Source organism: Pan troglodytes, chromosome 19 (genome assembly GCF_028858775.2).
Source record: "Pan troglodytes isolate AG18354 chromosome 19, NHGRI_mPanTro3-v2.0_pri, whole genome shotgun sequence".
NCBI lineage: Eukaryota > Metazoa > Chordata > Mammalia > Primates > Hominidae > Pan > Pan troglodytes.
The window spans coordinates 84524307-84668485 of record NC_072417.2 but is presented as its reverse complement, the minus strand read 5'-3'; the positions used below and the strand labels follow the sequence as shown (position 1 = coordinate 84668485).

At 37.4% G+C, this 144179-nt stretch overlaps 1 protein-coding gene across 1 annotated transcript; it reads right to left on the bottom strand.

The window, feature by feature from the left end:
- Positions 1–86803: 86803 nt before the first annotated feature.
- LOC468314 (myosin light polypeptide 6-like) lies at positions 86804–87311 on the bottom strand. Its single transcript, XM_009433163.5, has one exon. The coding sequence runs from the start codon at positions 87275–87277 to the stop codon at positions 86819–86821; it is 459 nt and encodes a 152-aa protein (XP_009431438.1). The 5' UTR covers positions 87278–87311; the 3' UTR covers positions 86804–86818.
- Positions 87312–144179: the final 56868 nt, after the last annotated feature.

Here is a 144179-nt window from a genome sequence, read left to right as displayed (position 1 = left end):
ACATGGATACCTATGTAATAAACCTGCACGTTGTGCACATGTACCCTATAACTTTAATAATAATAAAAAGAAAAGAAATTGAAAGATTGGAAATAAAAAGGAACTACATCAATGAAAATGTCTTATAAACAGTGAAGTTTCTGGAACTTCCAGTATAAAGTTTATAAGGCTTTTACTACATCTATATTTTCTCAACTTCATTTAAAATTTATTTTTCAGTTTTTACTGTGTGTTTAATGCTGGAGTAAGAGCCACAAAAACAGTGTTAAAAAATGATACAGGAGATAGTCCCTGTGTCTGAAAAAGATACCACTTTCCCTTTCTGTCTTCTGCTGCCTGCTCCAATGTGATGAGCCTGCCAGGACAGTTCCTTTTCCTAGGGTAAAGGGGTATCCTGTCCTTCTCCAGTTTCATCCCCTGCAAATCAGGGGATGGGGTATAAATCAGGTCAGCCCTGCTACCCTAATCTCTTCCTTGCCAGAGAATCCTGAATGAATCAAGTTCTTTTATCTCATTTGGCCTAATAATCAATGCAGGTATTTTCTATGGTAGATAAACTCAAAGAGGAGTGTTAGATTTGTCCAAATTTGTCATATATTATGCATGACACAGGAAGGCCTCTTGGGCAAATATTCAAAGTGACATTTAGGAACTGAAGTATAACTTGGGAGAGGCAGGTCTAAGGAAAGAACTGTGGTCATCCTCGACCTGTGTGCTGCAGAAACTAATATTATGATTGTAGCTGCCATTTTAGGCACAAATTCTGGAATTAGAGGATTTGATCTGTGCTACAAAAATTAACTGAATACCATGTGGGATACAGACCACTTGTGCTTGGTATTTTATTTTTTGAATTTTTGTCCTGCCGTTGATTGGGAGCAAAAAATCAGGTGTTCCTAGTCACGTTCCTTTGTATCTTTTTTTTAACTTAATCTCAAATCGAGGACAATATTGTTGATCAAATAACCGCTGGCTTCGTTGGCTTATCTCTAGATTCCTGAAGTCACCACTCCACACCCACACTTTCATCATCCTCTAAATATCTTTTGGTCTCCAGATCTCTCTGCATTGTTGATTATGACTGCCTTGGTCCTGGCCATGGGTTTCCAGGAGATACCTCATAAGGGTGGTGGAAGGACAGGGACTGAGAGGCCCTTATTATTGAAGCTGTGTCATCACCTTGAAGTGCAGAAACATCTCAGTGTAATTATTATTAAAGGGGGATTTTAAAAACCACAGCACTGTCTCCAGGAAATCAGGTTTCCTTGGAGATTTTGGAAGGAATAAAATCAGTTAAAAAATAGATTTGGGGTCGGGTGCAGTAGCTGATACCTGTAATTCCAAAACTTTGAGATATAAAGGTAGCAGAATTGCTTGAGATCAGGAGTTTGAGAGCAGCCTGGTCAACATAGAGAGACCCCCATCTTCCAATTTATTTTTAAAATTAACCAGGTGTGGTGGTGCACACTTGTAGTCCCATATACTCAGGAGGCTGAGGCAGGAGGATCACTCGAGCACAGGAGGTCAAGGCTGCAGTGAGCTGTGATTGCACCACTGCACTCCAGCATGGGCAACAGAGCGAGACTCTATCTCAAAAAAAAATGATTATTAATGTCTACAGCTTTTAATTATGAATGTTTGTGCTATAACCTCCCTCACATCCAAAACCTTCACAATAATCTATTTACCCCCAAAATGTCATGATTTGGGAGGAAGAAGAAAACAATCGATTTCCATGTCTGGAGCAGGAGAAAGAAAATACCCACAAGAGGTGAGACACAAGCAAAATGAACTGTGAGGAGAAAATTCAGCAAGACAAATAATTTGCAGCGAGACATGACCATGAGAACATGAGACTCTCTGGTATTTTGCAAAAATCTTGGGGGAAAGCTAGGCATGTCTCACAGGATGTGGAATAAGGGCTCAAGGCAATTTTCCTTAAATCTCAGAGGATTGGGTGACCTTAGGTGACTGCATTACAACTTTAGTTTGCTTGATGCAGAATGCCTGATGCTTATTGAGTTTTCTTTCTTTTTAGTAAGCTTCCTGCTGACCCATTGTGGTCAATACAATTCTGAGACCATCTTGGAACATTACTTCCTGGTGTGAATGTCAGAGGAGGCTCTGGAAGGGGCTGCTGATTCTAGACTGAGGGTTTTCCTTGAGGAATCCTGGTTGCATTAGAAGGACCCAGTGGAGGGTAGATAAATGCACTCTAGAATCTAGTCACCTGTTGGCAGACTCCAAATAAAGTGAACAAGGAGACCTCAGAATAACTAAGTTTATGGCAGTTGGCTGGAATGGTATTTAAAAAAATAAATATTGCTTTCTGCCCTGGAATGTGCATTTCCTGTGTGCTAGGTCATGACACTAAAGAAATTCTATTTATTTATGAGACGGAGTCCTGCTCTGTCACCCAGGCTGGAGTGCAGTGGCGCCATCTCGACTCACTGCAAGCTCTGTCTCCCGGGTTCACACCATTCTCCTGCCTCAGCCTCCCGAGTAGCTGGGACGACAGGCACCCGCCACCACACCCGGCTAATTTTTGTATGTTTAGTGGAGACGGGGTTTCACCGTGTTAGCCAGGATGGTCTCAATCTCCAAGAAATTCTTTTATGTAAAACATTCCTATGCTGAGATCTCAGTGGTAGATGAAAGGGATGTGTGTTTGCAGAGGGTAATATCTGCTATTATTTTATAGGATCTAATGATGCCAGGTAGGTAAGTCCCGCAGGAAATGTGATTGACATACCTCAGGGGACTTCTATGAGATCGATTAAACATGTTCGATTTTATTGAGGAGGTTATAAAACCTTTAGACATTCATTTCAGTCGGTTCATTTCGCCTGGCAATTAAAAGTTCCTCAAGAGTAAAAGGAGGTGAAACAAACTTTGGCTTAGGCCAAGAAGTCCTTCTTTGGAAATTTATACTTATCTGTGTCTGTTCCTTTTTCTTAACAGTATAGATTAGCATGAGTCTTATCTCTATGGCAGTGCTGGGATATGCTGTTTTGTATTAATAAAATTAAGTTATATTAAAAAGAATAAAGTTCCTGAATATTGAGTGAGCCAAGTGCGTGTTGACGTACCTTTAAAATGTGGCTCAGGGTAGGGCCAGGAAGATTTTAAAATTTAGAAGTAGTAGCTATTCAGAAGGTTGTTCTAGAACCACTGCCGGTAAAAACTCAAAGTGAAAGGTCTGATATATCACACATTGAACTTGAAAAACTATGTTTGGGGTAAAAAGGCAATCATTTCTTCATCTCACTTTCTCTCTCAAAAATATGCGTGTGCGCACACACACACACACACACACACGAACATACCACACGAGAACTCCCATGTTTTAGTGGCAAGAATAGTGATTGACTGTTTTGAGCAAGCAGGGTTAGTGCAGGCAGAAACGTCTACTTCTTCATCTTCTCCTTTTTAAACACTGATGAAAAAAATAAATGGTGAATTCATGCCTGAGCTATATTGCTGCTTTCCTCCCTCTTAAAGACAGCATAATGCATTTGGGCAGGTATAGTTCCAGGCATTAAATGATGCAGGAAAGGCAAGAGAGCCTGAGAGTTGAATTTACAAGGTATCATGTTGAAGCTAATACCTAGTGATAGAACCCAAAGAATTGCTCACTACTGGGGTGAAATATGACATAGTGGGAGATAGGAATAGCAGGAGTATCAGGTCCACTGAGCCAGGTCCCTCTGATAGTTACCCTCCATGGGGACTTCTCAAACAACTGTCACATTGATTGTCCTATCAGACACTAAGGGATGAAAGCAACATTAGTAATAAATACCATAACCTGATGACCTATTATGTGTCAGCCTCGTGCTGAGTACTTTAAAAGTTTGTGTAACTGAATTCTTACCACCCTGTGGAACAGGAATTATTATTCCTGTTGGTCATAGCTAGACTGATCCTAAGCCAGATGACATTACTTTTTCCTTTCTACTTGGTGTTATGGAAAGAAAACTGATTTAGAATAAGGAAGACTCATCATCTTTTACCAGCTCTGGGAGGTAGGAGAAGCACCCATACTTAATAAATTAGTGGAAGGACAACCTTGCTTGAATGTGAATGGAATTTGACTATGCCCCATGAACATGAAGGTGGCTATTCTAAAGAACAAACTTTAATCGGTGTGTTTTACATGGTAGATGCAAGGGACATAGCAGGCACTCTCTGCTCCCCTTTGTCTTCTTTCTAGAGTCAGACTCCTGTTTTCTCAGCTAAGTGTTAGCTGGAGTGGGGGAATGCATGAGACTGGAAGGAGTCTGGGATTTTCACTGGAAGAGATTGAAATTTGAGACTTGCTCTATTTACTTACTATAAAGATTTCTGCCAATTGTTTCAACTAACACAAACTCATAGGTAAATTGGGGTATTTAATTCAGACTAGAGATAACGTATATATACACAGTGCATGTTATATAGTAACACTGTACCCATGGAAGTTCTTTTTAGTTTTATTTTGTTCAAATACTTAAGTTCTCCAAAGGACTGTCCATGATGGTAGAATTATAATACATTTGCATAAACCATTTACTATGGATTGAGAGTCTGTACGTTTATCCATGAGCTTCTCAACTCTACCTATATTTATTCTTCAGCCACTATCTTCACCTGGGGTAATCAGTTCCTTATCTTTTTACTTAATCTGTTAGGTGTGTTTCCTATGGCCTCTCCAAAACTAGATTACCACTGCTAGAATTTCAGTCTGGTCTGTGTTTGAGCTAGTCTTATTTTTGTAATTCTATTCTTTCAACTTTCATCTTTCCTGATGGCTAACATTTATTCTGTCCTCAGGAATCCCGGCCTTTTCCTCTTCTACCAGTAGGTTTTTCTGTGTGAAACAAGGACAAGATGAGGTTTGCTCATTAACATCCATACTAACTTATGCTTCTCTGGTCTTTGTCACTTGACGTTTGTTTACCAGGTCCTTTAAAACTGTCTTGTTACTGTTTCACTCAGCTGAAAATTTAGATGGACCTGGGTGATCAAACAGCTTTCCAGATTACCAGTCAAACACATCAGTTTTATTGGAAATGGCCTTTGAATTTTCAGTTATGATCTAGGTTTTTGGAATCTTTTCAGTTGTGCCCATATAAAAATGGAGTACTAGTACACAAACTTTTATGAGACATAATGTGAAAATGGGCATTGAGTGCTTGATGTCAGCTCAGCATATTGCAACACCTCCCTCTATCTGTCATTGTCAAATGTTGATCTGTTTCACATGGTAAGTGCACGTACTTTAAAATGTTAACTCTTAAATGGAAATAAATGGAAAGTGCATAATGCTCTTACATATGTTAATAGGATTTTTATTCTGATTAGAAAACTAATGTATATACATGATAAGCAGTTTAAAGTAAAGCATATTAAAATAGTTATGTCAATCATAACCCACTTCTTGGGTATTATACTATCCATTATTCCATACTTTTCTCTGTGCATTGAAATATTTTTAAAGGAGGGTCTTAAACACACATTTAAAAATCTATTTTTATCAGCCTTTTGAGGTATAATGTATATACAATAAACCCACCAATTTTTAAATGTATAATTTATAGAGTTACTAAATGCACATTTTTATAACCACCACCATAATCATGATATTGAACATTTTCATCACCCCAAATTATTTCTTATATCAATTTGCAATAAATTCCCTCCCACATCCCTGAACCTTGGCAACCACTGATCTTTATTTTTTTTTTAATTTTCATTCATTCTGGATTGCATATTACTGGTGTATAGTAATGTGTATATTAAAGAATTTTTTTGTGGATTTATCGGACTTTGTGTAGATTTTTGTCATCTACAAATAGACATAATCTTACTTTTTTTCCCCCAATTGAGATGCTTTTGTTTCTTTTTCTTGCCTAATAGCTCTGACTAGAACTTCTAATACACCATGGAATAGTGGTGCTGAAAGCAGGCATTCTTGCCTTGTTTCCGATTCTTAGAAGGACATCTTTCAGTCTTCACTATTGAGTATGATATTACTTGTGGAATTTTTATGAAGTTCATCATATTGAGGAAGATCTCTTCTAATCCTAGTTTTCTGAGTGTTTTTGTCATGAAATAGTGTTGGATTCTGTCAAATGCTTTTCTGCATCAATTGTGGTGAACATGTTTGTTTTATCTGTTCTATTAATACCATAGTATTTACATATTGTTAATTTTACATCATAGTAATTTAAGCTATAGGATATCAAAAGTAAACATCACTCAAAGACTTTACCCCCTCTTCTGGTGAAGAGGTTAGCGTGTTTTTGGTTGTCTACTGGACAGTTATATCATATTAGGCAGAATAATGATGTTATTGTCTTAATTAGAGATTAAGTGTGGTTTAGGGAGATCTATGTGCAGGGGATGCCAAATTGACAAAGGATAGAGTTATTAATTATTAACCTTATGTGTCAAATTGAGTGGGTCAAGAGATGCCCAGATATTTGGTTAAACATTATTTCTGAGTGTGTTTGGGAGGACATTTATGGATGTCCTCATTACCTAATGTCCTACCACAGGCCCTACCTCCTGATACTACCATGTTGGTGATTAGGTTTTAACATATAAATTTGGAGGGAGCATAAACTTTGAGACCATAGTACATACCGTAAACTTGGAATAATTATTTGTTTACTTAGGTCTTCTTCAGTTTCTCTAATCAATTACATTTTGTTAGGTATATACCCTAAGTATTTTAATATTTTTGCTATTAGCATAGTTGTTAATTTTTTTCACCTTTATTATTAAACATTATATTCACTGTCTTTTTTTTTTTTTAACTTTCAGTATTTTAAAGATGTCTCTCCATTGTCCTCTGGCATACATAGTTTCTGACCAAGAAACCTATGGCAATTCTTACTTTTGTTCCCTTCATGTTGTGCGTTTTGACCATAGATTCCTTTAAGAGTCTTCTCTTCATCACTGGTGTTGAGCAATTTGATTATGAAGTAGCATTGCATGATCGTACAGGTTCACTGAGTTTTTAGATTTGAATGTTTATAATTTTTATCAAATTTAGAGAATTACTGACCATTATTCTTTCAACTATTTTTTTTTCTCTCTCTCCCTTCAATTCCCTTCCTACTCTTCTGGGATTCCATTGATGGTTATGAGACTACTTCTGTCTTTTTCCTGTCTGATATTGGATTGTTTTTGTTGCTATGGTTTCTAGTTCCCTTTTTTAACCTTCGGTGTTTAATATGCTATTAATACCACCCTATGTATTTTAGAGATAGACTTAACTATTTTAAAAACAGTTTTAGGCCGGGCATAGTGGCTCACCCTGTAATCCCAGCACTTTGGAAGGCTGAGGTGGGCGGATCACCTGAGGTCAGGAGTTTGAGACCAGCCTGGTGAACATGGTAAAACCGCATCTCTACTAAAAATACAAAAACTAGCCAGGTGTGGTGGCGCATGCCTGTAGTCCCAGCTACTGGGGAGGCTGAGGTGGGAGAATCTCTTGAACCCAGGAGGCAGAGGTTGCAGTGAGCCGAGATGGTGCCATTGCACTCTAGCCTCTCCAAAAAGCGTGAAACTCTGTCTCAAAAACAAACAAGAAACAACAACAACAACAAAAAACAAAAAAGTTTTAGATATACAGAAAATTTGTGGAGATAATATACAGAGCTCTCATATACCACAAATCTAGTTTTTCTTATTATAAACATCCATCTTATGTTCATAGGGTACATCTGCTAGAATTAATAACCAATGTTGATATATTATTATTAACCAATGTCCATACTTTATTCAGATTTTCTGTTTTTACGTAATGTCCTTTTTCTGTTCTAGGATGCCATCGAAGATATTACATTACATTTAGTTGTTATATATTTACAGGCTCCTCTTGGCTATCAGAGATTGTCAGACTTTGCTTGTTTTTGAGTACCGGGATGGTTTTGAAGAGTACTGGTCACGTATTTTGTAGAATTCCCCTTATGAGAATTTGTCAACTCTTGTTCTCATCATTTACATTAAGGTTTATGGGTTTTGGGGAAAAATCCCTCAGAGACAAAGTGTCATTTTTATCATATCATATCAAGAGTACATACTATCAATATAATTTATTGTTGTTGATGTTGACTTTGACCATCCTACTAGGGTGTAGCATTTGATAGGTTACTCCAATATAAAATTATTCCTTTTTCCCTTTTCCATACTGTATTCTTTAGAATAATGTCACTATGTGCAGCCCACATTTAAGCAGTGAGGAGTTATTTTCCCTCCTTGTGGTGGACTATCTACCTAAATTATTTGAAATTTTTGTTTTTGGGAGATCTGCCTATTTTCCCCACTCCATATATTTATTTATTTAATAATTTATTTATATCAGTATGGACCCATGGATATTCATTTTATTTTTTGTGCTATAATCAATACTATTTATTTTACTACTCACATTAATTCAGGTTTGGCCACTGAGAACTCTTTGAGTTGGTTCTTGTGCCCCTTTGACATACCCCGATCAATTTCTTTTTTTCCTTTGTACTTCCTTACTTTCTGCCATAAAGAAATATTCCAAGATCATCTTGTATATTTTCTACCTCAGTCATAGAACCAGCCATTTCTCCAAGGAGCTCTAGTTTCTTTTATTGAAGAATGATATTAGAAACAAGATATGGGGCCTAGGTATGCGTTTTCATCCAAAGTATTTTTAATTTCGATTTTTTTTTTTAATTCTCTAGGAGTTCCCTTTGGGTCCTTTTTATATTTCACATGTTTTCCCTCATAATGATATGTTTCCTTTACGTTCTTGAATGTACAGATCATCTTTTGTTTTGTTTCGTTTTGTTTTGGAGACAGAGTCTCACTCTGTCGCTCAGGCTGGAGGGCAGTGGCGCCATCTCGGCTCACTGCAAGCTCCGCCTGCTGGGTTCATCCCATTCTCCTGCCTCAGCCTCCCAAGTAGCTGGGACTACAGGCGCCCGCCACTACGCCCAGCTAGTTTTTTATGTGTTTTTAGTAGAGACAGGGTTTCACCGTGTTAGCCAGGATGGTCTCGATCTCTTAACCTGGTGATCCGCCGGGCTCGGCTTCCCAAAGTGCTGGGATTACAGGCGTGAGCCACCGTGCCTGGCCCAGATCATCTTTATAATAGCTGTTTTATTCCCTGAATCTCTCTACTCTGGCTTATGGGAACATGTACTGTTCTCTGCTATGTGTGGACTCTGGGAATGGTTCTGCCTACTCTATTCCAATATCTCTTGTCTATGGCATTTGTCATTTTCTCTCACATATGCACAGATTCATAATTAGCAAACTCTTGAGGGGACCCCTCTGTACCAGTGCGTTCTCTCTCTCTCTCTCTTTCTCTTTCTCTCTTTCTCTCCTTCCAGCTCCCTCATTTCTTCCTTGACCACCTTGACTTGTATTCTCTGTTCTCTTCACTCAGTGAGACTATTGGCTCTCTATAGGTTCCCTCTCTCTGCAGTGCAGTCTGGAAACTACCTTCAAGCAGTAAGCTGGGACCATTTCAGGGCTCACTGTGCTTTTTCCTGATCTCAAGGATTGTGATGCTGTGAGGCCAGTTGTTCAGTGTCTGAAACGCTTGTCTCACATGTTTTGTCTGATATTATTGTTGCTTATTATGAGAGGGTAAATCCAGTCCTTGTTATTCCAAACTCACTGGAAGAAATAGTCTAATAAACTATTTTAAATGTAAATACAAATTATGAGCATTTTCCATGTTATTAAATATTTTCGTGAAATATGATTTTAATTACTGTATATATTTCCATCATACACCTGGTTCAACTATTTCCTCATTTGGTCTTAGCCTCTGAACTTTAGTTATGGTGTTTTTCATAAGCAAAAATTCATATGTATATAAATATAGCAACCTTTACTTAATGGTTTCAGATTTTGCATTTATTATTGTAATGGCAAGAAAAATATTTGCTTGCTCCTTTTATTCTGGTTATTTTGTGAGTGTACTTTCTACATTAAACTCATGAACCTATCTGGAATTTATTTTCATATTTGATATGAGGAACTGGTCTATATATTTTTTAAGTAATAAAAATGAGAATATGAAAAGAAACATTGAAACAATAAAAATCACATTAAAACCCCATATTCTTTTTCCTCCCCTTCTGGAACTCCAGTAACATTCATTTAGACCATTTTGCTTTGTATCCCACATGTCTTCTATGCTCCTCAATATCTTTTTTCTTGTAATTTTATTTTTCTCTCTGCACTTTGATCTGGGAATTTTTGCTGATCTACTTTTTATTTTACTAATCTTCACTTCTGCTGTATTGCATCAGCTCTTGAACCCATCTGTTGAATTGTATATTTTTATTGCTTTTTTCTTGCTACAATTCAAGGAAAGCTTGGTTCATTTTTCTTATATTTCGGCTCTCCAGTTAGATGCTTCATCTTACTATCTAGTCTCTTGAACATACTAATCATAGTTATTATAGAGCAGGAATCTGACGATTCAAAAACCTGGATTACCAAAATGCTTATTTAGTCTTTTTTTTCCTCTTTTTTCTTATGGTCATTTGGTCACATTTCCTGGCATTTCTGATAATTTTGGGTTAAATGCTGGACATTTTACATTAAAAAGCATAGAGGCTCTAGATTAATTCCAACAAAGTGGATGTGATTTTCTAGTGGTGAGAAAATAGATCTAGGAAGATAGCCTTGATCCAGTTAGGCATTGAGGCTTCGTTTCATGTTTTATGAAGACTCTTTCCCTGTTGCCCTCACTTGTGCGGCATAGTCTTGCAACGTTTCCAACTGAACACATGACATTTCCAGGATCCATCCTCCACTGGCCACTTGTGAGGCTCTTTATCCTGATTTCCAAAGTCCTATATCCTCTGCCTCTGCCTATGCCCTGACCATATCTACCATTCTCCCTCTCTGCTCTTTTTGCTATGATCTCACCATCCTTTTGTTGCTGCTGCTGTTGCGTGGACACACAGGCTTATTTTTATCTTAGGTTTATTGTAAAAGCTCTCTGTTCTATCCAGCATGGTCTTCCTCATAGCATGACTGTTCCCCATGTGTTCAGATCTCACCAATGCCACATCTGCAGAGCACCCTTACCCCTCAGTGTTATCTATCTCATCAACCTAACTTTCTTCATACAATTTTTAAATCACATGATTTTTCTTTCTCTTTGTTATTTTTATAGTTTTCTGTATGTTTCCTGAAGTAGAATGTAAACTATGAAAACTGGGACCTTGTCTGTTTTGTTTGCCGCTTTGGTCCCTGCATTTAGAACTTCCCTGTCCAATACCATTGCTAGTAGCCACAGCTGGCTATTGAGCATTTGAAACATAAATAGTCAAAATTAACACGTAAGTGTAAAATACACATCTGATTTTGGCAACTTAATTTGAATAAAAGTAATGTAAACTACCATATTAATAACTTGTATATTGTATTGAAATTATAATATTTTTGTTTGAATAAAATATATTAAAATTAACTTCACCTTTTTAAAACCATTTTTAATGAGGCTAATGCAATTAAAAATACATGTGTAGCTCACATTTGTGATCTGCATTTGTTTCTGTTCGATAACATTGATCTGTGATAATTACCAGCCAAGGAAAAGTCACCAGTTTTATTTAGCCTTTTTTTCTATTTAAGAAAAGAAAAATGCAATCTGTTAAAAAATATAACATTTTTCTCCTAGTCCAAATTTCTGCACTCTTATAAAACAAATGATGACTATTAAGGGTATAGGTTTGTTTTTGCTGCTTTAAGTGGTGCTAGACTTCAATGTTTTTGTTAGAGGTTTTGATTTTTTTTCTTTAACTGTTTAGCTTTTCTGCATTTTTCGTGTTTGAGGGTATTGACTATCAACTCTTGCTTTTTGCAATGCAAGCTTTTTATGAAATTAGCCCTTTCCTAATTATTACCACTAACCTTCCATGTGTTATATAACTTTAAAACAAAGGTGTTTGGATGTGCACCTCAAGAACAACTTGGTACTGTGTAGACATGGGATTCTACAAAGAGTAAAGTATTCGAAGCATCACGACATTTATTTTGGTTAGCTAGAGGTTGTTTCATCCTTTATTTTGTTGAAACCTTTGGCCTTTGTTTTCTAGACAATATACTAGTAGGCTAAGAACCCCAAAATAAGGGGAGAGGTATAACTCTTATGTAAGAAGGAATGTAATGATTAATTTATTCTTCATGAGTCCATTTCCTTCAAGATATGAACCTGTTTTTGAATTTTGTTTAGTTGAAAACTTCTCAATTGGGATTTGAGAAACTATGTGGAATTACTGATTATCCCAAGCAATTTTCTGTTCTGGAAACATGATTCATTGTGCAGACATTTACAGAAACAGTTATACTTGCAAATATCCACATGCATTGACAGATATATACATGAAAATTAAGGTATGTTTTTAGAAGGCAACTTAAACACCTAACAGTTTAGGGAAAGGCAGTGGAACATATGAGCTGTGATTTTATTTTTCTTAAGATTTTTCAGGAAATGGAAAATAATGGCAAATCACACCCATCAAGTTCCAGTAACTCAAAACGTTTATTCTCAGTCTACAAGGGACTAAAACAAGACCTTTTTTTCTTGGAATGACATTTAGCTGCTCTGGTCTTGTAAGAACAACTAAGCTTTTCCTTCTTATTTTCTCTCTAATGAGAAAGTGGTACCTGGTTTTTAGACTAATTTGGTTTTGAATAGCTGCTTGGTCATATGCTGTGTGGCAGTAATATGACTTTTTCTACCTGGGGAAAGGATGAAGTTGGAAATACTCTTAGTCACAAATTATAAAATTCATTTGCTGGTTCATAGATAATTATCGCAATGTCTGCTAAACATTTAAAAGCTATAAATATTTCCCAAACTATTTATGAGGACTTTATGCAAGCAAAAATGGGGCTTGATGATTGGGTAAGAAAATATTTTCCCACTATTTAAAAATTCTAGTTTGTCCCACAAAGTGAAATGTCGAACATTGTAAAAACAATATCTATTTAACAACACTGTACAATTTTAATCTTTAAAAAGAGGCTCAGATTTTGATTAAGGCAAGGGTTGGGTGAGTTCTGATTTGAATTGGGAAAATACAACCCAATTAGAAAAAGTCTCAAAGGAAGGTGTGAAATAATTGGAAGTTTGAAATAACAAATCAAGTCCAGGAGGCTGTGCAAAGAGTTAGTCTTTAGCAAGACCACAAATTATCAGGGTATCAAAATATCAGTTCAGGGCGCTAAAACTGTTTAAGATGAAATAACTTGAAGGCAAAGCCTTCAAGAGCAGGGGGAAAAAGTCTGTAACTTGAAAACGAATTGCTTTCAATTCATGGTTTAGAAGGCTGGCTGACCACATTTACCAGCCAAAAGCTCCACTTTTCTAACAAGAAACAAAACTCTCTCTTTTTGAGATTACTTCTATAAGCTATATAGATTAAATATGGCCATGCTTTGCTACTTTTAAGTTAAACATATAGATTTGGTGTTTCTGAGCAAAGACATAGGATCTTAGGACTAGTCTTCTTAGTCTCAAAGTTCTGGGTCATTCTTTTTACAACTTATTCCCCAAATACCTCTCTTTTCAGAATTTACAGAGGTAATCGAAGAAACTGTTACGTTGTTGTTTTGAATATATCATGAATGATTACTGTCATTTTTTACTGTCTAATGCCTTGCCATAACTATAAAGGACCTTCTTCAAATCTATCTGTTTAAAAATCAGTTAAGTCCTTGTTTTTAGATTATCTTCCATAAGAGTTCTGAAGGATTGGCACAGAGAGAAAACTCTTCAGAAAGGCTTTCTTCTTAATCCCTGAGCGTGTTCTGTCTGGAGGGAATGTGTGTAGCTGCAGATCACAGAATACCCTACCAACAGTGGCTTTGTTCTCACATCACTAGAAAGTGGGGTTGATCCAGTGGCTCCATAAAAAGCACTAAACACCCACACTCCTTTCCTTTTTCTGCCCCACCATACTAAAACATCCTTCATTTTGCCTCTTGGTCATAACATGGCTTCTGAAGATACAGACAAAGGGAAAGAGGGCAAGTTAATCAGCCCCACTTACTAGTTCATGAACTTTACCAATGAGTTCCCCTTATGTCTCTCTTTTTTTTTTTTTGAGATAGAGTCTTGCTCTTTCACTCAGGCTGGAGTGCAGCGGCTCAATCTCGGCTCACTGTAACCTCCACCTGCTGGGTTCAAGTGATTCTCCTGCCTCAGTCTCCCAATAGCTGGGATGACAGGTGCATGTCACCACACCTGGCTAATTTTTGTATTTTTCGAGGTTTCACCATGTTGGCCAGGCTGGTCTCAAACTCCTGACTTCAGGTGATTCACCCTCCCTGGCCTCCCACAGTGCTGAGATTAAAGGTGTGAGCCACCAAGCTCCGCCCCCATTGTGTTTCTTTGAGAACACTGGACCACATGGCCACCTAGCTGCGAAGGAGTTGGTTAATTAGGAACAAGACTGAAGAGCCACCTTAGGGCAAAATGCCTACCTTTGCACACTTGCCATCCAGACTAAAATCAGGCTATGCTAGCAAGGGAGAAAGGAACAATGAACACTTGGAGGATACTCCCAACTATATTGTAAAAGTTGTCTGTCAAACATAATGGTAAAATGATGTATTGATTAAGTCTTAAAGATTTCAAATTGATAAAAAAATTTAAAGTAGGATTTATAACTCTCAGGTCTTCTATTGCCTAGAATCCCTTTAATATTTAGACATTTGGGTATATATAGGATGGCCTTTTGCATAATCCCCTAAAGTCTTCTTAAAGAGAAATACATTGAGAAAGAACCTGTCAAATAATCCTATCCCTTATAATCCCCGCCTGCTTCAAGCTAACCCTCTTGATGTTTCCATGCTTAGAAATAGTAATCAAGAAAGCAACAATGTTTCCCACACCCCTAAATCATTGAAAACCCAATAGGACTATGCCTGGGCACATAAGGTATTATAGAACTAGCCTTTCACAAATGTTATCAGGAAAAGTGATCCCAGAATTGTGGAAGACCCTTCCGTTTTTATAACCTCTGTGCTTTTCTCACATTTTTATGAAGAGTTTTTCTCTTTGTTCTATTTTTTATTGCACATTTACTAATAAGTCTCTAAGTTCCCAAGCGATGAAATAACAGATTTGTAACTAACTAAAAAAATGTGTTCTATCACATCCCACCAGAAAGCTCAGTATCATTCTTTCTGGTTAGCAGGCCGTAGTGGACAGATAAGCCAGAGAACATTAGAAAAATATGGCCATAACCTACTATATACTTTTCCAAGTCTACACTAGACCATGTGACATAAAGATAAATATTGCAACATCATGGAAAAAGTGCATGGATAGATTCAAGTATAAGGTAAGATGATTGCATTGTAGAGAAAGTCATTCTTTTGGGTTAGTTTGGTCAACAAATGTTTTTACAGAGGATGACAAACGTGAACTGCTTTTGAAAGATTATTAAATGTGTTAGGTGAATGAAAAAGTTAAGGAGGAAATTTGCAGGTGTAAAGAAGTGAGACTATAAAGATGTGACATTCCATGGTAAAAGTTGGGAATTGAAAGTATTCTGCAATAGCCGAAACTCAGGGCACATGGTAAAGAGTTATTTAAGTTAGATTATTATATGATTTGGCTGTTTCCCCATCCAAATCTCATCTTGAATTGTAGCTCTCATAATTCCCACGTGTCATGGGAGGGACCTAGTGGGAGGCAATTGAATCATGGGGGTGGGTTTTTCCCATGCTATTCTCTTGTTAGTGAATAAGTCTCGTGAGATCTGATGGTTTTATAAAGGACAGTTCCCCTGCACACACTCTCTTGCCTGCCCCCATGTAAGATGTGCCTTTGCTCCTCCTTTGTGTTCTTCCATGATTGTGAGGCATCCCTAGCCATGTGCAACTGTGAGTCCATTAAACCTCTTTTTCTTTATAAATTACCCAGTCTCCCGTATTTCTTCATAGCAGTATGAAAATGGACTAATACATATGAACATGTGTATGTGGAATTATAATAGAATAAAGAGAGACCATGAAGAACATTAGTCATCATATCAATGCAGTTTGACAATATCCTGTAGATATTAAAGGAGCCACCAAAGGGTTTTCTCTAGAGCCTTAATATAATAATATTCTGGTGAAATAAGAACAGTGTGAAGACCAAGGCATAGAACCACAAGCTCCACATATTTCAATCATCTAAGAATGAGATGATTAGTCTCTGGGTTAGGGAAGTAACCTGGTAATGGGGAAGAACAAAGTGGCATAAGATAAAAATGGAAGTTAAAATCAAGAGTTTTGAGGCAGATGGAGTATGACATTTGGAGGGATTAATTCTCTTTTCTGGTTTCCATTCCTACAACCTTCTGATAGTTTGTTGTCAGAACAATCATCTTGTTTCCACACCCTTTTTTGGATGAAGCTCACACTTTTTGGAATGTCCTTATGTTATTATCTTGACATGTTAAAATGCCAAATGGATTTCAAAGGCTTGTCCAATGACATTGCTTCTATGACATTTACCTGAAACTTTTGGAATTGCTCTCTCCCTTCGACATACTAGAGATATTCCTTGTATTTTTTTTTTTTTTTTTGAGATGGTGTCTTGCTTTGTCACCAGGCTGGAGTGCAGTGGCACCATCTTGGCTCACTGCAACCTCTGCCTCTCGGGTTCAAGCGATTCTGCTGCCTCAGTCTCCCAAGTAGCTGGGACTACAGGTGCGTGCCACCACGCCCAGCTAAATTTTTTATTTTTAGTAGAGATACGGGGTTTTACCATGTTAGCCAGGATGGTCTTGATCTCTTGACCTTGTGATCTCCTGCCTTGGCCTCCCAAAGTGCTGGGATTACAGGCATGAGCCACCACACCTGGCCTATTCCTTGTATCTTTATGGTAACGTTTATCACAATCTATTTTGTTTTACGGGTGTTTCCTGCCCCTGCAAAGAATATGTTCTGCTACTGTCTATTCTGGCTAAACTATGCCAGAAAGCTAGGATGAAATGAGACCTTACCTTTATTTGAGTCTTTCACATCCTTGAGTAGAATAAATTGTCACAGAAAATACTCAGGGATTTTATTAATTGAATGAATGCCCTCATGATAGAATTTACCAACTAGAAAGTTGTAATCAAACAATATAAAATGTCTGGTTAAAGATAGAAACATAACTTGCTATATAAAGTAAGATGCACATACTACAACTGTTTATTAGCTTTAATTATAGAGACTTCAATAGTCACATTAAAAATAACTGTAATGAAAAGAAAGAATAACTTCCTCAAAAAATTTATTTTTATTTATTTTACTATTTTACCTGTTTTCTAACATTTGAGATCCCAAAATAAGTACAAGGAAGCAGAGGAAAGAGAAGCTACTTGGCCTATGCTCAAATGTCAAGTTGTCTCAAATGCAAATGAGCATGAACAGAGCCCCTCCTGGCCCCATGGGAAGGGGGTGGCAGCCTTTGCACCTCCTACACCATCACGCAACCCAGTATGTACCCCCAGACCCAAAGCATAACAGAAATGGTGCCAGCCTTAATAGAAATTGTACTGTGAGTCAGTCAGTATGAAAAAGAAAATAGAATTTTCTTTACGGGTTGCACTCTGGACCCTGAAGCGCTTTGTATAATGAAAAGAAAACTGAAAAACAAGCAAAAAACCCCAGAAAACTGAAAAAACAATAGCAAAAGATTACTTAATAAATGGTATTGGGAATAAATACTGGGTAGCTTCCAGGGTGAAAACTGGATCACACCAGGCCTCTTAGCCAAAAAGACACCCAAAAATCAAAATTTGAATGTAAATAGATATGTATCAGCATAGAAAATAAAACATGGAATCATTTTATATCAATTATTTTTGAGTGGGAAGTCTTTCCTAATATATAAATTTCATAAAATTTAAAATATAAAAAGGTCAACAATTTGATTACATAAAAATTATAAAAACTTCTTATAAAAATACCATAAATAAAGTCCAATGTCAAGTCGAAAATTGGGAAAATATGTTTGTAAAGCATGTCAGAGACAAAGGCTTAATTTCTGTAATACATTCATACTTCCTGTGAATATATAAAATCTATAAGAAATGTGAAATCAGTAAGAAAATATATTCGCATTTTCTTTTATGTGCATTATCTTTTAATATCCTTTGCCCATTTTCCTGGGCTATTTTTCTAATTATTTATTGTACACCTATGTCTGATATGAGGTTTGGTACATCACTTACAATAGCAAAGTATTGAAAATAATTAAAATATCTATAAATGGGACTGGCTAAATAAATTATGACACATTCATATAGTAAAATAAGTAAAATAAGACTGTAAGAAAATAATTGGGCAAACTAATTTTTATTGATGTCCATGATATATTGTTAAGTGAAAAAAAGTTGCAGAAATGTGTGTATGTTTGTGTGTGTGTGTTTATAGTATGTGCTACATTTGTGTAGAAAAATATCTAGTCACATTTGCATCCAAATGCTTATCTCTGAAAAAGCACAGAGTAAAATGGTAACGACTGTTGCTATTGGGCAAAGAAACTGTTGCCACAGGGACTTTTCAGGAAGAAGAGAATTGGGTGAGACCACCCATAATCAAACACCTTAGCAATTTTGCAACTATACATATGAATATGCACCTTAAGTGAAATAGACTAGACCATCAATAACTTTCTATCCATTTAGGTCAGATTTTACCAACAAAGTTTGTCGAAAAGTTACAACATATCCTATTATTTCAGGAATAAAATTTGATTTTGGAATGAAATTGGATTTTTAGAATATATAAGAGAATCTAGAGTGAACTAGAAAGCTGTAATAATTTGGTTTTAATTGAATAGCAAAATATTAAACATATCCAGTAGTCAGAATATGGTTGAATAAGTCAAGGATGAATTCCAGAGAAAGTGATGATTGAGGCCATTTTGACTCTAAATAATATGCTGCTTATTACAGTAGCTACATGTTGTCCACTAAAATGAATGATAACATAGCTTGGTGATGAAAAAAAGCAATATGAAAGCAAAAAGATTGTCCCAGTGGCTTGTTAGAAAAGGTGGCTTATCCAATAATAAACCCAACCAAGGGATAATTTCAAAAGTTTAATTAGATTTATTTTTTATTACTCTGAATAGAGATTTTTTTCAAAGTCATACGGTTTATCAAGGCCTGATTCTTGGAACCAGTGAAAGAACACAATTGAAGAGGAAGAAATGAGAGAAAGGAACCAATTCTTTCATTTCACAAATATATATTGAGTGTTTATTCTTTCCAGCCACTGATCTGTGTTCCAGGATTAAAAACACACAGAGACCTTGCCTTCATAAAGCTCACAAAAATAACGAATACAGAAGGTAATTTCAGGTACTCTAAGTGCTGTAGTAAAACAGTGCAGCAAGGTAATTGGGAATGATGGTGGGAATGGTGGCTACCTCGACAGGATGATTAAAGGCTCTCTGAGAAAGTAGCACTGGAGCCCAGGCTTGATGTATTGAGAGAACCAGTTATGTGAAGATCTAGGAAGAATGTTCCAGGCGGAATGCACAGTAAGTTCAAAAGATCTGACGCGAAGAATGGCCATAATCAAAAAATCAAAAAAAATAATAGATGTTGGTGAGGATGTGGTAAACAGGGAACACTTCTACACTGCTGGTGAGAATGTAAACTAGTACAGCCAGTATGGAACACAGTGTGGAGATTCCTTAAAGAACCAGAAGTAGAACTACCATTTGATCCAGTAATCCCACTACTAGGTATCTACCCAGAGGAAAAGAAGTAATTATAGGAAAAAGATACTTGCACACGCATGTTTATAGCAGCATAATTCACAATTGCAAAAGTATAGAAGCAGCCCAAATGCCCATCAATCAATAAGCAGATACAGAAATTGTGTTCTCTTCAATTGTATCCTGCCTTACTCTGCAGCAGGCATGACTGTCTTCTGGTTCCTCGAACTTACTAGTGTGTTTATTCTGGCATCAGATCTTTTTTTTTTTTTCCCGTAGGTCTCCAATTGCATCCAGGTTGCTACGAATGTCATTTCATGCCTTTTTATGGCTGAACAGTATTCCATGGTGTGTATATATATATATATATATATATATATATATATATATATATAATATATCATATTATATTTTATATAATATGATATATTATACAATTGCAGTATATAATATATATTATATATCATATATCATATATCTATTATATATAATATAAATATATTAAATATGTATTATATAGTTTAATATATAATTTATTTATATATTAAAAACATATTTTATTATGTATGTAAAATATATTTAAAATTATATATAAAATATATTTAAAATTATATGTATAATATATATAAATATATATAATATAATTATATAAATATATTAAACATATTTTATATAGCATAAGTTATATATTCTATAGTATATTATATATATATATATTATATATACCATGGAATACTATTCAGCCATAAAAAGGCATGAAATGATATTCATAGCAACCTGGGTGGAATTGGAGACCAGTATTCTAAGTGAAGTAACTCAGGAATGAAAAACCAAACATCGTATGTTCTCACTCATAAGTGGGAGCTAAGCTATGAGGATTCAAAGGCATAAAAATAATACAATGGACTTTGGGGACACCGGGGAAAGGGTGGGAAGAAAGTGAGGGATAAAAGACTACAAATTGGGTACAATGTGTACTGTTCGGGTGATGGGTTCACCAAAATCTCACAAATCACCACGAAAGAATGTGCTCGTGTGACCAAACACCACCTGTTCCTCAAAAACCTATGGAAATTAAAGAAAAGATCTGATGCAAGAATAAACCACTGGTAAGTTCGAGGAACCGGAAGACAGCCATGCCTGCTTCAGAGTCAGGCAGGATAGAATTGAAGAGAAATGAGGTTGATCATATATGGCCTTTGAGGTCAGGGGAGGGAATTTGGATTTTGTTTTAAATAGTATGGAAGCTTTTGAAGGGTCTTGAACAAGGGAGTGACTTGATCTGGTTCTTGTTCTTAAAATATAATTTTGGCTCTTTGTAGGAAAAGAATTGTAGGTAAGAGTGAAGGCAAAATATAAGTTGGAGCCTTGTGGTAACACAAGTAAGGAAATCTTGAGAATTCTAGTGCTGGGTGTGATTAGCTGAGTTGGGCTATATTTTGAAGTTTGGAAAATATGTTTCATTAATGGACTTGATATGAGATAAGAAATAAGAGAGGAATCAAGGGTAATATGCAGACTTGTTACTTGACTAAATTGAGTGGACCGTGATCTGCACTACTAATAGGAATGACTGGGAAAAGGGCAGATGCAGAGGGGAAAAAAGCATAAGTTTTGGTCAGGTTAAAGTAGGAAGCTTCCTGGATGCCTCTCACACATTCACGTATTGGTGTTAATTGTACAGAGGGCAGACAACTCAGACCTGGGAATGCTAATACAGAAGTCATAAGCATACATAGGGAATTTAAGCCACAGGATTGTATAAAATCACCTAGTGAGGAAATACATAGAGAAAATAACTGTGGACAAAATTTATGTTGAGAAAGAGGAGGGAAGTAAAGAAGAACATTGATGAAATAGAAAATCAGGTGTCATAGAAGTCAAAGGAAAGACCACTCAACTGTACCAAACCTGTCAGAAGTTGAGTAAAATGAGACAGAAAGTTGGCCACTAGATTTGGCAACACAAGTCTTATTCTTGACCCCAGTAAGAGCTATTTTAGTAGAGTAATATTGATAATAGTTAATCGCAGTTGATTGAGGAAAGTGAAAAAGGTGATGAGGAAGAGACAACACAAATATACAACAAGTTAATGAGTTTACCTCTGAAAGGGAGCAGAGAAATAGGGCAGAGGCTTGAGAAAAGACACCTAATATTATGACATCCTAAGTCCACTGTGAAAATGTCTTGCAAGTTATAGAATAATCAGAAAATTATATATTTTTAATATGACTTCTTATAGGATGTCTCTGTAGGTGTGTGTTCATTCATGAATATGGATACTTCAGTTCATATATCGTAGGAAGAATAAGAAAGTGCATTTGAAATTCACTCTGATGGGATGACTTTGAGGGGATGTGGCCTGAAGTTCCTATGCCCTTTGAGACTGCTGCTCTAGGTTTGGGATGTCTAGCCCGTCTACATGCCCCATCTGTTTTCTGGGACTTAGAAAACCAATGGTGAACATAGCTGTTCCTTTGTATATTTTGACTTCTTTCCTGACCCCAATTATTTCTTTTCTTTTTGAGACAGAGTCTTGCTCTGTCACCCCGGCTGGAGTGCAGTGGCATGATCTCGGCTCACTGCAACCTCCCGTCTCCTGGGATCAAGTGATTCTCGTGCCTCAGCCTCCTGAAGAGCTGGAATTACAGGCGTGCAGTCACCATGCCTGGCTAATTTTTGCATTTTTAGTAGAGACAGGGTTTCACCATGTTGGCCAGGCTGGTCTCGAACTCCTGGCCTCATGTGATCCACCTGCCTCAGCCTCCCAAAGTGCTGGGATTACAGGCATGAGCCACCACTTTCACCTTCCTGACCCCAATTATAAAACAAGAGTTATTTTTGATTTTTGTTCCAGTTAAAATAGCTCAGTCTTGGGTAAAAATAATTTGGGTGAAGTGGTGGGAATGCACCCTGGGAGAAAACCAACCCAAGTGCATAGAAGGTGAAACTTTTGAATGGTGGTCATAAAGACACACAGCAGAGTTTAGAAAAAAGATTTTTCACAGGAATGCTCAGACCCTATGAATAGGTATGAGAAGTTCAAAAGCAGGGATGTAGATGAAGAACTCTACAAAATGTGTGACTTCTTGGTTACATTTTCCTTATAATATATTTATAAAATAGCAGGGGAAAATTGGCACTAAGTTGTAATTTCTATTTATTGCAACCATTTATTAAAGTTGATCATGTCTCATGTGATTTGTGTCACTGCAGCAGTAGGATAGGGAAGAAGGCTCTGGGGCAGTGAACAGGGTCATAGTCTTCTCTTGCTTCCTCTTCCACTAATGCTCAGATCAAGTGAGAATAGTCAACGGAAAGGCCAGTGGTGAGGAATAAATTTGTTAGTGTGGGGAAGAAAAGTGTGAAAAGGAACATGCTTTGTTGAGGAGCACATACTATGAGAATGACAGAAGACTACTTCTGAGATGAGCTATCCCTTTTTCCCCAAATAGAATAAAGAGAAAGTGGCAATTTCCAAGTGAAATGAAAACTGACATTGAGATTAATTATCAAGACCTCTTATCAGATCAGTGATTAGCATGAGTTAATCAGCAGCAAGGCCTGATGACCTTTGTTCTCTTTGGGGGCATGTTGACTTAGATTTGGGTTCTGGCTCATCAAACATTTACCGTTTACCAGAACAATGGCCATATATGTTCAAAGTTCATAGTGTTGCCTGCGCTCGAATTGAACATGCAAGTAGATGAGCTTTATCCTACTTCCCATTCACAATTGCCAGGGTTTACTTCTAAAGATCTTCCACTTCAGGAAGGGCAGCAGAAAACGTACACTGGGTTCTTCACAGGCAACACTGGAGCACAGATTGCACTGTCTTCCTTTTCTTGGTTAAACAAGACCTCTGTTGACACTTGAATTAAGCATGATTTTCTCCAGTTGAAAATGTGAGAATCAGACCATTTAGCAGTAGACTGGTGCTGTATTTGCCTAGTACCCTGTGACGTGTTCACTATGAAAGGCCAGCACACAGCACCTGAAATTCATAAGAACTCCAGAAGCGAGCTTGGTTGGACTTCTCATTTGTGGGATTGTCTGACCACTAAATGATTGATGAGAGGCCTTAGTGGATGAGAGTATTGATTCACTGAAATACACAAAATGCACATTTCCTTTTTTTCCAATATAAAATACCAATATACGGTCAGTGTATTTAAGAGGCTGGTAATATGAGTCTTTGTTAGTGTTTCTCTGTGTTTTATTTCCCTTTGCTTTCCTGAAACAACTAACTCTAATGAAACCTGACATCTTAGTGCTACAATATGTTGACCCTCCTTCTTATTGTGCATTGAAAATGTGTTAAATCATCTGTCTTAAAGTGTTTAGGTTGTCTTAGGTTTCTCAAAGGTGACCATGGCCCCAAGATTATTTGTTTTCTTATTGAAACATAGAGCAACCAGATATGAATGAAGGTGAGCACAATTGGACTCGATACCCAATAGCCAATTTTTGTAGTAGACATTGTGATGCATGTCCCAGATCTTGTCTTCACAACATTCAGAACTAATTTGTTTCCCAGCTGGAGTTGACTGCTGATGGATCATGATTGAATTCCCTCTGAGGATTGCTCTCTGAAGAAGATAACTGCCTTGCCCAAGGTCATACCCCAAGGGGAGCCCGCATCCAAGAAAACATCAATAGGGAAGAATAAAGACCTGGCCATCTTGGCAGAGCTGGGGACAATTCTGAAGGGCCTTCCTGTCCCACAGCTCTCTTTGAGATCAGCTGATGCCTTTGTTGTAATGCTTTCTGTTCAGCATTTTCTTCTGTTCCTGCTCCTCTCATTCCTTCAAAGATATCCCAGGAGCTCTCCAATAAACTTAGTGCATGCACATCTCCACCTTGGAGTCTGGTTCCTGAACAACAGAAGCCAAGTCAATGTTAAAATAGTTAGAAGATGATCAAGCTGTTTCTGAAGCCATCTGTCAGAAGTATGGAATATAATTCTAAATGAGAAGGACAACTTTAACAGACCATGGTACAAGTTTCTCCAGCCTCCTATTGTAACGACAGCTAGATGGACAACTTTCTATAAACATCTCTTAAAGACCATGAAAGTTGGAAAGAAGGTGAGAGGAACTAAGATGCTATCAGGATTTCATGAACTTGCTCAGATCCAAGTTCTATCATTTGGCACCAACATTTGCTTTTGATAGTTGATTGCAGCAGGATGATGACCCAGGGCAATGTTTCTCAAACAAGGGACACTTGCTAAAAATTCGGAATCCCAGACCCTCCTTAGGGGTCAGAATCTGTAGGGCAGGGTCTGGTGATCTGTATTTAGCAGTCATTCCAGGAGGTTCTTATAAATAGGGAAGACTGGGCAAATTAAACTATCACAAAAAGTCTATCTAATGCAGCTATTGAGAGAAACTATTTTTATAGAAATGAAAACAACAACAAAATCTCTGCATAGAGCCATCTTTTGTTATGAGCTGCCTTAGTCACAGTCTCGGAGGCCCAAACAACTACTTCTCCCATATTGGTTACCAAGAAAACCACACTAATGAAAACAGTCAACAAATTAGACGTGCAGTCTTTCAAAGCACCATTTGTTCATGATGGAAATTAAAGCACCCTGGTGATAGAGCAATAGAATCCCTTTGGATTCTGGAAAGGCAGATTACTTTGTGCCTTCCCTTTGTGTCCAGGATTTGGGATAGATAATGATAAAGTAACTCGAGGCTTGGAATCTGAAGATAGGCATGGCAAGGTCATCTTCTCAGTGTTTCCTGAGGATCCTGTATTTCTTCCAGATGACCGGTGTTCTTTCTTACTTTGTTCCCTGTATTACAAAAGGCATAGTCAAATACTGGTTAATGTACTACACACATAGCCACATGCTAAGCTAATTCACCGCTACAGAACATTATGGTATTTTTATTTGCAACCTATCAGGATAAATTATTTGGATGTTATTTCAATAGTGTTAGGTCAGAAATATCTTTTCTCCTATTCCTTTAAACTATAACAATTTTTTAAATATAACAAGTTGCTTTTCGTTAAAAGCATGAAAATAGTCATTCATGTAATTCCTGTTGGGTTTGCTAGGAAGTTAGCAATTTTAGACTCAAAAATTAGATTTAGCTACTCCATGTTTCATGAGAATATTGGGACTATCAGCATTTCACCACTCTTAAATAGTGATAACCAAGAAGTCGGCAGAAAATAAGCTTTATTACATCTGTGGTAATGAGGCTTGCTGTTCAGAGTCTCTAATAATTCCTTTGGGTATCCCAAGGAGTCAGAGCCAACGAAGGCAAAAGTATGTCTTTTTGACAGTCTAACGACTTTACAGATATTGATTTCCTATCCTTTTGACACTCGTATGGGGTTGATGTTTCCTTCATAAATGTACTTGGTTTCCCTCAGGGTCATTCAGTGGGTTTCTCTGACAAATTTACAGTTCTGGATAGATTTGTGATCACATGATAAAGTCTTTGACAAGTTTCTTTCCTCCCCTCACCCATGACTTGAAACCATTCTTCACTAATTAAAAAGTTTCAGTCCGCTTACAAAGGCTTTATGACCAATTAAGGAAATCTCTACTGAAAAACAATTCAGAAGGTATGCTACTTAGTTTGCACAGGAAAAACGTACACCGCTCACGTTGTTGCTCAGAACTTCAGATATATATAATGGACAGTTTCACTAAGTATTTGAATATTTGGGCCACTTCAAATAAACGTGTTTTTCCCCTTTGTAAGAGGATGTCTTTATCTTTTATTTTATTACATTATTTATTTATTTTGTAGAGAAAGGTTCTCACCCTGTCGCCCAGGCTAGAGAGGAGTGGCACCATCATAGCTCACTGCAGCCTCAACCCCAGGGGCTCAAGCGATCCTCTCACCTCAGCCTCCTAAGTAACTGGAACTACAGACATGTGCCCACCACACCTGGTTAATTTTTAAATGTTTTGTAGAGATAGGATCTTAGTGTTTTGCCCAGGTTGGTCTCAGACTCCTGGGCTCAAGCTATTCTCTCATCTTGGCCTCTCAAAGTATTGGGATAACAGGCAAGAGCCACCCCGACTGGTTTGTTTTTATACCTGGGTAAAAATACTTGTTTCACTATAGACTACAGCAACACACAGACATACCTAAATACAGACATACATAAAACCAATGCACATATATCAGCATGAACAATCAGATGGCTGAATCAAATTTTGCAGTGTATTTCAACCAATACTTACTATCAGCAGATCTTTGGCAGTGGAAAAGAGGGAGACATCATGTGACATGATGGCTTCAACATTTCATAACTTCTACTTGAGAAACCAATACTTAGTATTTTAGTTTTAGGGATTCTAACATGGCATCACAATAACTGGTTGAAATGCAACTTTTATTTCCATTTTGCACTACCAAAACCAAGCAACAACAACAACTAAAACAAAATGTTTAGGTTATTTCCCCCTTTTGGATGAATTTTAATGACCTTGTGACTTTATTGAAAGTAGCAGAGATGAGGAAGGTAAAGTTGAAAGAAGTTCCAACTTCTGGAATTTGATTTGGTGACCAATGGGACAGAGTGGAACAAAACTTTCATGACGGCAAGACCTTATTTGTGCTAAATGGTGGGAATACAATAATACACAAAACAATATAAGCATTTAATATTTATTCAATAAAGAACTAATGGAAAATTTAAAAATGAGTTAGATTGGTTTATCTGAAGTTCCTAGATTGGGATTTTGAATGGGTCATGATTTTCCAAATCTATGCTGTCTAATATGGTAGCCGCTAGCCATATGTGGCTACTGAATTTAAACTAATTTGAATTAAAGTTTATTTATTAACCAGGCACATTTCAAATGTTCAATAGTCACAGTCACTAGTGACTATCCTACTGGATAGTATAGAGATAGAACATTTGCACTATTGCAGAATATTCTGTTGGACAGCACTACTCTAAACAGATATGAAAATATTAAATAGAAGAGCAGGAATGGGAACAGCTGCCCACTATTAGTTTCACATTTCCAACTACTTTCATACACGTCGTACTGACTCTGCAGACTTTACATGTTTTAAATCCAAACTCAACCAAAATCTCCCCCAAATCCCTAATTTTATAATTAGCACTACCATTCTACCAGAAACCAAGGCTCAAAACATACTTGCAGTCTTTATTTTTGTAAAATTAGATTAAAACCCTGTAGATATTTTCCCTACACTATCTGTTAGATGGATTCTTTCTTTCCCACTTCTGCTGTTTGAATGACTTGCACACTTTGGAACATACTTGATATATGTAATAAGAGATGACCTTTTGGCATAAGAGCAAGTACTCTGATTCCAGTGGGGAAAAAGATATGCAAAAAAGACAAATTTGTAATCAACCCATCCTTGTTTGATTTAGCTTGTAAATAATACTTTACATAGCTTTCCATCCATCTTTTGTACAACTTTATTGAGGAAATAAACTACATGTATTTAATTTGTACATTTTATTTAGTTCGGACACCTGTGAAACCATCAACAATCAAAACAATCAATGTTTCTATTACTCCCAAACTTGTGCTTTTTTATACTCAATTCCAATGCAACCACCTATTTACCCACTCATCCCTATCCCCCACTCTCTTTCAGAGAAAGAGACTTGACATTTAAAACATGTAACGTCACTGTAGATTAATTTGCATTTGGTAGAGTTTATACAAATGTTCATATAAAGGGGGAAAATGACACTACTTTATCTTTTTTGGACATGTGCCATTGTTCTAATGTAGTTTAGATAATATGATCAATACCTTGCAATTTGGTTAAAAAAAAATATGGATAGAGGCTGGGCATGGTGGCTCACGCCTGTGATTCCAGCACTTTGGGAGGCCTAGGCAGGCAGATCACCTGAGGTCAGGAGTTCGAGACCAGCCTGGCCAACATGGTGAAACCCCTTCTCTACTAAAAATTCAAAAATCAGCCGGGCGTGGTGGTCGGTGCCTGTGATTCCAGCTACTCAGGAGGCTGAGGCAGGAGAATTGCTTGAAACCAAGAGGTGGAGGTTGCAGTGAGCTGAGATCGTGCCACTTCACTCCAGTCTGGGCAACAGAGCAAGACTCCGCCTCAAAAAAAAAGTATGGATAGATGTAATTATTCAATGCCCCAACTATAGGATTTGCATAACACTGGAGATATATTAAAATATATTTTCCCTCAAATGATAAAATTTCTACATGCTGGGAGATGTTTTTGTATCAAGTCTGTAAGTTCAAGAAAAGTCACAAAAATAATAAGGCGTATTGAAGAATATGAAAACCATAAGATAAATCCTTTCACATTTTTAGTATGCTAAGAATTGCCAGAGATATCCAATAGTTAAGCCAATTCATGTATATTATCCTTTGCATTACTATGCTTAAACACTAATGAAAGCCAAATGTTTCCTTTAAAGATGACATAGAATCAAAAGTTTCAGGGATTTCCTCATTATTATTAACAAAAATACATGTTATGTTCAGATGGAAATTCCACAAAGTCAAGGGGAGCCAGGAGAACCTCAAAAAAGAGCTATCTTCTTTCCTGAGATATTCATTGGCATTTTGGCGTTTTGGGTGAACCAGAGTATTCAGTGAGAGAGCATCATTCACTTTTAATACATAGCTGATTAATAAAGGGTGCGTATCTTGGCAATTTTAGGTATCTTTGAACCTTGCTCTTGATTGAGACCCTGGCATTATTTGAACAGTGGGGGACCGTTCACTAAAGGCACTCAGTTGTCTGAGCACCTTAGAGTTTCCTGCCAGAAAGCAAGAAGAGCCTTTCTAAACTAGAACCTTTGACACCTGATGTTAAGCTCGCTTGGGACCTCTCAGGGTTTAATTTGTGTAAGAATTGCAGAAAGAGCTTGTTTTAAAATTGCAGATTCCAGCCAGGCATGGTGGCTCATGCCTGTAAACCCCACATTTTGGGAGCCCGAGGTGGGCAGATCACTTGAACTCAGGAGTTTGAGACCAGCCTGGGCAAACACTGTCTCAACAAAAAATATTTTAAAAAATGTTTGCTGGGCATGGTGGCACATGTCTGTAGTCTCAGCTACTCAGGAGGCTGAGGTGGGAGGATTGCTTGAGCCCCAGGAGGTAGAGGCTGCAGTAAGCCATGATCACACCACTGCACTCCAGCCTGGGCAATAGAGACCTTTGTCGTGGTCAATGACTGACTGAGGCTGGCACAAGGATAGTAAAGGAATTTGCCAAGACAATAGTGAGTTTAGAAAAGCAGATTTATTTAGAGGAAAGGGAGAGAGACATTGCAAGGAAGCAACGGGCAAGACAGCAGAAAGAAGGCTGTCTGCCAAGAGGCAGGGGCTGGAGGAGAATTTTAGAAGATCGTGCTGCTTAGGCTGAATGCTTGCAGACAGAATGCTTGGGTGCATGTGAGCCATTTGCAGTTGACCCCATTTCTTGGAACATTTGTTCCCCTCTATCCCTGTTTCTGTCCCTGCCAGCTAAGTCCATTTTTCAGTTTTCTTTTAACTCCTTAGGACTCCACAACCCTGTCTCAAAAGAAATACAGATTCCAGGGTTCAAGCCCTACACATTCTGTTTCTATAGGCCTGTAAAGGAACCATGGAATCTATATATTTAGTAAGTACCATATATAAATATGAAAAATGTGCTCTGTGTTTCAAAGATCACACTTGGGAAAGAGAATGGGACTAGCTTAGAATGGAATGATCCCAGAATGTATGTTGGGTGAAAGCTCCTTGAGGAAGGCGTGTGTGTGTGTGTGTGTGTGTGTGTGTGTGTGTGTGTGTATTTGTGTGCTCAAACATGTTTTTTTGTTTGAGAGTTGATATGGGTAGGAAAAGGTGGTGGACAAGGATCTCCAGATATATAGCAAGATGTAGCAACATATATAGCAAGATGTAGAGCTATTTCTCTGGCGCTCTGTTGGAACTTTGTTTGTCTCTGAATATTTTCTTGGATAGGGAAAAAGAGAAGGCTTACATAATACTCATTCTCCAAACCCAGTACTCAAATGGGAAAGTGAGATTTACTTAATAGAAAGAGAGAGATTTACAAAAGCCGGAGGAAATATACGAAATATGTGAGTGAGGGCAATTTTGAAATTGGAGACTCTGGATATTTCCTTAAAATAAGAGACCCTTCTATCTAGAATGGTTTGGATTAAGGATCCCTGGTACTATGGAGAAGGGAGGGAGGAATTCAGATATCTTCAGAGATCCTTTCAGCTTTTTCTCCATAATTCTGCAGGAATCATTAGTCTTTGTGGCAGTTAGCCATTAGCTGATTTTTTCCTGCATATTCACCCCAATACTGTTTTCACCATGAAAGTCGCTTTTCTCACTGCTAAATGTGTTTAGAAGCTGTTTGGTTTTTACTTCCTCAAGGTGATTTTTAGAACCTTTTTATTCCTTGATTAGAATTCAGTGATGTATAAAAGCTTAGTTATTTGAAATTCTGGTATACCAACTCAAAAAATTACAAGAAAGGATAGTGTGTATGTGTGTGTGTGTGTTTGTGTCTGTGTGTTTTCACATAGACTTTAATAGAGTTGATCATTCTAATTACTTCAACGATATGGACTATTATTTAGTTCTCTTATTTTTTTTTATTATTTTTTATTTTTTTATTGATCATTCTTGGGTGTTTCTCGCAGAGGGGGATTTGGCAGGGTCACAGGACAATAGTGGAGGGAAGGTCAGCAGATAAACAAGTGAACAAAGTTCTCTGGTTTTCCTAGGCAGAGGACCCTGCGGCCTTCCGCAGTGTTTGTGTCCCTGGGTACTTGAGATTAGGGAGTGGTGATGACTCTTAACGAACATGCTGCCTTCAAGCATCTGTTTACCAAAGCACATCTTGCACCGCCCTTAATCCATTCAACCCTGAGTGGATACAGCACATGTTTCAGAGAGCACAGGGTTGGGGGTAAGGTCACAGATCAACAGGATCCCAAGGCAGAAGAATTTTTCTTAGTACAGAACAAAATGAAAAGTCTCCCATGTCTACCTCTTTCTACACAGACACGGCAACCATCCGATTTCTCAATCTTTTCCCCACCTTTCCCCCCTTTCTATTCCACAAAACCGCCATTGTCTTCATGGCCCGTTCTCAATGAGCTGTTGAGTACACCTCCCAGATGGGGTGGTGGCCGGGCAGAGGGGCTCCTCACTTCCCAGTAGGGGCGGCCGGGCAGAAGCACCCCTCACCTCCCGGACGGGGCGGCTGGCCGGGCGGGGGGCTGACCCCCCACCTCCCTCCCGGACGGGGCGGCTGGCCGGGCAGAGGGGCTCCTCACTTCCCGGTAGGGGCGGCCGGGCAGAGGCGCCCCTCACCTCCCGGACAGGGCGGCTGGCCGGGCGGGGGGCTGATCCCCCCACCTCCCTCCCAGACGGGGCGGCTGGCCAGGCGGGGGGCTGATCCCCCCACCTCCCTCCCGGACGGGGCGGCTGGCCGGGCGGGGGGCTGACCCCCCCACCTCCCTCCCAGACGGGGCGGCTGGCCGGGCAGAGGGGCTCCTCACTTCCCAGTAGGGGCGGCCGGGCAGAGGCACCCCTCACCTCCCGGACGGGGCGGCTGGCCAGGCGGGGGGCTGACCCCCCCACCTCCCTCCCGGACAGGGCGGCTGGCCGGGCGGGGGACTGACCCCCCCACCTCCCTCCCAGACGGGGCGGCTGGCCGGGCAGAGGGGCTCCTCACTTCCCGGTAGGGGCGGCCGGGCAGAGGCGCCCCTCACCTCCCGGACGGGGCGGCTGGCTGGGCGGAGGGCTGACCCCCCCACCTCCCTCCCTGACGGAGCGGCTGGCCAGGCAGAGGGGCTCCTCACTTCCTGGTAGGGGCGGCCGGGCAGAGGCGCCCCTCACCTCCCGGACAGGGCGGCTGGCCGGGCGGGGGGCTGACCCCCCCACCTCCCTCCCGGACGAGGAGGGAGGACGCTCCTCACTTCTCAGACGGGGTGGCTGCCAGGCGGAGGGGCTCCTCACTTCTCAGACGGTGCGGTTGCCAGGCAGAGGGTCTCCTCACTTCTCAGACGGGGCGGCCGGGCAGAGACGCTCCTCACATCCCGGACGGGGCAGCAGGGCAGAGGTGCTCCCCACATCTCAGACGATGGGCGGCCAGGCAGAGATGCTCCTCACTTCCCAGATGTGATGGCGGCCGGGAAGAGGCGCTCCTCACTTCCTAGATGGGATGGCGGCCGGGCAGAGACGCTCCTCACTTTCCAGACTGGGCAGCCAGGCAGAGGGGCTCCTCACATCCCAGATGATGGGCGGTCAGGCGGAGACGCTCCTCACTTCCCAGACAGGGTGGCTGCCAGGCAGAGGCTGCAATCTCGGCACTTAGGGAGGCCAAGGCAGGCGGCTGGGAGGTGGTTGTAGCGAGCCGAGATCATGCCACTGCACTCCAGCCTGGGCGCCATTGAGCACTGAGTTAACGAGACTCCGTCTGCAATCCCGGCACCTCGGGAGGCCGAGGCTGGCAGATCACTCGCGGTTAGGAGCTGGAGACCAGCCCGGCCTACACATCGAAACCCCGTCTCCACCAAAAAAATACGAAAACCAGTCAGGCGTGGCGGCGCGCGCCTGCAATCGCAGGCACTCGGCAGGCTGAGGCAGGAGAATCTGGCAGGGAGGTTGCAGGGAGCTGAGATGGCAGCAGTACCGTCCAGCTTCGGCTCGGCATCAGAGGGAGACCGTGGAAAGAGGGGAGAGGGAGAGGGAGAGGGACAGTTCTCTTATTTTTTTAACTTTGTTTTCTATGTGACTATTTTGGTAAAATTATGTCACTTGTTTACGTGGTAGCCTTTGGTTCTTAAATGGCAAATTCTAATAACTAAAAGATTAAACAATTACTTATGATTAATTTCGTATTTCCACAATACCTTATTATATTTTGTGCATAAAGCTTTTAAGGGTGGGAGAAAAACTACAGAATGTCTGGTTTTTCTAGATACTTTTACTTTTTTTTGGTTTGTAATACAGAATATCACAGTGTTTAACAGCTCAGTCTTTAGAGTATGACACATTTGTTTATAAATCTCAACCCTGACAAACATGCTTATGAAAAGAAACCATGCCATTTACTAGCTAAATGACCTTGGCAACAATTTAAACTGTCTGTACCTTGATTATCTCACCTCCAAAATGGAGAAAATAATAATACATTCTTCCTGGGGTTGTTATGAGGATTGGATGCATTGTAACAAAGAATACTGTCCATAGTAAACATGGTAAAAGTAAAGTGTAGACTGTTATTAATATTATTAGTAGCTGTATCACCCAGCATTTTTTTCAGGACAGTCATTAACCATTGTCACATGAAGTTTAATAAAAAATACATTTTTGCAGTTATAATAATTTTATGTGATTATAGTAATTTATTCAGAGCTGTGATAATTCTTTAACTTTGTGACAAAGTTTTTGTGTATATTTGTCATTCTATTTACTTAGGGAGCATATGAAAAATAATTCCTGTTGATGCACAATCTGGAATGTATGAGGTAAAGTCGCCTGTATGAGAAGCAGCTCTATCACAAATCTAGGCCTTAAATTTAAAACTTCTGGCCTTTGACTCATTAGTATTTAAGATGAAAGCAATGATCTCTTCATTTTACAATGTCTATATTTGCAATACAGAATCAGAGGAAGTAAGTCTCAAGGAAAAATATTGATTCCCCTTTAGCAAACCTGTTGAAATACACTGTTGTAGGCCTTGTTATTTTTTTAAGTGTCTGGATTTTCTTTATGAATTCATTAAAACATATTTTAGCAGCTCCGGTGGCCCAATATCTCATTCCAACATAAACTTACCACTGGAAGGCACATACCATTTGGCTCACCTTTTCATTTCATGGCTAAATAATAATGACAAATTACAGGTGCTAAAGTGATGTTAGATCCCTTAGCTTAAGAAGTGATTCGATGCTCCTGGTATTAATCTTCTGTCCAGAGCTTCTTTATATATATGGCATCTCTCTTCTGATTGGCAATTAATGTCTTATATGCTGGAATTCCATTTCAGCAACCTGAAAATGATATTACCTTTCATAATTGGTAGTAACTTTGGCTCATCATTATATCTTAGTTTTAACTTCACTATAAGATATATATATGTATGTATATATACATATATATACATACATATATATACACATACATATATATATATATAGAGAGAGAGAGAGTTTGGTTTCAAGTGATGTACATTGTGGAGCGGGCTCAATTCTCATTAAGAGAGGATGTTTTTCGTAATTTGTATTTATCTAGATATCTTGACTCTCCCTAAAGTGAATTTTCTTGTATCTCATAGTCCGTCATTCAAAGTATGTGAAAAATAGCTGTATGAAACATTCCTGCAGTTTTCGTAGAAATTTGTTATATTACCCTTATATATTATGACTCTGATAAAGACACTTATTAAGTTCATATAGCTTTATTGTAGGTTTTCTTTGGGAGTTCTGTGTTTGTGATCATGTCATCAGTGAAGAGTGTGTTGTCGCTTTTTTTCCAATCTGTATGCTATTTTTTCCCGTCTTATTGCATTGGGCAGGAATTGGAATACAATGTTGAATAGAGGTCGTTAAAATGGACATATTTGCATTGTTTCTGATTTTAGATAAAAAGCTGTGAGTCTTTTACCAGTAAGTTTGATATCAACTAAAGATTTTCTGTAGGTGCCCTCATAAAATTGAGAAATACACTATTTATTCCTAATGTACTGTAAGTGTTTATCACAAATGAATGTTTAATTTTGTCAAATTTATTTTCTATATCTACTGAGTTGGTCATAGGTTTTTTTTTTCCTTTTATTTTACGAACGTGGTGAAGCATATCAACTGATTTTTGAAAACTAAACCAATTTTACATTGTTGGGATAATAATACCTTTTGATGGTGGTATATCATCAAGTTTAAATATTTCTTAATTTAATTTGCTAAAATTTTATCTGGAACTTTTGTTTCTACATTCATGAGTAATATTGATCTACAAATCTTACTTGCAATGTCTTTTATGGTTTTGCTATCAGTGCAAAATCTGCAAAAAGTGTTGAAGAATGTTGCTTTCTCATTTTTATCCTAAAAAAATGTGCATAGGATTACTTTATTCCTAAATGCAGCGAGAAACAATAACAGTTCTATCCTTGATAGAATTCACCCCAAAGCCATTATGGGACTTGAATCCTTTTTTGGGGAAGATATGTGATTACAGATTCAGTTTCTTTGACAGACAGAAGATTATTTACACTGTCTGTTTCTTCTTTCATCAGTTTTGGCCAATTTGATTTTCAAAGTACCTGTCTGTTACATCTAAATATTCACATTTGTTAGTATGATTCTTTATTATATTTTTTATTATCTTTTAATATCTAAAGTATATATAACGTAGTGATGTTGCTTCTCTTATTCCTGATTTTGTTAATATTTAGTGATCCGTTAAGGCATAAGTTTATCAATTTTATTCATGTTTAAAAATTACCTTGCTATGCTTTCATTGATTTTTCTTTCTGATTATTATTTCTGCAACTTATATTTTGTCCTCTTGTTTTTCTTATTCTTTTAAGATTCTTAAGGTGATGTGTGTATCATGGATTTTGGACCTTTCTTCTTTTATAATAGGTGCACTTAAAACTACATGTTTCATTCTAAGCATTTCTTTTGCTGTATCTCATGGATTTTTATGTTGTGTTTTCATGTTCATTTAATCAGAAATGTTTACTATAGCCAGTAATTTTTCTTCATCCATGAGTTACTTAGAAACATGTTCTTTAATTCCTAAATATTTGAATATTTTGCAGAAATATTTCTGTTATTATTTCCTAATTTAATTCCAGTTGTAGTTGGGAAATATGCTTTGTTTGATTTTAATCTTTGTTAATCGATTGAGACTTATTTTAGAGCCAAACATATGGTTTATCTTGGCGACTGGTTCGTGTGGACTTGTAGAGTTTGTACTCTGTGAATTTGAAATTTATTTCTCTGTAGATATTAATGACATTTATTGATAATGTTTTAACCAATCGAATTTCCATCTATTTATCTTACCAATTAATGGGAACATTGAAATCTTTATAACTATAAACTTGTCTTTTTCCCCCTTTGTTCCATCAGTTTTGCTTCAGGTGTTTTCCTAGTTGAAAGTAAAACCACTAAAAACACTTTTAGGTGTTTTGCAGTTCTTATAGAAGCTCTAATAGAACATCATCTACAGGTACCCACTGCTTCTAGAATTAGGAAAATGTCTTCCAAATTGGGTGTGTTTGTGAAGGAGTGGGTTCAGTATATGGGAGTAAACAAATCAGTGGAAGAGTCAGGCAAGAAGCAGTCATCCTGAAGGTTTAGCTCTACTTTGCAGAAACTACTAGCATAGAAGAAAGAATGAAGGTCTTAGAATGATGCTGTGTTATAGACAGACAGGTCTTCAGTCAAGTGGACCAGGGGATCAGCAGAAGACTTTGACTGCAGGCCCAGATACTGGAGTGATTAAAGGAGGAATATTGGGGCAAAAGACTCATTCTGGATATTGGATCAGTACAATGAGAAAAAGCTGAGAAAAATAAATCACAGATGCCCAGTGCTATTTACTGATAATGCCAGATATCAGCTCAAACTGAGAACTGACTCCTGTGAGTAGCAGATGTGATATAATGAAAAGGGCACACATCTTTGAGGCAATCTTAAGTTCAAATTCTGCTTCTGTGGTTGAATACGTCATACACATATCTTGTGCCTTGTGATCTTAGAGGATAAACTGCCTGTTTCCTCATTTTATAAGTTGAGACAATGTCTATTTCAGAGGGTTGTTGGATGTAAGATGTAATAAAATTTAATATATAGAATAAACAGTCTAATACATAGTAGGTTTTCTATAAATGTTAGATTTCTTCCTTCCTTCATAAAGCCAGATTGAGGATGTGAATATAGAGAAGGAGATGATATGGCTCTGAGACACTTATGCTGCATTGAGATAAAGAGTTAATAACTGTGCTATTTTTCTCTCAAGAACCTCTAATGCCCAAGAGCTAGAGGTCTTGTCTAAAACATTTCTCTCTGCTGAAGAAATGAACTCTCACTGCAGGGAGAGGGTAATGCCATTTTCAGGTAAATGCCACCTACTGTGCATGACTGCTTTCTGCCCCATTTGTGACTTTTATTGAGGAGCACATAAAAGTGCTCCTCACTTTTAAGACAGTGAGGACATACTGACAGTTTTGCTGTATGTGTTCCTTTGCTTATGACATCACTTTTTTGGGGGTGTGGTATATTCCTAGATGCTCAGAGTGACTTCACGGTTACTTTTTGTTTTCCTAATTCCTTACTTTCCCCATTTAGTAGTAATTCTTATTTACCTATGCAAAGTCATATAAACTCTGTTTATAACCATTGCTTACCATATATCCTGCATTATCTTATAAGGCTGTAATTATCAACCTCATGAATGCCATTGCATGCATCCAGTACCCATGCTTTGGGTTTATTGCCTTGCAGTTCTATATTCTTGGTCTCCTTATTCATCCTCCTTTGTGGCCCCCATTTCACAACCATCTGCTTTCTACCAATCAAGAATGAGAGCACATTACTTGTAGCCCTGCTTCAATCACCTCCCTTGTCCCTGAACAACTGTGGTTAAATCGTCTTTATTTCATGATTTTACCGGCTGCCAAAGACTAAAGCAATCACAACTGATAAATCCTGAAGTGCTTCCATTAACCAATCAGGGGTTGTCACTGCTGTCAAGTCTGCCCTGAGAGAGGCCATTTTTGGTAGCTTAGAATTCTTGTGTATATGTCCACCGGGGATAGGTATGTTTAGCCAGTTAAAAGGGTTTTTAACTCTGCAGTTAGTTACAGAAACTAGTTCTAGGAGCTTAAAAAAATTCCATTCTGTGCCTTTCAAAATATAAGACAGGTTTGGTAATTTTCTTGTTGTTCCTTGGTTGTTCTAGAAGGTGATTACGCTTACACATCTTAAACAGAGTGAAGAAGAAATGAGATTTAAATTTTCACACTTGGAGATAATCAAGGAAACTGGGAGAGAATTTGTAGCAATCTGAAAGCAGCAAGAAACAATAACGATTGGCAGGGCAGCAATGAGTGACACATGTTGCTGAGTGATTCTCCACCACTCAATGGCACCAAGTTTGACATTTAAATTGCAGGCAGCCCTGGGTCCATTCCAGGAGCTGGCTGTGGTTGAGTGCAGTTCTGATCACTTGCTTGAGGGGTGCAGTGGGGGTAAAGAGAGAGGAAAAAAGAGAAAAATCAAATTGTTCTCGGAAATCATGTTTAATGTAGAAATCTGGTTAATATTAAAATGCAATCTGCAGTTTTCAAGTATTCTATTCCTCAAGGAAAATATTTCCTGTTCAAGGGGCAGGGGCAGTAAGCTCTCCCTTATTACATCACTTCCTATGTCAGGCCAAACTAGCATTCAAAATGTATTACCGTATTGATAATGCTAATTTCAAAATGATGCCTTTTTCCCCCCTTTGGTTAAAGGGTCTGGGCAAAATTCCAATCATATGGATCAATTTAGCCTTAGATGGCGCTGCCCAAACTGCTATTTCATGCACTATATAGAATATAGTTCTTCCACATGCTCAGGAATAGTAGTCCATGTCTCCTTTCTACCCATAGCATAACATTATGTTTCCAAAAGTTTCCCAAGAGAGCACCTACCTCATGGGTTTTAGAAAAGGGAATGTCATATCTTTGGGAGGGAGGGATACCACATCATTCTCTACACACAGGCAGCCTCCAATTTTTGAATTACTAGGGAGTTAGGAATTGATTTCTGGAACTCAACTTTGTGCCATGTTCAAATCAACCTGGTATTTTCCCTGTGGGCTTGGCTGGCTTTCACTGCAACTGCTCTCATCACCAGGAGGACATGCGGGTATAACCACTGGTATTTACCCCTCTTTTATCCATTTTTTTTCTGCAATGCCTTAATACACTAAAGCTGATGAGTTATTGGAATGAAGTCTTTTCAAATATCTGTCACCCACATAGTTAATCAGCATTCTTACCTTTTTATATTTTAAAAAAAGAAAGAAATTTTAAAAAGCCACTAACAAAAGATCAATGTGAAAGCACCCAATGTTCCAGACCAGAAGAAGGCAGTTTTATTTTTCTTGAGACTCTGCATTCTTTTGGAGTCTCTGCTGGGTAGAGCTGATCATACTCACAGTGGGGCAAGAAGTGCTTGATAGATACCAAAAGAGAAAGCTTACCTCCATTAAGGTACTACTAATTTATCCTTTTTTGTTTTTGAGAATTTCCCCCAAATAGAAAATCTTCTACTTATGTTTACTGTATTTTCCCATTAATACAAAGATACAAAACAAACATTTTTTGATGCTAATAATATGTTTACAGTCTACGCTTTGCGATAATGGTGGCTGCCACTCAAATGTAATTTAATAATGAGGTTTTATTCAAAACTGTTTTCTTTAATTTTAAATCCTTCATAATGCCCAAAATTTATAATGCAATTTTAGTGGAATTACACTGAATAACTTGAAATTATAGAATTAGTTACATGCAGTTTCATTTACAGTTGCCCATTGATTCAAGCCTGCTAGCTGACACCAGAGGTAGTTAGTTGCACAATGCCACAGGAGGAATATATTTAGGTTTACTGGGCTATGGTTTTTTCTATGCTAGCCAATTAGGGAAAATTAAGCTATTTAGCTAAAGAGTCTTATACTGGTCATTGAGGGCCAACTTGTGCTTATTTGACCTAATGACTACTTTCTCGTCTCAATGTTATGGGCTCCTTACAGTATTGTGGTAGATTAATTGGTATAATAGCTACCCCAATATCTCAGTAGCTTAACACAATAAAGCCTTATTTCTGAATTATGTAACAATCCCATGAAGGTCTGAAGAGGTTCTCTGTTCCACAAAGTAATTCAGGGATCCAGGAACCTTTATCTAGTAGCTCCATTTTTTTTTTTAAGATTGCAACTGAATCCTCCGTAGTGACTGAAAAAAAAAGGAGAGATCGAATATGGCAAAGGCATACTTGTTCCTAATTGTTGTTTCCTGAAAGTGACACATGCTACTTCTACTTACATTCTGTTACTGAGTAGTGTTCATACAGAAACAATCAGATGTAAGAGAAGGGGTGGAATGTATCCTAGAAGCATAGGTATGCTGGTAAAAGTTTGACAGCTGGGTTTCCAGAGGGGGAAAAAAAAATTTCTGATCCATGGGATTTGCCATTTTCCACAGCGTAAATAACTCCCGCCATGGCCAAGTTCAAGCTTGTGATGATGTCTTGGAAAAGTAAGACTATTAAATTAGGACACCAGTGAGAAATCTCTTGAAAAAAGACCAGATAAAAATGGGATATTGCTAAATGTGGATGGAATTGGGAAGGGATATACACAGTCTGCTCTCACAAGCGAGCATGGTGCTGACTGAGCACACCACTGCCTAGGAATATGCTGAGGAAGAAGCAGTGAAGCTGAACATTGGTGAGCATGGCCGTTTCCATGCCACTTACTCAGTGGAAGACATTGTGTAAGACGGGGTGAGATGGACACAAGTATGAGCCAATGCTGATTGCATTTAAGGAGCTCACTGTACTTGGGAAGATTAGCATAATTATAAAAATAGCTAATATCTAATGCATGGTCACTGTTTTCCAGGCAGCCTCTCAAGAGATCTATAACTTAACAACTCTCTAATGTAGGTATTCTTTTTATTCTTATATTATAATCTAATGGAGACCCCGAGAGACTTAGTAGTTTGCTCGAGCTAAAGCATAATTGATTCTGATTAGGAACTATAGTAAGCCTTGTGTAGAAAGAGGTATAAGAGCAAGTCTGTGAAGAAGAAGATTTTAATTGGAGAGTGAAAGAGAGAGGGTGTATGACTGTATTTGGGTGGTTGCTGGGGGTGAAATTATAAGCTAAGGGAGCAGGACAGTGAATGTAAGTTAAGTGTGAAAATCTATGAGTAACAAAGCTACTCATGTTCTTTGATAACATAACCTTGCTTCTGGGAGGAATTTATCTTGAAAAAATAATTTTAACAAGACCTAAAATCATTTTGTTTATATACATGAGATATTATAATATTTAAAAATATCAGATCAGCTGGAAAGAAAGCACAGGACCAACAAGAAAAATATTTAAAAAAATTCTAGACTCTCTGAATGCTGGTGATAATTATGATGATGATGAAGATGATGATGATCATTGCTATGGGCCACATCTAAGCAGAAAAGAACAAGCATGCTTTCACCACATTGACTGGTTTACCTGACTCATTGTTGAATTGTACTAAGTTAACAAGATAATATTATCTGACTATTTGGAAACATGAAATATTTGTGATAATTGCAAAATCAGAATATTAAATAGGTGAATTGTGCACACGCATTCAAAAGGAGAGGAGGACAGCATCATGCTAAAAAGGGAAATAGCAGATTTTGAGATATGGGATTATATTTACTATTTTTCTAAACTCTTAATATTAGATATAGGGCATATATTCAATTAGAAAGGTTGATTATGTAGTGTTAGATTTGCAGACTCAATCAATGTGATTGGAATAATGGGTGAAAGGAGATTAGATAGAGTGAATAATTATGTAGTACAGTGGAAAAAGCCCTGAGTTTTGCTAACTAAGCAGATTTTAGTTCACACTACAAAGGGTGAAAAGCTATCACTCATTTCTTTGAAGAGGTGAATAATATAGTATGAACCCTAGAAACGGTGTGATGATGTCTTGGAAGAGCAAGACTATTAAGCAATCAGTGAGAAATCTCTTAAAGACCAGATAAAAAAAGAAGATATAGTTTAGAGTAGCATCGGTAGGGCTTAAAGGAGAGAGAATGGGTAAATTCTAGAAATGGACAACACTTGGAAGACTTGACCGATTTGGGCAGATGACAAAGTCAGGAGTTCAAGACCATCCTAGCTAACATGGTGAAACCCCATCTCTACTAAAAGTACAAAAATTAGCTGGGCATGGTGGCAGGCGCCTGTAGTCTCAGCTTCTTGGGAGGCTGAGGCAGGAGAATTGCTTGAACCCAGGAGATGGAGGTTGCAGTGAGCCGAGACTGTGTCACTGCACTCCAGCCTGGGCAACAGGGTGAGATTTCTTCTCAAAGCAACAACAACAACAACAACAAAACAGATTTGAAGGTATAGAGGATACAAAGAAGTTGCAGGAAACTGATTAGTTAAATTTTAGGGCATATTGAGTCAATATGTCAGCAGGCTCTGTGTTTAGAAACATGCTGTGGAACTGGACACTTAGATCCAAACTGTAGAGAAACACCACAGTGGGATGAAGATTTGGGGATCATCAGATGAGAGCCGAGATGATAAACATTGAGAGAGAAAGTGGTGGGCCAGGCAGACGCCTGGAGAGCAGAAAGGAGAGCAGAGGCCTAAGAGGGGGGTACTCAGCAGGGATTGAAGGAAGGGGGTTAAGACAGGAAGCAGAAGGTGCAGATGTGACAACAACGGTTTTAATTTTCTTAAATATAGAGGAGACCTTAATATATTGTGGGTTAAGGAAAAGAAGCCAGAGAGATAGGAAAATTGAACATATAAAAAGACAAAGAATGATTCGCTTGTCAAGGTCTATGTCAGAGGAGGCTAAAAGGATGGGAATCAAGGATTATGGAAAAAGGCTGAGTGCAGTGGCTCATGCCTGTAATCCCAGCACTCTGGGAGGCCAAGGCAGATGTATTACCTGAGGTCAGGAGTTTGAGAACAGCCTGGCCAACATGGTGAAACCCCGTCTCCACAAAAAAAAAAAAAAAAAAAATTAGCTGGGAGTGGTGGCACGTGCCTGTGATACCAGCTACTTGGGAGGCTGAGGCAGGAGAATCCCTTGAATCTGGGAGATGGAGGTTGCAGTGAGCCGAGATCGTGCCAGTGTACTCTAGCCTGGGTGACAGAGCAAGGCTCTATCTAAAAAAATAAATAAATAATAAAAAAAAGAATTGTGGGAAAAATTCAAATTGTAGAGGAGTGGGATCCATATTTGTTTTAAGACAGGAGAAAATGAGGAAAACATGGGAGAGACATTTGGGAGAGGTATAAAGGGGAATTGAGAGATATTTGTTATTTTCTCTGTCTTGTAAGGCGAGGCAGATTAGAGATTTCAAATAGCTGGTATCTGCCAAGGGGCTGGAGACAACACTAGAAGAATAAAGCTATTAGAAAGAAAACGCCCAGAAACATTTTTACATGATGATTTTATACAGAGGCAATGCTGTTGGAAGAGAAGAATACAATAGGGGAAAATAAAGGAAAGAGGTGACGAAGGTGAAAACAACAGAACAAACAGAGGCAAAGAAAAGGAAGAGATATCTATTGAGAGAAGTGGTAGAGAACCATCAGCACCAATTTCCAGTTTTTTTCTGCCCATGTTCCAACTTTTGATTATATGTTGCTCTTTATCCCTTAATCCAGAATCTGCCTCGTCCTTTGAAGACACTATCGTGTTAAGATGCATGGGTAGTGAATACACACAACTTTAACACACATTTACCTAGTTTGTATAGCAACTTGTTATTAACCTACCCTAACAGAGCCTGGGAATACTGAAAGTATGTCAGGCTATTCTAAATCTATTGAGATAATAACTGGCATCAATTTTATCTCTCCTCAACAAAGCTTTCTTAAAAGCTAGACAATAGTCTAGAGCAGGATTTAGCAAATTATGATCTGTGTGCCAAATTCAACTTGCTGCTTGTTATAAATAAAATTTTATCAGAACACAATTATGCTTCTTATTTTTATAAATAAAGTTTTGTCAGAACATAACCATGCTCATTCATTTACATATCTATGGCTACTTTTGTAGTTGAGCGACCACAACAATACCGCATCGTCTGTAAATAGTATCATATGGTCTGTAAAGCCTAAAATATTTTTAAGCTATCCTATACAGAAAAAGATTACTGAATCCTGTAGAATAAGCTGTGCATCAGTAACAAAGCAACTACTTACATACTCATGGAATTTCCCCAGTGGGACATTCATTTTCAAATGATGATAGAAATTTTTACATCTGTGTCCTGAGCAATTGCAAAGAAAATATCATACGTTGAAAGGCAATATCATCCTAATTCCAAACCATCAGGCTTTGATGGTAAAAGCCAAAAAAGAAACTCTATTTGAAGACTCAAGTCTTACCATCTCCATAGTACTGACAACTATGTTGTTTTCCAGATGGTTTTCATGTCCTTAGACAGCATCCTTTCTCCCTCGTAAAACAACCTGATGAAAGGGTTTTTGGTAGCATGTACCTTTCCAGTGCTGCTAGAGAGAAGATGATAGGATACAAGGTGTTCTTGGTCAGTTCCCAAATTCTCAAGAAGTTTCCATGTGGGTAGATGTGCACTGTTGATTTTTAAATTATACCTTAGCAGAAAGAATGTCAAATAACTGAATTATGGCAACCTCTTGGAAAAGAGGTTGCTAGCTGCCTCATCTCATTAAATGCTGAGAGACAGAGAGAGAGAAAGAGACAGAGAGAAAGGAAAAAATAAAATTCTTTCTCAGAATATTAGGCACTTTATGGTTTATTTTTTTATTTTTTTGAGACGGAGTCTCGCTCTTTCGCCCAGGCTGGAGTGCAGTGGTGCGATCTCTGCTCACTGCCAGCTCCGCCTCCCGGGTTGACGCCATTCTCCTGCCTCAGCCTCCCGAGTAGCTGGGACGACAGGCACCCGCCACGACGCCCGGCTAATTTTTTGTATTTTTTTTTTCAGTAGAGACGGGGTTTCACCATGTTAGCCAAGATGGTCTCGATCTCCTGACCTCGTGATCTGCCGGCCTCGGCCTCCCACAGTGCTGGGATTACAGGCGTGAGCCACCACACCCAGGCTTCATGGTTTTAATGAAGAACCTGATCTCTGTTTGAGGCTTAAAAAAAAAACTGGGGGAGGCGGTTTTCACCTCGTATTCCTTTGGAATTACACACAGACAAACTTTGCCTGACTTAGACATGTCTAGCCCAAAGGCAGAAGATGATTATTATGTTCTAATACTTGAATTATTGTCTCCGTGTATCAAAATCATGTAACTAATTAGCAGCTGAAGCAAGAGTCAGTGGATGACATCCCAGTTTTAGGCAAAATAGTGAGAAATGTCTGCATCACAGAATCACAATCATTATATTTTTCTGCTGTAACTGATTCTCTTTATACTCTAACTTCAAAATCAATCACTAAAAAAAAACTTGTTATTTGTTAAAATAATAAAAAAAAATGACCATCATTAGTGACCATCTACCAAACTGGGTCACAATATTTTCTTATTTAACTTCTGTATTTACAGTCAAGCAGGATGAGCTTTGGAATGAAAAGGACCCAGCAGAATTTGCAATGGGGGTTATGATAACAAAGATGGGGCAAATATTTTAGATATATCCCGAGCTGTTTTGAATGAATTCAAACTTTGGAGCCCGGCTGATTTACTTCCCGCAGTGTATTGACAGCACTGGCAAGTAAACACGTTAAACAGATGTCTGGTATCTGTGAATAAGCATGGAGAATAAGAAGGATGTCTGAAGTCTGAATATGGGTAAAGGTTCTAAAGCTCAATGTGGATTCTTCAAGCTATAGAAATGCTTGCCTTCAAAAGAAAGCCTCTAGGACTAGGTGTAAACAAAATGACTTTTAAGCTCCCAGAAGCATTAAGGAATGGTAACAACCAGCATGGCTTCACTAAGAATGAGCAATGTCACACCAAACACGTTTTCTTTTTGGCAACTTCCTAGACATTTGTAACAGGACAATATAACACACTTAAATGTAATGGCTCTTTATGATGACATTTAATATAATGACATGCAACACAGATGATGTTCCAGTTAAAATGTACTGAAGTTACATGTATCCATATTCATGCAGATACCCAATTAAAATACAAAGTATAAATTATTAGGTAGCTTTGTATTTCAGTCAAATACTGTGTGCATTGAGAATTCAGCTCATAGCTTTTCTTTTCCTCTTCATTCTTTCACATGTGTAAATGTGTATGTTCCTTGCCTTTCTGTACTTTACATAAATGGCAGCTTTTATAAAGCTCTCTGCTAATGGAAAGTCAGGAAAAACTTTGTAAGTTTCTTGACTTCTAATATTGAATAAGGAGCTCAGGACTGGAGCTTAGAACCTTTTTCTTATGGAAACAAACAATAGGGGAAATTGAAAATGTGATTCTATTTTATCAATTAATAAAATTTGTATTATTTCATTTACAACTTCTAAATCTACCATCAAGAAGGATGAGAAAATGGAAGGATTTAGAGTGAAAAATCTTAATAACCTTCACAAGATTCTAAGTTTAAGATGCGTATTTATGTTGCGTGTACATGGCAATGCTACCTCTGTATGATATAACTCATGGGCCGCTTATACTAATACTAGACAATATCCACTTTAGATTTTAATGCAATTTAAGACATTAATAATAGTGTTATAGCATAACAGTCTGAGGTTGTAGGATGGACTATAAAGTGAACTTTACATAATATTATCTAAACACAGAAGGTTTCATTTTCTGATGGAGAGATTATAGGACTACACAACAATATAACTATTTTCTAAAATTATTTTACCATCTATAAACTTGCACAATATTTGTTTGTCATGACTTATCTTTTCTACACAGCGAGGATGACAATAGTTCTATTTTGTATAGATTTAGTTAACATAAAAAATTAGCTAAAGAAATGCGCTGCAAGAAAGAAAGGCATTGTAGAAAAAAAAAAACCCCACATTTGTTAAATTACTAGGATATATCATGAAATCTAAGCAACTTTATAATCAGTCTAGAATGTACTTATATTCTTTTTGTTATTACTGCACGTGCATTAATTTTATTCAGCATAAAACAAATGGGGGAAGACAACTAGATTTTCTTTCCAGATGGTATGAAAACAGCAAGGTCAGACTCGAAGAAAGGCTGTCCCTTTTTACAGAGAACTTAAAATTTATCACCTCTCATTTAGGTTATAAAACTTGTTTTTCATATTTTTTCCCTGGATTCTTTGGCTTATGATCCATGGGGAGCAAAATGTATGGATCCTAGAAACTGATCAGCCCTTTCTCATCTCCTAAGCATTGATGGCTTGCCTCTTCCCTTCCTTTTCTCCTAGATTTTTATTGATTTCCTTCTTTTTGGTTTCAGATTAACATGGCAATATGCTGGAATACCAAAATTTACTGGCAGAAGTGGAGAGCAAGCAGCTCATTTTTCAAAGACTTTACAGTCTGTTCTCTGCCTTCACTGACTCCAAGAGTTAGTTCTCATATGACTTCTCAATATTTTCATAATTAGCTGCCCAGAATTTTCATAATTGGTAAACACAGTAAAATGGCTGTGAGACACTTAGTATGGTAAAAGTGGAGCGGGAAGAAAGACCAGCTTCCTTAAACCATTTACATTTGACTTGGGGAGAAAGCTGGGCCCGTGCCCATAGCAGTTAAATGAGCAGGCGCACGACTCAAAGTGATTTTTCTTGAGGTGTCAGTGCCACACACAACCACCATGTGTTCTTTCTTGGCTCAGGCTGGCGTTGCTGATCTTCCAGAACTCTGAAGGCTGTACCCCAGCCCCAGTTTTACATCCACTTTTCTCTGCCAAGGTGAAGGCGGCAAAAACCACACGTGTTTTTCTTTCTCCCCTCTCTCGGCAGAGCTGATTGCCTCCCGATGAAGCATCTTCCACATCAGCGAGCGTTGGTATTTCACCTGGCACAATGGCCAGGATGGATATGGCACACAGGGGAGGGCACAATGGAAAACAAGTCTTCGCCGTAACTCAAGTTGACGCTGCCAGACAGCAGTACCTTCCCATATTCTGAGGCCAAGCTGCCAGCTGACACACTGAAATTTTGAGCAAGAAAATGTTGGGGAAAGCTAAGAGCAACAGTAAAGAAAAATGGAAAAAAAAAACATGGAGGGTCAAAAGTATGCTTTTAACTAAGAAAAATAGCAAGATAGGAGAAATCTGCAGATAGGCAGAATATAAGACTTATTGATGGTTTTTCAAAATGTAGTTTCAATGTGTTCCACACAAACACATACACCTGCAGGTTAATTTAAATTAGTTATGGTTTCCAACACATTTACTGTTTCGTATTCAGTTTTATTTCTTACATTCTGCTTCTTTTCTCTGAATTATTTTGCTGAAGAGCACAATTTAGTGACTTTAAAAAATATCTTTGGGGGTATTTATGTTTGAACATGTCTTCATTTTTGCCTCCATTCTTCATGACGTAATAGTTCTTTTGTTAGGCATATGTCGTTTCATTTTTAATATTTTTTATTCATTCTTCCAATCATTGTTTAGTATGATATATCTGGCTGAGGTGTGTATTTGTTCTCTTCTTAAGCTACTGTACACATTTAGTCTGAGAATCTGAGGGTTTGTACATTTATTTTTCTAATGCTTTCTATTGTTGCTGTAAAACTATCTTCTCTGCTATTCTGTCTCCTCTTTGCTTCTAGGACTTCTCATTTCATTCTCCACCTTGTTTAACTTCTTTAACATTTTTAATAGTCTCTTTATGCTCTAGATATTACTTCCTAGTTCACTAATTATTTTTTAGACTTGATCAAGACTAAACTTTATCCTATGTATTGTTTGCTTTTGTTTCACCATATTTCTTTTTATGATTTTGAATTTTTCTGTTTTTATATATGTGTATTTTTATTCATATCTGCCTGCTTTTACTTCAAAAAAATCTCTTTTTTATGAATGTTTTTCACTACTTTCTATGGCTATGGATTCTAAATATAATTTAAAGTAACTTCAGCCTACTCTATTATTTGCCTTCTTGTACAGTGTGAATTCTCTTGATCATGGTTTGTTGATTATCTTTCTTAGTATGCTTTGAAATTTTAGATTGCAGACATAGTTTAGTCAGTGGATGGTTTGTTTCTGTCTCTCGATCTCTTTTTAGCCAGTAGTTCTGAGAATGACTCCTCCTGCCCACTCAGGGTGGCTCTATTATGTGATATGGGGCTAATGCTGATAGTTGCTGAGTCAGCAGATGATTTGACCCAGGTCCTTGTCTATTTCTGTGCTTGTCTCTGCTCCTGCTCATGTCCCCAGGTAGTTTTCTATGAGCTGCAGTCCCAGGAAACAATCCAGCCCTTTTCCTTGGATGGCAGTACCATAGAAGCCACTGGCTTTGCATGTTATATCTGGCATCAGTTTTCCACCTGATAAGAGACTGATTATGTCTCTATTAAGCTATCAATTAAGTCCTGTGTTGAAATCAAACTTCAACACAATAGTGTTATTTTTATTGCTGGAGCTCAGCGGTACTAGCTATTTATCCTCTACTTTCTGTAATGTGTTTCTGTTCTATTTCACGTTCATGGAAGTGTTCATCTAGAGAGTAAACAACCCTGTGCTGTTTTGTTTTCCTTTAATATTATTATCAATCACTGCCACATGTTTGAAACAGTGCTAGGAAACATGGTCTCTGTGTCATGAGGACTGGAAGTCAGAGCCCATCTTTTTTTTTTTTTTTTTTTTGTCATTGTCGTAAACGTCTGCCTTGGATTGAGCAATGAAGTCATCCACCTCCTGGTGTAGTTTCAGTTATGTAGTGGTATCAGAAACCAAACTATGACCTTCTTCTTTGACTTTTGCACAGTGATACTGCTCTTTGTCTACAACATTTTGATTATATCTCAACTGTAGCACTTGCGCAACTGTAATATAAGTTTCTGTGTCTTTGGTGGTTTTCTCCATTCGCCTTGGCAATTTGGGGCCAGAAGTGTATATCCCTAGAATCTGGCAGGGCAATCTTGATGAAATCAACAAACAAATTAATAAATGGATGAAGAATTAATAAATCAAGGGATAGGAGAGTGAAGGAGTTAGATCCTTATCTCATTTTCCTCACTCTTCTTTCTCTATTTTTTTTCTTTATCTCTGTGTCACCCTTTCCATGATCTGGAGTATTCTAGAGCCTTCTCATTATTCCTCTATGTTTATTTGCTAAAAACGAGACTAGAATTGGTCATCTGTGCTTATTTTTCTCAATTTATTTGATATTTGACTTTTCAATTCCCATTCTATATCTTAAATTCTGGGTCTACTTCACTTAAATAATATTGTGCCACTGCATCACATTCATCAAGTTTAACAATATTTTCCTCTGAAAGCAGCTCTTGCACTTGGCTTCTGAATATCTGCCAAGGGTACTATTCTTCTCTCAGCCATGCTCAAAGTATCAGAGCCATCTTAGACACTGAGTCGTATTACATTGTCCTTTCTAATGCTTTTCAAAATTACCTATTAAGCTAAAAAAACTAAACAATGCTGCTGCTGATAATAATAATAGTCAACAATACATTAACACCAATAATAGCTAAACTTCTGTCAAATGGACCTGTCAAGCTTCTTCCATCAAACTTCTTCCTATGGATCAGGTGATACTTTAAGTGCTTTTTGCTTTTTAAAACTCATTTAATCCTCAAAACAGGAGGTGTCATTACTGATAGTACTATTAAGATTCTCATTTTGTAGATGAGTGAAATATGAAGCACAGTAGAACCATAGCTGAGTCTTGATTATAATGATATCATCCATACAGGAATCCTGGACTTGTTAGGTCAATGATTTGCAGTGGAAACCCTTTAGGTGTAAGGTACCTGTCCATTTCTGGGCTGGAAAAGATAAATCAACAATTTTTTTCAGTTTTGTTTTCAAATTTATGAAATAGTCAACATTCTCCAAAAGAATGAGATCTAGTATATGTTTGTGTGGGTAGAGAAGTTTTGAGGTTTGTCTACATCTTAGAAATTACATCCAGTTTTGTTGACAATATTAGGGTCACCCAGGCTTTCTTTAAATTTTGTCCCATTATGATTTCATGCTAAAACAATGGGTCATTAGGCCAGAGAGCTGAGAGATGGAACTTGTTTTGGCCTCCAATGTAGGCATTTTGCTGAGTCAAGGTAAAGGTCTATCAACAAATTAGGTATTCCTTTTCTTAACACAATCTTTAATTCCCCCTACAGAGAAGGACCCCAAAGTCCTCTTCCATAAAGGATAATGCCTAGAATAGCTTGAAAGATGGATGCTTCTCTACATCACCAACATGTTAGTAGTCCCCCAGAATTTACAAAACAAAACTGGGAAGTCAAATGTCCAACAATGATAGACTGGATTGAGAAAATGTGGCACATATACACCATGGAATACTATGCAGCCATAAAAAATGATGAGTTCATGTCCTTTGTAGGGACATGGATGAAATTGGAAATCATCATTCTCAGTAAACTATCACAAGAACAAAAAACCAAACACCGCATCTTCTCACTCATAGGTTGGATTGAACGATGAGAACACATGGACAGAGGAAGGGGAACATCACACTCTGGGGATTGTTGTGGGGTGGAGGGAAGGGGGAGGGATGGATTTAGGAGATATACCTAATGCTAAACGACGAGTTAATGGGTGCAGCACACCAGCATGGCACATGTATACATATGTAACCTGCACATTGTGCACATGTACCCTAAAACTTAAAGTATAATAATGATAAAATTAAAAGAAAAAAGTTGTCCAGAAGATTTCTGAGAGAGTAAGACATAGCATATCAAGCATAGAATTCAGGCCTGGTGTGATGGCTCATGCCTGTAATCCCAGCACTTTGGGAGACCAAGGCAGGAGGATAACTGGAGGCCAAGTGTTTGAGACCAGCCTCAGTGACATAGTGAGATGATGCTACCTTTAAAGAAAAAAAAAAAAATTAGCCAGGCATGGTGGTGCATGCCTGTATTCACAGCTACTCAGGAGGATGAGGAAGGAGAATCCCTTAATCCCTTGAGCCCGGGAGTTTGAGGCTGGAGTAAGCTGGGATCACGCCACTCCACTCTAGCCTAGGTGATAAAGCGAGACCTTGTCTCGCTCGCTCGCTCGCTCTCAAAAAAAAAAAAAAAAAAAAAAGGAAGGAAGAAAGTATACGGAGGTGAGCGTTGTTCCTTAGAGGATGATATCTGAATGGCAGGACAAAACAAGACACTATCAACCTCTCCCCAGCCAGAAGATGGATGGTTAATACCTGGGTCTTTTTGAGGTGAGAAAGATTATTCATCTGGTTGTCTTCTAAATTCAGTGTCTTCTGTCTATATATTATATAGTCTGGCTTTGTGTCCCCACCCAAATCTCACCTTGAATTGTAATTGTAATTGGATTATGGGGGCGGTTTCCCCCATACTTTTCTCGTGATGGTGAGTGAGTGTCACAAGATGTGATGGTTTTAAAAATGGAAGTTTTTCCTGGGCTAGCATTCATTCTCTTTCCTGCTGCCTTGTGAAGAAGGTGCCTGTTTCCCCTTCAGCCATGATTGTAAGTTTCCAGAGGCCTCCCCAGCCATGCAGAACTGTGAGCCAATGAATCCTCTTTCCTTTATAATTACCCAGTCTGAGGTAGTATCCTTTTTTTTTTTCTTTTTTCTTTCTTTCTTTCTTTTCTTTTTTCTTTTTTTTTTTTTTAGACAGAGTCTTACTTTGTTGCCCAGGCTGGAGTGCAGTGGCGCAATCTCAGCTCACCTCAACCTCTGCCTCCTGGTTCAACTGATTCTTGTGCCTCAGCTTCCCCAAAGTTAGCCTCAGCCTCCCAAAAAATTAGCCTCAGCCTCCCAAAAATTAGCCAAGAATGGTGGTGCATGCCTGTAACGATTACACCACCATGCCTGGCTAATTTAATCCTTACAGGCATGCACCACCATGTCTGGCTAATTTTTATATTTTTAGCCTACTCACCATGTTGGCCAGGCTGGTCTCAACCTCCTGGCCTCATGTGATCCACCCGCCTCGGCCTCCCAAAAATGCTGAGATTACAGGTGTGAGCCACTGCACGCGGCCTCTCAGGTAGTATTCTTTATAGCAGTGTGAGAATGGACTAATACAATACATAATGGACTAATGTAATATATATTCACTCTGTGTTCCAATATCCATTGACCTACAGAGACCCTAGTCTCTCTGTGTGCAGTTGAGAAAGTCACTCCTCTGAGCCATGTCATAAAGGAAGCTTAGGACCCGTAGGAGACACTACAGCTCTTGATAAAACCTGGATACTGAGAAATTAGAATCCAGAGGAGCAATCCGGGAAACGAGCCTCTAATCAATTGACAAAGATTTTCAGCCGGACAAAACTGGCAATAGCTCAGCTCCATCCCTCATAGCCAAGGTGATCTAAAGAAGGTGCTCGTGTCCTTAACAACTTGTCATCCTTAACAGATTCTTACCCATGGCCTAGGTCAAACTTCAGCATGCATCAGCATTATCTACCCGGAGGGCTTGTGAAAACAGATTGCTGGGTCTCATTTTCTGTTTCTGATTCGGTAGATCTGCAGTGGGCTGACAACTTTTATTTCTAACAAATTTCCAAATGCTGCAGATATTGCTGATCTGAAGGTCCCGCTTTGAACACTTGATCTAGGCTACAGATAAGTGTACTTGCATTGTAGGAACTCAAGAAATCTACAACTTCTACCCTATGTGCTTTATCTCTCTTCTTTTTTTCCCCCTCAGATAACTTTGTTTTTTAAATGATGTTGTCTTATATCTTAAATTTTCCTTCCTTCCTGGTCCGTTGTTGTTATTTTTTATTTTTTATTTTAGAATGAGACAGGGTTTTACTCTGTTGCCCAGGCTGGAGTGCAGTGGCATGATCATGGCTCACTGCAACCTCCACCTCCTGGGTTTGAGGTATTCTCCTATCTCAGCCTCTCAAGTAGTTGGGACCACAGGCACATGCTACCACATCTGGCTACTTTTTTGTATTTTTGGTAGATATGGGGTTTCGCCATATTGTCCAGGTTGGCCTTGAACTCCTGGCCTCAAGTGATCCACCTGCCTTAGACGTTCAAAGTGCTAGGATTATAGGCATGAGCCACTGTGCCTGACGCTGGGCTGTTGTTTTTAATGCAAGTTTAGTTACCTGATCTTAATATTATCCTCCACATCCAAGCCATAGTGTTTTTAAAATGCAAATTCGATCATTTCCCTAATTAAAACCTTTCAAGCATGTCCCATGTGCTTAGAGTATATTATAAGGGAAGCCTTCTGCCCATCTCTTCAGCTTTCTACTTTGCTTTATCAGCTAGAATGCTCTCATTCACAAGTAATAAAAGTAACTAAATGCATAACACAGCGTCCCAACACTCAGTGTGGCTTAAAACAATTTATTATTTAACATTGATTATTGCTTATGAGTCCATGGGTCGTCTGGGCAAATCTTCTGGTCTTGGCTGGACTCACATATATGTCTGTGGTCAGCTGGTGGTTGGGTCGGCAGCTCTGCTGATTTTGGCTTGGCTGTCTCTCATGTTTGGGTGTCGGCTAACTGTAGACGAGTCTAGGATGGCCTCAGCTGAGACAGCTCGGCTCTCTTCCATGCGGTCTTTCATTATCTACAGGCTGGCCCGGGCTGGTAGTCATGACAGTGGCAGGATTCCAATAGAACAGAGACACTCAAGGTCTCTTGTGGTCTAGGCTCAGAACCAGCACACCATTAGTTTTGTCATGTTTTATTGGATAAAGCAATTTTTGTAGTTAGAGTAGGCAGATCCTACAAAGCTGCAAGGCAAAGAGCTTGGATCCAGAAACATCATTAATTGGGACCATCAATGCAATCAACCTGCCATAGTAAACAATATAAAATTTGCTTAAACCCTACATGGATTAATTATCTCACATGCTAGGAAGCCAAGATGAAGTGTGGACTACAGAGTTGTTTGACTAAATGACTCAACAATGTCATCAAGAACGTAGACACTTTCCAAGTTTCCTCTCAGCTATTCCGCTATTGGCTCATCCTTGCACTGGCTCATTTCAAGGTCTCAAATGGCTATCAGCAATAATTGAAAAAATACACTTCAGTGTTCATATTTGGTAAACTGTTTTATCCAAGAGCTTAGAGAAAGCCTCTTCTGTGTTGCATTGGTTCAAATTGGCTTATGCCTCCCTATTTCCAAACCAATCACTTGCTTTGAAATGCAAGTTAGAGACTTCCATACCAAACGTGGCTTAAACAACTGGAGGCCATTCATATCTCATATACAAAGATTAGAGTTGTGACAGTTCCGGGATAGGTTCATCAGGTTAATAATGGCATAAGAAAATCAAACTCTTTCTATTTTTTTTTTTTGTTGTTATCCTTAGAGTTGACATTCTCCCCACCTCATGCTGCAACTCTAAGTATCATGTCCTTACTCAACACCCAAATTCTGGAAGAAGGAATATGGAGAAGAGAGTTAGTCTCATGCTTTCTCTAATTCTACCTCAAAGGTCCCAGAGCAGATTTCTCCTTAGGTCTAATTGGTTGCATTCCTACTCCTGGCCTCAAGGGAAGCTGGAAAAATGAGCATCTGTATCTGCTTTCTCTCTCGTGGGAGGCAAACTATTTCAGCATGAATGAAAAAACTAAAAATGGCTATTGTGTGTGCCAAACTTTTTGTCACACAAATTTCAACACACCAAAATGCTATCTCTTTAAATAAAGGTCTACACAACACTAATTACTTGGTGTTCATTTATTGAATTCCTAGGCAACTGAGGGTGTGGACATTTCTTATGCTATTATCAGAGAACAAAGGTATTTCTGAAAAGCAGAAAGAAATAGATACATTCGGGTATTACTGGTAGATTAGGACATCAATTTTCTTTGGAAAAAGTTTTCAGGTTAACCTTCTTATTCATTGTCTGTGACTGAGTCACAGATAAATGAGGCTAAAACACTGATCCTCTGTGAAGTTAAGTGTCCAGTATGAAGTTAGCATGAGTTACCATCCTCTTGCAGGTAACCCTTTCATGCATAGAACTTGTGTGTAGAAACAACTAATACTCTGTTATATGTGCATCACACACCAGCCACTCCTGTTTCAGTTTGGTAGGATGTGTCCTGTATCTTTGTTCTATCTTTTCATCTGTCATTCATCACATATCATTGCATTGATTGATGTACAACCCTCTTCTCAGGCTGCCTGTCACTTAGTAAGAATCATAATAAATTCTAAGTTCTACAAATGAGTTGTTGAATGAATGTGTTGTTATCCTTTCCAAGTTTTCCATTGCATCTAAGCAGGCTTGTACTAAACTCAAGAACCAGATGGTTAAAGGAAGAGTTTAGGGTCACAGAAGTCATCAGATCATTGTCATATAAGAAATATGAAAAATGATACAATAGAGTTTTGGGCAAAGACTTTCTCATGTTGCAAAGATTTCCAATTACATAGTGGTTTTAGCCACAGATAGATTCATCAATTGCTAAACAGAACTCTCACTTTCTTCTTGTTGGTGCCTTTAAAAAATGTCACTAAGGGAAAACATTGAAAACTATTTGTCTAAGAGCATGTTACCAGACACTCTATCTTGCTTATTTTCCCCTAATGGAATATAAATGGTGGGTTATGAGTCACCCATCACCATTCACCATCCTAAGCTCAACTATCAAATGCTGGCCTGGAGGAATGAGAGGCATGTGGTGCAGAAAAAGAGGGTATGTCAGAGAAGCCTGGAAACAAAGGGTACCTGAAGGTCAGTCAATGCTTTTTCCTTGTTGATTAAGCCAGAGCTTCCTCTTTGAGGGGGCTGTGATTTCAGCCTCTTCAGTTGGGAGCTTAGTTGAACAACAGGAATGATTAGTTCATTTTCCAGTCAGAGTTTATTGTTGCAGGAATGGTTTTAATATACACAGGGCTTTGGCTTTGGTTTTTGCTTTCAAACTCCAGCAAGTCTTGAGTTGTTTATTGAATTTATGTTGAGAAACAGAACACAGAGATGAAACTAATAATTGGCAAGATTCCCAGTCCTTGTGTCGTTATGGTCATTAATTAGGGTAAGGGTAATGCAGGGAAAGGTTGCTGATTTGAAGCGCTTGTGTCCAGATATTTTTTTTTTGGAGGAGTTATAATGAAGAGTTCAATTTCCTTTTTGTTCATAAACATAGAGATTGCATTAGAAAACAGAAATGATGCATACTTCATAGATTTTTTTTTTTTTTTTTCGAGACAGTCTCACTCTTTCATCCAGGCTGGAGTACAGTGGCTTGATCTCGGCTCACTGAAAACTCCGCTTCCCAGGTTCAAGTGATTCTCCAGTCTCAGCCTCCTGAGTAGCTGGGATTACAGGCATGTGCCACCACATCCAGGTACATTTATGTATTTTTAAAAGAGATGGGGTTCTGCCATGTTGGCCAGGCTGGTCTCAAACTTCTGACTTCAAGCAGTCCATCTGCTTTGGCCTCCCAAACTGCTGAGATGATAGGCTTGAGCCACTGCACCCTGCCTGATATTTTGTTTCATTGGTAAATTTGCCAAATGAGAATAAACTGAGCTTTTTCTTCATTATTATTTTCAACCCCAAACCTCACTGTATTAATCAGTGGAATACTTAGGATAAGAGCATCTTCACTGAAAATTCACAGCAAAATAATTACTAGGCTGCATATTCCACTCATCTTCTTCTTCAGAAACCAGAGGCTGATGTCATAACAAAAGGCTGATGTCATATCTTCCATGGAGCACGGTTCTATTCTATTGGAGAAGGAACAGTTTCCCAGTGCCACGTAGAAGGGCTTGATTCCTTCATAGAATGGGAGAGGTTCCTGGCACTTTGACCCCCTTAGGAGCCCTGCATCTAGGAAATTTAGATCGACATTGATGGGTTTTTCTTATTCTCTTTTATTTATTTTTTTTAATTTATGGAAAGTTCCAAAGTTTCCCAATTCTGATTTGTAATAAGTATAAACATAATGTTAGCTCAGAAATGTTGTCTGGTTATTTCTTATTTTCCCTCTAGATGTGTCTGTGGCAATAGGGTGGGATGGTGAATGGGGACAGCATAGTTTTCTTTCTTTTTTTAAATTATACTTTAAGTTCTAGGGTACATGTGCACAACGTGTAGCTTTGTTACATATGTATACATGTGCCATTGCAAACTATCGCAAGGACAGAAAACCAAACAACGTGTGTTCTCACTCATAGGTGGGAATTGAACAGTGAGCATAGTTTTCTAATCCAGTGGCTTGTCCTGGATGAGCAAATGTGTATTTCTTTTCAGCTTAGTTACTTTTGAAGTGAAATAGTAAAACGGAAGGGAGCTATAGTAGATACTGAAATGTAAAGTAATACAGCATGGACATGAAATAATACAAAATTAAAATTCTGAAGATCTTTTTTATTTGTGAGATGACTTCCATGTTTTACGTCTCTTGCAACATATTTAGGTACTCTGTGCTACATGGCATCCTTTCATCTGGACACAAAGTGAAAAAACAAATTCTCTCATTCTCTCTTAGAGTCCTTACAATCAATGGCCTTCACGTTACCCTTTGTAAGACATTTACATGGAAACCTCGGGAGATTTTTAACTTGAAAATCCTAGTGCCTGGCAGGGTGTGGTGGTGTTGTCTAAGACGCTATAATGACAATGGTGTGTGTGGGTGTAATAGATGGCAAGATCCCACAGGGCATCTATCTTCAGCCACTTGAAGTGCCAAGATTGCTAACCACACCCTATCTTGGTTTGGAAACTCTTCACAGAACAGGATACTCCCAGACCAAAGCTTAAATGAGTCCCCTTCTCTGAATAGAAAAAGTGTACATAGAACCAAGTCCACTCCCATTTCTAGTGTCTGGTCTATTGGGATACAGATGAAAAATGCATACTTTGATATGAAGCTTGTTTTTGTTATAGGTGGGATTAGTTAGAGATTAACATAGAAAGAGAGCCAAGGCCTATGTCTGGCAGGGCATCTGGTAAGGCTCTTCATTTTGCAGGCTTGCCTTGGGAATTACTTCCTTATTTATGTTAGCATTATTGGATCTTTCATCTACATTTTAGATACCATTTTCTGATTTTTGTCATAAAATATGTATATATTTTATATATGCTTTATCTCATTGAGCATTTTTCAAATTTAATTTAATTTAAGTTCGGGGATACATGTGGAGGATGCGCAGATTTGTTACATAGGTAAAACATGTGCCATAGTGGTTTGCTGCACCTATAAACCCATCACCTAGGTATTAAGCCCAGCATGCATTAGCTATTTATCCTGGTGCTCTCCCTCCCTTCACTTGCACAAGAAGCCCCAGTGTGTGTTATTCCCCTCCGTGTGTCCGTGTGTTCTCATTGTTCAGCTCCCACTTATAAGTGAGAATATGCAGTGTTTGATTCTCTGTTCTGGTGTTAGTTTGCTGAGGATAATGGCTTCCATCTTCATCCATGTCCCTACAAAGGACATGATCTTGTTCCTGTTTATGGCTGCATAGTATTCCATGACATATATGTACCACATTTTCTTTATCCCATCTATCATTAATGGACATTTGGGTTGATTCCATGTCTTTGCTAGTGTGAATAGTGCTGCAGTTAACATACTTGTGCATGTATCTTTAAAAGAGAATGATTTGTATTCTTTTGGGTATATACCCAGTAATGGGATTGCTGGGTCAAATGGTATTTCTGGCTCTAGGTCTTTAGGAATTGGCACATTGTCTTCCACAATGGTTGAACTAATTTACATTACCACCAACAGTGTAAAAGCATTTCTATTTCTCCACATCTTCGCCAGCATCTGTTGTTTCTTGACTTTTTAATAATCTCCTTTCTGACTGGTGTGAAATGGTATCTCTTTGGGGTTTTGATTTGCGTTTCTCTAATAATCAGTGATGTTGAGTTTTTTTCACATGTTTGTTGGCTGTATAAATGTCTTCTTTTGAGAAGTATCTGTTCATGTCCTTTGCCCACTTTTTAATGGGGCTATTTTTTTTTCTTGTAAATTTGTTTAAATTCCTTGTAGATTCTGGATATTAGACCTTTGTCAGATGGTTAGATTGCAAAAATTTTCTTCCGTTCTGTAGTTTGTCCGTTTATTCTGATGATAGTTTATTTTGCTGTGCAGAAGTTCTTTAGTTTAATTAGATCCCATTTGTCAATTTTTGCTTTTGTTGGAATTGCTTTTGGTGTTTTATTCATGAAGTCTTTGCCCATGCTTATGTCCTGAATGGTATTGCCTAGATTTTATTATAGGTTTTTGGTTGTTTTGTATTTCACATATAAGTCTCTAATCTATCTTGAGTTTATTTTTGTATAAAGTGTAAGGAAGGGGTCCAGTTTCAGTTTTCTGCATATGGCTAGCCAGTTCTCCCAGTATCATTTATTAAATAGGGAATCCTTTCCCCATTACTTGTGTTTGTCAGGTTTGTCAAAGGTCAGATGGTTGTAGATGTGTGGTCTTATTTCTGAGATCTCTATTCTGTTCCATTGGTCTATATGTTTGTTTTTGTACCAGTACCATGCTGTTTTGGTTACTGTAGACTTGTAGTATAGTTTGAAGTCAACTAGCATGATGCTTCCAGCTTTGTTCTTTTTGCTTAGGATTGTCTTGGATATAAGGGCTCTTTTTTGGTTCCATATGAATTTTAAAGTAGTTTTTTCTAATTATATGAAGACTGTCAATGGTCATTTAATGGGAATAGCATTGAATCTATAAATTATTTTGGACACTATGGCCATTTTCACAATATTGATTCTTCCTATCCATGAGCATGAATGTTTTTCCATTTGTTTGTATTTTCTCTAATTTCCTAGAGCAGTGGTTTGTAGTTCTCCTTGAAGAGGTTCTTCGCTTCCCTTGTTAGCTGTATTCCTAGGTGTTTTATTCTATTTATAGCAATTATGAATAAGAGTTCATTCATGATTTGGCTCTCTGCTTGTCTATTGTTGTTGTATAGGAATGCTTGTGATATTTGCACAATGACTTTGTATCCTGAGACTTTGCTGCAGTTGCTTATCAGCTTAAGAAGCTTTTGGGCTGAGACAATAGGGTTTTCTAGATATAGGATCATGTCATCTGCAAACAGACAGTTTGACTTCCTCCCTTCCTATTCAAATACGCTTTCTTTCCTTCTCTTGTCTGATTGCCCTAGCCAGAACTTCCAATACTATGTTGAAGTGAAGTGGTGAGAGAGGGCATCCTTGTCTCGTGCTGATTTTCAAGGGGAATATTTCCAGCCTTTGTCCATTCAGTCTGATATTGGCTATGGGTTTGTCATAAATGGCTTTTATTATTTTGAGGTATTTTCCATTAATATCCAGTTTATTGAGTTTTTAACATGAAGGGATGTAGAATTTTATCAAAGGCCTTTTCTTTGTCTATTGAGATAATCATGTGGTTTTTGTCTTTAGTTCTGTTTATGTGATGAATTATATTTACTGATTTGTGGATGTCGAACCAGCCTTATATCCTGGGGATGAAGCCAACTTGATCATGGTGGATAAGAGTTTTCATGTGCTGCTGGATTCAGTTTGCCAGTATTTTATTGCGAATTTTTTGCATTGATGTTCATCAGGAATATTGGCCTGAAGTTTTCTTTTTTGTTGTATCTCTGCCAGATTTTGCTATCATGATAATGCTGGCCTTATAAAATGAGTTAGAGATATGTCCTTCCTTTTCAATTGGAGTAGTTTCAGAAGAAATGATAACAGCTCCTCTTTGTATCTCTGGTAGAATTCTGCTGCAAATCTGTCTGGTTGTGGGCTTTTTTGGTTGATAGACTACTACTTATTACTGCCTCCATTTCAGAACTTGTTAATGGTCTACTCAGGGATTCAGCTTCTTCCTGGTTTAGTCTTGGGAGGGTGTATGTGTCCAGGAATTTATCTATTTCTTCTAGATTTTCTAGTTTATGTGAATTGATGTGTTTATAGCATTCTCTGATGGTTGTCTGTATTTCTGTGGGGTCAGTGGTGATATCCCCTTTATCATTTTTTATTGTGTCTATTTGATTCTTCTGTCTTTTCTTCATTAGTCTAGCTAGTGGTCTATTGATTTTATTAATTTTTTCAAAAAAACACCTCCTGGATTCATTGATTTTTTTGAAGGGCTTTTGTGTCTCTGTCTCCTTCAGTCCTGCTCTGATCTTGGTTATTTCTTGTCTTCTGCTAGCTTTGGGGTTTCTTTGCTCTTGGTTCTCTAGTTATTTTATTAATAGTTGTGATTTTAGTGTGTCAATTTAAGACCTTTCTAGTTTTTCTATGTGGGCATTCAGTGCTATAAATTTCCCTCTTAACACTACTTCAGCTGTGTCCCAGAGATTCTCGTATGCTATCTCTTTGTTCTCATTGGTTTCAAATAACTTCTTGATTTTTGCCTTAATTTTATTATTTACCCAAGAGTCATTCAGAAGCAGATTGTTCAATTTCCATGTAGTTGTATGGTTTTGAGCAAGTTTCTTAATCTTGAGTTCAACTTTGATTGTGCTGTGGTCTGAGAGACTGTTATGATTTCAGTTCTTTTGCATTTGCTGAGGACTGTTTTACTTCCAATTATGTGATCAATTTTAGAGTAAGTGCCGTATGACACCAAAAAGAGTGTATATTCTCTTTTTGGGTGAAAAGTTCTGTAAATACCTATCAGGTACACTTGATTCAGAGCTGAGTTCAAGTCCTGAATATCCTTGTTAATTTTCTGTCTCAATTATCTGTCTAATATTGACTATGGAGTATTAATGTCTGGTGCTATTATTGTAGGGGAGTCTAAGTCTCTTTGTAGGTCTCTAAGAACTTGTTTTATGAACCTAGGAGCTCCTGTATTGGGTGCACATATATTTAGGATAGTTAGCTCCTCTTGTTGAATTGATCCCTTTACTGTTAAGTAATGCCCTTCTTTCTTTTTTTGATCCTTGTTGGTTAAAGTCTGTTTTGTCAGAAACTAGGATTGCAACCCCTACTTTTTTCTGCTTTCCATTTGCCTGGTAAATTTTACTTCATCATTATATTTTGAGCCTACGTGTGTCTTTGCACGTGAGATGGGTCTCTTGAATACAGCACACTGATGGATCTTGACTCTATCCAGTTTGCCATTCTGTGTCTTTTAATTGGGGGCATTTAGCCTATTTATATTTAAGGTTAGTATTGTTATGTGTGAATTTGATCCTGTCATCATGATGCTAGTTAGTTATTTCACAGGCTTGTTGACGTAGTAGCTTCATAGTGTCATTGGTCTTTGTACTTCAGTGTGTTTTTGTGGTGGCTGATGACAGTTTTTCCTTTTCATATTTAGAGCTTCCTTCAGGAGCTCTTGCAAGGCAGGCCTGGTGGTGACAAATTTCCTCAGCATTTGCTTGTCTGAAAAAGATTTTATTTCTCCTTTGCTTATGATGCTAGGTTTGGCCAGATATCATATTCTAGGTTGGACATTGTTTTCTTTAAGAATATTTAATATTGGCCCCCAATCTCTTCTGGCTTATAGGGTTCACACTGAGAGGTTTGCTGTTAGTAGGATGGTCTTCCATTAGTGGGTGACCTAGTCTTTCTCTCTGGCTGTCCTTAACATTTTTTTTCCTTCATTTTGACCTTGGAGAATCTAATGATTTTATGTCTTGGGGTTGATCTTCTCATGGAGTATCTTACTAGGGTTCTCTGGATTTCCTGAATTTGAATGTTGCCCTCTCTTGTTGGGTTGGGGAAGTTCTCCTGGATGATATCTTGAAGTATGTCTTCTAACTTGGTTCCATTCTCCCTGTCTCTTTCAGGTACCTCAATCAGTTGTAGGTTTGATCTTTTTACATAATCCCATAGTTTTCAGAGGTTTTGTTTGTCCTTTTTATTCTTCTTTTCTATAATCTTATCTGCCTGTCTTATTTCAGCAAGATAGTCTTCAAGCTCTGAAATTCTCTCCTCTGCTTGATCTAGTCAGTTATTGATACTCGTGGTTGCATTGTGAAGTTCTTGTGTTGTGTTTTTCAGCTCCATCAGGGCATTTATATTCCTCTCTAAACTGTTTATTCTGGTTGATAGCTCCTGTAATGCTACACTATCATTAGACTAGAAACCCCAGTAATCTTGATTTTAGTTGATTAACTTTGAATATCATGACTCATTCCAAAGAAATATTCTGCACAGATAAAACTAATGTAAAATTAAAAGAAGCATCAGCGAAGATCCAGATTCTTAGGTTCTTTGCATTAGGTTAGAACATGCTCCTTTAGCTCAGCAAAGTTTGTTATTACCCACCTTCAAAGCCCACTTTTGTCAATTCATCCATCTCAGCCTCTGCCCAATTCTATGCCCTTGTTGGAGAAGTGTTGTGATTATTTGGAGGAGAAGAAGCATCTGGCTTTTTGAGTTTTCAGTGTTTTTCATTGATTCTTTCTAATCTTCATGAGTTTATCTAGCTTTGATCTTTGAGGCTGCTGACCTTTGGATGGGGTATTCATGGGGTCTTTTTTGTTGATGCTGTTGAGATATATATTATATATGTAATATATATTTATATAATATATATTACTTGGCATAGATTAAAAACTTCAGGAAAATAAGCAATTACCTACCAGAAGCTAGAGTGACCAAACTGACTTCCTTTCATCCTCCCCTTGTCCCTTCTTCCCTTAATTGGAAGCCTGTGGTTCAAATCTGAATCTTCATTGATGCTTCTTTTAATTTTACGTTAGTTTTATCTGTGCAGAATATTTCTTTGGAATGAGTCATGACATTCAAAGTTAGTCAACTAAAATCAAGATTACTGGGGTTTCTAGTCTAATGATAGTATAGCAAGATTGTCCTAGAGCTGGGTTTCTTTGGCAAACTTGATTGGACAATTAAATTATAGGGATGATGATATTATTATTAAGAAAATAATATTGTGTGTGTGTGTGGGGGGGGTGTTGATTTTCTGCTTGTACTTTTGTCTTGTTGCAGAAGATAGCTGTTTTGCTCCCCAAGGCAATCCTTCCTAACTTTTTCAGCAGATTCTTTCAACATTTATGTACATATCTCTAATTAATGTTTGATAATATCACTATTTAAAAAATTTTTGCTTTAAAAATTATTTCTTAAACTACTATTATAGAAGATGGAGAGTTGGCTATCTTTTCCTTACTCCTTTTCTACAGGAATCTTATCAACTCTTCTTTAGAAGGGAGTAATTTGGTAATTGTTATTACATCAACATTCATTTCTATATGGTATCATAAGTATGAAAACCTTAGTCACAGCTGAGTCATATAGTATACTATAATCATTTTTCCTTTAAAAGTTTTTGTTGATGATAATTGCCTTATTCCTTTTTCGATTTCTTTGTACTGATTATTAATTTAAGCTGAATCTTTGCTTCAGCTCTGTCTGTTTCTCAGTAAGATTATAGATGTTCGATAATCTATCATCGTTGCCTTCTGACCTGGTCTTCTGAAACTTTCTAACATACTCTAGTCAAGGTGGATTGCTGTCTATATTAGCTGCACAGCTGCTGCCCTGGGATTTCTCTTAACCATCATCTTGATTTCCTTCATCTTTCCAAGCTGGTTTCCTATTTCCCAGAATTCATGTCTTATTTTTTCTGCATGGATGCTGTGATAGTAGGTATGGGGGAGTAAAGTTTTGACACCTTATACATCTAAAGATGTCTTGACTCTGCTTTCACAATGAGTTGGGAATTTAGCAGGATGTATAATTTTTACTTTGGAAATACTTTTTTTTAACAATGTTGAAGATATTTCTCTACAGTATTTTGGTATCTACAGGTACTATTGAAAGAAAATATAATCATAGATTTCAGAACCTTATTATATAAAATCCATTTTTCTACAAAATTATGGGATCTTAGTTGCAAGAGTAGAGATTTTACAATGTTGTGTCTCGGAATAGATCCACTTTCATCCATTGTCCTGTGGACTCTCTGGATATTTTAAAACTGTAAAACCTATCTTTTTTTTGGTGGGGGGATGTTGTTTTGAAATTTTCATGTGATTATTTCCCTTCTATGATTCCTACTATTTTATTTGTTTTCTGTTTCTGATCTCCTCAACTTTATCTTTCACACTTTATATTGAATTTTTCTAAAATTTCTGCTCTTGTATTTTTAATTTCAAAAAGTATTTTTTTAATTCAACAAAGATACCTTTCCTCTAGCATTCACTTTTTCTTTGCATAAATACACTTCTTATCTCTTTGAAAATAATAAATTCCCTTAGTCACCTGTCTACTTGCTTAGTTTTTATTCACCTTTTTTTTTTTTTGCTTGCATATTTTGTCTCTATTTTCAATACCACATTTTTTTCCCTTCCAATGTCTGGGACTTGTTTACTGTGATCTTCCTGTAAGTCATATCCTTGTGCAAGCCCAAATACAGTATTTTAAATCTTAATTCTTGGTGTAGTCAGGTTTCCTGGAAGAGAGACTTTCTATTTTCTGTATGGATGGTGAACTCCTGGCTTCCAAAGTTCTAGAATCTAAGTGGGTGAAAAATGTTGGGAAGTACCTCTTCATCAATGGGCCTTATTTCTCAGTGTGGAGTCTTTTATGCTTTGCTCTTTTTAGAACATAAATCTCTAGTCTTTTGCTGGGATGGGGGATGGAAGCTTGCTATGCTGCACATACAGATGTCACTACCCCTCACCAAAGTGATCCTGCGGTGGGGTCAGGGGAGTTCTACTTTTGTCTTAGATTTTCAACTAATCTTTTTTCCCCACCTTTACTTTTAATACCAGAAGTAACTGATGCTGCCAATTTCTAAATTTTTGAAAACATTGTATGGTACATAAAATGCCGTTTTGACCTCTTGCTCTGTCATTTTAGAATTCAGCTCTCTCTAGTATGCCAAATCCATGACCAGTGACCACTCATTCACATTCATCTGCCTTCTAGCTTAAAAGTCTGAACTCTGATCTTTTCATCTTTTTTTTTTTTTTCTGGTGTGTGTGTGTTTTGGTCATTAAAGAATTTCCTTTATTGTCATTTTATTGATTTGTTTCCAAGAAATAGTAGCACAAAATTGCAGAGTACTAATGTTAATATTTATAATTACCTCTAGCATTAGTTCAAGTCTTCTAGGAAGCAGTTGTCATGATAGAACTAGATGTGCAAGGGATATACTGGGGGAAATGCCTGTAAAGGATAAAGAGGAGAGAGAACAGGAATAGGAGGGAAGAACCTTCAGAAGTGATGCAGTTCTTATGCTCGTGGAAGGAGAGAGAAAAGGAAGGAGATTTGAGTAGGAAGAGCCTCAGGCTACAACATAGCTCTGAGAAAGGCTTGGCCAGCCAGGCTGGTGGGCAGTCCCAACACAAAGGTTGTCCATTACAAATGTTGCACATTGGGCCGAAATAATCTTGCTCTAGAACCTGTTCTATGCTTCGTCATTGACTAAGAGCAGCTCAGGGAAAGAAAGGTCTTGAGGTGAATGTTGTGGTAGATCCCAAAGATGTGGCAGATGGAGACTGTCCACAGACTCTCCTTATAGCAGAGTCTTCCTGGAAGTAATATCTGGTCATTTCATGCCCATGACCACCACATCTCTACTCTACAAAAGCATCAATTGAGTACCAACTTTATGTAGAAGAAGTATGAGTGACTATATTAGTCAATTTGGCTGCTATAATAAAATACCAGAGACTGAATGGCTTATACACAACAGAAATTTATTTCTTACTGTTCTGGAGGCTGGATGTCTGAGATGAGGGTTGTATGAACAGCATGGTTTGATTCTGGCAAGGGCTGTCTTCCAGGTTCCAGACTGTCGACTTCTGGTTGTATACACTTGATTGAAAGAGAGTGTGCTGACTTTCTGGCCTCTTCTTACAAGGGTATGAATTCCACTCTTATTACATAATTACCTCACAAAGATCCTACCTTCAAATACCATCACATTGGGGATTAAATGCCAATTTATGAGTTTTGGAGGGATACAGACATTCAGTCTACAACAGTTATTATTTAATATCTTTGCATAAAAGCAAAGTGATTATCTTTTCATGAAAAAATATACAATGTAGATTAGGAGAATGACATGGAGCACTAGAATTTCTCGTGTAAGCTGTTATTGAACTCTCATTTAATTCCATAGTAAAATAGAACATCACTAGCCCATTGCAAAAATCCTGACGTTAGTAACTCAAAAATACATTATGATTATGTTTCCTTGCTCCTTCTCCATTGCCAATATTATTTGCTACCTGAACTATCTGAAATAACCTGTCAACTGGTCTTTTTAATTCTTCTCTGCCTGATGACCATTCATTTACCATCTAACAGCCCCAAGTGTGAACTTTTAAAAGTAGAATCAAATCTTGTCGTTTCTTCTAAACACACCCTGCTGCTTTCAAACTGCTCTTTACATGGCCTGCAAACCCTCACATGATCTGGTAAGTTTCTCTACCACAATCCCAGCCCTTCTGCCTCCAGAGCTTTGTGTTGTGTTTCTTTGGTCTTTGCCTTTTCCTTGCTCTTCCTACTGCCATCTCCTTCTCATTCTCTATATTTCAAATACTGTACAAGTTGCATACCTTCGATTTGGTCTGCTTGTAACCCAGGGCAAAACCAAGACCCCGAGTTTTATGATCAGCCCAGGAAGTTCCTATTACCAATACTCAGATGTCCATCAACAGCTGCCTAACCTGAATAGAGCTGGCGTTTGCTCTCTTGGAAAGGCTGAGAGAAAAGAGAAAAATTAAAGAAGCTCTTCTGTCTTAGGTTCTTTCTGTCAACAGCCTAGTCAAATATTTCCTTTGTAAATGCAGATTTTCATGCAAACTGGTAGAGTGCTAAATATGAGAAGACATTGACATTTGGAGGAATGCCTGAATAAAATGAATTGTTTACATACAGTGTGACTGTATGCTTAATTTTTTATTATAGCTAAGTATGTATCTATACTGCTTTCAGACCGGTGACCCATAATATAGTTCCTTGGGTACAGCAGGTTCTCAATAAAGTATCTTGAATGGAACATGTAAACACCAGAAGCACAGGATTTCTACATAGATAACTATATTTCAATTTTGTGGTACCTAGCCTGTCACAAGTTGTGAGTACAATTTATTTACATATCCTGTTTTAAAAGTTGAGTACTCATGAATATTTGAGGAATGCTGGCTTGGTGGAAAGTGAAGTGATAGACACGGAGAGTTTATTACTCCCTGTTTCACTCATTCTTTCCTGTTTTTAAATTAATGTTCTTACCTACAAAAATGGGGAGGGTGAGAAAAAAGTCCCAAAGAGAGGAAAACAAGGAAATTTCCAGTAAATCAGTTGCTCCTTTTCCTATATTCTTATTTCTTTGTCATTTTTAAAAGAGAACAAATAGGAAGATAATTTGTTCCCTATCTTGTATATCGTTGATATGGTTTGGCTCTGTGTCCCCACCCAAATCTCATGTTGAAGTGTGATTCTGGGTGTTGAAGTTGGGGCCTGGTGGGAGGTGATTGGATTATGGGGGTGGTTTCTAATGGTTTAGCAGCATCTCCCTACTGCTGCTTCATGATAAAGTTCTCATGAGATCTGGTTGTTTAAAAGTGTGTAGCATTTTCCCCTTTGCGCTCTCTCTCTCTCTCTCTCTCCTGCTCTGCCATGGTAAGATGTGCCCGCTTTTCCCTTCACCTTCTGCCATGATTGTAAGTTTCCTGAGGCCTCCCAGCCATGCTTCCTGTATAGCCTGTGGAATTGTGTGTCAATTAAACCTCTTTTCTTCATAAATTACCCAGGCTCAGGTAGTTCTTTATAACATTGTGAAAACAGACTGATAGAATCATAGTGAGCAAAATATTAAGTAAATTATGTAATATTAATGCTGTGTTGATTATCTATACAAAGGATTGGCAAACTTCCTGTACGGGCCAAATAGTTAAAATTTTAGTCTTTGTAGAGTATATGGTTGCTGTTGCATCTTCTTCTCTGTCTCCGCTTCCTTTTTTTTTCTTTTTTAAATAATGCTTTAATATGTAAAAACATTAGCTCATGGCTGGGCAGTGATCAGATTTGTCCTGCAGGTGACCCTTGATCTATACAATGATCCAACTCAATTTACAGAAGTCAAAATCAGAAAGAGAAGCTGTCATCTGAAATTTTTATAAACATAGTGCAAAATATTAAACTAAATTTATGAGAAACTTTATTATTTTAATTATATACAAGGAAAAATTAGAACATGCATTTGCATATGAACAGAAAAAATAAAACCAGAAATATACAGCAATTCAGATATAGAAGCATTTCCTATTTTCTTGTGCCTTCTCAGTGAGAGTTATAGAAACTGCATTTTTAAATTTATGGTTAGAATTTCTAAATTTCCAGTTAGATTACAGGTGAGAGAAAAATATAAATGTTCCACATTATGATGGGAAACAAGGATGGGTTGTCCCCCACAGTATCTGGGGAGTGTGATTCATGGATTAACTTTCTGCTAGTCTGGGTACCATCAGGCTGTGCATACAGACAGCAAAGCACTAGTATACACAAGGGTGTTGCCAATGGCATGATGATAGATCTGATCTCTAAAATAAAAAGTATTTGCTGCTGGGCATGGTGGTTCACACCTGTAATGACAGTACTTTGGAAGGCCAAGGTGGGTGGATCACTTGAGCCCAGGAGTTCAAGACCAGTCTGGGCAGCATGGTGAAACCCCATCTCTACAAAAAAATACAAAAATTAGCCAGGTGTTGTGGTGTGTGCCTGTAATCCCAGCTACTTGGGAGGCTGAGGTGGGAGGATCACCTGAGCCTAGGAGGTCAAGACTGCAGTGAGCCATGATGGCACCACTGCACTCCAGCCTGAGTGACAGAATGAGACCTTGTCTCAAAAAAAAAAAAAAAAATAGTATTTGCTGATTTTTTATGGTGTAAATACTCAAAATGTGGTCCATTTCAAGCTGTCAGTGGTTTAATAATCAGATAGCAAAATTCTTGAATATGTAATAATCAGCTGTAGGAGCTTGTTCTGAGATAATACTGGCTTTCTGTCATCCACTTAAGAGATAGTTTTCCAGATCTCAGATTACTTTCTTTGAAAGCTATTTATTATGATATCAGATTGACTCATGTTCAGTATTTTTAAAGAAACAATATGTAAAACTCTGAGCATCGTTACATTATAAAAAATAGTATTCTGTTTCAATGGTAGACTACAACCCATTGGCTGAATCTGGCACATAGCCTGTTTTTGTGCAGTCCATCAGCTAAGAGTATTTTTCACATTTTTAAAGGTTTGTAAAAGAAAGAAAAAGAGGAGGAAGGAGAATATTAAACAGCAACCATATGTGGCCAGCAAAGCCTAAACTATCTGGCCCTTTACAAAAAAATGTGTGTGATCCAGTTCTGCTTTATCATCACCAGAATTTAAAAATAAGATATATTTTAGTCTTCTATAAAAGGCATAGAGTATTAAGTAGAAATCCAAAGACAATATTATTTTCTGAAAACAAGGTAAGAGAGGTAGAAACATGAGTGTAATTAACAGTGATGGATGCTCATTTCTTCACTGTAGTAACCTCTTTACTATCTCTATGTATCCCATAACATCATGTGGCACACCTTAAATATACACAGTAGAATTTATTTTTAAGAAAGACATGTTAACAAAAATAGAGCAATATAAATACTCAAGTTAGATTGTGTGTTTTTTGCTTAAAGATACTTGGCATTTTAATCCCTAAGAATACAAATTTCAAATTCTTGCCAGTCTTTGGAATGGCAAAGGCATGGAGAAACTGCAAGTCTAATTCACAGTTGTTTCTTATCACATTAGCATACCCTTAGCATGTGACTCAACAAGTCTACTCCAGCTACTTCACCAAGAGAAATGAAAACATATGAACACAAAATGACTTGTGTAAGAATTTTAACACAGCATAATTTATGACAGCCCCAAACTGGAAACAACTCATATGTATGTGAGTATGGCAGTAAGGAAACAAATTGTGGTATATTTAATGGAATACTACTCAGCAGTAAAAAGCCCACTTGCTATTACATGCAACAGTATAGATGAATTTCAAAAGCTTACAGTGAGCAAAGAAGCCAGATTGAAAAGATCGTACACTGTTTAATTCAGTTTTCTGTAAGAAGACCGAATAGTAAGTATTTTCAGCTTTTCAGGCCATATTGTCTTTGTTTCAACCGCTTAACTCTGTCACTGTAGCTCAAAAACAGCCACAATCAATATATAAGGAAGGAGTGTGACTGTAACAATCAAACCTTATTTGTGAACATGGAGATTTTAATTTCATAAGCATTTTATCTATCATAAAATATTCTTCTTGAAAAATCATTTAAACATGTAAAAAATATTTTTATCTTTAGACCTTTACTAAAAAAACTTGTGGGTCATAATTTGCAAATGCTGTGTTGTAGATGACACTGTACTAACGTAAATGTCATAAAGCAGATAAATAGTTGCCTGACGCAAAGGACGGGGTGGGGTTGATTGCAAAGAGGCACAAGGGTAATCTTGGGGGGTGATAGAAATGTTTGCTATCTTGATTGTAGTCGTGGTTATATATGAGTATATATTTGTTGCAACTCACCAACTGTACATTTAAAATGGGACATTTTGTTACACGTAAATTATTCCTCAATAAAGTAATAAAGTTAATTTTTCAAAAAAAAAGAAAAAGAATAAACTGCAAGTAGAAGTAGATGTATTTATTTCACTCTTATTCTCCCCCAAAACTTTCACTAGCTTGAATACTATTTTACAAGACAGCAAGCCTATCTTAGGAGGTAACAGAGTTTCCTCTGTTTTGGTTTTTTTTTCTTTTTTTTGCAACAGTTAGGAATGGGGAGACTTGAATGAAAAGAAAAGAATTAACTGATTATTGAGCTCTTAACTAGTTAGTTGAATCTATGGTATCACGGTCCTATACCAGTATCATGGTTACTATACCAGTAAGATACACCACGTTTAGAATCTTTTAAAAATTAATTTGATTCAGAGCTGCTGATTTCATTATCATTAAGATATACTGTACAATCATGGAAATGTGCTGAAAAATAAAGGAAGCAAAAACAATTTTAAACATTATATTGACATAAATGATAAAGCTACATAATAATGTCAACAATCAAGATTAATATCAATTTAATGCTAGTATTAAATGCTACATGCTTTACCTGTGTTACCTAAATCCTCAAAACATCCTTCTGAGGTTTGATCTCTTTATTGTCTTCCTTTTTTCATGGGAAAAGTGAGACTTGTTGAGGTTAAGCAGCATGCTTACACTTGTACAGATGGAAGCCAGGCTGTCTAAACCTAGAACCTTAGCTTGATAAGACCGAGAAAAGATTTTCTTTCCCAGAAGACTTTATTAGAATAACAACAAAAACAACAACAACAAAAGACTAGATATCTTGGCTCTAAATCCTCTGGGGATTTTCAAGGATGAGAATATAAGTGTCTTAATTTTCTAAGTCCTATTCCTTAGTATTGCTTTACTTAGTATTTACTTTGCTTTATAGTGTCTTAATTTTCTAAGTCCCATACCTTAGTATCGCTTTACTTAGTATTTACTTTGCTTATAAGTGCAAAAAAAGTTTGTGGAATGAAAGAATTATTTAGGAATTGTTCCCAGAATGTTTTGGCCTTAATTCCTTATGTAAATTTTTTCTCACCATTTAAAATTCTTTTTTATTAAGATGGAATTCACACAACATAAAATTAATCATTTTAAAGCGTACAATCGAGTGGCATTTAGTACATTCGCAACACTTTGCAACCATCACCTCTATCTAGTTCTCTTTCCCTAATTTTTAAAATAAGTATAAACTTTAGAGTCTATACCTTATTTTTGTGTCTTCAAACCCAGGACAAAAATATATATTCAGCTAGAAATGTTTTTGATCACAACTGCTGCCTTATCTTTAGCAGTGTAAACCACTTCAGATGTTTGAGGCTTCTTGGTCTGGGTACCACCAACATACTCTCCTAGCTGTTGAATGAAGAACACATTGGCAAGTCAAGACAATCTTTTCAAGATCAGGCATTTGCTGGTTATGCAACCTGCATTGCTGATATTGGTCCAGTTGCTTTTACACTCCTGGAGTATGTCATTCCTCTTTGATCACTCACAGTATTTGCTGACTTGATGGGAAATGAGCAAGAGTGTTACACTCAACCAAAGCATGTCTGGGACTAGGTTACAATTCTTAGAGTTCTCTTCACTGTCCTTAAATAGAGATAGGGAAACCGTGATTTGAAAGTTGTTGCATGCTTTCAGATGGTTTGGAAGTCGGAAATTGTAGACACCTGGGCTGTTATATTACTCATGGGCTTGTTTTATGACCAGGATTGATGCCAGATGAATGTTGCTTGGGCAGGCTGCGGTGCTCACTCCCAGGTGAGAGTTTATAATGCCCTTCTGATAAGGAGAGAGCCACTGGGCAAATTACTACTGGGCTCTGAAAGTTCACCAGAGATGGCGATCAACTGCAGACATCTGTTTACTTCCTTAACTTTGTGTATGAAATTCCCAGATGTGTATGCATCAAAAATGAGGGAAAAAATGAGTTACATCTTCTTTTATCAGTTGTCTATGTCATTCTACTTCTTCATAATTGTTTTTTTAACTAGAGTAAGATGTATCTGTTTGTATTAAACTGCTTTCTCATGATATTTTGGGGAACCTACTGAGTGGGAAAGGAAAAGAAAAAAATAAGAAAAAAAAAAGAAGCAATCTTTTGGATAATCAATCATCAATCAGTCTTCCTCCCAGACCATGCACCTGTTCCTTTCAAGTTCATTGCAGAAGTGAATGAGAAAGGATTTTATTATATTGTGACCTTCTGTCTAAATTTTCCTTTATGAAGCAGTTGCAGCAGATAGTGAGGCTCCAGGAACTGCAACGGCAAGCACTATAAATACAGTTAAACAGACACATCTGGGAACAATGGTTATTTTTATGATAGAATAAAATTTCTATGTTTAAATAACACCCCATGAAAACTAATTAATCTTTAAAGTGTTAAAAATGTCCAGAAAATTATATTGCCTTGTTGCAATACATAAGAAGAGGGCATTCAAATCTGATGTCTGCTAAACTCTGTGATTACTTTTTATTTTTCTGGTGTCACTGTTCAGGCTTTGAAAACCAGATATACAATTCAAACAAACTACATAAGCAGATGAATGGTCCAATTTCATTTTTATAGTGTGACTCAGCAGCTGTACTCCATTTAAGGCAGGTTGGACATAATAATAATTCACTCTAATTACTCCTTTCTGATAATGGGTACTCTTGGCATAATCCCCGAAAGAAAGCTTTGAAGTTGGCTCAAGTTACCAGCAGGAATCATGATAACACATTTTTATGATTCTTAGAAGTTTTTGTCCCCAGAGATCTCCAGATAGTTCTCTTTCAATGATTCATATACTTATTGTTGCCTTACGACATATTTCCTGGAAAACTTTTAATCTCAGATGTTTTCCCTATTTGCCTAGTGTTTTCTCCTGCTACCCAGAGAGCATCATTCTATGAAATGACACCATAGTGAATATAATACATGAACTGCACATATAGAAAAATATCACAAACTATGATGGAAATGACTTTTTCATATTACACCATTTTTGGAATATCCATGTGACTTTCTGAGTTTATAGAAATGATCAAGAAACGTATATACATCAATGGAGAAAAGATCTTTTATGGGCCTGCTGTTTTTGCCTGCTGCTTCAACTACAAGTCTAAATAAAAGGAAATCAGAGAAATATTTCTCAAAAAAGAAAAATACTGAAGATCAAAATAGTTGTAAGATGGTACAATGTTCTCCATAGACTTGACCTTAAGCATTCTGGTAGAGTGGTCATTTATTTTCTCAAGGATTTGATTTTCATGTCATACCGCTCTTCAGCAAATGCCACCCAATGTCATTTCTGTTAAAGTCCTAAATATATGCATTCCAAACCACAGCTCAAATAATATTTAATTGTTACTCTCTTGTGTTGTAATTCTATGCCAATGAGGTGGTGGAAGAGTGGTAACTTATCACCAAGTATAGCATTTCATAAAATCTCTGAGCAGACAGAAATAACTTCCTTCAAAAGTATACAGGGATACTTTGATGTAGAACATATTTGTTCTTGCCCTCTGGAAGTCACTCATCACAGGAAAGACAGTTAATGACTTCCCCCAGATACGCATTTCTTCCTGTTTCTGTCATTCTTTAAATACTTGTCTTTTGCCACTAGCTTTTAGTCATTCATTACTGTGTAGATTTGAATAGCTGCAAATTCCAGAGGGAGTAAAATTGAATAATATCTGAACTCATATGGCCAAACATACAGGCAGGGCTTACAAAGTACCCCAGTACCCAGGGTCCTATTTGCTTAAATTGTTTAGGCACCACTTGGGAAGGAACTCACCCAAGAAAAGAGTCCATAGACACAGCATATGGACAGGGGTGGAGTAGGCAGAGTTTGTGGATGTGTATGTATTTTGGTATTGGGAGAAGATAAGAAATTATCAACTGAGGCATAAGTTAAATATGTATAAGTTACATAAACTGCACCCATTTTGAGCATATACTTTGAGAAATTTTGAAAATATAACTCTGTGTAATCACCTCCACAACCTAAATATAGAACATTTACCAGCCCCAAAATTGTGCCCCTTTGTAGTCAATTTCAATTCTTCAACCTCTGACCACAGGCAACCACTGATTAGATTTGAATTTTTTGCAGTTTCATGTAATTATAATCTTAGAGTTTATACTCTCTTGTGTAAAGCCAGTGTTGTTGTGATTCATCCATGTTGTTGCATAAAAGTAGTATATTCTTTTCATTGCTTATCGTAATTTCATTTCATGGATATACCACATTTATTTATCCAGTCACCTGTGGATGGACATTTGGGTTTTCTCTCATTTGGGCTATGGCAAATAAAGGTGCTATGAACATTCACAAACATTCATGTACAACTGTTTTTGTAGATATGTGTTTGCATTTATTTTGGTCAAATATCTAGGAGTACCATGGCTGATGGTCAGTGTATGATTATCTTGTTAGAGTAACTGACAAGCTGTTTTCCTGAGTAGTTGTAATGTTTCACATTCTTACCAGCAGTGTGGAACAATTGTCCTACATACTTGCTGACTCTTGGGACAGAGAAGCTTTTTAATTTTAGCCATTATAGTGGGGTTATAATGATATCTATTTGTAGTCCTAATTTGCATTACCTTGATGAATAAAGATGCTGAGTTTATTTTAATGTCCTTATGGTTATTTATACATCTTCTTTCGTGAAGTGTTGGAACAAAACATTTTTATGTAGGGTTATTTGATCTATTACTGATTTTTCAAGTGTTCTTCATATTCTAGAAATAATTCCTATACCAGATATATTTATTGCGAATATTTTCTTCCAGTCTGTTTGCTATTTCATTCTCCTATCAGTATCTTCCTTCCAAAGGGTGAATGTTTTCTCTCTTTTTACGATGAAGTCTAATTTGCCCATTTCTCTTTTATTAGTTGTATTCTTTGTGACTTACCTAAGAAATCTTAACCTAGTCCAAGTTTGTAAAGATTTCTCTTGTTTTCTTTTGAAAGTTTTATATTTTCTTTTGGAAGTTTACATCTATGATGCATTTCAAGTTAATATTTTATATAGTGGAAGGGAAGAGTCAAGGCTCACTGTTCCGTATGTATAAATACTTATCACCATATCATTGTGCAAAAGACTATCCATTTCTCTGTTGGATTGTCTTGGTAGCTTTGTCAAAGTTAACATATATACATAGCCACATATATGTGTGGGTATATTTCTGACTCCCTGATATGGTTTGGCACTCTGTCCCCACCCAAATCTCATCTCAAATTTTAATTCCCCTAATCCCCATGTGTCAAGGGTGGGACCTAATGGGAGGTGATTGGATTATGGGGGTAGTTTTCCCCATGCTGTTCTCGTGATAGTGAGTGAGTTCTCACAAGAGCTGATGGTTTTATAAGGGGCTCTTCCCCCTTCATTCATTTGCTCTCTTTTGCCTGCCGCCATGTAAGATGTGCCTCCTCCCTTTCCACCGTGATTGTAAGTTCCCTGAGGCCTCCCTGCCATGTGGAACTGTGAGTCAATTCACCTCTTTCCTTTATAAATTACCCAGTCTCAGATATGTCTTTATAGCAGTGTGAGAACTGACTAATACACTTGCCATTCTGTTCCACTAATATATATTTCTATTTTTATGATAACAGCACATTTAATAATAAGTAATAAAATCAGATATTATTCTCTTTGTAATTTTTTTCCCTGCTATTGTAGGTTATTTGCATATCCATATATATTTTCAACTTAGCTTGTCAATTTTTAAAAAAATGTAGACTTCGTTATATTTAAAATATAGGCTGTTAACTTGGTTGGGATTGCATTAATTTTATAAGTAAAATTATAGAAATCTTAACAATATTGAGTCTTTTAATCCATGAACATGTTATAACTCTCCATTTTATTTAGGCATCAGCATTGTTTTGTAGTTTATGCAATGTTCTGTAGTTTTTAGTGTACAGGTCATGCTCACGTGTTGTTAAATTTATACTTAGACATTTAATTGCAATTGTAATAGTATTTTTAAAATTTTAATTTCTAACACTTCATTGGTGGCATATAAAAAACAATTTACATTTGCCTACATTTGACAAACTTACTTAGTGCCTTTTTTGTTTTTTTGTAGATTGTTTGGGATTTTTAGATAGATGATCATATCATCTTTCAAATAAGGAAGTCTAACTTTTTTTGTTCCAATATGTATGCCTTTTACTTATTATTATTTTGTTATTGAATTGACAAGGATCTGTAGCACAATGTTGAATAGAAATGAAAACAGTAGATACTATTGTCTTGTTTCTAGTCTCAGAAGGAAATCATCACCTCTTTTACTGTTAAATATAATATTAGTATTATGTTAGCTTGTTTTTTCATCAAAACCCCTAAGTGACTAGGGAAAATTCCTTCTGTTCCTAATTTCTGAAAACATAAATCATGAATAGCTATCAAACTTTGTCAAGCTAATTTCCTGCATTTATGATGATCATATGGTGTTTCTTTTTTATTCTGTAAATATGATGAATTTGATCTTTTGAATGTTACAGTAAACTTACTTTTCTGTAATAAATCTAAATATTCCTTAAATATTTTACAGAATTGTGTTTCAGTTCTATTGCTGCATAACCAACCACTTTAAAATTGATGAGTTTCAAACAACCTTTTTTTAGTGCACATAGAGTCTGAGTCAGGCATTCAGACAGACCACAGCAGAGATGGCTTATCTTTGCTCTTCTACTTTGTGTGCCTCAGGTCACTAGATTCAAAGGCTAAAGTCACTTGATATCTGAGGACCAGACTCAACTCACATGTCTGGTGGTTGATGCTGGCTCTCAACCGAAAGATATGTGGGTAGCTTTCCCATATCATCTCATTGTTATATATTGGAATCACCTTTTATAACTAGAGTTGGAAGTTAAGCAGTGTAATTCTACTACATTCTATTAATTAAAAGCAAGTCCTACAATCACTCAGATACAAAAAAAAGAATATTACGTTTCTTTATGGAGTGTGACAAGGCTTCAAAAGAGCATGTGTGATAAAAGATATTAATGCAACTATATTTGGAAAATACTATTGGCCAAAACCAATAAAGCCATCTGGGACTGGAATTTTCTTTCTAAGAAGATTTTTACTTACAAATTCAGTATCTTTCATTGGCATTAATCATTCAAATTTTCTATCTCTTCATCAGTCAGTTTTGTTAATTTCTGATTTTCAAGGTATTTTTTAGTTTTATCTAAGTGGTCAAATTTATTATGAAGTTGTTTGAAATATTCCCTTATTATTTTAGTCTCTGTGGCATCTCTAGTGATGTCCCCACTTTTATTCCTGATGTTGGTAATTTGATAGTTTGTTTATTCTCTGTTACTCTCTGTCTGTCTCTCTTTCTCCCCATCTCCCACCTTTTTTTTCTCCTTTTCCCTCCTCCTCTTTCTCTCTAGAGCTTTAAGTCTACCAGTTTACTACTCTGTAACAAGAATAAAATTTTGGTTTTATTTATTTTTTCTATTATTTGTTCATTTTCTATTTCATTGACTTGCACATTTTTCATTAGTATTTTTTCATTTCTATGTATGTGACATTTAATGTGTTCTCTTTAATCTAGGTTTTTTTTCGTAGTGGAGGGTTAGAGCATTGATTTTAGATCTTTTCTAATATAAAACTTTAATGCTATGAATTGTTCTCTAAGCCCTTTTAGCTCTATTCCACAAATTTTGATGTGTATTTTAAAATTTCTTCTCAGTGAAGCATATTTTATAACTTTGGTTTTGATTTATTATTTTATTCATATGTTATTCGAAAAGATGCTGCTTAATTTTAAGTTTTGGAATATGATTGTCATTTGCTTAATAGCTGTTCAAAGTCCTGCTAATGCCATTTTTTCATCTTCTCTATATGAGTCATTTTCTATTAACTGATTTTTGTCTTGATTATGGACAACATTATCTTCCTGGTCATTATGACTGTTTTTTGTTTGTTTGTTTGCTTTTGCCCTGATGTTTGTTGTATGTCTTTAAAGGATGTTGAGTAGTTAGTCGAGCCTGTTCCATTTGAAGCTTGTTTTTAAGCTTTGTCATGATGGGTTTAGAGTACTCTTTACTCTAAGGCAAAGTTTGAGTCACTACTAAGGTGTGACTTTCCTGGGATCACCATCTAAAGTCCAGGTATTCCATGAGGACTCTGCATTTTGGTGAATAGTAACTAGGGCATTTTCCAGCCCTGTGTGAACTCTGCTAACTGTTTAGCATATATTTCCCTGGCATTCTGCTTTATGTAACTTTTATTTCCCTGGTACACTGCCTTACATAGTTTCATAGCATACATGCATGTGCAATTTTGTATTAATAACAGATTCAAAAGGACCACATTATGATTTCTGAGAGTTCTTGCTCTACACACCTTTGTCTTAGTCAACTTGGGCAATATAACAAAATACCATAAACTAGGTGGCTCAAACAACAGAAATTTCTCACAGCTCTGAAGGTTGGGAAGTCCAAGGTCAAGGTGCTAGCAGAGTTGGTGTCTGGTCAGGGTTCTGTCCTTCAGTTGTGGCCTTCTTGCTGTGTCTCTACATGATAGAGAAAGAGAGAGAGAGCTCTGTCTTCCCCTTCTTATAAGGACATCAATCCCAACATGGAGACCCACCTTCATGACCTCTTCTAACTCTGGTTACCTCCCAAATGCTCCACCTCCAACATTAGATTGGGGTTAAGGCTTCAACATATGAATTTTGAGGGGACACAATTCCATTCATAGCAACCTCCTTCCTTTTTGGTACTCTACGCTGAAAATTAAAGCCACCTGAGTCTGGCTGAACAACAATCTTTACCTAACTCAGTGAAACCACCATGCTATGTTTGGGATGGTCCTAGTGATAGGTATATACCGCTGTGGTATATAAACCACTTCTAGTCAGTTCTGGAAGAAAGTATGAGACTCACCTCTTTTGTGTCCCCTCTCTCCGGAATCACAGTACTGTGCTACCAGTTCTTCAACGTCTAAAAACTGTTTCCTTGTGTATTGTATTCAGTTTTCTAGCTATTGAAGGCAGAAGGTATCTTAATTCAGGCTGCTATAACAAACTACCATAGCCTGGGTGTCTTATAAACAACAGAAATTTATTCATCACATTTCTGGGGGCTGAAAGGCTGAGATCAGGGTGCCAACGTAGTGAAGGCCCTCTTCTCGATTGCAAACCCTTGCCTTCCCATTGTGTCAACATGTGGTGGAAAAAAGGTAAGAAACTTCTACGGGCTCTCTTTTTATAAGGGCACTATTCCCTTTCATGAGGGCTCCAACCTAATTACTGAGTTACCTCTCGTAGGCTCTACCTTCTAATACCATCACATTGGAGGTTAGGATTTCAACATGTAAATTTGTGAGGGGTGGAGGCTGGGGGAACAAACATTCAGTTCATAACAAGGAATTAAATCTAGTCCCATTTTCTCCATCAGGAGAGTTTTGAATACAGCAGAGTCGACCAGTCTCCATGCCGTTGACATTGATCTCTAGGTATCCCTTATCCCTCTGGGACTGATCTTAAATATCTGCAGAACAGAGAGTGAGACAACAACAACAAAAGCAGGATTGTTAAAATCTCTGTAAGACATGGAAAGCTAAAGTTGGTTCTGCTTTGTTTCCTAGGTAGCAGGGTGGAGCCCAAGTTGGCATGGAAATTATTTTGCCTACCTTAGCATTGGTGCATGGAACTGAAGAACAATTCCTGGAATGTAGGAGGAGATTTTAGTAGCCAGGCCAGCTTTTATCTGCATGGCAACTTGGGGGTCAGAACCTAGGATGCTAACTGTAGAAGCAAAACCGAACCAAAAAAAAAAAAAAACAAAACAACAACAACAACAAAAAAAACAAAGCCAACTTGTTATTCAATAGTCTGGGAAGAAGGTATCAGAAGCAAACCTGTAACAGTACAGAAACTTAAACTCTAGGCATACTTAGAGCTATCCAAGGTCAGGAAAACGATCTTGATTTTATACATGTAGACCTTGTCTGTTAAAGTAGTAGGGAAAAAGGCAGAAGCACTTACTCTAACAGTACTCACGGATCCGTGTGATTAATAATCACAAGTAGAAGTGGAAAGAATTATTCAGGATGGCCTTAAGGATTAGTTTTTGAGCCATATGTGATACATTGCCTGGGAGTTCTGAACTAGCACAGAGCTCTTTGGGAAAAAAAATGCTACTTTTTCAGAAGTTCCATAGGTGGTATTTTAAACAGAGATACTGTTAACATATCTTATACCTGTAGGCTGTGTCTTTGGGGGAATATACAAGACCTATTTGCTTCAAAAGTATCTCCAGATACTTTCTTTTCTTTTTTTCTTTTTCTTTTTTTGAGACAGGGTCTCCCTCTGTTACCCAGACTGCAGTACAGTGGCTCTATCACGGCTCACAGCAGCCTCAACCTCCTGGGCTCAAGTGGTCCTCCCAGCTCAGCCTCCTGAGTAGAAGGGGCTACAAGCATGAACCACCAGGCTCAGCTAATTTTTGTATTTTTCGTAGAGACAGAGTTTCCCCATGTTGCCCAGGCTGGTCTCAAACTTCTGAGCTCAAGTGATCCTCCCATCTTGGCCTCCCAAAGTGCTGAGATTACATGCATGAGCCACCACAGTTGGACTTACCAGATACTTTCTGAAAGGGTTAGAATATGTGGCAGAATCCTAGATGTGTCTATTGTTAAGACCATTTTGAGAGAATGATTTTTTAAAATTTCACTAGGTATTAGTTTTCTACTGTTGCCATAACAAATTATCACAGCCTTAATGACTTAAAAACAACTCAAGTCTATGATGTTAGATTTCTGGAAGTCATAAGTCCTAAAATCAAGGTGTCAGCAGGACTGTATTTCTTCTGGAGGTTCCAGGGGAGATTTTAATTCTTTGTCTTTTCCAGTTTCCAGAAGCCCCCTGCATTCCTTGGCTTGCAGCGTGTTTTCTTACACCACTTTGACCTCTACTTACATCCTCACATCTCCTGCTTTGACTCTCACCCTCCTACCTTTCCTTTATAAGGACCCTTGTGATCAAGGATAATCTCTCCATATCAAGGTCCCTGACTTCACATCTGCAAAGACTTTTTTTTTTTCTTTGAGACAAAGTCTTGCTCTGTAGCCCATGCTGGAGTGCAGTGGCACAATCTCAGTTCACTGCAACCTCTGCCTCCCGGGTTCAAGTGATTCACCTGCCTCAGCCTCCCAAGTAGCTGGGATTACAGGTATGTGCCCCCACACCTGGCTAATTTTTGTATTTTTAGTAGAGATGGGGTTTCACCATGTTGGTCAAGGTGGTCTCAAACTCCTGGCCTCAGGTGATCTGCCTGTCTCTGTCTCCCAAAGTTCTGGGATTATAGGCATGAGTCATTGTGCCCAGTTGCAAACACTTCCTTTGATATGTATAGTAATATATTCACAGGTTCTGGGGATTAGGATATGAATATATTTGGGGAGCTTTTTTTAATTTTTTTTTTTTTTTTGGCCTACCACACAGGCTGGCATCTCTTCAGAGGATTCTTGACATGCCTTTCCTATTTGAGGAATGTTATGAACTGAATGTTTTCATCCCATAAAACTCACATGTTGAAATCCTACCCCTCACTGTGATGGTATTAGGAGGTAGGGTCTTTGGGAGGTAATTAGGTTGTAAGGGTGGAGCCTTCATGAATGGAATTAGTGCCCCAATAAGAGATACTCCAAAGATCCCTCTTGTCCTCTTTCCTCTATGTGATGATACAATGAGAAGATGGCCATCTGCAACTTGGAAGAGGACACTCAGCAGAAGCTGACCATGCTGGCACCTTGATCTCAGACTTTCAGGCTCCAGAACTGTGAGAAATAAATTTCTGTTGCTTATAAGACACCCAGGCTATGGTGTTCTGTGATAGCATCCTGCACTCACTAAGACATGACATTGGCATTTGAAGGATGCCTTTCTTTGGATGATCAAAAGTCATCCGTTGGCTCAGGCCTGTAATCCCAGCACTTTGGGATGCTGAGGCGGGAGGATCACCAGAAGTCAGGAGTTCGAGACGAGCCTGAGCAACATAAAAAAACTCTGTCTCTACTAAAAATACAAAAATTAGTCGGGCATGGTGGCAGGCATGTGCAATCCCAGCTACTCAGGAAGCTAAGGCAGGGAGGTGCCCGCTTGAACCCGGGAGGTGGAGGTTGCAGTGAGCCCAGATCATGCCACTGCACTCTCCAGCCTGGGTGACAGAGCTAGACTCTGTCCAAAAAAAAAAAAAAAAAAAATCATCTGTGGTCCTTAAATGGCACAACAAGAGATGTCACCCTGGGGCTTCACTTTTCTTAGATAAGATGTTGTTAGTCTTTACAAGCTATATCCTAGGCAGCCTGGAGAATACCTCTTTGGCTGCTAAAACTATCCACATCATGCATCATGCTCTTGTACGTATCCCAGCATAAACTATGAGACTGTGGGCGCATAATGTATAATGACAACACTCACAACAATACAACTGTCTCCCTGAATACCTATGGAGGAATTTATCACTCCCTTTCTTGATGCTTACCAATTACACAAAGAGCCTGTGGTTAAAGGGTGAAAAATCTTATATTTTCCTATGTTTTTGGCCTAGATCGTGGGGTGCGTTAGGCGCCTGGTTTTAATGATTATTTTAATGGCATTTTAAGCCACAGGCTTAGATTGCTCCTCTCTCTTGCCAGTTCTTACTTGTCTTTTATGTCCTGCAAGCCCTGTTCTTAAAACCCCACTGGGCAGAGATAGAGCTTTCTCCTGTGAGGTGTGTGCAGTGCCAAGCAAATCACTGGCCCTCCGCAAATAATAATAGTGTTTGGGGCTGTGACAGGAGATGGAAACTGGACATTTTCTGACCCTCAGTTCCAGAGTATTCTCAAAGCACATTCATTTTGGCATATACTTTGGAAACTGAAAGCTTTCTGAGGGAGTATCAATCACTTTTATGGTGATGTCAGTAACTATATGTATGTGGTCATATGTATGCACTTTGATTACAACATCCATAACTTCATTTAAAAAATGGCTGAAGGCCTACTATGTGTAAATCATGTTGTCGAGCATAGTGGGGTGAAAGATGATGAAAGTTGCTGTAGGTCTGTTGTGTGTGTATGTAGCATGCAAGTGAACACACATGAACACATACATAAGTAGAATGCATGTACACATGTGTATATAGTAGCTTTTTAAATTAGGTTGATAATTTGATTCTTTTTATTTGAAAGAATACTTTGGAAACAAAACCTAATTTCAACTGAAGAAGTTTCTTTTTACCGTTGGCAACACTTCTTGAAATAAACAGATGACTTAGGGGCCATCAAAGGGTCCTTAAAGCCACTTGTCTCTCAATATTTTTTTCACTTTTGACTCTGATGATATCAAAATGACTTAATAGTATTTAAGTTCTAGAATCTTTGGCACTGCCAGTGTTTGTTCAGCACAGATTTGAGGAAGTAGAGAGGACATGGGATAAATTTCTCTTCTCTTGTGTATGTGTGCATGAGTGTGTATAGACAGTGTCCTATTTAGATACTTCTAAGCAACAAGGATGTTCTACGTGGTGATGGCAGGTATGAGTATAGGAGTGGCTTCCTTTGGGGGGAGGCACAGACAGCAAGTTTATTTGGTGAATGCTGATGGCAAATATCATCCAAGAGAGACAATATGGGAAAGGCGCTGTGATAAGAGAGCCTAGGGAGACTTCAGGATAGATAGAAAATCTCACCAGGGGAAGACAACATGGCTCTGGGAGACTGGGAAGGTCCTCAGCCATTCAGCACCCTAAGGATGAGCTCTGCCCCATGGGCCCATCACCCCGACAGGATATGCCTCACAAATGCTTCATAGTCGATACAACCATTGCTGCCCTCGTTCCCTGCCACCAACACCTCTACTTCTTCCTCTGTTATCTTCTCACCCAGTGTGACAAGAACATGCCAGAATTCAACACCCATGATAGTGCCATTTCCTTCCTTGTCAAACACCTGAAGTCCTTCTATGTAATCTTCATAGGTGCCTTGGTCCTTGTTCTTGGCCACTGTCTGCAGCATAGGCAGAAAGTGCTCAAAGTCCAGCAACTTCACATTCATCTCATTACTCTTGGGGTTCCTCAGAAACTTGACCACCTCAGTGTTAGTGGGATTCTGACCTAGGGCCCTCATCACATCCGCACATTGGTTGTACAGGATCTTGCCATCACCTGTTCGATCAAACAGCTGGAAGGCCTCCTTGAACTCTGCGGTCTGGTCCTCGGTGAAGTCACACATCATGACTGCTCAGCTCTGCGGGACTTTTCCCTGCAGTAATGGCCAGAAGTGGGCTTTTTATAAAGGATTTAAACTGATATCCGCCTCTCTACCCTGCCCCAGACTTCCTTGGTTAGTAGCAAAGGGTGACTTGAGATGTAAGAAGTTAGCTCCGGCTGCTTCTGGAGACTCCTAGCCCACAGTTGACTAAATGTCACTTATTTGGAGATAAAGACTGTTCAAAAGTTTGAAGAATTCTTCTCTCTTTCCTCTCCACCCCTCCCTGGGGAATGAGCCCTGAACCACACTCCTATTCTTACACTAAAATCCCCTAATTAATCCATTTAAAAATTTCTTCGTGAGACCTTATTCATTTTCAATGGCTTTGATGTTGCTGTAACAATGGATGCAGAAATCGTTTTGGTTAATGAAATTTGACTCTCTGGAAAGCCCCATTCCTTCATTCCCCTTTGAAACATGCCTCTAATGATTGTGACAATGTACTATGGCAATTTAAAAAAATATATAATTTCCTGTCAAACTTTTTTTAAGCTCCTCCTATTCTTAACAGTGTCTTGGGACTATTGCTTTGATACTTTGTCCCCACAGTAGGCATCTGCCCAATGAAGAACACCATCAAAGTAATATTTTTAAATGACGTTTTTATTTTTATTAAAACATTTTTAAGGAGACAAACTCTTACACATTTATCACTTCATATTATAACTACCTTTCTTTTTAAATTCCTATCCATTCTTTTGAATATCTGCAATAGTTGAAAGGATTTAGAATGGATAACTGAACTTAGCAGATATATGACAACTTCTTTTGTCATCTGTATTAGCCTGCTGATAAAGACATATCTGAGACTGGGAAATATACAAAAGAAAGAGGTTTAATTGAACTCACAGTTCCACGTGGCTGGGGAAGCCTCACAATCATGGTGGAAGGTAAGGAGGAGACAATCCTGTTTTACATGGATGGCAGCAGGCAAAGAAAGAATGAGAGAGATTCAAAAGTGGGAGCCCTTGATAAAGCCATCAGATCTCATGAGACTTATTCACTACCACGAGAACGGTATGGGGGAAGCAGCCCCCATGATTCAAATTATCTCCCAACAGGTCCCTCCCACAACATGTGGGAATTATGAGAGTACAATTCAAGATGAGATTTGGGTAGGGACACAGCCAAATCACATTGTTTCACCCCTGGCCCCCCCAAATCTTATGTCCTCACATTTCAAAACCAATCATGCCTTCCCAACATTCCCCTAAAGTCTTAACTCATTTCAGCACTAACCCAAAAGTCCACAGTCCAAAGTCTCATCTGAGTCAAGGCAAGTTCCTTTTGCCTATGAGCCTGTAAAATCAAAAGAAAGCTAGTTACTTCCTAGATACAATGGGGGTACAGGCATTGAGTAAATACAGCCATTCCAAATGGGAGAAATTGTCCAAAACAAAGGGGTTACAGGGCCCATGCAAGTCCAAAATCCAGCGGGGAAGTCAAATTTTAAAACTCCAAAATGATCTCCTTTGACTCCAGGTCTCACATCCAGGTCATGCTGATGGAAAAGGCGGGTTTCCATGGTCTTGGGCAGCTCTGTTCTTGTGGCTTTGCAGGGTACAGCCTCCCTTTCAGCTGCTTTCATGGGCTGGCATTGAGTGTCTGTGGCTTTTCCAGGCAAACAATGCAAGCTGCCAGTGGATCTACCATTTTGGGGTCTGGAGGACGGTGGCCCTCTTCTCAGCTCCACTAGGCAGTGTCCCAGTAGGCAGTCTGTGTGGGGACTCCAACCCACATTTCCCTTCTGCACTGCCCTAGCACAGGTTCTCCATGAGCACCCTGCCCCTGCAGCAAACTTCTGTCTGGGCATCCAGATGTTTCCATACATCTTCTGAAGTCTAGGAAGAGGTTCCCAAACCCCAATTCTTTTTTTTTTTTCACATATTTTCTTTTTTTAAAAATTATTATTATACTTTAAGTTTTAGGGTACATGTGCACAATGTGCAGGTTAGTTACATATGTATACATGTGCCATGCTGGTGCACTGCACCCACTAACTCATCATCTAGCATTAGGTATATCTCCCAATGCTATCCCTCCCCCCTCCCCCAACCCTGCAACAGTCCCCAGAGTGTGATGTTCCCCTTCCTGTGTCCATGTTTTCTCATTGTTCAATTCCCACCTATAAGTGAGAATATGCGGTGCCAAACCCCAATTCTTGACTTCTGTGCACTCACAGGCTCAATACCATGTGGAAGCTGTCAAGGTTTGGGGCTTGCACCCTCTGAAGCTACAGTCTGAGTTGTACACTGGCCTTTTCCAGCCACAGCTGGAGCAGCTAGGATGTGGGGCACCAAATCCCTAGGCTACACATAGCATGGGGACTGTGGGCCCACTCACGAAACCATTTACTCCTAGGCCTCCAGGCCTGTGATGGGAGCCGTGAAGCCCTCTGACATGCCCTGGAGACATTTTCCCCATTGTCTTGGGGATTAACATTTGGCCCCTCGTTACTTATGCAAATTTCTGCAGCTGGCTTGAATTTCTCCTCAGAAAATGAGTTTTTCTTTTCTATCACATTGTCAGGCTGCAAATTTTCCAAACTTTTATATTGTTTCTCTTTTAAAATTGATTGCTTTTAACAGCACCCAAGTTACCTCTTGACTGCCTTGCTGCTTAGAAATTTCTTCTACCAGGTACCCTAAATCATCTCTCTCAAGTTCAAAGTTCCACAAATCTCTAGAGCAGGGGCAAAATGCTGCCAGTCTCTGCTAAAACATAACAAGAGTCACCTTTGTGTCAATTCCCAACAAGTTCCTCATCTCCATTTGAGACCACCTCAGCCTGGACCTTATTGTCCATATCTCTTTAGGCTTTGGTTAAAGCCATTCAACAAGTCTCTAGGAAATTCCAAACTTTCCAACATTTTCCTGTCTTTGTCTGAGCCCTCTAAACTGTTCCAACCTCTGCCTGTTACCCAGTTCCAAAGTCACTTCCACATCTTTGGGTATCTTTTCAGTAACATCCCACTCCTGGTACCAATTTACTATATTAGTCTGTTTTCACACTACTAATAAAAACATACCTGAGACCAGGCAATTTACAAAAGAGGTTTAATTGGACTTACAGTTCCACATGGCTGGGGAAGCCTCACAATCATGGCAGAAAATAAGAAGGAGTAAGTCCCATCTTACATAGATGGCAGCAGGCAAGGAGAGAATGAGAGAGATGCAAAAGTGGAAACCTCTGATAAAACCATCAGATCTCATGAGATTTATTTGCTACCAAGGGAGAACAGTATGGGAGAAACTCCTGCCGTGATTCAAATTATCTCCTACCTGGTCCCTCCCACAATATGTGGGAATTATGGAAGTACAATTCAAGATGAGATTTGGGTGGGGACACAGCCAAACCATATCATCATCACTATTTCTTCTTTTTTTCCTGCACAATCTAATGGGAGCTCCAGACAAGAATTACCCTTTAATTAGTTGGGTTTTTGGCTACATTATTCTTGCTTCTCCATGCACTTTTGGTTAAATGCATTTATCATTAGTGCATCTCCTTTTCCTCCTTCTCCTTGTTCTTTTTCTCCTATATCTCCTCCTCTTTCTTCTTCCTCTTCTTTTACTTCTTACTCTTCATCCAGACACTACCAAGTATTTCCATGAATTATCTTTTATACCCTTTATCACAGCTCTATTATGGAAGTACTATCCTATTTTAGAGATGAAAAAATGGAAGCTCTAGAAAGGCAAGACACTTTCTGAAGATCAAAAGCTAGAAGTGGTTAAAACAGATCAATTTTTTGCCAGCCCCTAAATTCCTATTCTATTCATTCACTCATTCATCATTTTAATTATTCTTTCATTTAACAAATACACATTTAATACCTAATTATCTTTCAAGTACTATGTTGGGTGCTTAGTTAGATACAAGAAATAAGATATAATATCTATGCTCAGGTTTGTATGCGGTATGTGTGGTGTTTGTGTGTTTTTTGTGGGATGCCAAATAAGTAAATAATCCCACTATTGCATTTCCAGTGTGATTGATATAGTGGAGATAGTTACAAAGCGTCACTTAAGTACTCATGAAGAGTCACTCTGGAGAACCAAATAAGTATTCACAAGAAGGTAACATTTGATCTGTATTTTGAAGGTTAAATTTACATTCACAAATGGAAAAGACAGGAAGAACTTTCAAAGTTATAGAAGATTACATTTTCTTTGAGGAATAAAAAGAAGTTCAGGTTAGCAGGAACACAGGGACATCATGGAATTATAGGGAAATGATTGTAGACAGTGTTAGGGATAGGATGTGAAAGACAGCATTCAGTTCAGGAAACAATAGAGAGTTAAAGGTGGAGGTTTAAGGTCTCCTGATTTTTTTAAAGAAAGATGTGAATGACATATTTTTAAAAAGCAACTGTATTTATTCATACATTTAGCCAACAACCATTTATGATGCATTTATTGTTGGCAGGCATTTTGGAAAACAATAGATGAGTAGATTATAAACAGGAATCAGATATTCAGGAAATACACTCTTTTGTGGGAAAAGTAATACATACTAAAAAGCCTAGAAAGTAACATTGTAAGATGATCTGATATAAATTTTATGAACATGCTGCAGAGACAGGGGACAATGGAAGATATGTGTGACAATGAAAAGGAAGAGAAAAGAAAGAGCCACAAAGATATTACCTTCCATCCCACTAAAAATTACTTTCCTCTAAGAACAAAACTAAACATAAAATTAGTGATTAGGAAAGAAATGTTTGTATCTCAGTGAAGACGACTCATACTTAGAAAAGGTTTATCCAGACTCTGACGATAAATATGACCTATATTATTTATGCTATAATGACTTGAGGTTCCTGGATGGAATTGACCCAATGATACTCTCCCTTGAGACAATCAAACTCTCTTTTAAAAAGACTAGCAAAGATTTATGTCATACATTTCCAGTCCACAGACAATACTCAGAGGCCAACAGGGATCCTATAAATGACGAAGAGAAAGATAAGATGTTGTTAGACTGAGCTGAGCCTTCTCCTAATGATTGGTGTACTTCACTTGCAAAAGCCTCATAAAGGTTGTCCTGCTGGTGCAGTCTTTAAACATAAATATCACAAAGTCTCTTGCTGGTTTTTTGCTGGGGAGCCGGGGTGTCTATCGTAATATCCTGAGTCTCTGGGTCCAGTCCTTGACATCAGCTTCCTTAAAAATAACTCAGTTTTACTGGTTAACTTAAGGTTCTTTACATAGCCTCAAAATACACTGATGCTGCACTTATTTATGCAGAAAAGTTGCTCCCAAACTGGGGAAGCTTTGATCTTCTGTCGTCAAAAAGCCAGTGTCGGTACAATGATTATAAAAGGCTTCTTAGATCATGTGTGAACAAATAAGTATATGAAGAAAGTAGTAGTAAAGACTTACTTTTTGTTGTCCTATTTATTTTTTATAAAAGAGAGTTCAATTATGGATAAGTCATAGAAACACTAAACCTTTTCTCTTCACCTCTGCTTCTATTTTTAGAAGAGAGATTTTTAAAGTTCCAGAAGATGATGAGGAAATGACCTGTGTGCAAGCTGCCATGTCTTTAATAATTAAAGCATTTTGAAAGTTAGGTGAAAAGGCAGTCTCCAGGGATGGTTATGTCTGCATGGGAACAAATAGGTAAAGTTGATAATCTCAAGAGACTTCCAGCACAATGTAAGCACTAGACTTTACTCTTCCCAGTCTTTTTTGTACGTGGGACTTGGTGTCAGACTACACTTAGGTTATAAACAACGAGAGGGCAATGTTTCTTGCCACCTGGCTTGTTACCTCATGCTTATCTATGCTGCCATAAACATTTTGAACATTATTAAATGTACTTTTGAGAATAATGGTCATGGAAATGTTACCTATTTAGAATGGAACAGAATAACCTAGAAAGAAAAAGAACAGAAATGTGTCTAAGAAGTAACAATACATTTTTTCTTACTTCTAAAGAAAAGGGATCTCACCAATTTTAAAAGAACAAAAAGATACATCCACTAATATAATATACTCTGGATTTCACTTTGAATCTCAATGAAAGCATGTCGACTCAAGTTTCCTTGCAATGTAGTGCCAATTTTATTCACTATTCTAAGAGATGGTAGTGGCACACTAAACTATAGAAACCATAAACCTCTAATCTACTATAATTCAATGGTCTCTGTTATATACTTAGTAAATAATCAGGGTAATGGAGTGACCCTTAAAACCAGAGGGCTTTGCTGAGTGGCCTTATACAGTCTATATTTTCTGTCTACCTCTGTTTCTAATTCTTCAATCTGAGCCTCATAATTTCTGACTTCTCTTTCCATGCAAGCACGCTCTGAAGAATTGAACTGATTTCTCAAATGTAGATGCAATGGTGACTATGTGATAAGCTAACATAAGTTATCAGGGTTTTTGTATCCACTGACAAATGCCAGGAGCATATATTAGACAATTCTCTCAACTACCCGGCTGTCCTCTCATGCCCACATCAGAATAAAAAGAAATATTTTTTGCATGGAAGTATTTTTTCCATGTTTGTATGGAAGCAGCCAAATCCATATGGTCCTCTGAGCATTTAGTAAAGGAATAATAAAAGGCAAGGCAGCCAGTTCACTGCAGGGGACTCCTGAGGGTGGAAGAAGAATTTCAAAAAATTACACACACACACATGAACACTCACACACACCACACACACACCACACACACACACACTTTGAACCATGATTCAATTAAGAAACTGAAGGTAACACCTTGTAGGTATATAAAGAGTAGAAAAGAAAGCCCAAGGGTTTCAGTATGTACACAAAAGGACAGGCCAGGGCAATTCTGATAAGTGTGTTTAGCTTGATTACACAGTTTCAATAATTATCTGAAATAATTAGGTAAATATCAAAAGCTCAACACATTTTTGTTGCCATCTAGATATTGAAAGAGCCATAATTTCTCTGCCTGTGAACATAGTGATTATTTTCCTATCTCTATAGGCTTTGCTGCATTCTGTGTTTTCTGACGTTAAGTAAACTCTTTTACAGTCTTTGTTAGCTGATTGTAGGCAACGAGTTTCAGAAAATTTCAACTTGTCATTCTTAAAGCACTGTTTCTGTTCATATATGATCCATCAGTAGGGGTTTAAGATATGCCAGTTGTTAATATTAGTGACAGGAACTTGAAACAATATTATGTTGGACTTTTCTCATTATTTTTTTTTCTTGTGGTTGTTCATTGTTTATGAATTATTTCTCTGGGGAAGTTGTAATTCTACAAAGGCAGAAATTAAGTCCTTATTTTCTTTGCCCTAACATACTCAGGGCTCAAAACTGATAAGTTCAGGAATGGTTTTGAGTATAAAAAGTTAATGAATTAATGTCATTAAGGCCTTTAAAGCTTTGAAAATATCACAGGGGAATTTACTGAATATAAGACGTTGTTCCAAAGAATGCACAGTGTAACATCAGGAGGCTGAAAGTGAAATATTTTAAAAATATGAGAAAAAAAACATCACGAGTATAGACCAGGAAGAGGTTTGTTGATTGATTGAAAAGGAAGGAAGAAGAAAATCCAAGCAAAAGACTAAATACAGTATAATTGGATATCATCCAGGCTTCTATTTCTTGAATTGCTTTAGGAGATACTTCTGTGGTATGTGATATTTGTACCCATCTTCTTTTCTGTCTGTTCAGTCTAAAACCATTTCCATGTACAGTAATTATTTATATTTTGGGATGAAGACAATAGTGAAGGACATGATTTAGACAATTTTCATGAAGTGGAATGAGGCCATTAAATCTGCTCACATTTATTACAGCTTTTTTTTTTTCTTTCTCAGCATTTGATCAGATTGCACAGCCTTGCCCCTCTTGAATTTAGGCCATGAAATGGGAGTGAATGTTATGTTACACTTCTGCTGAATTCTTTTTTTTTTAATTTCAACTTTTATTTTAGATTCAGAGGGTACATGTGCAGGTTTTTTTATATGGATATATTGTATGATGCTGACATTTGGGGTATAATTAAACCCATCACCCAAATAGTGAGCATAATACCCAATAGGTAGCTTTTCTACCCTTGTCCTCCTCTCTCCCTCCCCCTTCTTGTAGTCCCCAATGTCTACTGTTCCTAACTTTATATCCATGTGTACCCAGGGCTTAGCCCCCACTTATAAGTAAGAATATTCAGTATTTGGTTTTCTGTTTCTGTATGAATTCACTTAGGATCATGGCATCCAGCGGCATCCATGTTGCTGGAAAGGAAATGGTTTTGTTCTTTTTTATGGCTGTGTAGTATTCCATGGTGTATAGGTACCACATTTTCATTATGCAATCTGCCATTGATGGACACCTAGGCTGTTTTCATGTCTTTGCTATTGGGAATAGTGCTGCCATGAGCAAACATGTTCCATAGTTCCTCCCCCTGTCTGGGTAATCTTAGAAGCACAAGTTGAGATGGAGCATTCTTTAACCTACATTTCTGTTTGACTGTAATGTGTAAATCCTCCTGACAGTCATTTTCTTATGCAATATGTAGGAGGAGTAAAAAATATATTTTCATCCACTGAGTGTTGGAGCTGTTCTTGATGATTGAAGAATAATCTGCCTTGTTCTGACTGATACAGGGCATTAGATAGATGATTCCCTGAAGACCACTGGCCTGCTAACATGTAAGACGTTGGTTTGCGTACTTATTTCTGGGATGATTCCAAATTCCCCGGTGGTTCTGATCCTACTGAAGAAAAATATGCAATTTACATACCAGCTGAGAAATTGAGGAAAATCATAGAAATATTTTCATTAATCGAGGAAGAAAGAACATAGGCAGTTCCTCTGAATAGCACACTCCTGCTTTCTTTGCAGTTTCGTTGATCTATTAATTTTATGTAATTTGTCCTCCTTCTTGAGTTAGTTTAGGAGTTTCCATCGAGTAACCCTACTCCAGAGTCATCCTTCTGGATCACATTTAAAACAAGAGTGGAGGAAGTGTTTGAATTCAGAGAAGCTCAGTTTCCTTCAGTATCTTTGACCTCGAGACTGCAACATGACACACAGGTAGTGCTGTCAACAGCAGAAACAATGGGCTCCTTAGCTTATGTTGGTAGGTTCTCAGCTACTGCCTTCTTTATTTCAGCAACTTCAATATGTAAGATTATCCTCTGATAATCTGTCCATGTGTGAAAAACATTTTCAATCTCTGGGAGCTTCTCGCATTCTTAGGTATTTTCCAAAATAGGTTTTTTTTTTTTCTTTTCTTTTTGTTTGTTTGTTGAACATAGCTCTTTACCAAGGTAATTTTATTCTTTCTCTTAGAAAGCAGAAAATGGTATATGAACAGCTGGGGTTGGGGGTGGGGAGAACAAAAAGTAGAGCGTGGTTTTATCTGATGTCATATTACCTATGAACAAACACAACACCAAGCCTTAATTCCTATAATTGACCAAGGAAAAATGATTAATATTTGTAATATTGTGAGTGGGTGGAAAAAAGAGTGTAAAACACACTACATAAATCATGGAACCAATTAAATATGTGTTGGGGTTGGAGGGAGGGTAAATTCACTAAGAAAAGGTGTTTTCATTATTTTTTCTTTCATCTCTTTTCAGAATGACACAGTAGGAGTAGATAAGATTGAATCTCTATTTTTTATTTATCTTATTAAAATTGCTGGTGCTGAAGTTTCTTTCAGATTAGTACTCTGTTAACTTTCTGACGGAACACATATTTTTCATGAGTAATAGGCAAAATAACAATTTGTTCACAATGTGGTACACTTCCCAGTGAGATAATATAACAGAAACACCTAACACGCTTCCTAAATCAAAAATACGTCAGTCCTATATTTCTCAAAGTATTAAAAATTGGCTCAGCATTTGTGGGCACCTTCTACAGCGACACACTGAGTTTGAGAGTATTTGAGAAAATAGCAGAAATCATAACTCCTGCCATAAGAGAACTCATAGTTTCATATAGAAAATTGGGATTCTGCATCATGAAGGTTAATAAACTCAACTTGGGTTTGATGTTTAGTTTTCTTAGTAAGGTAAGAGAAATCTAAACCTCCAGCTCTACATTTGATAAAGGTGGAACTAGTAGTGCATTTTCTATCTACCTTACATGTGCTGTGTAGATAATAAATGATTGTATAACTCTAAAATTCTCTCTCTGTGTATATATATAGATTCAGAGGGTACATGTGCAGGGTTTTTTTTATATGGATATATTGTATGATGCTGACATTTGGGGTATAATTAAACCCATCACCCAGATAGTGAGCATAATACCCAATAGGTAGTTTCTCTACCCTTGTCCTCCTCTCTCCCTCCGCCTTCTTGTAGTCCCCCAAAAATATCTCTCTCTCTCTCTATATATATATCTATCTATATATAGATATATATATATCTCTCTCTATATATAGAGAGAGAGACTGAGTTTTATATATTTTTTATATATAGAGTTATATATATTTATATATTTATATATATCTATATATTTATATATATCTATATATTTATATATATATCGATATATCTATATATATTTATATACTTATATATCTATATATATTTATATATTTACATATCTATATATTTATATATATTTATATCTATATATATTTATATCTATATATATTTATATATATTTATATATATTTATATATTTATATATATTTATATATTTATATATATTTATATATATATTTATATATTTATATATATTTATATATATATATATATATATGGAGAGAGAGAGAGAGACTGAGTTTTGCTCTTGTCTCCCAGGCTAGAGTGCAGTGGCGTGATCTCGGCTCACTGCGACCTCCGCCTCCCAGGTTCAAGCAATTCTCTTGCCTCAGCCTCCCTAGTAGCGGGATTATAGGCGCCTGCCACCACGCCTGGCTAGTTTTTGTGTTTTTAGTAGAAATGAGGTTTTGCCATGTTGGCCAGGCTGGTCTCGAATTCCTGACCTCAGGTGATCCCCACCTTGACCTCCCAAAGGACCAGGACTACAGGCATGGGCCACTGTGCCCAGCCTAAAAATGTCTTTATATTTTTACACACATTTAAGATTAATGTGTGGATGATGAGAAATATGTATTACAAAAGAGGAATGTATAGAAACAGTACAGTAAGTTCAAAAGCTACTAGAGTGGTTCAGAAACCAGGAGCTAAAATGCAATTTTAGGGCTATGTAGCAGGAAGGAAAAGAAACAGACAAATATTTGAGACACAGTAATTCTGAAGCCTGGGCAGAGAAGTTAAAAAGTGAACTAAAATATTGAGTCTAAATGACTACAGGGACTGTCTTATCACTTTCAGTGACCTGATTCAGAAGGTGGTAATTCTGAAGTGGTGATAGAGACAAAAAGTTTAATGTTAGTCATGTTGGGTTTAGGTGATGTAACCTACCTAGGTCGAATATGTTTGTAATGCAATTGACAACACTGAACAAGAGCTCAGGAGAGAAGCCCACATAAAATCTTGATTTACAATAATCAATGAGGTTTTTGAGAAAGAGGCCCCCCAAGAAGAAAATGCCTACAGTTTTAGCATGCAACAGGTTTATTAAAGATATATTAGAGACATTAAAAACTATAAAGAGGTGGGGCGCGGTGGCTCACTCCTGTAATCCCAGCACTTTGGGAGGCCCAGGCCAGTGGATCACGAGGTCAGGAGATCGAGACCATCCTGGATAACACAGTGAAACCCTGTCTCTACTAAAAAAAAAATACAAAATTTAGCCGGGTGCCGTGGCGGGTGCCTGTAGTCCCAGCTACTTGGGAGGCTGAGGCAGGAGAATGGCGTGAACCCGGGAGGCAGAGCTTGCAGTGAGTGGAGATCGCGCCACTGCACTCCAGCCTGGGTGACAGAGCGAGACTCCATCTCAAAAAAAACAAAAACAAAAAACTATATAGAAATACCGTGAACCAGGTGATGCCCACACAATTGAAAGCTTGGAAGGAGTGGATAATTTTTAGAAAAAAGCAAAAGTTACACAGCTGGACTCACAAAACATAGCCATGTTTAGATTAACATTAGGAAATTATATTAGCCAAAAAAAAAAAAAAAAAGTATTTACTACCACCACCCTTCCCTCCAAATGGAACTGAGGCCAGATAGTTTCGCAGGCAGTTTTTACCACATTTTAAAGGATCTGTAACTTATATGCCTTTTCCATGGACAATAGAAACAAAAGAAAGCCATATATTTAAGAACTATACAACAAAAGGAAATCTGTTAATTTCAATTCAAGAACATAACAAGGATCTCTGTTAGCAATCCTTCTGCTCAATATTGAATTAATGGTTCAAAACAAAGTAATACATTTAAAAACAAGTGATGTAAAGATTACAATACTTGTTATCATTTGATACGATTGTCTTCTAGAAAAATTTCATATACTCCACAAAGTTTTGAAATTTATAAGAATTCAGGAAGATTGCCAGGAGAATACTCAACATAGAGAAATCATTAGCATTTCTGTATGGTTGCAATAAACATTGAGAAAACAGATACATAATGTATCTAGAAAAATATCTAACAAAATAAGTGCTAACTGAATGACAAAATATACCATGTTCATGGATGGAAAGATTCAATAATGTGAAAACATATGGCTTTTCTCCAAATTAACTAATACATTAATTTTAAGTACAATTAAAATCCCAGTTCCTAGAATTCATATGAAACAACAAAGAGCCAAAAGTAGAGGGATGATTTTGAAAAAAATAATAAAGTGGAAGCACACAACAGATATCAAGACACTCTGCCACTATAGTAATTAGGCCTGTTTGATATCTGCACAAGAGTGAAAACAAATAAGTCAGTGAAATAGAATGGGGGTCCAGAGAAAGATCCGTACATGTATGGAAACTTTATGTCTTACAAAGGTAGTTTAAAATTAATTGGGAAAAAGACAAATGTGTAAGTGGTATTAGATTCTTTGGTTATTAATCTGAAAAAATATAGTTAATACTATAATTACTTATAGGTAGATTAAACATTTGTGTGTGTAAAACTAATTTTTAAAAAATCAAAAGAGAGTATTTATGATCTCAAGTTAGGGAAGGATTTCTTAAACAAGAAAAAAAACACAAACCATAATTGAAAAATATTCATAAGTGTGGCCATTTTAAACATAAAACATAATTTCAAGGAAAAAATACCATTAACAAAATAAAAAGAAAATCCTTACAATTAGAAGCTATAAACAGCAGTGCATTTAGACCCAGAATTTATAAATTACTACAAGTCCATTAGAAAATGAAAAACAACCCAAAAGAAAAACAAACAAGTGAACAAGATATTCACTAAAAGAGAACCTAAAAGTTTCATAAGCTTAATTTTACTAGTAACCAGAGAATTTCAAAATAAAAATAAAAGAAAATTTCTTTTCATATGGTGGCTCATGCCTGTAATCCCAGCACTTTGGGAGGCCGAGGCAGGTGGATCACCTAAGGTCAGAAGTTTGAGACTAGCCTGGCCAACATGGTGAAACCCCATCTCTATTAAAATACAAAAATTAGCTGGGTGTGGTGGTGGGTGCCTGTAATCCCAGCTATCTGGGACGCTGAGGCAGGAGAATCGCTTGAACCTTGGAGGCAGATGTTGCAGTGAGCTGAGATCGTGCCATTGCACTCCAGCCTGGGTGACAAGAGAGAAACTTCATTTAAAAAAAAAAAAAGTTCATGTTAAAAATTTGAATAGTAAAAAGCACAGAACAAAACCTTCTAATTCTCAATAAGGAGGATAATGAACAAATTGTGTAATATTTATAAGACATCATAGAAGATACAGTGAATGAACTAGAGAGCTACACATATCAACGTGAGTTAATCCAAAAGGCATTACAATGAGTTTTTCAAAAAGCAAAAGGATGGATACATTTTTTTTTTGGCATCAAAACACAGAACAATTTGATATGTATTTCTCTTCTGGGCTGCCGTCACAAACTACTACAAGTTTAGTGCCTTAAAACAATGTAAATGAATCATTTTAGTTTGTAAGTCAGAGGTTGAATTCTTAACCTTAATCTATCTGCTAAGTTCCTTTTTTCATGTAAGATAACACATTAACAGTTTCTAAGAAAGGGAATGTGAACATGTTGGGGGGTTATTTTGCTCTGTATCACAATTTATATGTTTAATGGAAAATATCTATTGTAAAATTACAGAAAGATGCATGGGGATAATTGGTACCCAATTCAGGATATTGGTTACCTCTAGATTGAGAAATTAGAGAAGAATTGGATTGAGAAGAAATTCAGAGAACGACTATTGTTCCTCCATTATTTACTACTTAAAAAGATGGATTTGAAACTAACTAAAAATTCTAGGGTTTCATCAAGTTAAGTGAAGGAGAGGGTAAGAGAAAAGAACACTGTATTTTTTTAATCATAACATTTATATTTATCAGTATCTTTGAATATTTCATAATAAAAATATTTAAAAGGAAAGAAAGAAAATAGAAAAAAAATTTGTGTGAAGAATCGGTAAAATATTGAATCAGTGAAGTGGATATTGTGATAATTGAAAATAGATAAAACTAGAATGGTTAGGCCAGACACTTAAACCTCAGTAAAGTAACAGAGGAGGTTTTTAGCTGTGAGTGATGAAGAGATGATGATATTAGGGACTTAAAAGAATATGGCAAAACTCAAAGCAATCATGATGAGTGTGGTAAGGAAAAAAATGTTGAGTTAATAAACAGAGCCACCAGAGTAGATGGTCAACTACAAGAAATAGTATCAGGCATTTAGAAACACACAGTTAAGTTTAGAACAGTCACTACAAAGAATGTGATTGAGGAAGGTTGGAGGGATAGACAAGAGCGAGTGCAGACAAGGATCGACCGAGTTAGGATCACCCACATTGGTAGTATACTCCACAGTGTTTTTCTACTTTTCTTAACACTTTTTGGAAGCCTACTATTTTAAACAGTAGGGGGGAAATGGATTATATTGGGGGGAATTTGCATGAGAGACAAAGGGATAATGGATTCTAGAATTGCAAGAAAAGCATCAAAATAGATAACTATGGGTTTCAAAATAAGGAAATAGGTAATTTTTTAAAAGGCAGATCTGAAGATGAGAATAATTAGAACCCAAAAATTAGATGGGCCAGGATGAGCAGAATACAAAGTTAAGTAATTATACCAGATGTGGAGCAATAGGCTAGTTAAAGGGTGATTGCATGAAAATCTGAAAAACTTCAAATTTGTGACCTAACATGAACTTAACATAAATTTTGATGAAATAGCCTTGAAAGTTTAGTGAGGTGAATGATAGTGGGCATTCTAACCTGTGAATGACTGTTCGCACATCTCTCGGTTTCCTAAGACTTACTAAGACTGTATCCCTCTCCATCACAAGTCATATGGTTTGGCTCTGTGTCCCCACTCAAATCTCACCTTGAATTGTAATAATCTGCACAGTTCGTGGGAGAAATCCAGTGGGAGGTAATTGAATTATGTGGGTGGGTGTTTCCTGTGCTGTTCTCATGATAGTGAATAAGTCTCACGAGATCTGATGGCTTTATAAATGGGAGTTCCCTTGCACACACTCTCTTGCCTGCCACCGTGTGAGATGTGACTTTGCTCCTCAGTCACCTTCAGCCATGGTTGTGAGGCCTCCCCAGCCATGTGGAACTGTGAGTCAATTAAAACTTTTTCCTTTATAAATTACCCAGCCTTGGGTATGTCTTTATTAGCAGTGGGAGAACAGACTAACACAATACGCTTTTGGCGCTATTGTCTTTTTGCTTTCTGCCATCCTCATCATGGTTTATTCTGATGATGTACCTCTTATAACCTGTATAGCAAAGGGTGTTTCAAGGGAGAAGGTAATAAAAAATAGTGTTTAGAATTTAAATCAAACTTTTTAGAATTTACCCATGCTTTTGAAGTGACTTGTATGATATCACACAGAGGCAGAAAGTGGACTAGAATGAAGTTCTTACACATCCTAGCCTAAAGTCCTTCTCTGGGACACCCCATTGTCTTTTAAAAATAAAGAAGGCACCCAGATCATGTAACAGTTGAGTAAAAAAGAGGGCTGGAAAGATAACTGGGAAGACACTGAGCCTGCATTTCACTGGGCTTTTTCATCCTTGGATAAAGCTAGAAATCTCGATGTGATTAGTTTTATATTGTGTTTAGAATGGATATTTCTACACACGGCCAGCAAACGAAGGTACATTTCCTCTTGGTGCTAGAGGGCATTATGGGTGGGAATGACACCATTAACTGATGGTTTATTGCTTGGGAGAAATATTTGGACATCCTGTTTGCTTGATCAGCAGTTAAACCCCTGGTTGCTGTTTTGACCTTGGTTCACCCAGAAGATTATTTCTATAAACCTGAAAACTGAAACCAAGTAAGAACACATGCACAAAAGAAGTCCAAAGGAAGAAAGTAAAATCTTTTGTTTATCTGTAGGGCGTGAACTTCTGCCAAAGACTATACTACTGTTCCCTCTCTGGAAACAAGGTGATTTGCATTTCTCCTGAGTTTTAGCTCCTGATTAACTATGTAAATAACTTTATTCAACAATGCCTTCTTTTCCCCTTGATTTTTGACCTTTAGAGCCTCTTATTAGTGTTTTTGGGAATTACTAAAAGAATATTAAATAACGGAATCTCAGAAAATAGGTGAAGGTTTAGTGAAAAATGTCATATTAAAGTATAAGCAGCTTAAAAGAAACATAGTTTTATTAACAATTATGTTTCCAAATTGCTAATCATAATTATCTTACTATATGATAAATAATATGAAAATCTTTGGAGTCTAACTCCCTGCAGCTAACAACACATAAATATGAATGATAAGAATTATTAGCAATACATCTTGTCAGATTCATGTGTTGCAGATAGGTTGGGCTCCAGACCCCCTGCCTGAGGATCTCTAAGTGTGATAGGAAGCACCGCTCTTTGTAGAGAGCTTTATAGAGCCCTTGAACATGCTGTCCTTTTTGTTCGTTTGTTATGCTTTGTTTCTCCAAACACCACTGTTAGTATAAATATTATCCTGGATACTACTCTAATGAGGAAAATAAGGCTTAGAAATTTCTCCACAGTAGTTCAAAGCTGGTAAGTGCTGATCTGGTCTTGAATCCAAATGTTTGGATGGCATGTTTAGTGCTTTTCCTTATTAAATTAATGCAGAAGAGTTGATAACCAGTAATAATTTCATTCTCTGCCCTGTTTCTTACCTGGCTTAGCCAAAGCTCTATTTTTTATTCAACGACTGTACCACGCTTCATGTATGGAATTGCATGGACATAATAAACCAGGAATTTGCTACTTGCAACAAAGACATTATAATTTTTAGAGATATTCGTGGAAGGTTCTAAAAAAGGAAGAAAACTTTGATTTTTCTGTAATTATTCAATTCTAAGCAAGAGCCAAAGAATAGTTTTATAAGATCACTGTTGATTAACATCTGCCAAAAGTTTTCTTGCATGTCAAACAAAACAATCCAAGACAAAATAATAAAAAATAATGTAATAATAAAGCAATAAAACAACAGCATTAACACACAAGACAAAATAATAAAAAATAATGTAATAATGAAGCAAAAAAACAACAGTATTAACACACAAGACAAAATAATAAAAAATTAATAATGAAGCAAAAAAAAGTATTAACACACAAGACAAAATAATAAAAAATAATGTAATAATGATGAAAAAAAAAAAACCCAACAGTATTAACTATCAGAATCTGCCCACCAAAAAAGAAAATAATAAGGTAGCAAAGAGGCTACTGAGCTTTAAGGTCCCTAGGTTTCTTTCACTCCAGTAAAGCTTGGCTAAAATAACACAAATCGTATAGCTTACTAATTTTTCAGGCCAATATTTGGGTATAATTTGTGTGCTTTATAGGCCTGGAAAACCCACAAGAGGCCACAAATTGCTGACGTAACTGTCTTTGAATTTAACAAAGCCCATTACCGTGTCAGTGAGGAGGACGGGTGGAAACTCAAGGGGCTACGTTTTCTAGGCACCCAGAGGGGCTTTTCATTGCAGCTACTGAAATAATAAACTCCCTTGATTTTTGGCGCTGACCAGAGTAGTTTTAACAGTTCACTTCTAATCGCAGATAATTCTTTTTTTATTATGTCATTTTAGATGCTGTTATTACACATACAGCAAATGTTGCTATGTTACTGAAAACCGTAAACTGCACATATGATATCAGTCTTAACAAAAATGAAACTGTCTGTAGACTAGGGTTTAAGGGTAAGGGTGTGTGTGTGTGTGTGTTTATGTTTCAATCTACCCACCATTCATTTCCAGAATAGACTTTATGATGTCTGGAATCTGAGCTGAACTTTCTGTCCTCTCTCGTTTCAATTAAAAGAAATTAAGAGCTTGCCCATTATCTTTCCAGTAAATTTTCATGGAAATTCTGGAGTAGGGAAATTTCCAGCAACCACATTTCATTCACTTCCCAGAAATAGAGATTAAGTTTGTATAGTCTGACAGGAAGTGAAAACATGTTTTTTTTTCTTAGAAAAGGCAACTGCTTTTAATTAAAAAGAACAAAAAACAAAACACAAAGAAAAACGTGAGACAAACTATACTTGATGACTTCTGGAAGATTTTTATCCTGATAAATGATAATATGCTTAGTACAACTTCAAGGGACAAAAATGAACCATTAGACAAAAAAAAAATTGTCTCTCTTTTTTTGTTTTGTTGCTTAAATTAATTAGGATTTACCGTTTAATTTTTTATTTTAATTTTATTTATTTATTTATTTATTTATTTATTTATTTTTGAGACAGAGTCTTGCTCTGTTGCCCAAGCGCCGGAGTGCAGTGGTGCCATCTCGGCTCACTGCAAACCTCTGCCTCCTGGGTTCAAGCAATTCTTGGGCCTCAGCCTCCTGAGTAGCTGAGATTACAGGTGCACACCAACCACGCCTAGCTAATTTTTGTATTTTTAGTAGAAACCAGGTTTTGCCATGATGGCCAGGCTGATCTCAAACTCCTGGCCTTAACTAACCTGTCCACCTCAGCTTCCCAAAATGCTGAGATTGCAGGCGTGAAGCGCTGTGCCTGGCCAATTTTTATCTTGAAATAATTTAATCTCACATAAAAGATTCAAGAAAAAATTGTATATACATTTTTACTGAGATCCATCAATTGTTAACATTTTACCACAGGTATTTTATCATCCATTCATCTGTCTAATTTTTACTTTTTAACCACTTGAGAGTAAGTTACAGAAATCTTGGCCCTTTACTTCTAAATTCCTAAATGTATATTTCCAAGAGTAAGGACCTTCACTTACACAATTACAGAACAATGGCCAAAATAAGGATTTTTTTTTTTACCATTGATATTGTTACCTACAAAGCTTATTTACAATCCATCAGTTGTCCCAGTAACATCCTTGTAGTCATTTTTCCTACTTCTAGATCTAATTCAATATTATGCATTGCATCTAGTTTCCATTAGACCAAACCTTGGTGACATATGCACATACATGCACACTTCATACCTCCATAACATCATGTCATTGTGGCACTAATATTCACCAAATAAGATCTTGGGGTTCTTCCTATACCCATCTCCGTTTTCTTCTTGGATATACAATAAAATAATAGTAACAGCAAACAAAGGAAGTAAACAAACAAAAGATCTTGAGAAATTTATGTAATTATGTCTTTTTAAAATCCCCTTTAAAGGATGATGCTTAAGTATGGCAGACTGAATGAAAGGTGTAAAAGGTTATGAATCGTCTTCCCCTAACTCATGATACCTCTGTAGATTACACTCTGCAAAACTTGCACAGGAAGGCATTCGGTACACAGAATACTTCCAACACAACAGGAGAACACCTCACCTGGCTGACAGGAGGTCTGTGAGCTGTGGGAAGAACCCAATCTTTACCTGAAGGCTTGAAGTCAAAAAGGAAATGGCAAGACATTGAACAAGAGGAAAGGTGAAGTCAGTAGCCAAAGAAATTGCCAAAATAAGCCTCAAACCAGAGGAACTAGATAATCAAAACAAAGGCATAAGCATGTACTGATATGTAGAGGAAGTCACCATAGAGTGTGATTCGTGAGAAAAAGAAAGAACAAAAGTAAAGAACATGTTCATTTTTAATTTTGTAAACATCCTTTGCTGGATATATATAATTAACTTGTGGCAGTGGAGTTATGAATAATAAGTGAATTTTATGCTCTTGTTTATCTTCTTAAAGTTTTACAATAAATATTTCCTTTTACTATTGAAAATCATTTCATATATACAGAGACAACTAGCTAGATAGAGACATACTACATATTCAAATAAGAACAAATATCAGTTACCAACTGAGTGATAGAAGCTGGGTCTGAGACAGCAGCCCTGTGAATGGCGAAAGCTCAGAAGAGCAAACTAGTTCAGACTGATTTCTGGGGAGACTCCCAGAGGGAGTGGGGTTTTTGAGCTCTTCAGTGGACTTGGAACCACTGGAGATGCTGTTCATCATATTAGTGAAGTCACTTGTTACATGAACCCCATTTACATAATTGTATATGTGTAAATGAGTAACTTGGTTCCTTCGTAGTTCCTAATAACTACTTAGGATGTCCACATGTTATTTTTCTTACCTTATAGTAGATTTGGGGTCTGGTGGATGGTAAAGATGATAATCTAAAAGTGTTTGCTAGTGTTACTCCACAACACTAAAAATCTCACCTAAATCACCCTATCTACATGCAATGTTCAACAAGCCTTCCTTTTCGGATATATTAGGACACTCCAAACTTATATGTCTGGCTCCAATTGGGGTCTCAGGGAATTTATGGTGTTTTCCTTTGCTGAGTAAAATGTCAGTGTTGTATGTTTCATCATTGATGGAATCACCATTTTCAGGAGCACAAAATCACAGAGGTAGAAACTGAGCTGGTGAGGGAATTTAAATGTTTTTTATTTTTTATTTTTTAGCTGGAGTCAGTGAGGCTGTGTCCTTAGCTACATTCCCACCAACACCATCTGCCAAACTACAGTGAAATTGCACACATTCCTGTGGATAGTTTCTAGGTGCTTACCAGTCTTTGGAAAGTGGGTATACACGTCCCAAATCATTTCCTTCTGAAAGCCAGGTACTGCAGGGTGTAGGTCTCTTGGTGGCTTTGTTTCTACGTTTGAATTTGAAGTTCTAAGGGGCAACATATTAGCTGAGCACACTTACAGATGATATTTCAAGGTGACTGTTGATGCATAAATAAAACTTAGAAGTTTATAAGGAGCAACCAGCAAATTTGGAGGTGAGATTCTTATATTATCTATTTGCTCTCTGCTCTCCACCAAGCCCTTTGCTTATGTGAAGGTAATAAAGCATTGTACACAGAAGACAAGTAATGAAGAGAAAGGAGATCTTCTAAATTCTGTCTCCAAAGTCCCCCACACTTGCTGATTGACTGATGCTGCAGTTGTCCTCCTGTGGCTCTCACTAGGCTTCTTGTTGGCTGATTGAGAAAGAGAGTCCTAGTTTCAGGATTACCCAGAAGACCATGGCAAGACTGGCACAAAAATGGGCTGGGAGTGGGTGAGTGGAGGCCACATCCTTACACGACCTTACAGGATAGTTTGTCTGGAATATGGAAATTTAGGATGCTTCATTTACAATCAGAAGATTCTAACAGTATAAAATTTCTTCTTATTTCTTATAGCTTCTAGGTCTTGAATGTCTAGTATATGCCAGACACAATTCTCTTAACAACCTCTGAAAAGCAGTAGTATTCTTGCTCTACATATAAAGAAACTGATGCTCAAATTTAAGTGGCTTTCTCAAAATTACGTAGCTAGTAGAACAAAGACACATGCTTTAAAGCTGTGTCTATCTGACCTCAAATTCCATGTTCTTTTCCTTAAATGGATTGCTATTTTATTCACTACTGATTGTCTTTCATGTTTGCTTGCTCAAAATGAATTTAATATTCTCCATTAATCAAATGATGCCTACCAGTTTACCTGAATAAAAAGGAAAGTAATCTTTGACATCTCTGACTTTCTGTTAAAAATCTTTTTGCAGTTTTTGCCACCCCATCCTCAAATATTCCAGCCCTCTAGCACATCCCATTGTTAGCACCATCTTGCTTTCTGAGGCAGATAGAAGAAATGCCTGATCTCTCTAATTTCTCTTATTTTTCTTCCTGGTCAACATATCTGCTTTTCCTGTCTCATTCATATACACTGATAATTTAATTTATGCTGAAGTAAGAATGAGATTATAGAATGTGTTATAGCCCTCACTCAACACACACAAGATCTGTGTATAGGTGAAGGTTTCCATAGAGATAAAAATCTTAATTCTATGGGATGATTCTAATGGTGGGGACATGAGCCCCCATAGAAGATTGTGGGCATGTTATGGAGTGGCTGTATGTTTCTCTGCTCTGAGTTCATAACACATAATTGTCGGGGTTGACAGAGAGTCAGTCTGTGCATTTCTGATAAATTTCAAGTTAGCTTATTAAAATGTTTTTTAAGAAGCTATTAGATACTATTGGAGCCCCAGGAGCATTTCCCAAAAAGTGCTCAAAGAAAGCCCCAAAGATGCCCCAAATGTGCTCAAAAGTACTCAAAAATGCCCCAAAAGAGCACTTTCTTGCTCTGTCTGCATCAGAAAATAACATTCTACATATAAAAGGAACACAAGCCTCCAAAAGGGGCTGAGATTGTGAAGTCTCCAAGCTCAGTTGAATATAAGCCTGGCCAAATGTGTTGTCCTCACTCTCCTCTGCTATGTTGCCAGCTGGTAGAGTTAGTTCAGTTTTACTGTTTAAAGTTTCCTTTTGGGCTAATAAATATTTCTAAAATATTGTATTGCTTTAGCGCTCACACCATGGCAATGTAAATCAATTCCCACCTCTATTATGTAAGTTTGTGATTTTTACCCCTACAAAAATTCCATGGCGATATTACAGGCTTTATATTGGCTAATAATAGACTATGGTGGTGGTCTGGTGGAAACAACTATGGGTGGGATTTGGAGGAGAGAAATGGTCATCTCGTGGGCGGCAGAATTCATGGAAGAGATGGAAGCTGTTGTTCAGTTTTCCCCTGGCTGGGGATGCCCATTTTGCTTCACGTATTCCAAGGGGCCACAGGTCAAGGACACAGTTCTTCATTTTTATCTCAACGGATAATTTGTGTAAGGTAGCATCTCTTGGGAAGGGAAAATCAGGGTAGAGAAAAAGGCCAGAAGCTTATTCATAAAAAAGGCCTGAGAAGGTTGGAAGTTTTTAGGACAAGGCCAAGGAACTGAGAGATCATAGCCTTCAACTTCATGATGATTAAGAATTTACTACCCTTGCATGCATGTGTGCCCTAATGAGCAGTAATGTGCCTGTCTGCAATAATCATTTTATAAATATTAATGCAGCTTTATGAAATTGGTACTTGATTTTAAGTGTTACATTTTATTTGTAAGTGCATATTTTAATTATGTCCATAAAACATTGATTAATTAAAATTTGCTGCTGTTTTGTGACTTGGGAGCCAGACAGGTTTGTACTAAGGAGCAGTGTCTGAGGTGTGCTGTTTTAAGGCAGAGAAACAAGGTGGGAGACAGTCAACTAAAGGAATATCTGAGTGTTCATGAGACTACATATTTTTGGAATTGAGCATTGCTCATCAGTACAGCTCAGTTGTACTATGTCTGCAACCCTGACCTATCAGAGTGGAGTTACCATCATTTTAGGAATATAAAAATTTTCTCTAGGAAGAAATCTGAAATATTTAAAGTACTAATGATGAAAACTGTATTTTAGAAGTGTTATAGAATGAGTTGATATCCCCCCCCCCAAATTTATATGTTGATGCTCTAACTCCCATGTGATTAAATTAAGAGACTAAAGTGGCTTTATTTGTTCCTCTAAAAATTTCTTGCAACATAGGATCATGGCAGCTAAAGAGCAGATTTTTTTTTATCTCCAATAGATAAATGAGTATTTATCAGAGACTGACATTATTCAAGTTAGCTGGGTTTAACCTCCAAGTCCTCTGGTACTCTGAAAAATACTCTTAAAGAATGTTTTTCTGTTTCTTTGTTTAACCCTTTTCACCTGCCAAGTGTCCCCTGGAAATCTGAAGACTCGCCCTGTCACAACTCAGTATGTCGAGTTCCACTTCTCTCAATGATTGGTGATCTGGGGCTACTCTTGCTATGGTCAGAAGCAGACTTTTAGCAATGAAGCAATCCATCAAGTGCATCATTTCTTTTCAAAGTGCATAGGAGATTGAAAAGCAGATTGAAATCTTGCAAATTTGGAACTCGTATATGTGTCACCTATTAAAATGTAGAGACATTGAAATTGTAATTTAAAATAAGCGTATGTTATGTTGATGAAAATATCCTTTACTATTGCCTGAAGTTTAGTGTTTGTAACTTATGATACTGAGGCCGAGATATCCAGGTGAGTGCCTAAATTGAAATATGCTTCACTCACAACCTGGAGTAGATTCTGTCTTGGATCTTTTGTACTGTTGAGCTAATCCATATAAATTGAACTCTTAGATGATTCAATGGAATGCACAACTGAGACATTGTACAAACAGTGGAAGATCTGAAAGCACGAAAATAACTTGATCCTCTTCATCAGGGAAGTCAGCCTATTTTTCACATGTTTTGAAGAGCATGGGAAGATCATGGCAATCCCACTATTACCTTCTACTCTATATTATGCTACACATGCTCAAAATCCTCAGCCTCAGGAACACTCTGGTCGTGTTCTTTTGAAGGAAAGGAAAATAGAAGAGATCTGAATTAACTGATCTCTACCAGACCTTGCAGTTAAAAATTTCTATCTAGTTAACAAGTACTATTGGTGATGAATCACTCTGGGTACATTTTGGATTATGATTTACCTGGAGCATTCTGTTTATTCTGTAAAAATGCATTTATGTTCTTAAGGTCTGCACATCACCAGAAGAATTAGGGTTCCATTTTGGAAGTTTTATTATGCATAAAATTAATTGAATCAAATTTAGCACGTTCATCTGTTTAAGACGGACAATGCTTTCTCTGGACAAATATAGTGGAAATACAAATACTGCTTCGGACTAGAAGGTGAGGGTCTCTGTAATCACAAGTCTTGTGTTAAAAGATATACTTCCCCCCATAGCATATTGTATGCACAGATATCCATAACTTCCTGACAGGAGTGTACCCTAGAAAATAATTGGACCTTTGACCTTTGGAGATGTATAGTTTCATAATTATTACATTTAACATGGAAAGGGAGGTTGGATATGTATATGGAAGCGACAAAAATGAAGGTAAGTCTTCTTTAAGTATTTTTGTATTATGGTTCAATTAAAATGAAAAGAACAGATAAGAGGAAACTTGACTGACAAATTTCAAAACATTTACAGTGAAAAAAACCCATGCATACCAAAAATATAAGTGTACAAGATTTACTTTGCTAAATCATCCTTTTTTCTCTCTTGAATGGTTTCACATTTTTTTTAAAATATAGTACAGGGACTATATATACAGTAACACCAAGCTTTTAACAGCTGTATTTTCCCCCTTTTGCTATCGTAATTATGGTCTCATTAAGATTCCAATAAAAAGGCAAGAAAAACCTTTTTTAAAAGGAAAACAGAAGTGCTCACAGTGTCTCTCTACCAACATGCTATGCTTTTAAAATATTTGCATTTGAAATTCCTCACTGCAAATATTCTCAAACCAAAGGTAAATATAACACTTAGATTACTCCCAGAAGAACATTCCTTCTGCTATTAATACCCTGAATTCAAATCTTTTTGCAAGTCTGTATAATTTTACTCTATGTGCTTTATCCTGCAGTTTGGCAAGCTGTAAGTGTTAGGAAACTAGATGCATCAGAAATGAATAGAAGGTGGCATCTCTTGCCTGGGTGAACATTTTTTTTTGTTCCCCATTTCATAAAACAGCCTATTTACAATAGCAGATTCATGGGGATAGAGTCTTCAGTTAGACAAGAACAAAGAGTGGTCTTCTCAAAAGAAAACATCAAGCACAGATCAGTAGATCATTAGACTAAGTTAGGAAGAAAAGAAGTATTCAGCTCTCTTCTATATTATTTTATATGTTGTCTTCTCTCTTTCGACCCATACCACCTTCTCTTCATGGCAATAGCCAGTGTTAGTTAAGCCTCAGTGTTTTCAACCTTCCTGCTATGCAATCAGGAACTCCTCACACTGCGTTATATTTAGAAACGGTTGTTTCTGACATGGGTTGGTTCTGTGTCCCCACCCAAATCTCATCCTGAACTGGAATCCCACGAGTCAAGGGAGGGACCTGGTGGGAGCTGATTGGATCGTGGGGGCAGTTTCCCCTATACTGTTCTCATGATAGTGAGGGAGTTCTCACGAGATCTAATGGTTTAAAAGTGGCAGTTTCCCCTTCACTCTTTCTCTCGTCTCTCTCTCCTGCTGCCTTGTGAAGAAGGTACTTGCTTCTCCTTCACCTTCCATGATTGCAAGTTTCCTGTGACCTCCTCAGCCATGTGGAACTGTGAGTCTGTTAGACCTCTTTCCTTTATAAATTACCCAGTCTCAGATAGTGTCTTTATAGCAGTGTGAAACGATTAATATACTTTCTGATCACAGATGGTTTATGTGTTGACCCATTATCTGGACTTCTATGTTTTTATAGGGTTAATACATGAAATTAATCCAAACTAAGGTATTACAGATATTATTTCAAAAGTAGTTTATAATACCTCCACCAAGAATGTGAAAATAAGGTAATTTAAGGCCTTATTATAGACAGGATAATAAAAAATGTAGAACCTCCATTCTATATTTTCTTAGTGGCTTGATGTACTCCCTATGAACAACTCCACACTTGAGCCCTAACCACAGCAAAAAGTTGGATATAGAAAAGGATGTAGCCACAGTGAGGACATGGCTTGTATTTTCCAGAGAGGTTTCCACTGCAACAATTGGGAGCAAGACCAAGATGGTGGAAATTTTGAGAGCAAATCAAAGTGAAGAAGTACAGTCAATAATGCAGATAATTAAGAAAAGTTGCGTAAGAAGACCAGGAGAGAGATAGAGAAGGGGGAGGTTTTTGCCTTGTTTTTTCAATGATGACTGATGTTTTTGAGTTGAATTGTCAAAGAGAAGGGATTGGTAGAGACAGAGAAATGGAACATCATAATTAAGGAGAAACAACTGAGTGAGTTTCCAGACCGGGAAACAGACAAGGGTCAGAGTCCACTGAAGAAAGTAGAACAATTTGGTGTGATTTTGTTCTTTGATTCCATGTTTATAGTGCATTAGTATTTTATCTTTGACTATTATATACATTTATTCTATACATACATATGTACAACATATTCCCTGTTGATTTGTTTAGTTCTAATATTTCTGGTTAGGTGTGAATATTAGTAAAATAATATTTTAATTATTAAAAATAGGATAGCAGGAGGACACCACTCCCACAGAGGATGGAAGGTAGGAGGCAAGGATGTATATGAAGATAAAATGGGTCAGAATTCAGATACTAAGGAGCTTTTACCTAAGAGACTTCATTTTATATTTTTTTCTGAAACAACTTAACTAGTTCATCCTCCAGGAGGAAGAAGTATGATACAGATAGGGAGGTGGGATAAGAAAATTTTAGAGACTGGTAATGTCTGAACTGATCACTTTTGGGCATGAGAGAGAATGATTTTCCTGGAATATATTCCCATAAGTGGGATTACTGAGTTAAATATAAGATTTTTTATGGGTTTTTATAAGCATTGCCAATTTTTCCTTCCAGAAAAGTTTTGCCATTTGTACAGCATCCAACATGAGAATGAGATGGGGTTACCTGAGCCAGCCCCGCCTGGTTTGGCCCCTGCCTTTCTCTGTAACTTCCTTTCTTGTAATTCTCACTCATTGACTCTCCCCCAAGCATGCAGGCCTGCGTAATTCCTCCAACTTTCACCTTCATTCCTGCCTCATATCTTGGTTCTTATATCTCTCAACCAGATGCCCAAAGGTCATCTCCTTAGAGGGGCATTCCTTGAAGTATCCCACGTGACACTGCCCTACTCCTAAGCCAGGTCACTCTCTAACCCCTTCCTTTGCTTGATTTTCTTTATCGTACTTATCTTTATATGAATTATACTCTTTATTTTTAACTTTCAATTTGTTTTGTTTCATCTAGTAGGATATATGTTTGAGAAAGATGGAAACTTGGTAATACTAAACACCATCTTTTGAACTACCTGAATAATACTTGGCAAAAGGTAGACACTGGGTAATTTTTGGATAAACGAATGAATAGAAAATAATTACTTTTCATTTAACTACATTCTTACCAACACTGGATATTCTCATCTAAAATAGTGTTGCTACACAGATATTTCAAAATTTTGAACACCATTTAGGAAGACATTTGGGAAACACAGATGTATTAGAAAGAATCCTGTCCTAGGGTCAACCACTTTAGTACTCATTATTCATCAGTAATTTTTAGGCAAGCCTTTTAACTTCTCTATGTCTGTTTCTTTTCTTTTTCCTTTTTCATTTTTAGACTCAGAGGGTACATTTGCTTGTTTGCTCCATGGGCATTACATGCATCACGGTGGGGACTGGGTTTCTAGTGTACCTATCACCCAAATATTGAACATCGTACCCAATAGATAATTTTTCAACACTCACTCCCCTCTCAACCTCCCCAGTTTTGGAGTCTCCAGAGATTATTATCTCTACCTTTATGTCTGTACGTACCTGTGGTTTAGCTCCCACTTATAAGTGAGGACATGCAGTATTTGATTTGCTGCTTGTGAGTTAGTTAACTTAATGGCAATAGTATTATTTGTTATTCAATTAATAGTTTAAGCGTATTTGTGTTTTTACTTAAACAAGTTATTTGAAGAGGAACTCCAGATCACTAACATATATAGAAAGTCAGTATTTTACTAATACCATTAATATAATCGTATAAAAATTACCATTACATTGAAAGAGAAGGGGAGAAATTGAAATTGCTTTTAAAAATTATCAGTGAACATTTTTAAAACTAAAAAGAAAATAAAATGCTATTGCTAATTTCACGAGACATTTGTATTCCCTTTTATAGATTATGTCCTATTCTTTTCTCATTTACCTATTGGGATCTTGGTAATTTTCTCATTGATTTCTGTGAACTCTGTATATGATAAAGATATTATTCATGACTAACATTTGTTGCACATTTACTGTAGTTTAATATATTACCATTAATTTTGCTTACATATGGACAAATTTCAAGAGTTAGATCTATGAAATATGTTTTTATTTCTTCCATGGTGCTTGATTTAGCAAGAAATTTTATTACCTTAGGTTTGATCACTTTTTGCTTTAATTTTTTTCCAGTGTTAAACATTATATTTTTTAATGGCTGACTTTTAATCTTCTTTGAATTTACTTTGATATACGGCATAGAAAAGGTATCAAACTAGGTATTTCCCCAAAATAATCAGACCAGTTTCCCCCAAATTTTCATTGAACTGTTTTCTTTCTCTCTGATTTTTGCTGGTGTGGCTTTGTTTTTATGGATTTCATACTATAGATTAGCATTTTATCTATGAGTATCATACACATTCATCGTATACATACATACGTATAATCTGCTCTTTGTTGATTTGTTCAACCTTTCTAGTCTTACTGACTAGCTTTAAATATTAGTACAATTCTATTTTAACTGTTGAAACATTATAGGTTTATTATTTAAAATTATTTCACACATTTTAAATTATTTGAAAACCAACAATTATGCAACTTTTAATATGACTATTTTTATTATTCAGAAACTTGGTGTGTCTCATTATATAATAAGTATATTTTTGTTTCAGAATTATAATTGTCTACATAACATTATCACAGGAGACATATCCTTAAGAGTATTTCTAGAAACTTTAGAGTTTTTTATTTGATGTCCTGTTACGAATGAAAGATTTTATCCATTCTACTTTCTGGTTTTGATAAAGATTTGTATAAACTATCCTTCTGAATCACTGAATACTTTAATTCTAATATATTTTCAACAGAACCTTTTGGAATTTCTAATACAACCAACTTATTTAAAATAATGATAAAATTCTTATTTTCTTCTTTATAATATATAAGGCTTGAATTTACATTTCGGGTCTTATTTCATTGTCTAGGACTTCCAAAATAAAGTTAAATGTTACCAGTTGGCTCTTTGAACTTACGTAATCTGCTGACTTGACATACTTACCTGCATTAGGCATGGTGCTAATTATTGGCTTGTAAAAGTATTTCTTTATCATGTTAAATAGTATCCTGCCACTTTTGTGTTGAAGAAGAATTAGGTACTTAATCTGGTAAAATACCTTGTCATCTTTTATTTGGATAATGATGGGTTTTGTGGTGGTTCGTATTTGTCCAAATGAGATGTACCATATTGATAAGTTTTATAATATTAACAATTCTTTCTTTCCTTGGTTATGTTTTTCACTCTTGAACTGGTTATTCTGGCATGATGTCTAAACAAACTGACTATAAACGCAGATGCTCAGTGATAGGAATATATGGCAGTATTGATTCCTTTGACTGCCCGAAGCTGTATGTATATTCAAAGGCAGACAAAAAGCAGAGGTTAAGCAACCAGCTGGTAAATTTGATCAACATTGACAAATAATCTTGGCCACTGAGCTCCAACATCCAGTATTTTTTTTAAGAGCATATTTTGGCCTAAATTCTTTAGCTAATTACTTGAACTTCCCTTGTGCTGATATACCCGTAAGAAACTTGAAAGGAATTCTTTCCTTATTCACCACTTTGTTTACTGGAAGTGAGGTCTGGTATCTTTAAAAGGATAGAAATCTCTAAAATTACCATGTTACATAAGGCATAACCTATTAAGCAATGGACCATTGATCTACCTGAAAGAATGATCATAGAGCATTCTATATATGACTGGGGTTCCAAGCAATGCTATAAAGTGAATAATAACTATTATTTCTTTATAATTTTGGAGTATTGGAATGAATTAAATTAATATTAAATAAATGTTTCTTTCTTTCTTTCTTTTTTTCCTGAGATGGAGTTTTGTTCTTATTGCCAAGGCTGGAGTGCAATGGTACAATCTCGGCTCACTGCAACCTCCACCTCCTGGGTTCAAGTGATTCTCCTGCCTCAGCCTCCAGAGTAGCTGGATTACAGGCACCCGCCACTATGCCCAGCTAATTTTTGTATTTTTAATAGAGATGGAGTTTCACCATGTTGGCCAGGTTTGTCTTGAACTGACCTCAGGTGATCCGCCTGCCTCGGCCTCCCAAAGTGCTGCGATTACAGGCGTGAGCCACCACACCCGGCCTAAATAAATATTTCTAAAAAGAAAATAAAAATCACCTGTAATTCTCAAAGTTAATAACTGTTCTTTACATATTTGTTTTTCTTTCCATCAATTGAGATCATAGTGTGTTTAATGTTCTAGTACTTTATGCTTCTCGCTTAACATTTTAGTAGAAATAATGTCCCATGTTTTAAAAAATATTTAATTTAACATTTTATGGTAAAGATGGTCCATAATTTGTTTACTTATAGCGGGTGTTAGATACTTAGATGCTAATAGTATTTTAAATTATCAATAAGCTATGGAGATCACCTTTATACATAAATTGTTGTCCAGTTTGACCATTTCCCTTTGAAAGATTACTAGAATAATAATACAGTTTTAAAGATGATAAAGTACCTTAGGAAGATGAAAAGAATTAACCTTTAGAGAAACATATACTTTAAGCAAACCATCTGCCCACTCCAAGGCTTCTACTGTCACTATTTTATAACCCTATGGCATTTTGCATTAAAGGCAACTGACACGAACACATATTAGTGAATTTGCATGCATTTTAACTACATTTATGAGTTAAATAGAGAATGTACATTAGTGAAATGAAAATACGTAGAATATTCATCATCATTTTAGGGAGTAATTTTAAATTTTTATTAAGGAGTTATCAGTGAGGATTTGAGCACAAAATTCTCCTTACTTCTTATATATGTTCACACATATACATGTATATGCACACAAACATACAGACACACATGGTAATTACAATATCCTTAGCAAAGTCAAGCCAGACTATAACTTGAATCTTTGGTAACCTTACCTAATTTTTCAATATTGGAGCCATTTTCATACATGTACGAAGAACCACAGTTTTTTTGTGCTATCCTGGACCCAGGTCTTTGTGAAGTCATGTGGTGGTGCCTTAATATTTTTGTCATATATCAGCTCTCTTACCTGTTCTAACAGTTTATTCTAGAGGAGGAAAATAAAAACCTACAAGGAAAGAAAGTTCTCATTGCTCTGAAAGCTGCATTTATGAAATTTAACAAGGAGACTGATTAACATTTTTAAATGCTATCAAATTTAAAATTTAAAATATGGACAGGGTCTGCATCCAACAATGAATAACAAAATTTTGTGGACAAACCCCCCTCCCCCACTCTGTGACAATGAGTAGAAAAATCAGAAATAAAACATCTTACACTCAAAGCAGCAAGGAAAGCAACTGACAGCTGACTTCTCAAAAGAAACAAAAGACATAAACCTATATAGAAGAGGAAAAAGTGCAGAGAAAAAAAACCAATGTCAAATCTGAATTCTGTATCTAGTTAGAAATACTCTTCAGCAATGAAGATAAAATAATGACACTATTAGGGAAGCAAAAATTAGGCAACTTTTCTGCAGCAGTCTCACATAAAGTCCCCTTTGCTATAATATATCTGAAAATGACTCATTGCTCTAGATCTATGAAAATAAATTATAGAATATTACCAATAACAGGAGCTGAAATTGTGGCAATAATCAATAGTTTACCAACCAAAAAGAGTCCAGGACCAGATGGATTCACAGCCGAATTCTACCAGAGGTACAAGGAGGAACTGGTACCATTCCTTCTGAAACTATTCCAATCAATAGAAAAAGAGGGAATCCTCCCTAACTCATTTTATGAGGCCAGCATCATTCTGATACCAAAGCCTGGCAGAGACACAACCAAAAAAGAGAATTTTAGACCAATATCCTTGATGAACATTGATGCAAAAATCCTCAATAAAATACTGGCAAACTGAATCCAGCAGCACATCAAAAAGCTTATCCACCATGATCAAGTGGGCTTCATCCCTGGGATGCAAGGCTGGTTCAACATACGCAAATCAATAAATGTAATCCAGCATATAAACAGAGCCAAAGACAAAAACCACATGATTATCTCAATAGATGCAGAAAAAGCCTTTGACAAAATTCAACAACCCTTCATGCTAAAAACTCTCAATAAATTAGGTATTGATGGGACATATTTCAAAATAATAAGAGCTATCTATGACAAACCCACAGCCAATATCATACTGAATGGGCAAAAACTGGAAGCATTCCCTTTGAAAACTGGCACAAGACAGGGATGCCCTCTCTCACCGCTCCTATTCAACATAGTGTTGGAAGTTCTGGCCAGGGCAATCAGGCAGGAGAAGGAAATAAAGGGTATTCAATTAGGAAAAGAGGAAGTCAAATTGTCCCTGTTTGCAGACGACATGATTGTTTATCTAGAAAACCCCATTGTCTCAGCCCAAAATCTCCTTAAGCTGATAAGCAACTTCAGCAAAGTCTCAGGATACAAAATCAATGTACAAAAATCACAAGCATTCTTATACACCAACAACAGACAAACAGAGAGCCAAATCATGAGTGAACTCCCATTCACAATTGCTTCAAAGAGAATAAAATACCTAGGAATCCAACTTACAAGGGATGTGAAGCACCTCTTCAAGGAGAACTACAAACCACTGCTCAAGGAAATAAAAGAGGATACAAACAAATGGAAGAACATTCCTTGCTCATGGGTAGGAAGAATCAATATCGTGAAAATGGCCATACTGCCCAAGGTAATTTACAGATTCAATGCCATCCCCATCAAGCTACCAATGACTTTCTTCACAGAATTGGAAAAAACTACTTTAAAGTTCATATGGAACCAAAAGAGAGCCCGCATCACCAAGTCAATCCTAAGCCAAAAGAACAAAGCTGGAGGCATCACACTACCTGACTTCAAACTATACTACAAGGCTACAGTAACCAAAACAGCATGGTACTGGTACCAAAACAGAAATATAGATCAATGGAACAGAACAGAGCCCTCAGAAATAACGCCGCTTACCTACAACTATCTGATCTTTGACAAACCTGAGAAAAACAAGCAATGGGGAAAGGATTCCCTATTTAATAAATGGTGCTGGGAAAACTGGCTAGCCATATGTAGAAAGCTGAAACTGGATCCCTTCCTTACACCTTATACAAAAATCAATTCAAGATGGATTAAAGATTTAAACGTTAGACCTAAAACCATAAAAACCCTAGAAGAAAACCTAGGCATTACCATTCAGGACATAGGCGTGGGCAAGGACTTCATGTCCAAAACACCAAAAGCAATGGCAACAGAAGCCAAAATTGACAAATGGGATCTAATTAAACTAAAGAGCTTCTGCACAGCAAAAGAAACTACCATCAGAGTGAATAGGCAACCTACAACATGGGAGAAAATTTTCGCAACCTACTCATCTGACAAAGGGCTAATATCCAGAATCTACAGTGAACTCAAACAAATTTACAAGAAAAAAACAAACAACCCCATCAAAAAGTGGGCGAAGGACATGAACAGGCACTTCTCAAAAGAAGACATTTATGCAGCCAAAAAACACATGAAAAAATGCTCATCATCACTGGCCATCAGAGAAATGCAAATCAAAACCACTATGAGATATCATCTCACACCAGTTAGAATGGCAATCATTCAAAAGTCAGGAAACAACAGGTGCTGGAGAGGATGTGGAGAAATAGGAACACTTTTACACTGTTGGTGGGACTGTAAACTATTTCAACCACTGTGGAAGTCAGTGTGGCGATTCCTCAGGGATCTAGAACTAGAAATACCATTTGACCCAGCCATCCCATTACTGGGTATATACCCAAATGACTATAAATCATGCTGCTATAAAGACACATGCACACGTATGTTTATTGCGGCATTATTCACAATAGCAAAGACTTGGAACCAACCCAAATGTCCAACAATGATAGACTGGATTAAGAAAATGTGGCACATATACACCATGGAATACTATGCAGCCATAAAAAATGATGAGTTCATATCCTTTGTAGGGACATGGATGAAATTGGAAACCATCATTCTCAGTAAACTATCGCAAGAACAAAAAACCAAACACCGCATATTCTCACTCATAGGTGGGAATTGAACAATGAGATCACATGGACACAGGAAGGGGAATACCATACTCTGGGGACTGTGGTGGGGAGGGGGGAGGGGGGAGGGATAGCATTGGGAGATATACCTAATGCTAGATGACGAGTTAGTGGGTGCAGCGCACCAGCATGGCACATGTATGCATATGTAACTAACCTGCACAATGTGCACATGTACCCTAAAACTTAAAGTATAATAATAAAAAAAAAGAATATTATGAATAATTTTAAGCTAAAAATTTGAAAATTTACAATAATAAAATCCCTAGAAAAATGAAACTTACTAGTACTGACATGAGAAGAAACAAAAAAGGAAATAGTCCTTTATGTATTTACAAAAATGAAATCTAGAATTTAAAAAGTCCTACACAAAAAAATTACAAGTCAGTATTGAATGGTAATTCTACCAAATATTTAAATGAAAAAATATAATGGAAAAGTAAATATAACAGAAAAACTGATAATTTCCCAATTCTTTTTATGAGGTCAGTATAACTTTCATAACAAAACATGGCAAGAAAATTACAGATTAACCTCCCTTATAAATATATATGCAAAACATTCTAAGAAAAATATTAGCAAATCCATTTTGAAATATTGAAAAAGACAACATGTTATAACTAAGATGGATTTATACAGAAATAGAATATTAATTTAATATTTGAAAACCAAACCTATCAAAGTAATCACCCCATTAACAAAAGTAGAAAAATCGTATGATCATTTCACTTGAAGTACTCACTTGATATAATTCTATATTCATTCATAATAATAATTTCTAAACCTTTTAATAACCATAAATAGAAAATAACATCCTTAATATGATAAATGTTACCTAAAATATATCTATAGCAAATGTATTATTTATTATTGAAATATTGAAGTTTTGGGATTGGGAAGGAGACACTATCCTCATTTCTAGAAGCATTATGCTGAAAGTTTTAGCAACTGTCGTAGGTCAAAGGTGTCAAAAATGTATAAGAATTGTAAAGGAAGAAATAAAATTGTCAAAACTAATAGATGGTATCATTATAAATACAGAAAATATTTATAATCAATAATTAAATTTAGCAAGGCCGTTGTATACAATATCAGCATAAAACTTTAATTGCATATGCAAACATTAACAAAACAAACGTTTTAATTTTAAAAGTAGTATCTAAATTAGCATCAAAAAGCTCATCAAATACTTAGGATTAAGTTTAATGAAAATGAGGAAACATTATTAGACAAAATCCATAAAACATTGAGAAAAATTAAAGAAAATCTATTTCCATTTGAATCTCTATATTTCTAGTCAAAATACTGGTGAAGTCTCTATTCACAGATATTCTTTTTTTAAAATTTAACTTTTAAGTTCAGGGGAACATGCTCAGGTTTGTTACATAAGTAAAGTTGTGTCATGAGGGTTTATTGTACAGATTATTTCATCACCCAGGTTCCAGTACCCATTAGTTAATTTTCCTGATCCTCTCCCTCCTCCCACCTTCTATGCTCCAATAGGCCCCAGTGTATGTTCCACCCCTCTATGTCTATGTCTTGTCATCATTTAGCTCCTGTGTCTAAGTGAGAACATGTGGTATTTGGTGAGAAAAAAGTTAAAGAAAATCTAAACACATTAAGGACAATGTGTTCATAATTAAAAGATGTCAACTTTCCTCAAAGTGATTAATAGATTTCATAAAATCCCATAAAAAATCTAGTTGGAACTGATAGGACGATTCTAAAATGTATATGAAAGTGAATAAGCTCAAGAATGATTCTAAAATTCTTGTAAAGGTGTGGAGCTAGAGATGATGCACTACTGTGCATAAAAACAATCTAAAACTGCAGGATTAAAAGAGTGTGGAATTGATGGAATGATGAGCCAGTTCAGCAGAACAGGCAGTGAGAAGCAGGTCCATACATATGGAGATACTTGATTTTGGGCAAGGTAGCACTGCAGAACAGTAAGTGATGTTTGGTCAATGGATAATGCATATGGAACAGAAAAAATACATACCACACCTGTTAAAAGGAAAACTTTAGACAAATTAACAGAGTTTAATTGAATAAAGAATGATTTTTCAATCAGGCAGCCCCTGAACCAGAATAGGTTCAGACACTCCACCACAGCCACGTGATGGAAGAAGACTTTTGGACAGAGAAAGTAAAGCAATGTACAGAATATGGGAAGTGAGATATGGAAACAGCCAGATTGGTTACAGTTTTGTGTTTGCCTTATTTGAACACGGTTTGAGCAGTTGGCTACCTTTGGTTCGCTGGCATTCAGTGATTTGGCACAAGAGTAGGTTATAGTCTGTTTACACACCCAGTTAGGTTACAGTTCACAGTGTACAGAGAAACCTTTAGGCCAAACTTGAAATACATAAGGAGGCAGTTTTAGGCTATGCTTAATTTAACACACCCCACTTTGATTACCAATAAAATAAAACATAGAAAACTATAAGTGTGTGGTTGACAGAGATTTCTTTTATAAGTAACAAAAGACTATAAACCATAAATTAAAACACTGATACATTGATGACATTAAAATTAGGAACCTCTATTCATAAAAAAGAATTTATTAAGCCGCAGATTGAGAGAAAATATACAAAATGTTTGGTTTCACAATGTATACATATTTTTTAAAAGTCAATGGGAAAAAGATAACACAATATAAGCATAGAGAAGATACTTGAATAGGCATTTCATAAAGGGGGATACCCCAATAGTCAATGAACATATGAATAAGTGTTCAATCTCATTGTTCATCAAGGAAATGCAATCCTTTTGGAAAACTGTCAGTATCTACTGAAATTGAGCGTGTGTATGCCATATGACTCAATTCCAGGCTTAGGTATGTATCCAGTGAAATGCTTACACATGTATAGCAAAGACATGCACAGGAATGTTGATAGCAGCACTATTCATAATGGCTTCAAATTGGAAGCAATCTAAATGTCCATCAACAGGTGAATGGATAAATACTTGGTATATTCACACAGTGGAATACTACATACTATGTAAACATTTACAAACTACTTCTAGACAAAAGCTGGTGGATCTCACAAATACAATGTTGAGAGAAAGAAACCAGATAGAAAAAGTACAGACTACATGATCCCATGCAAGCAATGTTTAACAGTAGACAAAACTAACAAGTGGGTGGAATTCAGGAAGGTTATCTTACTGGGGAATGGGGGCAAAATAGGGACTTCCAGAGGGCTAGCAATAATCTAATTTATCACTTATAGATATGTTCATTATGTGAGCATTCACCACAATGTATACTTGCAATCAGTGCACTCTTATTAGTTATACTTCAATTAAAAATATTTTAATACAAACATTTAGAAGCTCTGTCCTAAGTCCTTTGGAGGGTACAAAAATGTTAGTAGCACACATCTTAGCCTTCAAGGAATTTACAGAGCAGTGAGAGAGATAAGCAAACATTTGATTAATTATACTCAAGATCCAAGCTTTGAAGTGAAAGAATAGAAATAAATACATAATAAAATCAAAGAGGAGAAAATTAATTCCAAAAAGAAGCCTAGCTTACGTTTCATGGAAGCAACAGATTTTGAGCTGAATTCAGAAAGGCACGTGAGCTTTTTATAGGTAATGGCAAGAAAATAAGCATTTCTTTTAAAGGAAACAGTATGAATAAATAATAAAGGCAGAGACATCCTGAGCATATTTGAGAATGTCAGGTTGTCTATTATCCTCTCAAGATAGGATTCATATTAGCTAGAGAGAGAAAACTGGAAGGTAGTTTGGGGGTAGAGTCCATAAAGTGCTGGATGTAACCCCAAGATAATGTACCAGCAACTTTCCAAACAATGAGGAGAATGTGAACTCTGAGACACAAACCAACTTCAGAAGCCACTGAACTTTCACCCAGGCAAAAAGGAAGAATCTTCTGAGTAATGGTTAAGCCTGTGGATTCTAGGACAAGTTTTAACCTGATTCTATTTCTTACTAGCTTTGTGGCTTTCTGTGGGTTATTTATCCTCAGTTTCCACCTTTAGAATATAATAAGAGTAACAGGTGAGGCTTATAGGATTGATGTGAAGGTTAAACAAATTAATGGGAAGGTTAAATTAATGGGAACACTTAGAATCTTAACTGGCACAAGGCAAGTACTTCACAAAGTTTAGCTAATGTTATAATTCTAATTCAGTGATTATTATTATAATTACTGATATTTTCAAAGAAATAATCATTAAGTCCCAGCTAGGTTACCAATTGGAATCTTGGGAAGTATTTTCTAAACATAGCTTTGGGAGCAATCAGAGAAGTTTGATTGGGTTTTGAAATAAATATTAGATTTTTGCAAGAAAGTTGTACCTGGGGCACTACTTATGATATTTTTTAAAATGTAAAACCACAAATAATATTGTTGAGGTTTAGAAGCAATTTTCTGTTAATATCTAAGTTGCATATTCAAGATTCAATGTTAGATATAGAATTTTTTTCTCAAAATCTTTGAACGGCTGTATCTTGACTTGGGGACAGCAGAGTACAGAATATTCAGAAGCAGTCTTTCGTTTCTGAGATTTGTGTGATGTTAGGTTGGATTAGAGGTAGTGAAAATGTTATCATCCAACCAGGGTTTTCTTGTCTGCCACCCAGAAAAAGCCAATACAGTGAGATAGCAGATGTTGCAGCAGAGAAAGAGTTTAATAATTGCAGAGTGGCCAAGAGAGGAGCATAGGAGATACTTCTCAAATCTACTTCCCTGAAAATTTGGAGACTAGGGATTTTAAGGGTGGTTAGGTGGGAAGGGGACTAAGGAATGGGTTCTACTGATTAGTTGGAGTAGTGATGAAGTCATAGGGCTGCCAAAACTGTCTTTGTGCACTGAGTCAGTTCCTGGGTGGGGATCACTGGTCCAAGTGGTTTCAGTTGATCCATCAGAAAGCAAAATCTGAAAAATATCTCAAAGACTAGTCTTAGGTTTCACTATAGTGATGTTATCAATGGGGGCAATTAGGGAAGTTACAAATCTTGTGATCAGAGCTACGTGACTCCTAAGCAGTAAGCAATTATAGAAAGCAAGACAGGAAACAATGACTGCTTGCTGTTCAACTATGCCTATATCTTAGCAGGATTCAGGCCCCTATCAAAATTTTAACCTTGTGGCTTTTCATTAGCTTTACATTGGTGGTTTGGTCCCCCGACAGGGAGGGAGTTAGCTTTTAAATGGGACTATTATTATCATTGCTTTAAAATTAAACTGTAAACTAAATTCGTCAGTTAAATGATAAACTAAATTATTCCCATAATTAGCTTAGCCTATGCACAAAAGTGAGCAAAGATAGTTTGTGAGGTTAGAAGCAAAATGGAGTCAGTTATGTTAGATTTCTCACTGTTATAATTTTTCAAAGGCAGTCTCAAAAGGACCAGAGTACTATCAACTGCTGAAAAAAAAGCAAAGTGATCATAAACATGTTTATCTATTGAGAAAATAAAATAAATTTGATCTGAGAAAAGGAAGTTCTTTCCATTATCAGGCACAGAGAGACATTAAAATGAGATAGCAATCATGTCCTACTCTTCCTTTTAAGTTTCATCTCTTAAAATTGTTTGCTCTTGCCACAGTAACTATAAATTAACCTAATAATTTGACACCCCAGTCACTATTACCCATACTCTATGGCTTAACAAGTATAGCCAATCCCAAATCAATGTTATTTCTGCAAACCTATGAGAATTCCCGACAAACAACTTTATATCAGCCCACTCCCTGTCCACCTCTTTTGCCTTTACAAATTCACTTGTTACTGCTACTAATCAGAGTATATATTCAGGGCAATTTCAGTCTATGCTCCAGGGTAGCACTCCTCTAGCTTGGCCCAAAGAAACTCTCTACTTACGTTAATTTTGCCTCAGCTTCTTCCGTTTAGGTTGATGCTACCAACGTCTGCTCAGATTCTCGCAACGGGCTCTGTCTCCAAATAACTAGTTATATTAGTCTGCTTAGACTGTTATAATAAATTATCACCAACTGGGTGGTCTAAACAATGTAAATTGTTTCTCACAGTTCCAGAGGCTGAGAAGTCCAAGGTCAAGGTGCCAGCAAGATAGGTTTTATTATGAAGCCTCTTCTCTTAGCTTGTAGTCAGCTGCCATCTTGCTGTGTGTTCAACATTTCTCTGAAATGAGTAGAAAAGTTGATGATTGGAGGAAAAAAGAGAAATAGTGGAACAGTAGAAACAATAGAGGCAAAATTTCAGTAAGGATTATTAACCCCTTCTCTGACCCTTTATTCTTCCTACCCTTCTTAACAAAGGAGGCTGGCCAAAGGCATGTTGAGATTTCAGTGAGACTCTGACAAATATTTTTCTTTGTCTCTCTTTCTCTTTTCTTTTTTCTTTTCTATTCTTTCTTTCTTCTGTTTCTTCTCCTTCCTTCTTTTTTTTTTTTTTTTTTTTAGTTCATATAGTGATGTGTAACTTGTGGTAGAAAATTTCAATGTAATATTATGGCACTAAAGTAGAATACACAAAATCTTTTTAATCTAGAATTTTTTAATTTAGAAATTTTTTGTAAGTCAAGAAACGTGGACCAAAGTCAGCAGAACAAAATACTTGGATTCATATGTGTTTGTTTTTCAAACATGCAATTGATATGATGGTAATTTACAGGAAAAAAAAATGATTCATTGTGCCTTCACTGTCAAACCTCGTGTTTCCATCTAGAAAATGTTATAGTAGCTGGGCGCGGTAGCTCACGCCTGTAATCTTAGCACTTTGTGAGGCCGAGGTGGGTGGATCACGAGGTCAGGAGATCGAGACCATCCTGGCTAACACAGTGAAACCCCATCTCTACTAAAAATACAAAAATTAGCCGGGCGTGGTGGCAGTTGCCTGTAGTCCCAGCTACTTGGGAGGCTGAGGCAGGAGAATGGCATGAACCCTGGAGGCGGAGGTTGCAGTGAGCCAAGATCAGGCCATTGTACTCCAGCCTGGGCGACAGAGTGAGACTCTGACTCAAAAAAAAAAAAGTTATAGTAAAGTGACATTTTCATTTTTATTTACATATCAAATTATCCATGAAAAAGAAAAATATGTATTTCAGAGGCTCATGGAATTAAGACTTGAAGAAACTTTTGATTTCTGCCATTGTACTTTTCTTCATTAGACAATTCCTCCAAATAAGATACGTGTGATACTTTTATAAAGTGTGGTGTGTTTCTCTGAGTAATAACATTTAGTTTCTGTAAAAGCAGTTTATGTGGGAGACAAGCACTTAGGGAAATAAAATTTAGTCATATTTACTAAGGGGAAAATATTTAACAGGTGAAGGTTGTTTGCAGGCCTTCCAAAATAATTTTTTTAAATAAACATACTTCTGCACACAATGAGTCTGTAGATGGGACTGTTCAGTGTTTCTGTGGGTGGTACACACACCAAAGGGTGCTCACAGTCAGAATTTCCTAGGGAAATTATAAACAACAACAATAAAATTCAAAAACATATTCCTTAGGTCCCACCCTCAGAGACTTCATTGGTATTGGTGGTAGCATAGGGGCTTAGATTTTTAGCTTCCCAGGTGATCCTCATGCGTAGACAGGGTCTGGAGCCATTGTACTAATCCAGGAGATAAGTTTCTGCCTCAGGGATGGTGGGTCTGAGAGAGTTACCACAACTTTTCCAAAGTGCTCAACACAGCACCAGAGCTCCTGGGGTTGTGGCCACTTCCATTCTGGCTAGTCAGATCTGGCCACTTGTAGCTTGTGCTTAGTGACTGGTGCCATCTTGCATTGTGAGTGAGTCAGGTGAGGGCGAAGAAGGAACGAGCTATTTGAATTTGCCCCTCCTTTTGTTTTTCTCTCTTTTATAATGCTGAGAGGTTGGAGGTCTTAGCTATGTCTCTAACTTTTTTTTTTTTTTTGGAGACAGAGTCTCCCTCTGTCACCTAGGCTGGAGTGCCTCAGCCTCATGCCTCAGTCTCGTGCCTCAGTGCCTCAGCCTCCCAAATAGCTGGGATTACAGGCATGCACCACCACACCCAGCTAATTTTTGTATTTTTTAGTAGAGATGGGGTTTCATCATGTTGGCCCTGGTCTCAATCTCCTGACCTCAAGTGATCTGCTCGCCTCGGACTCTCAAAGTGCTGGGATTATAGGTGTGAGCCACCGTGCCTGGCCTCCCCTCTAACTTGAGCATATTTCCTTCAGGAACGGTGGCTTGCTAAAATGTGTTGGCTAGAGGGACTATAGGCACAGTGACAGGTTTGTAGAAAAGTTTCAGAGCCATTGGGTCAGTTATGGGTAATAGAAAATATGAAGACTAGTTCAGAAGACAGAAGGTGTCTCTTCACACAGAGGGCTGACCTAAGACCTTGGCATCTGCCGCAGGTCCTAAGCTTGTAGGGTTGCCTTGCTCTCACAGGTTGTGCTTGGATTCTCTTCTGTGCTGCATGTGACCAATTGTTGGCCTTATTCTTATAAAACTAGTAAAGCCTTCATGGAAACAAACAACAGGGTTCTAAAACGCAGAGACCCGGATTAAGAACCCAAGCTCCGAAGTCCTGGTGTTAGCAAAAGCTCTTTCTGACCCTAATGGGATTCCTAATTTGGGGAGAGTTGTCATGGTTTTCCAAAGAGTTTCAGTGTAAAAGCCTCTACATGTTTAATTTCATTTTTCAGACAGCTGAGATTTAGTGTTAAGCAAGGGACAATTGGTGTGGCCAAGTCCACGGATAACAAAGCTGAATTGCCCTAGGAAGTCTGCAGAATGATCTGGGGCTTTAGGTGTATAAATCTGACTTTAATTGATTTATAAGGCCTTATTGTCAGCCTTTATTGAGCACAAAGGCCCACTGATTTTCTCCCATAATTTTCTGCAGTGGAAGGTTGGCCCAACTCAAATACTTTCCATAGGAATATAATTATGTCTTGCAAATAGTTTTCAAAAATCATCCAAAGATTCCACTTGTCTTGCAAAATTTGCAAGGAATAAAATCACATTTACGAATGTCACTGCCACCTCTTTTTCCTCAGTTACTTTCAAATCCTACCATCCTCATTCCACTGTCACCATGCCACTCTGCCAAAATTACACCCAAAAAACCTGCCTGCAGAAATTGTGTTTTAAGGGAGCTTGATTAACCTAAGTAATAACAACCACAACAATAAACTCTGAGGGAGTATGGAAGAAGGAAATGTTTAATACATTGAATTTGGTCTGTCTTTTCATTTCCATTAGGTCAATCTTGATTTTTCTTAGTAGATTTTTTGACATGGTTTATCTGCACTGCTTATTTAAGAAAAAGTGGTTACTAAAATTGATACAGATTTTAAAAAAATCTCCTATCATTGAAAAACTTAAAGTTTAAAACAAAATTTAAAACAGGGTTGAGGTATTTGGGGTTTTTGTAGTTTGGGAGCAGGGTAGGGGTTTTATATTATGGATTTCCTGCAAGACTCAGGGGTCTGCAGCAGAGATGGCCACAAGCCCTATGCATTACACCTGAAGCCTCTTGTCTAATAAAAATCCTGCAGAAACTGGGTTTTAGATTTAACCCTACTAAAATTAAGTATGTGATATTAGGCAACGTACTTCACCTTTTGGAACACAGTTCCTTTTTTAGTGAGGCAAAGTAATAATACCAATTCCACAGAATTGTTACTTTATGACAGTTAACTTATTCATCTCCAAAGAACTTTATGAGATAGTTTAGATTTTATAAACTGTATTTTACAGATGAGGAAACTGGAGCACAAGCAGATTAAATAAAATTAAATGACCCAACATTATGTGGCAGAGCCAGGATTTAAGTCTAAGGCTTCGGTTCTAGAGACCTCAGTACACTTGTAAACAATGTTAGACAATGTTTTTATTTTATTTTTTATTTTTATTTATTTATTTTTTGAGACAGAGTCTTGCTCTGTCACCCAGGCTGGAGTACAGTGGCATGGTCTTGGCTCCCTGCAAGCTCCGCCTCCCGGGTTCACACCATTCTCCTGCCTCAGCCTCCTGAGTAGCTGGGACTACAGGTGCCCGCCACTACGCCCAGCTAATTTTTTTTTGTATTTTTTTTTTTTTTAGTAGAGACAGGGTTTCTCCGTGTTAGCCAGGATGGTCTCGATCTCCTGACCTCGTGATCTGCCCGCCTCGGCCTCCCAAAGTGCTGGGATTACAGGCGTGAGCCACCGCGCCCAGCCTGACAAAGTTTTTAATATACAGCCAGACTCAACACTCATCTTGGTTTACCTCAAGGCTTTATTACCTATTTGCTCCTCTTGTTACACACACGCACACACACACACACACACATCCTTGATGATTAAAAAAAAAAATTGGCTTCAAAGTATATTTGCTTTAAGCTATGTAAATAAGAGAAGTATATCCTGGCAACTTGTCTTTTCTTTTATATTGCAAATTTAAAAACAAATTACATCTAACCAACTATTTAGCTTCCCACTAGTGGGCAGGTTCTGGCTGGCTAGAATCTTTCTGAATGACTGTGTTTCCCTTCAAGGTGGGTTGGATAGCATGCAGAAGAATCTTAGTGGTGGTGGTGAAAGGGCGACCACACGTTCTTTTTTTTTTTTTTTAATTTTCTTTCTTTTTTTTTTTATTATTATACTTTAAGTTTTAGGGTACATGTGCACATTGTGCAGGTTAGTTACATATGTATACATGTGCCATGCTGGTGCGCTGCACCCACACATTCTTAAAGAGTTGCAAATAAACTTCTGCCTCCTGAGTCATGGGACATACACAGAGGTCCTGACGGACTTCCTTCCCTTGCCATCCTGGGCTGCACACTGCTGTTTTTGTGGAACTAGTTCTATGTAGACATCCCTGCTTCTTGTGTTATCTCTAAGACCTTATAGAGACTGACACATCTCCAGGAATGTACCAAATAGATCTAGACCAGTGATTCTTAACCAAGGATGAGTCCCTCCTTTCTCACAGACGTTTAGCCATGTTTGGAGACACTTTTGGTTGTCACAACTGCAGGTTGTGCTGCCAACCATCGTAAAAGACACAGGACAATCCTTCACAACAAAGGACTATTTAACCCAAAATGTCAATAGTGCCATTATTGAGGATAATGGCAATATTGATCAAGAATACCTACAATTCCGTTTTTGTAATATACTTCTTGGGAAAGGACTGCTGAATTACCATAAATATGCCTACAAACATCTCTTAAAATTCACATCTGCGAATGCAAATTAAAACCACAATGTGATAGCACTGCATACATAGCAAAAGTGATAAAATGAAAAGGAAGGGAAATAGTAAGACTTAGCAAGCTATGCAGCCAACCAAAATTTCTTTTTCTTTGTTTTTTTTTTTTGAGATGGGGTTTTGCTCTTGTCACCCAGGCTGGAGTGCAGTGGCGCAATCTTGGCTCACTGCAACTTCTGCCTCCCGGGTTCAAGTGATTTTCTTGTCTCAGCCTCCCAAGTAGTTGGGATTAAAGGCATCTGCCACCATGCCCAGGTAATTTTGTATTTTTAGTAGAGATGGGGTTTCAGCATGTTGGTCATGCTGACCTCAGGTGATCCACCTGCATTGGCCTCCCAAAATGCTGGGATTACAGGCATGAGGCACCATGCCCGGCCCAACCAAACTTTCATATAAGCTGGTAGGATAGTAAGTTGATTAAGCCACTTTGAAAATGATTTAGCAGTTTGTTAACTAGCTTTGTGTTGCTATAAAGGAATACCTGAGGCTGGGTAATTTACAAAGAAAAGAGGTTTATTTGGCTCACGGTTCTGCATGCTGTGTAAACAGCATGGCCCTAGCATCTGCTCAACTTCTGGTGAGGCCTCAGGAAGCTTTGACTCAGGGCAGAAGGTGAAGGGGAAGCAGGTGTGTTCCATGGCAAGAAAGGGAGCAAGAGAGAGAGGAGGAGGGTGCCAGACTCTTAAACAACTAGCTCTCATGACTAATAGAGTGAGAACTCACTCATTATTGCAGGGAGGGCACTAAGCCATTCATAACCCGAACACCTTTCAGAAAGACCCACCTCCAACACTAGAGATCCCATTTCAGCATGAGATTTGGAGGGGACAAATATCCAAAGTGTATCGGGCAGTGTCTAATAAACCTGAATGTATGCATACCTATGACCCAGGCAGTCTACTCCCAAGTTTATACTCATAAGAAAGATGCACCATATATTCACCAAAAGCATTCACTAGAATGCAACACTAATTGAAGTTGCCAAGAACTGGAAACAAACTAAATGCCATGTCAGTTGCAGAATGGTTAAATATCACATTGTGGTATATTCACAGAATTAGACACTATAGAGCAATAAGGGAAAAATATCTACAATGCCACACAATACTACAAATGAATCACACAAAAACAATGTTCAGTGAAAGAAGGCAGACACAAAAAGATATAGTTTATGATTCTGTTTGTATAAAGTCCTAACTAGGCACAGCTAACCTATGCTATTAGAAGTCAGGATAGAGAGCATCCTTGGTTGGGCGATCATGACTGGAAGGAGGCATGAGGAGCACACCTGGAAAGTTGGGAATGTTCAGTTTCTTGGTCCTGCTGGTTACACAGGTGTGTTCACTTTGACATTCATAGCACTGTATACTTTTGATATGTTCACTTTTTTCTGTATGTGTATTATTCTTCAATAAAAATTTTTAAATGTGCAGCTGGTGTTCTGGAAAGTAGGACTGGATGTTTCTATTAATTTTTTCCCTCATATTTTAATGCAGATTTGTCCAATGGCACCTTAAAAAGCCCAAAGAATTTAGCACTGAGGAAAGCAAAGGAGGGCGGGAGCTTAATCCTCAGGTGGCAGAGTAAAGCAACAGGCAGGCTGGGGTGCAGAGAGGAGAATTTGCTTGGGAGGAGGCCCCTGAATGAATGAATTACAAATGTCAGGGGCTTAAGAAAGACACACTGGTCAGCACTGAGTCAAGAGGACTAAGGTGACTGATATCTACAGCAGCTTCATGGGGTATGAGGAAGGATGTTTTAGGCAGCAATTGTCAATGGGACTCTGCTTATGCCATGATTTGCCTTAAATCTTGTTTCTCTCTCTCTCTCTCTCTCTCTCTGTGTGTGTGTGTGTGTGTGTGTGTGTGTGTGTGTGTGTGTCTTTCTCTCTCTCTCGGGCCAGATAATGCTTTGGATCAAGAATCAGTTCTTGTTTGCTTTGTTTTGTTAATATCTAGAAGACAAGTGGGTGCTGAGTGTCTTCTAGTAGTTTTTTTTGTTTGTTTTGTGCAGCTAGCTGTGTGATGCTGGGAAACTCCTGTACCTTCTCTCTGCTCCAATTTTCTTATTTGTAAAAAGAGAATTCATGTAATATTGTAAATGATAAAGCACTCTATCTATGATACAATTATACTAAGTTCTACTACTACTAACAGCAATAGAAAACAGATTGAATGTGAAATCATGGAATCCCAAGCAAAACTTTCCAAAGTTTCCCCTTTACAGTTCTCCACTGTAAAACTATTTCTTTCCAGTTCTTTATGCCCAATTCCCTTTATGAAACCCCACTATGGGAGAGCTTCATGGGGAGTTGTTAAGCGATGGGTAGTTCTGGAGGGAGGCACCTTGCTTGGAAGCCAAGAGGGCACACAGCATCCAGTTTGTAACATCAGTGTTAGTACTGGCCGCTGGATAGAGGTTGTCATTTTAGCCCAAGAGAAAGGTCTCGCTGTTGAAGGCCAGTGTAGGCAAATAACATATTTTAAATGTTGTACAGCATATGGAAATTTCTATGACTGCAAACATTTGGTTTGGTTCTGTGCCTGTTCAACATATTGCACATTTCTAAATTAAGTGTCTTTTAAAAGGAATACAGTTAGGATTCATGTCCCATTTTGCCTGTGGGTGGAGGGCTCAAGATAGGTGTTTCACACTCACTTTTCCAGATACACATGCATGGATCCAAATCCCAAACTTCAATTTTGTATACAAAGCCCAGAGGTGAGCTTCTGAATGGGGGTGGTGGGACTTGTGCTGTTTGTCTAATAGTATATTGGGCTTGTCAAATTCTGGCCCTTCCAGAACCAGAAGGGAGGCAGAGAACTGCAGCCCACAGTTTTTTCCCACTCTGCCAATTCTCATTTTGTAAATTTATGAGACTAATCTTCTGATGGAAAGAACTGGGGATGGGCCAATCATATTGACTTTTCATTGGTGTCTTTATATAAAGGAGAGCCTTCTTAGAGTAAGAAAAACATGTTAACTTTCATCTAATTTTCTGAACTGTTTATCATTCTTATTTTCTGATTATTAAAAAGTAATGTTTGTTTGGAAAACATGAGCGTTAAAAAGAATAAATCAGAAGATAAAATATTTCCCGTAAGGTAATGGGTACATGGCAGGTCTTTAGACTAGTCTGTCTGCTTTTGGGACATGGTGGAAAATTTTCATTATAAAAATAATCTATACATTTACTATCCAGACTTGATCACTATTAATGCTTTGATGTGATTCCATCAAATCTTTTCCATATCAGTGTTTAATTTCTTAAAATAACAATGCTGGTACATCTCTCAGCTAGTTGTTTCAACTACCTGATAAAACTTGGCAATATTTGAATTGAACCTTCTGTGGCTTATGAAAAAGAGAATAATCTCAACTTTTCCTGGAGTAGGCTTTAAATCCCAAAATGAAAATATATGATATGAAAAATGCCTAGAATAGTAAAGTGTTCCAATGTTGTAACTATCCTTAAACACCTAGCCCATTGCCTAGTATTCAACAGGAAGTGGAACGTAGTATCTGAGCAGAGGTCAGATATGGCATGGTATCATTATGTCCTTCGACCTCATATATTTGGAGTTGTAGAGTGAATCCACATCAGTCTGAGTTGAGACGTAAGTTTGCTTCTCTGCCTGAGTAGCTTTTGAAACCTGAGTTTACATCATGGAGGTTACCTAGTGATCCTCCCACTGCCCCTTCCATGAATGAAAGACTGAGTGGTTCTTAAGAGGGACCATGTTTTTATCAGGCTATGTGCATTCCTTGATAGGCCAAGATGCCATTCAGGTCCCAGATCTGCACCACTGAAAAAATTGACAAAGAAAACACATTAATCTGGGTTGCTAATGGTACCACGAGAGGATAACAAAAACCAGTACCTTCCTGTACCTTCTCTCTGCTCCAATTTTCTTCTTTGTAAAAAGAGGATTCATCAAATATTGTAAATGATAAAGTGCTCTATGTATGATATAATTATACTTATTAACATTAAGTTCTGCTCCTACTAACAGCAATAGAAAACTGATTGAATGTGAAATCATGGAATCCCAAGCAAAATTTCTCAAATTTTCCCCTTTACAGTAAAACTATTTATTTCCAGTTCTTTATGCCCAATTCCCTTTATGAACCCCCACTATGGGGGGGCTTCATGGAGAGTTATTCAGCAATGGGTATTTCTGGAGGGAGGTACCATTTAGAAATGGGCAATGTGTTGAACAGGCACAGAATCAAACCAAATGTTTGCAGTAATAGAGTTTTCCATATCTCATACAACATTTAAAATATGTTATTTTGCCTACACTAGCCTTTGAGGACTTCTTGAAACATACTCTAGAGGCAGCAATTTCTTCTACTTTTGTATCTGTTAGAAGGAAACAGGACCAACACAATGCAGAGGTGAAGCTCACTTTACTTTAGGCCTTTCAAATTCACAATTTAGAGCGTGAATCATTCCTGCAGTCTAAGTTCTAGACATCTAGAGAAAACTCAGAGATCATAAATCTATATATATATTTGGCCAATACATATGCAGTACTATATATATGTATGCAGTATATATATATATATATATATATATATGCATATATGCAGTATATATGTAATATATATATATATATATTCAATGCTATTCAAATGAAAAATACCCTAACATGCACACATACACACACATACAGACACACTCATACACACATAAGCTCAACATATGTGGGTGTCAGTTGTGAATTCAGGTAGTTTCTTTCCTGGGAGGAAACAATTCCTGGTCTGTCTGTATGCAATGCCATCTGATGCTTCTCTCCTTGATAGATCCACAGAATGTGGAAAACATAGCGTTAAGTCTCTGATTCCCTGATTGACCAAGGACAATAATGGAGGAAAACTAATAACCATTTTCCCTTATTTGGAACATAAGCACAGGCAGGTACTGAGAAGATCATCCGATCCTTTCCCTTTACAGGAAAGTCATAGGGAGATGTGAAAGATCTGGCACACTCATTGCTATAGAAAAATTTGCCAATGAGCAGTGTATTGATCAAAGTTCTGAGGAGGAGAGGTGCTCGAATATTTACCCAGAGCACTTCACTGAAAGGTGCCCAGAGGTGCTTGGAGGTGGCCGCCGGCAGGACTTGGCACCAGCCACGTTTCCTCTATTCTAAGGGACCATTCATTCCTGCCTGGTGCTTCCCCACGCCTGCTTTCCTCTCCCTTTCCAGTGCCCCTTAAGGAGATGTTTTATGAACTGTGTGCAGGGATATTTTTGTGCCTACAGCAAAAATGTTGTTTTCCTAGAATCACGAATTAGAACAGATACTTCAGGAACCTAGGATCTCAGCCTCAGGAATGCAGCTGCCCAGACCCTGTGCTGGGAAGAGACCAAATATGATATACAGCATCACATCTGGAGACAGATACTTCTTTGTGATGGACGGCACCATTCTTAGTCTTCTTCCTCTATGCTTTTTCTTTTTGAATCTTTTTTTCTCGTAAATACCTGTATATATTAGTGCAAATATAAGCACAGACATGCCATGTTTGCCCCTAATGCTTGATATGAAATATAGTCATCACTATCTTTTTACTTCTGTTTCCTACTCTAACTGGAAAGGTATAATTTCATGAAAATGGATAAATTGGTGCTGCCATGGTTATACGAACAGTTACCAAAGCATAAATTTTACATGTTGAGATGGGTCCATTTTTTAAAAAGTGTTACAATTGGTACATAAACCAAGCTGATGAGCCCAAACCTCAAACCTATAGCGATGTTTTCTCCACTAAAACCACCAGGTTAATGTGCTCTGATTTTAGAAAAAGTCTTTGCTACTTCTATTTTTCTAAGAATTAAAAATAATTTTTAAAATCTTTAGAAGCGAATAGGTTTTATTGGTTTCTGCCGCTAATTTACAGTAGGTGAATCCAAATTGATTTAGTTTTACAACTGTAGGCAACTTATGTTTTGTTGTTTTGAGGGTTCTGTTGTGTAGTTGTTTTTTTCATTCACTTATAACTAGATTTTCCTGAATGAATGGCCTTGTTTATATATGAAGTATATGACACGTTTATGTATTATTTATTTTTCTTTAGGTATATTCTATATTATGTACAACGGAGTCTTGCTCTGTTGCCTAGGCTGTAGTGCAGTGGTGTGATTTTGGCTCACTGCAGCCTCTGGCTCCCAGATTCAAGCAATTCTCCTGCCTCAGTCTCCCCAGTAGCTGGGACTACAGGTGCCACACTCGGCTAATTTTTGTGTTTTTAGTAGAGATGGGGTTTCACCGTGTTAGCTAGGATGGTCTTAATCTCCTGACCTCGTGATCTGCCCGCCTCAGCCTCCCAAAGTGCTGGGATTACAGGCATGAGTCACCGTGTCCAGCCATACATATATATCTTTAAATGCATGTGACATACATATCACATAGCTGTGTTTGCATATGGGCATATTTCCTGATTGATTTGAATAGAGTTGTTTATAAAAAAGTTTGTTTCTACCTAAACAGTTGAACATTTAAATGTGTAAAATATATTCTTTCTGGTTACAACTGAATTTTTAAAATTCGTTTCAAATCAGCAGAAATTGAGGTAATTACTTTAAAATTATATAATGTAGGTCGCATTCAATTCTCAGCAAATTTATATGCCCACCCCATTGAGGTCCTTATTTGTTTCATATCAAATCTCTTATCACACAATAGGGACAAAAAGCCTTCTAGCATTAGAAAAATGTTTTAAAATCCTCCCTCTTTTTATGACACAGAACTTTTATCAAAGAAAGTCTTCATAGACACTTATAATCTTTCTGATTAAATAGAGAAAAGTATGAGGAAATCCTGAGCCTTGCTCACCCTCCCTCCTCCTCCCACCAAGGAAGCCTAGAAATGGCCTTTAGAGGCCACCTGAATTTTGTGGACTGTGGTTTGTGAATTGGGTAGGATATATTTATATTAAAGAAAATTATTGTTTATCTGAAATGCAAATTCAACTGTTGTTCTGTGTTTTAATTTGCTGAATCTGGCCACCTTATTTGCAAACCACTCTCTTATTGAACGAAACTCTGTTATAAATACAAGAAGATTTTCCCATAGCAGTATGGGTAAATATCTTGGATAAGTGACAACTTGTCTAATTTAAGTTCTCTGACTACTAAAATGGGTTTAGTAATCAAGGCCCTATCTCACTAGCTGTTTTAAGAAAGAACCAGGCATTAGCCTGAAGGTTCAAGATGCATGAAGTTATCATGGTGGTTGTTTAAATTCTATTAGAAAACACTAAACTAGTAATAGCAAATCAAAGGAGTCATTTATAAGATACTTAACACTCAAGACACACTTTGTTCTCTCTAAGCTCTATTGTAGTCCACAGTGAATGCTTTAGTAAATATTTTTAAAAGATTGAATTTAATTTCTCCACAAATTTCATAAATGAAGGAATAAATATATGTATAATAAATGGATAAGCCATATATATATTTCAAAATATACCATACGCTAATGAAAGACAGAAAGTAGCTGGGAATTAATGGCAAAGCTGTATCAAGAGAGATTTTAGTTGTTTGTTTTTAATGAATATTTGATTTGGGGTTGATAATTCTTTATTAGTTCATGTCTTATTGTAACACCTTCAGGATTCCCAAAAGGAGACCATGACATGGAACACCCTATGTGCGGTGCCATTGCTGATATGAAAGTAGATTCTAAGGCAGAAACTTAAAACTGGCTTAGCTTTAATGTCACACTTAGGCCCAGAAGGTGCTACTGTTAAGATTAAGATATAAAAAAGAGAAGAAGGACAAAAGTGGAGTAGAGAACACTATCATAAGGAACAAAGATTAAAGAACCCTTGGAATGAACAAGACAGGTCCCCCACCATCCACAACCCCAGAAGCAATTTACTTCCAGATATCCCAGTGGCAAATGTAAGAGAACTGAGGCTTCTAGGTTCTGCTGAATTAAGGAAGGAAGGACTTAATTCTACTGAGTTTTGAGAGTTTACTCAATAATGCAAACAAAAATAAACCAGTGTCAGTTTGTGTGGTTCAACAACGCCTAGAATGGCGATGGGGCCAGTAATCCCTTGTCACTATTAATTAAGAACATCCTCTAACAACCCCAACTCAAGGCTGCTAATCTTCACACCTTCCTTTGGGGCCCCTGGACAGCTGCTTTGGAAGTCTTAATAAATCTCTGACCAATCTGGGCCATGGTCAAATAGCAAAAACAACAGCCAGACATGTAATAAGATATTCTGTGAATACATATTCAGTATTATTAGACCAGCTCTGCTGTTGGGTAGGTGATATCCCCATTCACATAAAGCCGGTAAAACTGCAATTGGCAGTCTGGCACGTAGAATCCTTCTACGAAAGGAGAAGTCAAATATTACCTAGACAGAATAACTTGACCAGGTTAGACCATGAAGTTATCACTAAAATCGGGGCAGGAAAAGCCACTCTGTTCCTATGATTCCAGCGTAACTTGGATCACTTTTTTTAAAAAGCTCTGATTTAGTGCCAAGTTTAGTAATTCTGTGTTGATCCATATTTACTTCCATTGGGAGAAAGGTCATCTCAATAAAGTCAGGGTTTCTCTAACAAGCTTTACCCTTGAATTACAGTAAACCATGGATGGGCTTCCATATTGCCAAGATGATGAGGGATATTGGGGGTTGTCCTTGATCCATGCTGGCATCTGTCCAGAAGAATGTCATTTTAGCTAGTCCTCTATTGACCACCCACTCAAGTCACTGCTGAGTATCAACCTCCAGGTCATGAGTCCCCTTTAGTTGTGGTGTTTTTTCCTACTTCTCTTCTGCTCCTGATGGGCATAAGAAATTCACTGGAGCCATACCTGGTATGAAGGTCAATTTTATATATCAACTTGAGTGCATCATGGTGTCCATATATTTGATGAAATATCATTTCAGATGTTTCTTTGAGGGTGGTTTTGAGATGACATTAACATTTGATTCGGTGCACTTTGAGTAAAACAGGTTGATCTTCATAATGTGAGGGGGACTCATTCAATCAGCTGAAGGCCTAAATAGAGCAAAAACTGACCTCCCACAAGCAAGAGGGAATTCTGCCAGCAGATAGCTTTAGGACTTGACGTGAAACCTCAGCTCTGCCTTGGGCATCTAGCATGCAATTCTTCCTTATATCCATGCCAGCTGCCATAATCACATGAGCCAATCTCTTTTAGAAAATCTCTTTCTATATGTACACACATCCCATTGGTTCTGTTCCTCTGGAGAATCCTAAGAAAACTGGCTAAGAGAAACTCCAAGGGCTAAGAGCTAAGACCCTCTCTTTTCCCACTTCTTGTGCTCTTGGACTCAGAGGCTCCTTCACCAAATCAGGTTGTTTAAGACCCCAGATGTCAAGGCACATTAGTGCTAGTGTTTTTTTCATCAGTGCTGGTGGGGTGTGGATTGATACGGCACGTTGAAGAATAACTTGCTGGCATTTGTTAAAACTGAAAATATCTTGAGCTCATGACATGTTTACATCCTAAGCAGAGAACTGAAGTGCAAAAAATCAAAAGAGATCATTCACTGAAAATAGGTCACATAATTGAAGCAGAAGTAGCACTGTTTTGGTTTCCAGGTAACACACTTACACACAAAGGGATGAAAAACCTCCTTTCATTTTTACATAAAGCAAGATGTGGCTACAGAGAGCAGTGGACTATGCCAGCCCCTCAGGAGCTGCAATACACTACTTAGAGCGGAAGTGCAGCAGCAGTCACCAGGAAAGGCAGCAGCGTGTGGCAGAGAGAGGGGCCCCACTACGGACCAGCATCAGATCCTTCAGCCGCATCATCAGATCAGGAACAGGGATCGGGAAAGGATGAACGTGATGGATGCCATCTGATTTTTGAAGATGAAACTTCTAGAAATAATTAAGAAAATGCCACAGGGACAATTTAGGAGACAAAGGCAGAAATCAGGAAAAAATGGATCTGTGATGTGAAAATGACCCATTTCAAGCCCAAGGCTGCTGTATCCTTGGGAAGCACCTGGCACCCTGGGAAGCATGAATCACCACAATATTAAGAAAATAAAAGCATTAAAATGTAACCTGGCCCCCTCTCTTGTTCCTAGACTCCTGCATAATGGGCAGACCCTAACCGATATATTTCTTTTGGACTGGTGTTCCCTTGCACTCTGGGGAAATACCTCAATGTTTTAGAAAACAGTAAAGAACTAGAAGGTATATTTACCAGGACACTTTAACTCTTTAAAGAGGAAAATGAAGTTTCTAACTGCTGTGAGCACTCGTACTCAAAGAATCCAAATTTCTGTTACCTAGCAGGTTGATAATAGCATTATGACTAGCCAAGAAGGAAGATGTGAACTACAAACACAAATACTTTTTCTTTATTTTGTTATTTTGCTGACACGCTTTTCCTCCCTGCCAGGAAGCACAGTGACTCCTCTGTAGCAGTAACACATTTGCTGATTTCTTCCTGGGCAA

Coding starts and splice junctions, on each gene's coding strand:
- LOC468314 (XM_009433163.5), bottom strand. CDS start 87,277: ATGATGTGTGACTTCACCGAGGACCAGACCGCAGAGTTCAAGGAGGCC.